General features: G+C 42.1%; 10 protein-coding genes across 15 annotated transcripts; 7 read left to right on the top strand and 3 right to left on the bottom strand.

Moving 5' to 3' along the window:
• Positions 1–2,505: 2,505 nt before the first annotated feature.
• Positions 2,506–7,510, top strand: cldc1 (C-type lectin domain containing 1; the record flags this gene model as incomplete). Its single annotated transcript, XM_079227149.1, has 6 exons — positions 2,506–2,596; positions 3,752–3,862; positions 5,344–5,475; positions 5,585–5,736; positions 6,858–6,976; positions 7,348–7,510. The coding sequence occupies 6 exons, from the start codon at positions 2,506–2,508 to the stop codon at positions 7,508–7,510; spliced, it is 768 nt and encodes a 255-aa protein (XP_079083275.1).
• A 2,215-nt stretch (positions 7,511–9,725) lies between these two features.
• cops7a (COP9 constitutive photomorphogenic homolog subunit 7A) lies at positions 9,726–22,459 on the top strand. The gene is made up of 8 exons (XM_079227147.1): positions 9,726–9,767; positions 15,059–15,181; positions 16,879–16,954; positions 17,715–17,803; positions 18,926–19,128; positions 19,220–19,325; positions 20,401–20,570; positions 21,895–22,459. The coding sequence occupies exons 2-8, from the start codon at positions 15,059–15,061 to the stop codon at positions 21,932–21,934; spliced, it is 807 nt and encodes a 268-aa protein (XP_079083273.1). The 5' UTR covers positions 9,726–9,767; the 3' UTR covers positions 21,935–22,459.
• A 2,875-nt stretch (positions 22,460–25,334) lies between these two features.
• pianp (PILR alpha associated neural protein) lies at positions 25,335–30,679 on the bottom strand (the record flags this gene model as incomplete). The annotated part of the gene is made up of 5 exons (XM_079227271.1): positions 25,335–25,356; positions 25,969–26,115; positions 29,614–29,692; positions 30,061–30,467; positions 30,669–30,679. 5 exons carry the CDS (start codon positions 30,677–30,679, stop codon positions 25,335–25,337), a joined length of 666 nt encoding a protein of 221 aa, XP_079083397.1.
• Positions 30,680–31,810: 1,131 nt separating this feature from the next.
• Positions 31,811–38,657, bottom strand: LOC306744488 (uncharacterized protein). Its single transcript, XM_079227140.1, has 13 exons — positions 38,461–38,657; positions 36,808–36,926; positions 36,121–36,359; positions 35,680–35,803; positions 35,296–35,417; positions 34,678–34,764; positions 34,369–34,458; positions 34,029–34,117; positions 33,139–33,361; positions 32,916–33,038; positions 32,601–32,766; positions 32,309–32,397; positions 31,811–32,156 (listed from the first exon to the last, which is right to left on the bottom strand). Exons 1-13 carry the CDS (start codon positions 38,548–38,550, stop codon positions 32,053–32,055), a joined length of 1,665 nt encoding a protein of 554 aa, XP_079083266.1. The 5' UTR covers positions 38,551–38,657; the 3' UTR covers positions 31,811–32,052.
• A 1,618-nt stretch (positions 38,658–40,275) lies between these two features.
• znf384b (zinc finger protein 384 b) lies at positions 40,276–48,442 on the top strand. The gene is made up of 12 exons (XM_079227142.1): positions 40,276–40,441; positions 41,128–41,282; positions 41,781–41,848; positions 42,021–42,243; positions 42,838–42,951; positions 43,915–44,051; positions 44,134–44,225; positions 44,928–45,152; positions 46,376–46,543; positions 46,671–46,749; positions 46,871–47,029; positions 47,175–48,442. Exons 3-12 carry the CDS (start codon positions 41,783–41,785, stop codon positions 47,541–47,543), a joined length of 1,632 nt encoding a protein of 543 aa, XP_079083268.1. The 5' UTR covers positions 40,276–40,441; positions 41,128–41,282; positions 41,781–41,782; the 3' UTR covers positions 47,544–48,442.
• Positions 48,443–49,238: 796 nt separating this feature from the next.
• On the top strand, positions 49,239–55,617 carry gnl1 (guanine nucleotide binding protein-like 1; the record flags this gene model as incomplete). Its single annotated transcript, XM_079228181.1, has 12 exons — positions 49,239–49,375; positions 50,241–50,388; positions 50,814–50,950; positions 51,072–51,223; positions 52,749–52,820; positions 53,370–53,562; positions 53,718–53,816; positions 53,947–54,129; positions 54,421–54,599; positions 54,746–54,932; positions 55,103–55,243; positions 55,346–55,617. The coding sequence occupies exons 1-12, from the start codon at positions 49,303–49,305 to the stop codon at positions 55,615–55,617; spliced, it is 1,836 nt and encodes a 611-aa protein (XP_079084307.1). The 5' UTR covers positions 49,239–49,302.
• Positions 55,618–78,958: 23,341 nt separating this feature from the next.
• Positions 78,959–102,481, top strand: ddr1 (discoidin domain receptor tyrosine kinase 1; the record flags this gene model as incomplete). Its single annotated transcript, XM_079227804.1, is given in 18 exon segments — positions 78,959–79,058; positions 81,233–81,335; positions 83,963–84,038; positions 84,584–84,736; positions 85,538–85,685; positions 86,819–86,930; positions 87,666–87,852; positions 90,430–90,676; positions 93,451–93,536; positions 93,538–93,702; positions 94,663–94,870; positions 95,703–95,822; positions 97,172–97,473; positions 97,563–97,690; positions 98,622–98,819; positions 98,950–99,217; positions 99,781–99,930; positions 100,338–102,481. Coding segments are annotated over 18 exon segments (2,892 nt in total). The 3' UTR covers positions 100,479–102,481.
• Positions 102,482–102,817: 336 nt separating this feature from the next.
• Positions 102,818–108,513, bottom strand: flot1b (flotillin 1b). The gene is made up of 13 exons (XM_079228152.1): positions 108,398–108,513; positions 107,643–107,693; positions 107,187–107,262; positions 106,838–106,928; positions 106,450–106,593; positions 106,195–106,314; positions 105,728–105,823; positions 105,450–105,602; positions 105,139–105,320; positions 104,916–104,961; positions 104,661–104,798; positions 104,277–104,441; positions 102,818–104,183 (listed from the first exon to the last, which is right to left on the bottom strand). The coding sequence occupies exons 2-13, from the start codon at positions 107,683–107,685 to the stop codon at positions 104,154–104,156; spliced, it is 1,284 nt and encodes a 427-aa protein (XP_079084278.1). The 5' UTR covers positions 107,686–107,693; positions 108,398–108,513; the 3' UTR covers positions 102,818–104,153.
• A 2,196-nt stretch (positions 108,514–110,709) lies between these two features.
• Positions 110,710–115,134, top strand: tubb5 (tubulin, beta 5; the record flags this gene model as incomplete). 6 transcript variants are annotated; one of them, XM_079227244.1, is made up of 5 exons in its annotated part: positions 110,710–110,766; positions 113,323–113,431; positions 113,636–113,746; positions 113,850–113,929; positions 114,905–115,134. In XM_079227244.1, the coding sequence occupies 5 exons, from the start codon at positions 110,710–110,712 to the stop codon at positions 115,022–115,024; spliced, it is 477 nt and encodes a 158-aa protein (XP_079083370.1). In that variant the 3' UTR covers positions 115,025–115,134. The 6 variants fall into 6 exon arrangements, with proteins under 6 accessions (XP_079083370.1, XP_079083369.1, XP_079083366.1 ...); XM_079227243.1 differs by having other exon boundaries at positions 113,850–113,951; positions 114,666–115,134; XM_079227240.1 differs by having other exon boundaries at positions 113,850–114,094; positions 114,212–115,134.
• A 2,266-nt stretch (positions 115,135–117,400) lies between these two features.
• mdc1 (mediator of DNA damage checkpoint 1) lies at positions 117,401–128,578 on the top strand (the record flags this gene model as incomplete). Its single annotated transcript, XM_079227270.1, has 11 exons — positions 117,401–117,536; positions 117,644–118,240; positions 118,327–118,405; positions 118,564–119,825; positions 120,793–120,858; positions 120,967–124,679; positions 125,191–125,328; positions 126,121–126,303; positions 126,436–126,561; positions 127,152–127,262; positions 127,389–128,578. 11 exons carry the CDS (start codon positions 117,401–117,403, stop codon positions 127,590–127,592), a joined length of 6,615 nt encoding a protein of 2,204 aa, XP_079083396.1. The 3' UTR covers positions 127,593–128,578.
• Positions 128,579–141,275: the final 12,697 nt, after the last annotated feature.

Genomic DNA, 141,275 nt, shown 5'->3' with positions numbered 1-141,275 from the left:
TAGATCCGCTGAGCGCTAAAATGCCCTAACTTTCTTCCTGGACCTTGGACGCCTATGGTTCAGGGTCTGTTGTGTTAACCCTTCAACCTGAGGCTAGGCAGGAACCACACAATATGTTTTGTCATTGAACCTTTATCAGGGTGCTTGAATTTTTTATATTTTTTTGTTTGTGTCTGAACAGTATTTATAGTGCCTACAGTATATTTTCTTATTATGAGAAGATATTTAATTTGAGTCGTTTCATACATACAGAGTTTTAAGTTTTGAGTAGTCCGCCCATTTCCAGTCTCCTTCATTGTCAATGTCAGACAGTCCGATCCAGTAGTGTGTGTACAGCCCACCCATCCTAATGACCTCCACGGCATCCTAAGAACGTATGGCATCCACATTTGTTGTGAATATTTTGTGACAACAACAACAATATTAAAATACAGAGAACAAAACATACACAAAACCTCTTACATGCTGTTCTTTGGTGGTCAAGATGGCAAGATGGGCGCCTATCTCTGTACACTTATTTGTACTATTAAAATAGTCATACTGATGAAGAGGCATTGATACCCTTCAGGGCACGCGGTGCATTTGATCGTTGTGGGAGAGTGCATGTATTACAAAGCCTGCTTAACTAAAGGGAATACATATGGGATTGTCCACATGCACCTGCAGGAGCCGGAAAGAGGAAAGTCCAGTACCTGGAGCTGAGCAGCTGGTTGCCCGGTTGGAGAATTGGATACACAGGAGTCTGTAGTGATTCATCAACAAGTTAAGTTTCATCTTCAGAAAGGACCCCTCTTCCTCGGGAGTGTCTGCAGCTTGAGAGAAGGCTCCAGAAAGCAACAGCCCGATGAGAGCATAGAGGACAGTGTGCCTGAAGACAACAAAAGCATATACAACATTAGTTTAAATGCAGATCCACACATGTGTGCACACTAGGGGCGTAAATATTAGGTAGTGCTGTTGCACTGAGGCCTGCAAGGTGGGGGGGCCCACAGAGCCGGCCCTCCGGAGGAACAGGCCCTTGTGAGTAATTCAGATTGCCAGGAATATGCCTTTTGAAAAAAGGAGGATACAGTAGCAAAGCTCCCCAAACTGGATTCCTTCGTCGCAACTACCTTAAGCCATTGGTGGACATTGTTTAAGGGTGCACTTACCGTTCTTTTTGATGAGGGTCATCATGTCTGTCGGCTCGTAGAATGTCGCAACACTTTGGCTTACTCTCTCTGCCCTCTGGGTGTTTTATAGAGCAAGGGATTGAAAGTACAGACTGGACAAATCAGACAATCAGACAAACTCAGATGGTGCAATATCTTGTGGCCAAACCCCATTGATGACCTGCCATATTGGAGTGGATTAAACAAACATTTCATGATGGAGCTCTGGCATGCATTTTTCCATTACGTGAGCAAAGACAAATACGTTTTTTAAGAATTGGCAAAGATGGAGTAATGAAAAGTACGACTCAGCATTAATCAGCGCTGTGTGTGTCTATTTGTTTCTGTGTTGAGAGTTATTTGTATTCTCTTCGTTAGTGGAGCAGCTGCAACAATATCACCTCTACACCACACACACACACGCACCAGATGCCCACTCTGTTGCTTCAACAGACTGTCAACATGTATATGTGTTTTTTCTTTGCTATATGTCCCTTTTTTTCTTTTTCTTGGCACCTAATTCCCCCAGCCATTGTCAGCTATTCTTTTTCATGCGGTTTTGTTTTTTAAACCAGACTAATTAAAGCAGAGAAGGATTATTTAGTGTTGATTATGTCCGTGTTTGTTTCAGGGACTACTGCGCTAAAATACTGTGCTTGTGAGGACACACTCATTTAAAACAAACACCACTGGGGATGTACGTGCTTGATCTATTAACACCACACACACACACACACACACACACACACACACACACACACACACACACACACACACACACACACACACACACACAGAAGCTATTGAATACAATTTTAGTATCTCAAAATGATGACTTGTGACAAGAGAAGATAAAAAATAAACTCAATGTTTTTTCAACCTTTAAAAAAAATCGTATTTCTGTTCTGACTCACGCCCACAAAATGTGCAATCACACAACTTTCCAGAATCAGTGCTTCTCTCAAAACTGAGCACGTGAGTGAGAGAACTACCGGGATTTCGCAATACAGGGAAAGTTGACAGTGAAACACCACAGCAACAAGCACACATACACCACACAGAGCCAACGGTGTGAAGAAAGCCTCTCCAACTCTGGATTCTCTGTTGTCTTCTCTTTTCCAGAAAGAGTGAATATTATTTAGTTGTAAGTACAGACAGTTTAACTGAGCACATTTGTTATAGCACTGCAGCGGTGCTGTGGGCAGGGGGACCTGCCTCGATAAATCAACCACCAGCGACAAATTTAATTTCAACGAGAAATATTGGTGCTTTGGAGAGGAGATATCAAAGTCTTTAGGGACCAGAGGAGGTGCAGTACAAAGAGAGACATAGTGTTAACAACAGCATCAAAGCCATGGAGGAGAGAGAAAACTACAGGAACCTGCAGGAGTTCACAGAGGAGCCGACCCCTGGAGGGAACAGGCTCATTATCCAACATGACAACGGTATTGTGTGTTTATGTGACAACAATATTGAGAGATGGCATGTGTGTAAAAGCCAGTGGTGAAATATCATGTAGACATAAGTACCAATACTCAGGTACTGTGAACATTCTGAATTACTTGTACTTTACTTATATTCTTTGTAGTGTAAAGTCTACTTCACTTGGCTACATTTCAAAGGAAAATGGTATACTTATTGTACTCAATAATAGTGGTGATAGAACTATTCAGATTATTTATTAAAGTAAAAAGTAGCAATAACTGTGTCTGTATGTAAAAATACCACATTTAAATTGAAAGTCTTCCATTCAATTTTTACTTACGGAAACGTACTGTCTATGTATTATCAGCTAAATGTTCTGAAAGTATAAAAGTAAAAGCTCTCACTAAGCAGGCAACATGGGCTTTATTGTTGTTACAATATCATATATTAAACTACTGAATGATTATTACTAATCCATGAGTATATAAGAAGCATAGGTGGTTGTCCTATCTCTGTTGTGCTATTTAATCTACTGTATAACATCTGGTACATTCACTCAACTCCACCACATTTGAGAGTGGAATATTGGAATTTCTACTTCACTACATTTATCTGACATTTTTAGCGACTAATTACTTTACAGATTATGATTACATACATGATGATGCATACGAACAAAACATTTTTCCATTAATATATGTAGTATGATGCATTGTTGTAAAACAAAACGATATACAATAGATCAAATCTGAACAATATAGTATATGACAGTAAGATGCTGCCTCAGTTGATGGTTGAAGTGCATTTTGCTAATTATATTTATGTACTTATACTGAAGTAAGATTTGAAATGCAGGACTTTGACTTGTAATTAGAGTATCTTTACAGAGTGGCATTGCTACTTTTACTTTTTTAGATCTGAATATTTTGCTACTGCTGAATCTGTCTACATGCTGCAGAAGCATTTTTGTGTTTGTGTGCATTTGTGAGTACCCACTTGACCTAACTTTAAGCAAATGTATGTGTTATCTTTTGGGAATAGTAAAACCAACAAAGCTAAATTCTGGATGAACGCTTATCCTCCACAATCTCTTTTTACTCAAAGGCTGAACTCTGGGCTTCACCACGGGATTAAAAATGGTAAATTGACAGTTTCCATGTTTTGTGTCTAATCAGGCTCCCAGGGACTGAAGCGGCGCATTGAGTGTTTGAGGAGTCGGCCTGCTCTCCTGATGATTATTGGCTTTTTGGCCTCCATCTGCGCCAACATCATACTCACTGTGCTCTGTAAGTATAAACAACCTGCCCTCCAGTCTGAGTATGTATATCTGCCTGTCTGTCTCTCTCTCTCTGTGAGGCTCTCTCTCAATGATTATTTTCTCATTGTATCAGCTCAGTGCGCTTTTGGACACCTATAATTGGCAATAACAAAGATAAAGCGCTCCTCTCAGTCCGGTGAGGGTCATATAATAGAAAAAGCACAAAGTCCATAATTGTGAAATATTTCTCCTGCAGGGCCAGCAGGCTCTGGCAGCTCAGCCTGATAATGTGCTTGTGAGGACACACTCATTTAAAACAAACACCACTGGGGATGTACGTGCTTGATCTATTACCACCAGACACACACACACACACACACACACACACACACACACACACACACACACACACACACACACACACACACACACACAGAAGCTATTGAATACAATTTTAGTATCTGAAAATGATGACTTGCGACAAGAGAAGATACAACATAAACATATAATACTTTCTATTACAATATAGTGTCAGAAAAATGATTTAATTCTACCTTATAAATATGGCATAGAAGCACATATTATGTTTCATGACAAATCAGCCAATATCCCTTGCAGTTAAATATTTCTATTGTGTTGTGAGCTAGATCATCTGATAAAATAAATGTTTGCACTTTACGTAGGTATACTCTTTATTTGCTCTGTTAAGTGCAGAGTAAACAGCATCTGACATCATTTTTTTAATACTGTTCCTGGGTCTATCATCATGTTTTTGTGTAACCTATGTGTTAACCACATTTAACCTTACTGCAGCACCTGAACCTGTATAATACATGTGACAGGTAATTTATGTGATTAGTTTTTTTTTTTTTTTATCAAGAATGACTTATTATTTAAAAAAACGCAAACTCTGATATGAACGAAAGCAAAATGTTCAGTAATTTATTAAAAGTAGAAAACCTATAAAAGGACAGTGTGTGTCTCTTTTACTCTGAACCTGATCAGTGACAATATTTTGTTTTCAAGTTTCATCCTGAGATGTTGTCTGTCCCATTGAAAGTATTGTTTTCATAAAAGCCACATAAATACATGTCTATTCTTTTTATTAATGACATATTCTATCAATTACTCTTCTTAGAAAACATCAGCTAAATATGTTTTTAGTAGGCAAAGGGGAAGTGGCAGCATAAACAGAGGAAACACAAATGTGGAAAGATATCTGGCAATGAAACCAAAGAAAGTTCATATTGTAAATGATTGTAGATGATTTCAGCCGCAAGGGAGCTCACATAAACTCAATTATCTCCAGAAACAGCAGCAGTAAAACCAGAGATTCACAGACTGTATAGAGGAGATTCATATTTTTAGAGGGAGAAGTCAGTGGTGGGTGAAAACACAACAGGATGACGAATGCATACGTTTTTGTCAGGCTTTTGTTGATGGCAATGTTGGTCCACCCCTTTGGTCCAGACTGGTCTATAAATGTTAACTATCTATCTTCCTTGTCAGTGATCGGCCGGCCGGTGCCAGGTGCCCCCCTGGACTCCTCATCTCTGGGTTTCAAACTGAACTCGGCACAGAGACGTTACATCCAGCTGTGTGAGGACTACGCCACTCTGGGACAGAGCTGTTCAAAGACAGGTGGCGGGATGTATATCAAACATGCAGACAATCTTAATTTCCTGCTGTCCTTGATTTGCTGTTAACACTCTCACTTTTTCATATCTTGCCCTCTTTATCTCATCAATAGTTAAGCCGTGCAGGGAGTGTCCGGAAGGCTGGCTTCATATCGGGGATAAGTGTTACCAATTCAGCGATGACAAGCTGGACTGGCGAAAGAGCAGAGATAGCTGTGCAGCTATGGGCAGCCATCTTACCATACTGCACACCATGGAACAGCATGTGAGTGTGTGTGTGTGTGTGTGTGTGTGTGTGTGTGTGTGTGTGTGTGTGTGTGTGTGTGTGTGTGTGTGTGTGTTGGGTATGTGTGTACTGAACACATCTCATTGTATCAGCAAACTTCATAGACAGAAATGAACAACTGCTGACCGGCACAGGTGTTTCTCGTTCCCCTTAATTGGGTCAGTTACTGTGTTGTTTACTGTGTGCTGTCCGTGGGAGCGTGCTTGTGCGCGTGTGCATGAATGTGTGTTTGTGTGTGTGTGTGTGTGTGTAAGGACAGGAAACCCAAAGATATCTTTTGCAAGGCAAGGTCACATGGTCTTTACTTTTGCAAAGGCATAGTTTAAGACAGGAAGTTAGATTTAAGTTACAAACTGAATATGCCTTTTTCCCAGCAGACATTTTGACAATAGCTTTGTTATATTCAAGTAGCTTAGTAAGCCATGATAGCGTGACAGTGAACAAGCATGCACCGTACCAGGACCCTGAAGATGAAGAGCCTTCATTTTATTATTTACACTTGTGCTTTTCCTACTCTGAAAAGCAAACAATTAAGTACATAATCAAAGCACAAAAGTCTCAGGTCTATAGCCCTGCTCACTAATGGTCCATCCACAATGGTGATTTCCACTTTATTCGTCTGATTAAACCATAGATTGTATAAAAGGATTAAACCTCTACTAAGGAATGTGTGGGTGCTCTATACTGACACCAGAGAGACTCCCCTTTTCGCTCTGCAACACCTTTTTTAGGGACGGGGCAAAGTACACCTTTATCAACCTTTGTATACATTGAGTTCATTGACCAAATGCAACAGGGCCTTGTTTACAGCGGACCTTTTGACCTTTTATCATAGTAAAAGAACCGTTGGAGATAAGGAAATTGATGATTAGCTGCTTCAGTGTCAGGGTCCTGGTATCGACTCACTGTGACAAAATTTTTTTGTGTTTTAGCACGATTGGAAAATTCCCTTGCCATCTAAATATAGGGCTGTCAAAGCGTTAAGACATGGTCTTAGAGTTAAGATAAAACAAAAAGGGGTATGGGTTAAGGATTTAGGGTTTGGCACTAACAAAGGCATTGTGTCAATGATGTGTTTTTTTGTGTTTCTTTACTTTCAGGACGCTCTGGAAGAAGAAGCTAAGAGGATCGGATTTGATTACCACTTCTGGATCGGCCTGTCTGACATAGAGAAGGAAGGAGACTGGAAATGGGTCGACAACACCACTTTGCAACACAAGTACCATCTGATTTAATATTTAATGCAGTACATTATTTATTTGTTTATGTTTTATTTTAAAATTGCTGAATTCATTTTACATTTTCAATGACACTGAATAAACTGTTCAGGGATAACCCAAACCATCCAAAGCAAAATAAGCTGCCTGTTTTACCTGGCCTATAGATAGAATATACGGAAATACGGAAATACTAGATGTACAATCTTGTATTACAACCTCAGACAAGAGAGTTACAAAATGTCATGAATGAATCACAGGCTTTGGTTGGTTGGGTGGGGTGAGCTTGTTTTTCACATTTGTGAAAAAATGTCCACAGTTGTTATTTATAGCTTACCCAATCCATGTGTCCTCCTCTCTCCGTCTGTCACAGATACTGGGATCAGTGGAGCTCAGAGCCAAATAACCATCAGTCAGGAGGGGAACATGGAGAGGACTGTGCCACCTTAGACAGCCATGCAAAGACATGGTTTGATGTTCCTTGTGAAAACATTTATAAAAGGATCTGCCAGATGGATGTCATTCAGCTCAACTGAATCCCAATACTACTGAAAATACTGCAGAAATGGGAGGTCTGGAACTATAGGGTTGTGAGAGAAAAAAAAGTAATGGTTACAAGATTACAGAAAACATAACTCTGACCAAAAGGTCATTCTTGTGACGTACAACATATGCGCACAGGATATTTCTTTGTTTTTTTACTGAAGGTATAGTTGCTGAAAATATGTTGAATTGAGATAAAACATGTTGGGGGGAATTTAAAGATACTATATAATTTAGTATTGCACACATTTTAGATTGAGTGCCAATATAATGTTTTTAAACACAACATTTGACAATGACAATCAGCTAGCCCAAAATGTTTGGAGTGTGCCAAAAAATAATTAATGAGCCTACTATTAAATTCAGCTTTGAATGTCAGGTCATCCAGGTCACACATTAGAAAACATTCTTTATGTTGCAAAGCTGGATGCCAGTAATAATGTAATTGTGTTCTAGAAATGTGGGTTTCTGCTGCAATCTTTGGAAGAGATCGAAGGAAATGCTCAACTCAAAACTGAGCTCCAAATTATTTCAGAAATATCATTTAATATTTCGTTTTACGATTGTTTCCCCGTTAAATGTACATAACAAGAGAGTGGGAGCATTTTAATTGTCTCTCAGCGGCTCTCAACATGGTGAGGCATTAAGCCGGCGGATCATAGTTAACGGCGCTAACAGCACTAACAGTACAAACCACGGCAAACATGCTGACCAAGCTAAGAGTGTTTAAGGGGGATCCGGCGTGTGGATGCTACGCTTCCGCTACAACGACGCTATCAGTAAACAGTGCTGAGCGGCAGCTGTGAGCTAGCCAGTGGGGAACGCTCACGTACACAAAAGAGTTTTCAGTTCCTCCAAGACATTCATATTTCTTAATAAGATAGACACTCTGTCCAATGTCAATGAAACACCCTGGATTCAATAGAGTGCAACGCAATAATATATTGACTGTGTATCAAAATGTATACAGCAAATATCAGTTCCATACATTATTGTATCAATAGCCCTTTTCTTTTAACCATATTTGGAGTTGTTTTTCACAATACAACACTGTCTTATCTGGCGTCTCTAATTTGGGTTTTTTGGTCAAACTGACTGAAAAGGAGCTTCTCACGGATAATGTATTATCATCAAAATCGCTGTAATCTCTCAGTGAAACTTAAAACATTGATTGATTTGCATTGTAACTAAACATATCCCATGTTACATAAAACTGGACACACATTAGATGAATAAATGCAGGTGATATAAGATAAGTAGTCTTCAGTAAAATACATCTTAATGGTTGGCACAGCTATGTCAAAAAGCAAAGAGAAGTTTGGATAACAACTATATCCTCTATATATCTTTAAGTTGTTTGTTAATGCTGTAAATGTTGCATTTGCTCCTCTAAGATGATTCATAATAGCTTTCATGTGTTAGACTTTTGGAATTAAATGTATGTCAATCAAATTGTCTATTGTTTAATAATCTGTGACATCCATTCCACACATCTCACAAACAGGATAACCAGCTGAAGTCTCATCAATTATGTAGCTGCATCCTCCTACTGTATTGAAACAAGGCTCACAACCACAGACTGTATGCTCACAACATGTTTACATTGCATTACATTTCATTTAGCTGACGCTTTTATCCAAAGTGACTTACAATAAGTGCAATTCAACCATGAGTACAAACTCAGAACAACAAGTGCCATTTAAGTGCTACTAACGTGCTACTACGGAGCTACTTTCCTTATTCAAGGTGTAGTTGAAAAAGATGTGTTTTTAGTTTGCGACGGAAGATGTAGAGACTTTCTACTTTAGCTTGTGACGACTTAAAAATGAAGTCTACTTGTTTTGACCCCTTGTCACATTTTAGGGCCTAAGTGTGGACGTGTGTTGGCGAGCTCATGGATTAAAAAGTATTTCACTTTATAGACAAGAGACAATACAGAAGACAAATGTCCTCTCCTAAATCGTTTTTTTAAACCCTCTGATTTATCTCGGTACTCCTGACCTCCAGTTTGTTTACCACCGCTGAGTAACGTATTGATCTCGACTGTTCCCAGTGTGAATCAGATCAACGCTAGGTGTCACTGTTCTCTCGGATCCGCTCATACAGACGCTGATTGACAGCAGCACTTGTCCCGCCTACTTCACTTTTACCGTCCAATCAACGGTTACGTTGCTTTGTTGTCGTACGTGTCCTAACAGCGGAACTGAACACTCGAGAGGGAGGCAATCTGCTAGAAACCAACACAACAAGGTACATTTGGACACATATTTAACACTTTTGCGGTAGCACTTATTTGCGTGTTTTACTTACTAGTTACTTCTGCAGTACAGTGGTGTGATTTAAACGACTAGAAAGTCTAAAAGTGAGCTGAGGCCTAACGTCAGCGGATACGCGAAGCCTTCGGATGGTTAGCCGTTAGCAACGAGCTAGCGTGACACATTGAGACCGAATATTGACTGACATACATTTGAATGAGAACTAATAACATACAAACTAACTCTTACCTGAACACGTAACGATGAACACGTTTAGTAAATTAAACGCTTCGTCTGTCATTTGCATGAATGTCTGTTGACGCGGTCGTTCTTTAGCTTGACCGATAACCGGCGTTAAACTACCGTTGAAAAAGGGAGTGAATTACCTTTAAAGACCACTTTAGGTTTCGGTTTAAATGTAACTTAACATGTGGTTTTAGATGCTCTCGTGAAAGTATATTACTGTCTGAGACTTCACAAATAGTAATGTCATCACAGTCACACTCTCTTGGATGCAGTATTTGTAAACACGTGTTCAAGTTAGCGAAAATGTGTGTATTTGTGGATGTTTTACGCTAATTTTGATAAAATGTACTTCACCACACGGTCATTGTATAGTAGAAATTGTTGACTCTTCCCTTTGTGAGCAACAGAAACTCGACAATATCAGTTTTTAATATATATTAAGTTATTAGTGGATTAATTCAACGGTCGATCAACAAACACTGACAAATATTCCCTAAATTATCTAAAGGGATTGCAGTTTCTCTTGGCTAAAATGAATTTTAAATATTATTAATTTAAGTTTTAGATTGTTGATTGGATTAAGCTAAACAACCAATCTGAAGGCATCACCATGACCTCTGGAGAATTGTGATATTTTTGATACTTTTCTAATTATGTATGTACTCAATCAAATAATGGAAGAGACAATTGACTGCTTAATCAATAACAAAATTGATCTCGGCCCATTCTTCATACTTAAATTACACAATAATATAATTTGATCTCACAGTATTTTGTATTATAAAGAGACATAATATATAACAGCCATCTTCTCCTTTCTGAAAAACAAATCTATAAATAAGTAGTTTTCTGATTGACACTGATATAACATTTTCCAGTGGGTATACCTTTGCTCCTGCGTCTATGCATTTTTTGCCTTTTTATACCTCAGCACTGTCAACAGCTGTGGCAAGAGGTGTACTGTTTTCAGGTTGTCCCTCTGTCTGGCCATCCCTTTGTCTGTCCCTCCATCAGTCCCATTCTCGTGAACACAATATCTTAGGAACACCTGGAGGAATTTTCTGTAACACTTTATTATAACTGCACACTATGAAGCATTAGTTAAGTATGAGTAAACACTTGATTCATCATTTATAAAGCATTGTTCCACACTTTATAAATTATGGATTCACCAGTTGTAAATTAAGTATTATATGCAGTTGTTATATAGTGTTACTGGAAATATTCTTTTTAAATTTGGCTCAAATTCTTTTTATTATTATTTGAATTTTGTTCAACGGTCAAGGTCACAGACATGTTTTGGGCCATGATACAAGAATAAGAGTAAAGAATAAAATGGTGAAGTGATGCCATTTTAGACAGATGTAAACTGCAGCTGCAACAGTGCTTTCACAAGACTGGGACATTGCAATAATCGCATCACCACTGCCAACATGCAGTTAACACCTTAACATACATTTTTACCTTTTGTGTTTCCCCTTCAGTAGCTTTAAGATTATTACTCATCCTTTCCCAGACTGTTCCACAGCTTGTTTCAACTCTTTAATGAAGCCTTGTTTACACTGAGTGATGTGATCCATCCACTGCTAGATGTGTTGGGAATAAATTTTTCCTCATTTCCCTACAGTTCAGGAGCCATATTCTCTCAGAACTCTTAAAATGTCTAGCAAGGAGTCTTAGTTTAAGAGTGATTTAAGGCAAGGCAAGTTTATTTGTATAGCACATTTCAACAACAAGGCGATTCAAACTGCTTCACATAAAACCATTAAAAGCATCAAAACGTAATGCAGAGAAAACAGGATTTAAAACAGTTAAGAAAACATTAAAACAGTCAAAAAGCAAAATAAAAATGGAATAAAAGTTGCAGTACAGTTTAAGAAATAAAATGCAGTAGTGAGATGCAGCAATTGGATCTGGATCAATTAACAAGTAACAGCAAACAGAAAAGTCTTCAATCTGGATTTTAAGGAGCTGAGGGTCTCAGCAGACCTGCAGCTTTTAGGGACCTTGTTCCAGATATGTGGAGCAGAAAAGCTGAATGCTGCTTCTCCATGTTTAGTTCTGACTCTTGGAACAGAAAGTAGACTCGTCCCAGACGACCTGAGGGGTTGGGATGGTTCATAAGGTAGCAGTAGTTCACAAATATACTTAGGCCCTAAACCATTCAGTGCTTTATAAACCAGCTGCAGGATTTTAAAGTCAATTCTTTGTTTGACATGAAGCCAGTGCAATAGCCTCAGAACTGGAGTGATGTGATCCACTTTCCTGGTCTTAGTGAGGACTCGAGCTGCAGCGTTCTGAATCAGCTGCAGCTTTCTGATTGACTTTTTACAGAGGCCTGTGAACACACCGTTACAGTAGTCAAGTCTACTGAAGATAAATGCATGGACAAGTTTCTCCAAATCCTGTTGAGACATAAATCCTATAACCCTTGATATATTCTTCAGGTGATAGTAGGCTGATTTTGTAATTGTCTTGATATGGCTGTTCAGGTTGAGGTCTGAATCCATAACTTCACCTAGATTTCTGGCTTGGTTTGAGGTTTTTAACATCAGTGATTTGAAGCTGAGCGCTCACTTTAAAGAAACTTCTCAGAGCAACTTTGACAAGGAAGGGACTGAATCTTTAATCGAGGAGGTGTGGTTGACCCTGTTTCTGGCTATGATGCATTATTTTAAAGAGAAAAGAAAAAGGATAATTGCACTTTTTGTGATAATGGATATAGAATGAACAGCAAAACAATGTGCATAATCATAGTTTTATTTATATTCAGACATGGTGTCATTATGAATACCATTTTATGTAGTGACATCTCACGCATTGTAAATCTATGAACCAGCTAACACTGAGGAAGATTTTGAGTTGCCAAAGCTTTCAGTGTATTGATTTCTGGCGTTATAGCGAAATGTGAGCGTATTGCTGATGAGATTGGCCACAAATATCATCACAATCTTTCTTTCAATCATTTTATTTTCAGTTTATACAGGTTACACACTACCTCAAACTAGGCAAGGAAAAAAAGAATAATACATAACATAGCATAACGACCAACTATACGAACAATCAGACTAGGACAGAAAACATACAAGAAAACAGACATAAATCCCAGCAATATGTAGTCATTCAGTGTTTGGTGTATATTTCTTCTCCTTCTTTGTCTTGCCACCATTTCTCCTCTGCTTAAGAAACTCTTCGCCTGTCAGAAGTCCGCCTTCCTCCTTACAGTTTTTCACCTCTTTAGCTTGGTGAATATATTTTATCTCATTAGCAAAACAGCACACATCTGTCGAAACACAGTTAAATCCATATTAAAATATTTCACAAAGTTGCACTTCATTAAAAGTGTTTTTTAGTTATTTTTAGATCCATTTAAGGTCCACTTTGGTTGAAGAGGATAGGGTTGCAATGAACTATTATTTGCACTGTTGATTATTTTTGGCAGCAAAAATAATAGCAAAACAATCGCTGAATATTTTGAATGGTGTTTGTGGTGCACGTTGTACCAAACAAAGAGAACAGACAGTGTTTTTTGTACAATTTATTTTTGTTGGCATGATTTACAATTATACATTGATGACAATAACGGGCCAAATGAATTGAGAAGAGTGAAGTCATTATCTAAGGTCTTTACTACAAGGCAAAACAATTCATCACAATGAGTTACTATGTGTCCCTTTTGCGCCTTGAGATCCTTGGAATTATCACCCTAATCGTTGTTTTCCTAGTTATTGTAGTAATGTTGGCTGCAACACATAACTTCTCATCTGTTCAGCTTGCTTGAGAATGTGCTCTTCACGGCTCACTTTTAGATGTGCATCAGATTTAGGATGATACAATATATTCACACCCGCTGCACTGACTGTGATGAATAAGACGAGTCTTAGCTCAGCAGTTGGTATCCAGACTCTCTGTTGCATTATTTTAAGGAATAGCCTCAGGTAATACAAACTGTCTGATGAAATTGCAATAATTGTATCATGCATATGTAAAACTAAAATTCTTCTGTGTCCCAAGATGCATTTGCTTGGATTAAGATATCTTAAAATATCCCATCAAAGTCAACAGGACAGCTTCTTAAATTGGGATATTTGTCAGTTAAGGCACTTTTGTATTGGAAGGAACGCACAAATAGATTCAGACATCTTGCCCATGCTATTTAAAAAAAATATTTGTGTCATTTATACTATAAAGCTTGTGGATTACAAAGGTAGCGTCAGGCCAAAGTACAGACTCGGGGAATGGTCCTGTTTTGTTTTTATTTTTTTGCTTGTTTTTCGGGATTCACTTTCTGGAGACTACAGATACATACACACTAATATATGTGTTAATACTGGAGTTTTAAAACAATTTACATCTGCACAGGTGTTTCAGCATTGGGATTTCCGTCCGAACTGGCACACCTGAAAACAACTATCGCATGATTATTTACGTACACCGGTTATGTCGGTGTGGGTGTTAACAGTAAGTGAATTGGTTGTGGATGGAGATCATTTACAATTTTAAACCCTGGTTTTAAACGGAGACGTATTGGTGTGAATGTAGCCTAAATATCTGCTCGAGACACAGGCAGATTCCTATCAGGTAATTATTCTGGTGTTGTCCAAAGTGCATCTGTATTGTGTATGCCGGGAATTGGGTTTGATGAATAAACATGGGCTGTTTGCATTCATTTCCCTTGTTGCCTGCGTTGGTGCTACCCAGTGCAGCTACTCCTCCACTGTCTGAGTAGCTCTTCAGGTAATTTGAGGGTTAAGTGTGCTTCTGTCAAGAGTACTTGGCTGCTGTGCATGACAAGGAGACCTACGTCCTGGGGAGTCATAGTGCTCCTTGATAGAGCTTTGCAATAGTCTTTATGGTAGATTGTGATATGCTGTCCCTCAGTGCCATTTTTCAGATGGCAGAGCCGAGGCGGTAACAGAAATGTAATTTCCTTGATTTTTATCTGGACATTGTTCACAACGCTGCGGCTCTGATGTGTCTCTCTGTAGTACTTTAGTCTAACCTGCTAACCTCTTTGTCTCCTGTGTCCCCTGGCACCAGATGGAGGTGGAGCAGCTCCTGTCTCTGTCAGGCCCAGCTCTGGCCCAGGCTATCAGCTCTCTGCTGGAGACCCCGGGCCTCTACGTCTTCTCTGACATCCTGGAGCTGCCTAATGTCAGAGAGGTAAACGCACGCTCGCACTTCATCTTCCTCACCCGTTGTGTCTTTAGGGAGCTTTTCAGACCTGGCATGAAAATAAGCCACAGGTGTTAATTTATCCAACACACATTAAGAATCTGATCAACCAAATCACATTCAGACAGGTCAGTGATGCATGTGACCACATTGTTAGTGCAGTATCCACACAAGGCTACCTATTGACCACATTGGACCACATTTATCATCTATGCATGTGGACATGTGTATACATTTGTGCGTCAATGATCAAAGTCATGACTACCCTCCCTCCTTCCGCCTAGAAAAATTTCTTGTTTGTGTAAACATTCCTGGCAATAAACGGTTTCTGATTCTGATTCAATCAACACACACACATATATATATATATATATATATATATATATATATATATATATATATATATATATATATATATATATATGAGAGAGAGAGTGTTCCTGAGCGTGATGCTGCTATCGGTTTCAAAAAGTACACTACCAACATATTGCGTATATTGTATGATACATTTGCATGAGAATACGCAGTTAACACCCTATTTTGGAAGTGAAATGCTGCTGTTAAAAGTAGAGTAAGATTGTACTGCACCATTGCTCCATTCTTTAAGAAAGGGCTTAAAAAGGATGGAGAAAACGCCAGACATGGGGGGATATTTACAAAGGATTTGTGTCCCTTTCTATGCACTGAACAGTTAAATTGCATTTTTTAGTTTTTTTCCAAAGGACTGTACCAAGGTTTTGTGCAGGTGAAAGGGAAGACAAAGCAGCATTGCTGTAAAATGCATACAACAACATAGCTTCAACACAAAGCTTGACCTCTAGGTTTTCCTCAGTGGTTTCCTGCTTCAATATGTGTTTAGCTATTTGTTTTGTCAAAGGACCTTTAAAGTAAAAAAAAAAAAAAAAAAACACATTAATTTGTATATTTCATTCTATTACTAATCTGTAGTTGAGCTAATAACATTGGCTATTTATAATATATCTTCACATACAGTCTTCCTCTTGGGGGATGATGCATTTCCAAAAGTTTATTTTTTTCAATTTCAATATTAGGTTCACACCTAAATGCAAAATAGCAGTTTGGTCAACTTTGTAGATACCCCACTAGTGTTAACTGTAAATGGTGCGTTTTTTTAAAGAATTAGTAGTAATAGAAAAAATACATTATAGTCGAGAGTCTTGCAAGAGAAGGGACAGGCATCAGCTGATGGCTTCCAGTCAGCCAAAAGGAAACTCTATAACAATTATTCTTCTGTTCACTGGAGACAGATCAGACCAAAACACCCACTGGGTGAGTAGCAGCATGGATGACCACAACCCAATGTAGCCACCCAGTTGTGCCTTGTGCACCAGTTTAAAACCCAGCATTTTGATGGGTCTCGCACCCTGCTTAGTTATTGAAAGTAAATGTTTTTTTAAACTGTCGATGCGGACAGACAATCACTTGTGACCCGGCATACTAGCAGCATGTAGTCACACAAATGGGCCATTTCAGTGACACTCCCACACCGCCGCACACCCCTGTGCTTATTATCTGCAACGCCTGATGTGGTGAATGCAGCCTCACTCTCAAAGAGTCTCAGCAAGACTCAAATTGCAGTTGCACAGTTGTTATGTAGAGTCTCATTACTTCTGTGTTCTGCCAGTTCATTTTTTCTTTCTCCTCATCTTCCTTCTCTACCACAGATGGAGAATGGCCCTCATGCACCGATGTACCAGCTCCTCAACCTCTTTGCCTATGGAACCTACTGCGACTACAAAGGTAATGCAGTGGCAGCACAGTGTAAATAAGTAATAGGGCGTCCCTGCAACTCTTTATTATTAGCTGTATTTTCTTTGTTTGCGAAGCAGGTACCTTTACACGCGCTTTAAACACCGTCACCTGAGACACTGCAGGCAGGTTATTACAGACAAAATTACTAGTGTGCTTTTATCTGTTTGGGAAACTTTTCCTTAAGTGTTCTGATTGGCTGATGATTGTCTGTGTTGCAGCAGTGCTGGCACAAATGGGCAGTAAACTAATCTTTTGTGACTTAATTTGCCGTCTGTGTAATGCGTCGGGAAGCTTCAACAAGAAGTGGAATGTTAATTATGTCTAATTTTATGCTGAACATCAACCAATAGCCTGGAACATTTTTTTAGCCTACTTTATTGTTCCGTTCCCTTTGGAGTCACGCCGACAGGAAGCACATTTACTTTCATAGAGCTGTGTAGTGAAGCCCTTAGAGGAGCTGTCAGAGCTGCTTTCTCGGAGGGTGTGAGTCCTGTCACCAGGGGAGCATAGCAGCAGTAGTCATGGTCGCTGGGGACCGACTTCCTCCCGACTATGTTCTCAGGCTGCTTAAAGAGCCTTACACTTACCTCCGTGTCCCTGTATGACATTACACTTCAAAGTAATAAGTAGTACCTCGATTATGTGTGACTGTTTGACCCTCAATAAGTGACACTTACACACTACTCTGGTACATTTTTCCTTATTGTGTCTCTTTTTTACTATTTCATGTCCTTGTGTGCTGCTGTAGAGAGAGCTGCATCTCTTCCAGAGTTGACCCCCGCTCAGAGAAATAAACTTCGCCATCTGTCCATCATCAGCCTGGCATCTAACCTCAAGGTACTGCTTCATTCTTTTACTCATCACATTGTTTTGTTTATACCGCTTATGTGGCGCGGTGTAAAAACTCCGGTGCTGCACAATTTAGGTAGTTCTAAACAATTCATTATGAATTGCCCGGAGAAGATGATGGGAGAGGGCAGAACAGGTACCAGCAGCCTGTGAGAAGTGTTGCTGTTGTTGAAAAAGTCAAGGCGTAAAATGTAAAAAGTGTCGGTGGCCCACATTTTGAGCTCTGAATATGTGGAATACCTATAAATATCTTCTTTTTTCAAGATAGCTCTCTCAAATATTTATTTTATATTACAAATATATATTGTTTTCTTGCATAATCCTACCAAATGATCGCGTTTGCTGTGTTCCTTTACTGTGCGACACGTGAAGGTTCAGGTCGGTTTCCTGACAAAAAAGTAATGTGTGTTTTGAACATTTACGTTTTAGTAGAAACCCCTAATACAAGTATGAACCTGAAAATTCACTTGATATGTCTCCTTTAAACTTGTGGCTGTTTTATATCAGCTAAATTAAAATTGCAGAAACCAAAAAGCTTTTCAGTCTCAAGTTTCTCAAGAAAGAGCACTTCTGCTCATGTCATTTTAGACTTTTTACCCCTCCCTCCTTGTGCATGATAAAGTATTTAATGTTCTTTTATTAAGGCATCTCTCACTCGCACCTGCCGACCATTCTGCCATCTCATCTCCTGCCCTTTTCCTTCTCTGCTCCTGATAAATAATTGATTCATTATTCTCACCAGCTCTGTGCCGTTTTTTTTTTTTCTAAACTTAATCTCACTGTCTACTACCATTGCTCTTTTCACTCTTGCCCCTGTTTTCTCTCCTGAATATGTCACTGCTTTTCCCCGCATGTAGGAATGAACTCTCTAATTGCCCAGTGAAGGATTGCTAAATTCAAAACTCTCCTTTCACCTTTCTCTGGCACCTTTCTGTGACATTTAGACAAATAGGCAATTTTACTCTAACATTTGTTATCATTTCCCATCAAACCGTTAAATTGGAATCAAATGATCTGTCTGTATAACTTAGTTAAAAAAAGAAGATGATATGTAAAGTCTCTTCATGTTCTCCCTCCCCCCCCCCCCCCCCCCCCCCCCTCCCCCCCCAGTGCCTGCCGTACTCACTGCTTCTGCAGCAGCTCGAGCTGAAGAATGTGAGGGAGCTGGAGGACCTGCTGATCGACGCCGTGTACTGTGATATCATCCAGGGCAAACTGGACCAGAGGAACCAGCAGGTGGAGGTAGACTGCAGCGTGGGTCGTGACCTCGGCCCCAACGAGCTGCCAAACATAGTCAACACGCTGCAGGAGTGGTCAGTATCCCCTCCATGTGCCTGTGCACACACTTATTTATGTCTCAGTTATCAGCTTTCTCACTCCCTCCATGTCTTTCTCCTCTCTCAGGTGCACAGGTTGTGAGGCAGTGCTGTGTGGTATTGAAGAGCAGGTCTCGAGGGCAAACCAATACAGAGAGAGCCAGTTAAAGGTCAAAGTCCAAGTGGAAACAGAGGTTAGTCCCTCATCTCTTCAGCCTACAGTCCTACAGTCTTTCCCCCCAGAAAATCCAGTAAATGTGACTTCCCTCTTCAGCATCTTTTTATGCTTCCAGCCTCTTGTGGTCTTTTAGTTTTCTTACTGGCTGCATATTTCCTCCTTTTTTTTTTAGCATTTTGTTTGAGGGTAAGTTCATAAACACATTAAAGTATAAACATGCTGCTGTATGAATTTATCCACAAACCTGACTATTGTTATACAACCAGTGTTACTGTAATATTACATTCCCTCAGTAATGAGTAGGGTACTGGATTACAATTTCCAAATCAGTAGTTATATCGCAGTTATTACTCTAAGTACTGCTCCGTTATTGCTTTACCAGAAAGCTAATTGAGTTTTGTGCAAAGTAAGATTATGTTGTGTGTCGCGCAGGCAGGTCAGAATGCATCTTTGCATCACGTCAAGTTGAACTTTGGTGAACTTTCAGGTAAATATCGCATCGGGCACATGTACGGTACATGGTACGGGACTGTGACCTGAGGGAGAGGAAGAGATGGGCCCGGTTAGGTTTAATATTTTTAAAAATCAGTTGAAATTGGAATACTGAAGGCCAAGCACAAGGTGGTAGGCGCACAGACTGCGTGGGCGTCGCCACTTTCTATTTTGGCTCATGTGTGTCTAGCAGTGATGTGTGAAAGGGCTCGGTGAAGGAGAATATCGATCAGCCGGTGGAGGGATTTTAATTATATTCTCCAGTCGCAAGTTACTTCACTGGTCTCTCATTTTCTCAAAGACATAATGATACGCATCGTAACCGGACGTCTCATTTGTAAACTAGCAGAATAGTGAGTTATAACCGACCAGTGGGGTAGCGAAAGTATTATCGTATTAATGTTAATGTAACTTAATTACTTTTGATAGCATTACTTTACATATTACTTGCTATTACTTTATACAAAGGAGTAATAAGTCAAAAGTAACTGATGACACTTCCTGAGTAACTTAACCAACACTAAATACAACAGTCTTGTGACCCTGTCCTTTAACTCACTCACTCTTTAATTTTGAATCCATCTTCTCTTTTGCCTCAGGTCTCAAACCTACAGAAAACATTAAAGGCCAGCGCTGCCTCTCCGTCGTCAGGCCCCGCCCCTGCTGGAGCTGCCTCCAATCAGGATGCAGATCAGCCTGCAGAGCCACGAGACCCCGCCTCCTCTCAGGAACCACGACAACCAGGCAAAAAAAGTTCAAAGGTGAAAGGGTGAGTACCGTGGTGAAACCTTTTGAATTGGCAGCGTGGAAGTGCGTGGCAGCACACAGCAACACAAAATGCATGCATGACTGATGTTCTCTGGAAGTTATGGCCTTTTGAACAAAAGGAGCCAGAAAGAGTTTGCATAGAGATTGCATCCATAAAGCATGGCGAAACATCCCAGAAATTGAACACATCAAATATGTTTGGCCATGTAGAATAATTTACTGAAATTGTTTTATTCAGAATTGTTGGTGCGCTGGTAAATCATGTTTTTTTTTTTTCAGCAAGAAATGATATTTATCCCTGCAAGTCACACAATTGAACAAAAAAGCTGCAGGTGGAGTTTTTTTTTTCCCATTACGTTTCTTTTATTGCTGCTTTTGTTTTGTAAAACACTTGGTACTGTGGTTTTTGAAAAGTGCTTTATAAATACAAATTTACCTAGTTATAAACGGAGCCGTACAAAGACTACTTCAGACACTAAATTTAAGCCATTAGTCCAGTGTTCTTGTAGAGAGAGGAAGTTAATTTAACACAGAATCGCTATGTTTTTCATTTTTTTAAATAAACATTAAAAAGCCAGCTGCCGTTGTAAGTGGTTTGTCTGTGTGTGTGAACGTGTGTCTGCATGAAGTAGCTTTATTATCACATCAGTGTTTTGCAGCAGTATTCTAACCCAGCTTTCAGGGACTCGCTTCCTGTTCTGCTTCCATTCTGCCCAATTACCGATGGCTAATTTCACATCTGTCCTGGATTGTAAAATGTCACTGGATATACAAATGCCCCACGTGCTCTCCTCCTGAAAGAACCGTTCCCCCCTCCGGTGATCAAAAGAGATGTTTTGCTCGTCTGTTGTTTATGTTGTTGCCGTCGAACAGAAAGCAGTGATTATTTTCTGGCTGCGTGTCATACTCTGATGAAGCACAGAGCTCTATAATTTTCATCACTCAGCACTGCACTTCATTCAAATGAATATCCACTTGAAATCCAAATTAATGATAGCTTAACCTCAATCCTCGAATTAAAAATGAGTTTTGACACCATTTCTTTATAAAGCTATTTAAAGGACGGGACTGATATTATTAGAAATAGGTTCTTTGCGAAATTTCTTTTTAATTTGTGGAAATAGAAAATCCACTGAGATCAATTCCGATGCAAAAATACAAAATACTGACATTAGTTATCACAAAGATATTGTTGTACCGAGGTTGTATCAGTAACATGCTGGTTTGGTCATGCAAGTAGAAAGTAAACATGTAAATCATTACAGTATTTCGATAAATCCCCAAGTGCCAATGCAGTGTTTCATACTGTTTTTTTCCCCCTTCAGGCTGCGTGGCAGTGGGAAGATCTGGTCCAAGTCCAACTAAAAACAAGAGAATGAGATGTGGAGACAAGGCACTGATGGACACTATTACTGATTAACGGACATGATGGACAAACGGATGTTCATGGACACCCTCGTCACACACAATTCACAGTAAAACCAGGAAGCTTCATGGGAACTTTTCTTCTCACCAAATCTCACCTTGATGGAAACACACCGGCTGATGGGAAATGACAGGTGTGACATGCACTCTTGTAGTTGTGACTGCCAGTGTACACAAACACACACACACACACACACACACACACACAAACACGTCACTTGTAATACAGAACATGGAGACAGAACCGTCTGCAGCAGGAGTCAGTTGCCTTTGATCAGAAGCAGGATCAATGTATTCGATGTGTATGTGTGTATCATTGTTGGTTTAAAAACTTTTGTTCTTTTGGTTTAGATTGATTCTATGTTGCTTTGTATTTTTTCTCTCTGAGTTGAGACATGTATAAAATCAGAATATAAATTGTCGAGAAATAAAACGAAGCCCTGTACTTACTTACCCTGACTCTCATTAATGTCACTGTCAACTTCTTTTATTAAATGCACTTCAAAGTGCATCTCTGGAGGGTGCACAGCTAAATGTTAACTCGCAGAAGGGGGCTACCCGTTAGGAGGTCAAGCCTTTAATTAGGGCATGTCCCTAAAGAGACTAATGTATTATAGAGCTGAGGCTTCCCCTGTGCGCAACCAGCATGGCTACACACACACACCAAGCGCATTCATATTTCATACGTATGTTTTGCCCAGAGCTTCTATTTCAATGTCAAAATTGCTTGTTGGAATTGCCAGCCACCCATGTACCTCCATCAATGCCTTCATCGTGCCTGCCCCACCCGTCTCTCACTCTTTTGATTCTGTTTTCTCGAATTCTCCCCTTTTCATCCTGCGTGACATTAATGGGGGCAATTATCTGACCAGCAGCAGCAGTGAGAGGGAAGTTTACAACAGGGAAATTATGGTCCTGTTTCATTTAACCCTGCATATTTCTCTACAAAATCCGTCCCACCTCTATAAATAGGGGTGTTAATTCCAGGCAGTGTGATTGAGTTTCATTGGTTCACAGTTGTTTTTTTCACCAGATTGAAGCTGTGATTTCTAACAGCTGTTCACCTCTCAAGTGTTTGTTAGTGACAGAGGGTGAGCTGGTCCACGTGTAATGTTGAGAGAAAGCGGCAGGTGAGTCATGTGTTTTTTATAAAGAATGTGAGCGATGACTCTGCATACGTGAGTTCACAACTAACTTCTGCATTAGTGTTTGTTGTTTATCTGCCGCGGTTTACAGATTTCTGCAGCATCTGCTGGTATGTGTCTCATCACTAGACGGTCATTAACATTTCTGAGTAAAACCAAGGCAATCAATGAGTTTGATTGATCAGATAAAATGCACAGAGGAGATGGAAACGGTAGCTGTGCAGCATACTGGTGGGGATAATCTCAATGGACACGAGTGGTGCCTGTCTTGATTTTATTGACATTTGTTTGAAAAACTGTACACAGAGGGAATTCTTGCTTAGCATGCTGTTAATCTTTCTGAAGCGAGAGGAATCCATATGAGGTGAGGAGATAAGGAAACGTTTCAGACGCAAGCAGTCGCCTTATTCTTTGCCCCCTTTTCAGCTGCTCCTCACTGGTAAAACCATGATTGGCACATACAGTACGTTTTTATGCCAAGCCCATGGTTCAAAATCAATGCAAGCCGGTGGACTAAATGTTCACTTCAAGGAGAAAAAGATTAGGATACAGCGGTAGCTATTAAAAAGCACATTGTAAGCTTTGTCCTTCCCCATAAAGCACTGCAGATCGCACAGCTCCCAGGGGACTTCATTCAACATGCATAGAAATAAACAGATAGATGCAGAGCTAAAACACCAGTGTTGAGTCTTTATTGAACTTCCATGGTACAGAAAGACCACATTTCTACAGGAATGCTACTAAAAATCACAAGACCAGATATCTGGAGGATAGCACGAGCCACGCATGATGCCACCAGCACTATGTCTGTAGTGGAAATATGTCTAAGTGGGGCGTTCATGTCTCAAAGCTGCTTAGAAAAGTTGGCAAACAAACTGACATTTGGCTTTGAAAGGTTCGATAAGACATCACTCACTGATAGATAAAATAGACATTTATGAATGACAGATTTGAAGCTACTCTCACAGGTTTTTCTTACTGTGTACATGCAGATTCATTGGGGAGACAGAGATGATGCTCCTTGATCTACTGCTTTCCTTTGGTGCACCTAAGACAGTTGATATACAGTGACTTGAAAAGTGATATGAAGGGATATTATGGTGGTTTTGTCTTCCAGATTAAGATACTTGGCTGTCGGGTGAAAAAAAAATCCTTTTCGTGGTAACATCAGTCCTTTGATCACGCAAACAGTTCACAGATGCTCATTTCCATGACAACATAAATCTGTCTTTGTTGTGCACCATCCAAAACCTTTTGGGAGTCATTGATTTTCAACACTAATGCCTCTATCCATTCCCGCTCTGAATATTTTGTCTCCGCCACTGGAAGTACTATATGCTTAACACACCTCTAACACAGTCCAACAGGAACAGAGGGTGCTCACAAAGGCTCGACAAAGAGGTGAACATCAGCCAGATAATTAAGAAAACAAATCATGAGGAAAAACTAAAACAAAACAGACTCCTCTACACACTGCAGAGGAAAAAAGCCATACTATTTGCATTCCAGGCGCCCAAAGCGGGGAATAAACAGCAGTTTTTGGAGCGTGACATGTTAAACACATTGCCTGTTGGCTACAGCCGTGCCAAACAGCTTTGTGAAATACCCCGTTCAGTGTTTGGAGATGCTGAGAATCGCTTTTTAACCATTTGTGAACCAGATACAAGCCTGCCGAACTGAATTTTAGTGTCGTTTCATGAAACAACAGTCCACTGGATTAGAATGAATACTGAACAGCTTCACGTGTGCAGCCGTATCACTGGAAACAGTTGTGGAGGCACAGGTAATAAATTTCAGATGTCATGGGATGTTGCAGGTCTGGTAAACTGTATGTTTGTGAATTAGTCATGGCGGGTCGAAGCCAGAGCAATTGGTTGGCTTGACAAAGCTCAGGGCCATACAGGGGGTGGAAAACAGGGAGCAGCTTACAGGGACGCATGAGCCACATGAAAGACATTTATACCAAGCACCGAGGAAGGAAGGAAGGAAAGGAGGAGGGAGCAGAAGGGAGATGTGTTTGGGTTTTTTGACCTCAGGGAAGCCCAGGTGTAGTGTGATGGCTGGATACCTGGGACCCCTTGATTCAATTCACAGTTTCAGAGAAAATAAACGGTGCTGCGGGCACACCCTCTGGTCATGTTGATGTTCCTCTTCAGGCCCGGAGGAAATGTTTACCATATGGAAAAACAGTCACCTCAGAGGTTCACAACTGGGATCCTGACACGGCAAGAGACACAGAGAAGAAAAGAGTGAGAGAAAACAAAAGAGACAAAAATGAGGTTGCTTTGGGAACTCTGAGGGTGGGAGCAGAGGAGAGGAGCAGGGAGGCCTGAAGCTGGAAAATTGGTGTACACCCAAACGGAAAGCTGCATCGCAGGGGACTGAGAGGGCGGCGAGGAGAAGAGACGGAAGAGAAGGAGGAAGAGGAGGACGGTGGAGGAAAAGCTGATGGGGGGAGGAAGTGAGCGGGAGCACTGGAGTACAGCACTATAATTATCCTGATTGAGATTAACTTTGAATACCCTCAAATAAAAGCATAATTTCATGGACGGGGACTGGGGCCCAGTATGACTCATCCGTAGAGGGAGTTTAACACACTGATACATCTTACAGCAGTACCAACACTCCAGGCCTGAATACTCCTCAGAGAGTACCACTACTGCCATTTATACTCATGTACATACTTATAACACAAAGGAAGTAATAACGCTGCTTCACACACACATACACAAAGAAGCAAACTTTGATGAAGAGAAACTCAAACATGCACATCAGACTCTTAGACACACACATTTAAGACTGCGCAGAGCTGGTGAGGCGACTCATTACCTCTCCCTGTCGGTGAAGGAGGAGGAGGTGCTGTGCAACGTCTGCCGGCTGTCCTCCGAAGCGAGGGAACGAGGGAGGGCGAGGGAGAGTGGGGGAGCCACGCCACGAGAAAGAGGGGGTGGATGCTGGTAACAGCTGTGATCGTAACTGGGAGAGAAAGATGACACAGATGGGGAAGATGGGGAGAGGGGGATAGAGGAAGGAAAGAAATTGGAGGAGACTCGTGGAATAGGGATAGAGGGAGAAAGGGGAGTTGGTGAAAAATTTGACGGAAAAAGATGAGAAAAGAAAGTGTTGGGAATTAAAAAAAGAGACCAAGAGGTACAGGAATAGAAGCCAAGATGAAATGACTCAAAGAAAGTTGGAGGTTTAGAGAGACAGATAACAGTAAAAGAAGGTTAGAGAGGGAGAGACAGGGAGCAGGAAATGATAGAGAAGGGTGGAATTAAGGGAGACAGACAGAAACACAGATAAAAACAGCAGAATAAGGAGAAAAGACAGAGGGGGGAGAGACAGAGAAACAGAGTCAGAGACCATCAAGAACAGTCGAGCCATTTAGCATCAGCGAACACATTACTCTGCCACTGTGTGAGAGAATTAGTGCACTCATCGGACTCATTAAAACGCTGTCAGCTGAGGGAGGCGGGGGGGGGGGGGCGAGAAATGTGGGAAGGAGACCGGCATTGTGGGACAGGGGGGAGGGAGGGAGTCAGGAGGGGTGAGGAAGGATGCAACAAGGTTAAGGAATGGACAGAAGGGTGACGCATCATTATTTCAGTGAGGAAGGTGAAGACAGAGAGCCACAAGTTCACGCTCTTAAGTATACTTAGATGCACAAAAAAGCTGTTATTGTAGCCATAAAAGCCATCCTGCACCCTCATCTTCCCTCAGTAACACCTGTTCTGGCTAACTCCTCTCTCTTCACACACACACACACACACACACACACACACACACACACACACACACACACACACATATATATATATATATATATACACACACACACACACAAACATCGTCATGCTTGATAACATTAGCCACATTCACGATTTTAGGGCTGGGGAAATCACTGAGCACATATGCCGCTCTTCTATAATCATAATGAACTGGACGGTGGCCAATTTCCACTATAGGCTATCATTTCCATCCATCTGTACCCCTCTCCCGTTCATGTCGCGGCACTCTCTCCATCTAACACATGGCGTTATTTACACATTTATGACACTGCAGCATGAGCCAGTCTATAGAGAGGGGCTGCTGCCATGTCTCCAGCCTTGAATCTCTGCAATTTTCACTCTTGTAGGGCCACTTTGGATCCACCAGCAATGTGAGGTTTTCCCCCACGGCGGGGGCCGCTGGACTAAGTTATCGAAACAACGGCGAAGGCAAGTCTCGGGAACAGAGAGAAAAGGGGGTTTATCGTGTATCAGCTCACAGCAAGCTGGAGGATTATCTGTGGATCAGCAGTAGGACTGGCGGTGCTGGAAGAGATAGGAGACTGGTGGCGGAGATAAGAGGAGTACCAGCTGTGCAAAGACCGGCAGCGTTAGAGCAAGGCAACGGTGATAACTGGAAGTAAGCGAAGAACATGAAGAAAGAAGGGAAACATAGGTATTCAGAGACAGAAAAAAAAACCCTAAGGGGTGATGGGAAAGAGGCCCAAGTGTGGGAGGGAGTGAGGGTTAAAAAGAGAGCGAGTGAAGATAATGTAGGAGTGTGGGAGCAAATAGATTTTAAAGGGACAATTCATTTATTTCCCCCCTTACTTATTTATCAGTTGACATTGTTAATCAAATAGTTCCTAAACAGCTCACAAGAAGGTCTGTGGATTATCTTGAGTGACTGCGTCACGATTCCCGGAGAGAGACATTGCTGTTGGGTTTTTCAAATGTATTATATTGTCGCTATACTGACATATACTCCCATTATAGAGAGAAGGCAGACATCTCTACCGCTGATAAAATGGGATTTTTTTTTTTTGTTGGGGTTGAATTTTCCCTTTAAAAGAGAGTACAAAAACATAATGTGAAGGAGAACAAATTTTACGGATTCAGGCAATAAAATGAAAAATGATGATGCCATAGATACGTGGGTAAGATGAGCAGACACCAGAATGACAGTAAGGAGGAGAGTACAAGTATTAATGTGTGAGAAAAGATTGACAAAAAAAGAGTGTGAGATGTCGGACGAAATGGAGAGAGAAGTCCCAGTGGTCAAATGAACTGGTGTTATTGGTTTGATCAGCAAAGCGTGGAAGTGCTCCACTGCATCACATAGATGACTCCCCCTTTACAGTTAATGGCCATGTGTGCAGCTAGCACTTCCTAGAAGGCCTGACAACGTAACGTACACAGACCCCTCCCCACCTTGTGTTACAATGCTCCCAGAGGCTTAATGGCGGGTGACGCCATGTTATTGCTCAAGCCTGTAAGGCAACAGATCTGTTTTTGTTTCCAGTTCCATCCTAATGGTTATAGTAAATGTTTAATCATTGCAACTCTATTGGAACAAAATGGCACATCTGTGCCGACTGTGACTTTCGGAAACACAAGTGTTGTTAATAAAGTCATTAGTGAGCTATTATTCGGCTCTCAGTTAAGGAAATAATACGGACACATTATGTAATCGTGGTTTAGGGGTCAGACATGACGGACAAGCCAACATGCACATGCAAACACATCTGCAACTATCAACGTCTTATCTTCACTAAATCCCTACACATCTGGCACAATTCATCAATGTTGATCTTGACCCATCAGTGGGCAGAAAGGGGTAAGTCTCCAATTTTCCAGAACAAAATAAACAAACAAATTCTCTTTAAGCTCCAGTTTTCAAAACACATGATACTTCAATCTCTCAACAGTTATGCACAGCCTTGACTAATCTCCAAATCAGCTGTTTGCAACACATTTCACCATTCAAAACAAAGCTATGTCTACCTGTGAATCCTATTCAGTGTTTGGATATGTCTACGGATTATAACGTGATTAGAAGTGAACGAAAGATTAGTCCCCTCAAGATCGTTTTTATACTAAAGAAGTACAATTATCACGCCATTAACAAGATAAAAAGCAACACATTTGACTAAATTGTAAACAAAAAAATCCCAATTTTGTGTTGCAGAAATATGCTTCCTGGGCTGTCCTATTTTGTAAATCATCTCATGACCCTTTAGGGGGGAACCTCTGTTCTTAATTAATCTACAATCGATCTCAACACACCTCTGCATTACTATGCTATTCCTAAATAAAAAACGACTTTCTCAGAGCAAATGTTATCCAGGGGGTCTACAAATGCTTTCAGACACAGCACTGAATTTAACCTCAAACTCTCAGTCTTAAAGTATCCAATTATAATATTAAGGGAGGCATCTTGTGTTGAAGCTCAAACTGAACTTCATCTCGCTGTGTGGGTTCTTAAAATGATACATTTTATAATCTACAACTTTTACTATAAAAAAACAACTTTGAATCAGGAGAACCAGTGTTGCTCTCCTGCTGTGGAAGAGGTGTCTCATACAGGGAAAGATTGCGAAACATTCACTCTTATCTAGCAATACCCACTCCGTATTTATATGGCCACACACACACACACACACACACACACACACACACACACACACAATATTTTGGAGATTCCTACCAGAGTTTGGCTGCAATGACGACTGCCGTAAGGATGAGCAGCGAGGAGATGGTCAGGGTGACGTAGAACTGAGGGTCCACTGTAACACACACACTCATAATCTCAGACCATGACCATGTATAATTGTATCCAGAACAAAAGAAGAAATCAATAAAGCCAGCTGAAACATCATATTGAATGTGCGAGACGCTGTCCTCCAACAAAATCACAAATCCGATGACGTCTTGTATCTTGCATTTTGACAGTGGCCAATTCCTCCCTGTGAGTGATGAGAACTTTATTAGGCATTCCCCGCCACAGACACAGCCGGCAGCACACAGCAGCCTTCACACTGGTGACAGCTAATTCCCTGGAGGACTTGCGGGCATGTGTGTGTGTGTTCACGTGGGCTTTGGCTCATGGCTATCTTTATTTAGAAATCCTTCAAGTGCATCTCCTGATGCCCACCTTCCTCAGGCTCCGTCTCCTCCGCCTTCGTCCCTCTGTCCTCCACTCCCTCCAGGTCCTTGGACTCCAGCGGTGCCTCCTCTCGGGGCTGCATGCTCGCTGGCCAGTTGGACTTGGTGGTGCTGGCCTCCGGCTGATTCCCATGCTGGTGCAGGGGGTCAGTTTCCTGGCTGGAAAGGAAGTGATAGGTCTCATCCTCCAGAGGCTGCGTGGGACCCCAGACCACTGCCCACAGAGGCGTGGGTGTGACCTGGGCTGTGACGGACAGCTGGGCCGACAGGACGTCCGCCTGCTCCTCGCCCTCACTATTGTCACGGTTACAGGTGGAGGGCTGTGTCACCAGAGCAACCAGGAGGATGGAGACGAGGAAGCGGAGGGCAGTCAGTCGTGCGGCAAGAGAGATGGAGCTGGAAGAAAAGTGGAGGAGAAAGAATGAGAGGTGGTGGACTGACAGAGAAGTTATCGTAGGAAATGTATTGTCCACAGGCGTCCCGCACAACCTCATCAGCTCAGAAATTGATTCTTATGCCAGTCATCACTCAGAATGACATTTTATGCATCAGCACCCCCCATACATCCCTCCTTCACCTCAGTTAATATCATCTTACCATCTCTCCATCGCTTCGCTCTGTTCACTGAGACTCCGCTCCTCCGATCATCTCTCTCTGTAAGATAGGACAGAGGGGAAAGAGAGGGAGAGAGAGAGAGGGAGAGAAAGAGGGAGAGAAAGAGGAGGGTCCAGCTTTTCTTCTTCTTTTATGTCACCGGATAAAAAACATGTAGACACCAACCGGAGTATTGGCAGAATGCCAATAGAATGCCAACAAAAAAAACAAAAAAAGAAGCATACAGACTCTCCTGGGCTTTTAAATTTTACGTTCAATTATGCGCCACATGTTTGAACAGAATCCACATCTGCATTTAAAAACACCCAGAAGTACACACTCATTGTCCGTTCTGCTCTCTCACAGACATTTACAGTGCACACACCTGAGCACAGCACATTAATAATCATTAAAAGCGTCATGCATGGAGCCAATACTCTATGTGGCACTTTGCGTGGAGAAAGGCAACTTCCTCTCTAGAACTGCTGCCTAAATGCCACAGAAATGCCACTTAAGAGACACGCGAGCGCACGGGAGACGGACACAAACACACACGCACTCCGACACATATCAGTTATCATGCCTACCTCTGGCAGTGAAGGGAGGGAATGAGAGAGGGAGACCGAGAGAAAAGGGGAGATACAGAGAGCAAGTGAGAAAAAAGCATCGGTTGCCTTAGCGACTGAGACATGTAGAGTCTGCTAGAGTAAGAGAGGGGAGAGAGAGAGAGAGAGATGTAGGGAGGGCAAAAGACTGTAAGAAAGAGATTTAAATGCTAATTATGTGTTTTAGAAAAAAACTGGTTCAATTAAATGGACGCAGAAGAAAATAAATTAATTTAACGAGGCAAACAAATGATACTGAGGACGACACTGGTAAGCTCATTTTAGAGGCAGGAGGTTAAAGAAAACTCTTCAATTAGGTTTACAAAAACAGGCAAGGACGCCCCAGAGAGCAAGAGACAGAAATACAGACAGCGAAGAGGAGGAGGAAGAAACGGGGGGGGGGAATAAAAGGTAGAATAGAATTTGATTTACATTCATTTACACAGGTTGCGCCGGCAGAGCAGGGCGACGGACTGGTGTTTGAAGAAGAGGCAGGGTCAAATTTAAATAAAAAAGAGAGACAAGTGAGGCACATTTGGAGGTGAGAGTCACAAGGTGACAGCTTTATTGTGTGGAAATAATATTTACATAGAAAACAATCTGCCTATCACTCACACTAACACACTCGCAGTCTGCAGCCATACACTCCCCCCTCCAACAACGACACTCAGTCTGTCACACTTCACTCCCCTGCACCCTCCTTCGCTGTCACCATGCTCCCTCCCTCTCATTTCCTCTTCATGGCTGCAGGCCGTGGTGTCCTCAGCAGGAGAAACCAGCACTCACTGGAGAACGCAGCGAAACCACGAGCCGGACTCTGCATCCTTCGCACCGTCAGACCGGCTGTTTTTCGCTTCATCGTTGTCTTCATGATCATCCTCGTAATCTAAATTTGACAAGGAGGTCATGAGGATTCGCCACAACATGCATCATTTAAAGTGAACACGATAGTGAAATCTGCAATTTCGTGGTTACTCATTAAGCGTGCCAGCCAGTAAATGAAGACACAAGGACGTGTGAAATTGTGTGTGTCTGTACCGTCAGTCTCCTCGTCATCCTCTGTGTCCCCCTCTGACTCCAGCAAACACGACTCCAACCTACTGTCTCTCTTCGCTGTGACATCACCCCTATAACAGTCACACCCGCAATAATTAAACACCTAATACCAATAGAGGTGTGTGTCAAAATTTGTTATATTCATTAGCACCTCATAAATCCCAGTATAGCTTTAGAATTAGCAGAGCAGTTGACCTTGAAAGAAATATGCAAATAGAAAACATAATTGGGCAGTTTAGATTCAAATCTTGGTGTTGACGTGAACTGTGCCCACCTCTGCTTCCCAGAACTGGGGAGCTGCTCCCATACGATGAGGTCGCGACCTCCTGTGACCCACCGGTGGTCTCCGCTCCCTGTGGTCCACGCCGCAAAGCAGAGGATTCTGGGAGCATCGGGCCAGGTCAGAGAGGCTAGGTACCGACACTGAGGCAGAGAGAACACTAGAGGGAGGAGCGGGAGGTGAAGGAAATGGGGGTCAACAGAGGAAAACAAAGTGCTTTCGATTTTGTCTTAAGTCCTTCATGTGCTCTCACTCTCTCTTAGTGGAGCGAGTTACTTGTGGTTGCACACGGTTTACTCTGCGACTTACAGTTAAGCGAGCTCTCTCCATTCGCCAGATCATAGCAGGAGCCAATTAGAAGGCCTCCTGTCTGGTGAACACAATCTGTTATCCCGGTGATGCTGTTGTGATTGGTCAGTTTGGAACTGGTTCCTGTGATAATTGGACAGATGTTAGGTGGAAGGATTATGCAAATGTCCTTCCTTTTTCAGTCATCCTGACACACACACAGTCTGCCCATTCCAGAGCTCACCAGTCCTCCAGTGAAGGATCTTGAGCCAGGCTCGACCATAAGCCAGGAACGCTCTGTCTCCCCGTGGGCTGAGTGTCAGACGCCCGCCCGACCCCCCTCCGCAGCCCGTCACCTCTTCGCCCCAGTGGTGCAGCAGCCTCAGGGGGTCTCGATCCGAACACCGGTTCTCCCACACTGATACCCCTCCCTCGGCCGCGCCGCTGAATACCAGTGGACCCTGAGTCTGTGGCACAGGAGACATGGTTGTCATGGTGATCCGTGTCTTTACCCAGTGTGTGTGTGTGTGTGTGTGTGTGTGTGTGTCCGTTCGTGTGAGAGAGAGATACACAGAAAAAGGGAGAGTGAATGTATGTTTGTGTAAATGGAAAAGTGTGCGAACAGTTTAAAAAACGTACATTTCCAAGTCGCTGTTGGTTATAACTGGATTGTGCGCTTTGCATGATAAACAACAAAGAGGATGACAATGATGTGCAACGCTTTAATGCTTTAGGCATATTTTGATGATTACAAATTTAAGAAAACAAATGTTTATATGCAGCTCTGGATTTCAATATTCATAAAAAAGGCTTTTTGCTCAAAATATGTACAGTATGCTTTCTAAAATTGGCTGAGCTCCACGGCTTACATCTCAACAAATATCTTTGATTTCCATTTGAAAGCAATAAACAAGGAACGCTTCTGTGAGGATAAGAGTGTAGAAATATAACCCTTTGATTTTCTGAGGAGGGGCTTTTTAACAAATTAGAAAATACAAGGGTTTTAAAACTTGTGACAGCTTCTACAGGGAAATAAGAATTGGTATAATTTTTGTGTCAGCCTTTAAAAATAGGCTGAACATAAAAACAGCGTGAGCAGCCTCAGTGTGGACAGCACGTCGGTGACCCACCCACCTGGATGGAAGTGACTGCTTCCTGGTGAGCGTTGATTGACTGGCAGTTTTCGAAAGTGTGCCAGCTCCAGGCTTGAACTTTCCCCCCGTCTGAGAGGTGACAGAGTGTGAGGTGACATGTGCTGACAGGCGGCTGGCAGTCATTATTGTTGGTCACGGTCGACCCACCTGAGCCTGACTGCCTAATCTGTGTGCCCCCATCTCTCTGATTCAGCCCAATAGTCCTGCCGGCAGATGATGCCGACAGGTACAGAAGTAGATTCAAGATACAAACACAAGTCTAACTGCACTTATTCAGTACACTGTGTCACTAGCTCTTTGATTTCCGCACAGAAACACACCTGATCCGGTGATAATGTAGCCGTCTTCCTCTGCCACAAAGCAGAGTGCAGTCACAGCGTTGAACGTGTAGAGAGACTTAACACACTGCCCTGGAGGTAACAGGAAAATACTAATTTCATTGACAGTACACAGACCACCAGTCACACAGGCATTCATTGGTTATGAGGCACACTCAGACACAGACACGTTTCCCAGACAGAGCCCAGAGGCTCAGTCTACCTTAATATATACAGTATATATAGGTGTGTGTGTGTGTGTGTGTGTGTGTGTGTGTGTGTGCGTGCATATGTTTGTGTGGTTAAGCGTACCAATGCTCAGGGCCCAGATCTTCACACAGCAGTCTGCCGAGCCACTCAAAATAAACCTCTCCTTGTCGGACAAAGACAGGGACCGGGCTGACCGAGGGCAAACACAGACAGAAGAGCGGGAGGAGGAGGAGGAGGAAGAGGAAGGAATGGGGATCAGAAAGAGAGAGAAGATGACAAAAAGATTAAGCTGAGAGGAAGCTGTAAATAAATGATGATGTTCAAAAAGAGGACAGATTGCAAGAAAGAGGCAAAGAGAGAATAGGCATGATTTAAAAAAAAAAAAAAAAACTATAACCAATAATTAGTCTTTGAACACAGCGTGACTATTAGCTCGACTGAGCTGCATCATCTCTGCGCTGCACTTCTCAACTTGGTATAATAAGTAAAGGGAAGCAGGTGGGGAGGGAGTGTAGGAGCAGAGCCGAAGAGGCCATTGGAGTTTAAGTGATGGAAGGCTGCCTGCTTCAGACAGACAGTGAACTCTCCAAAGTGTCGACTGAGGTTATCTCTCACTTGGGTTGATCTGATGAACTGCTCCTATAATTACCAGACTGAGGACACAGGCGTTACTCAGCTGTAGTCGCCGCACATGGACATGTGTGTGTGTGTGTGTCTCACCGAGCCTCTTGCAGTACTCAGGGGGAGGCGCAGACAGACAGGTGACTCCACCAGAGTGACCCCCCAGGTTCTTCTGCTCCGTTGCCGTGGGAACGTGCCACACCTTCACTGTTGTATCTCGGCTTAGAGGAGGGAATTGGACGGAGGAAGGAAGAGAGGTTGCAGGAAGGTAGAATGGGAGATAGAGCAAGTGAGAGAAGGGGAAAACAAGCAAAGTTAAAGCCGTTAGACAAAAATTGCAAGAGATTTGCGCCGAGGCAGGGGAAGAAAAACCAATATGTCAGACAGCGGGGAGAGAGAGCGGGAGCATATCAAGTGATAAATTAGGCGAAATATTCACTTTACACATCCATTATGCAAATCGAGCCTTCTTTCCTACTTTACCTTCCAGAAACCACCAGGTTGTCAACAGCAACCACACAGGTGACTATGTCATTGTGACCCTCCAACAGCCTCAAGCGAAACTTTGCCTTCTCCCAGGACGATTTGAGGGATGCAAATTCAGCTTCTGCAAAGGAAATGATTTGTCCAATTATCACTGTTGACTCATCAGCGCCCCAGTTTGTTAATCTACACAGTTCTTCAATATGGATTAGTCTGCCACCGCGAAGCATCGGGCTAATTTAGCGCCGAGGATGCAAAACGTGGGTCCTGCCTCCAGGGAAGCAAATGCAGTCTCTTGGTTTTAATTCTGGCAGTCACATGAGCTTATTAAGACTCCTCAAGGCTCACATGTCTAATCTGATTTCAGATGTAAATGACAAGTCAGGGCACTGCATTGTGCATTTAACTGTCTGCGATAATAATTTTCTTAATTAATCCAACCTTCCTGTCGCAGTTGCTGCTCCGTGTCAAAGTCAGAGCAGCCTCCTGACACGTCTCGGTCGTGATCCGACACCTTGGCCGGCTCCTTCCTGTCCTGCTGCCTGCTTATCTTCGCTTCTCTTCCTGTTTCCCTCTGCCTGGCAGCTGGCGTTGCTTTAGCTTTGGACTGTTCTTCTCCCTTCAGGAACTTGGAGGCTGAAGGCGTTTGTGATGGAAGGGCCTCGGGGGCATCCTCCTCCCTGTGCCAGAGCAGAGAAGTGAGGGTTGAATGATTAATCAAGATGCATAGGCACATGGTTTACTTTGCGACAGGGATACCTGTAGAGCATCTCCAAGTCCCACATAAACAAAACCAGTTCTTGTTAATGAGCCCCTAGTCCTCGAAAGAATATGAGTGTTTCATTGAATTTGATGTTAATACCCACACATGCTGATTTCAGTGATCAGCACAAAGCCCTGAGGGGCTTTAATTGGGAGAATGACATCCCTGAATGATGTTTACATTACACATTATGCACCGTAGAAAATTCCAATTTTATTAAAGCGTAGCAGTATTTGACCTCCAGTGTGTTTGGATAGAAATGCAAAAAAAGATCAAAGGCTTCAAAGTGAATGTTGTTGCTTTTGAAGAATTATGTTTCTCTCCATCTGCCCCCTCTTGCTGCTACCTCTCCCTCACTTCCTTACACTTGTCTTTTCATCTTCTCCTTTTTCCTGTCTCCCACAATCCCAAGAGTTTGCTGCGGGCCAGAAAGCTGCAGCTGAAGCTCAGCCAATCTGGAACGCAGCTCCGCCTTCCTGGAGATCTAAAAGGGAAGAAGGCACGAGATTGGTTGTAAACCAATCCACTAATCCACAAGTTGTTTATATGCACAACCGACATCCTCCGCCCGTCTTGATTTATTAGACTGCAACTGGCAACTGTACTCCTGTCTGATTGTGAGTTATGAAATATGCATGAACGAGTGAATCGGGTATGTCAATTTGATCTACTTGACAGTCTTCTGCGTTAAAGGAGCACTTCACCAGTTTTAGTTCATCTGGGCTTACAGAGGGCTTGTTTTTTTGGGGGGAGGAGGGGTGTTTTTACAACTGGGGGCCACAGAGTTTGAACTTATTTTATAAAAATCCTCATTTGATAGTAGGAGTTCTAGATTTAAATAACCCTGATGGTATATTATATATTAATACATATGTTTTATAAATGCAAAACAATGTCAGCATCATTTGAATGTTGTCAGTGTTCTGATTTGAGTTTATATAATATACTATTTTGTACACTATTGGGTAGTTTTGTCTGTACCAACATATTTTATAAATTCATCCTGTGTCTGAAAAATAACAAGTAACCATATTTGTCGGATAAATGTAGTGATCGTAAAAAGTACAAATATGTATCTCTAAAATGTAGCATACAATTTAAATAATCAAATGAAGTAGAAATACTACAAAACTGAATTTAAGGACAGTACTGGTCAATATATGTACTTTACACTGGTCTCTTACTTATATGAGGAGATCATCATTTATATTTTAAATTAAGTGTAATCCTACTTTTTTTAGGGGATCTGTTTGAGTGTTTTTTTTGCATTTCTACTAACATTTTCTAATAAATTGTGGCCAATTGTGGGTACGGAATGATTTTCAGCTGTGATCATTTATTTTCCTGTTTCCAATTAGGAGATGTAACAGCAGTGCAGTAAAGAAGAAAAGAAAAAACAGTTGTAGGACATGACAATAATTTATAAAATGACTGAGTCCCATGAAGTTCCTGATATTTATGTTCTCTGATACACTCTGCTCAACGGGAGAGCTTTCCTAGGGCGAAACCTGTCAAATTATTCATTCCACCTCTTTCATGAAATCATGTTAATCACATATTTTTCTTCTTTATGGTGTTATTCCTAGTTTAAGATACCTTACTTTATAATGTTGTAGCCTCACAAATCCCCATTAAAACATCATCTTGATTTAACCGTGTGAGCTTGGCTACAATGTGCCACTTCTGATATACTTTAATAGTGTGTGAATAAACAGCTCCTCTCTACTGAATATTCTCCAACCTGTGTCAGCTGTTGAAGATGGATAATGTTTTTATTTCACATTTTGACTGAATGTGTGTCTGAGCTGTAGTAAAATCCTACAGTCATAACCTGTTGTTGCACATGAGGGAAATCTTTTGAGGATTTACAGAAGTCACACACACACACACACACACACACACACACACACACACACACACACACACACACACACACACACACACACACACACACACACACACACAGACACAGACACAGTTAACAGTGGGACCAACAGGCATATGAGGAGTTTCTGTACCTTGAATCTCTCTTCTGGGGAAAGACTGATTTGTATTTCCAGATTTCCAATCTGTCTCAACTTCTTCTGCAGCTTCCTCACCTCCCCCATCTGAAGCTCGGGGAGAAGCGCTGCCAGTTAACTGCACTTTAAACTGCCTGGCTGACTCGCAGGTTGTCAGAAAGTGTCAAAGACGCAACATTGGCCTTTAATGAGAAGTCTGGGTCGGTTTAAATAAATAAAGATGCATCAGACGGCTCGGCAGTGTGTTAGGGGTACGTGTCGCCGGATGTTGACGATACAGTTGGCCTGTTTCACTGTCCTTACAGCGACACTATGTGGACAGATGATTTGTTGCATTAACAAACGGGGAACCATTAAATATAATAATAAAGTACATGTAACGTGCTCGGGAGTTCCCTTAAGCAGACGCGGGTGTGTCCGGTGTTACATGTTACAAAAGTCTCACCAACTAAAAGTCTCTCCGTGTCAACTGGAGGACGAAGTAACACTGTGCTGCCTTCAAGCGCTAATCTATCAGCTCATACTTTCGAGACTCCACGTCCTAAATAAGATTAAGAATGGAAAAAAGAAAACATACAAAGGAATAACGGTTGTTTTATTTTGGAGCTTAAGTAGGTGTAATATGTCATCAGAAAAGCATTCAAACTTTAATGTTTTATCAGATAAAACAAACACGTTTGACCACAGAGTATCACAAAATGTTGCCATACACATACAAATGTGGCCATACACATACTAATTCAATTAGTTTCATGGACAAGGGCAAATTTGATTCAACATATATACTTAATAGGCTATTTCTTTTTCTTTTTTTACAAAATAGTGCAGTAGAATGTAGTTGAATGTATTACATTATCTAATACTATTTTATTGGTCAGATTTGGAGATGAACAATTTGGAGATTTAACAATATTCCAGGTACTCCAATTTAGAGGAATATCAACAAATTGTCACATTTGAGAAGCTGGATTTATGCATGCAATTATTTAATCAAGTTCTATTCATTAATGTTTTGTTATTCAATTGATTGACTAATCGTTGCAGCTTGAGTCACATGTATCAAGGCTATAGTATCACCCACAATGGTTGAAGATGTCTTATGCTGGCTCCGTTTTAGTGCTCCCTGGTCCCTCAGACTAAAAGGCTGTATGGGACCAGGGCTCCAGACCTTCAGGGCCAAAAGGCCTAAAATGTAAAAAAAAACTAAAAATAACTATGACTACGAGCCACTGTAGGCCCCTAGGTAATCCAGAAATGGTGAGAGGAGAAAAACGATTTACAGAATTAAGGTAGATAGTTATGCACTTGATTGAATTAGTCATTGCAGAGTGCACATCATCAACTCCAAGGAAATCAATGAGTATAATTTACTTAATTGTGGGCAGGGCGTATTAGCCATGCAGTTTGTTAATAGGATTTTTTAAGTTAGGAATGAATCTATAAAATTATAAATGATATTTGGCGGAAAGATTTAGGCTATAAAAAGTTTCTTATGCCCCTGTCACTTTTGACACCATTACTTCCGACAGCACGTGAATGCAGCGTAGCATGATGGCTGCTTCCCCTCAGAACTCAAATATAAGAAAGTCGACCCGAACAACCATGAACAGATGTGTTTAAAATCCGTGTATAAATCCCTGTAAGGATGCCGCAACAACAGACCGAGTACATGTTACATTTTAGATACTTTATTTAAATAAATTGCCACTCAGTTAACGATACAGGAAGTGACATCAACACAGTTACTCCTTTTGTCTGACGACTTTATCCGGAGGAAGTGAAGCTGTAGACGAGGCAGCTGCTTAACCGGAGGGAAAAAAAACCTACGGAAAAAAAAAAAAAAAAAAAAAACCGAAGAGGCGATAAAAAAAAAAAAACTTCGCCAGGTTGCAGGAATTTGGACCGATTTAGGGAAACCGAGTCCAAATAGTTCCGAGCTACAGGAGTTCCGGAGAGGAAGACGGAGTCGTCGTTGCCGGTAAACGCCAGTATTCTCCATGCAGTCGCTCGTATTTTTTGGTAGATTTTGCATGACTCTGCTGCCGCCTCTCCACCCGTCCACAGCCGGAAGTCTGTGAGGATGGTCTATTGGTTTTTTTCCCTTCGCTTCAGTTTTTTTTTATCCTTTGGTTTTTTTTTTTTTTTTTTTTTTCCTGCTGCTTTGCTTGTTATTTCCCCCCCAAGCACCTGCAGGAGGGCACTCCAGACCCAGTGTGTTGTCTGCAAGCTAACTGTATGTTAATCAGCACGTCGGGCCTGATTAACTACAAGATGCAAGCAGCCGAAATGGAGTCCTTCTGTTGCGCTACGGCTAATAGTAAACAATGTCTGATTTGGTGGCATTTGGTAAAAGTTAGCTTTAGATTTGACGTAGTTCCTCACGCGGGATGTGGGTCTATTGAGCCAACTTCGAGCTAAGAAGTTGAATTTGCTGTAAATAGCCCCGAGGTTAGTTCATGTATTTTGGTGCCCAAAACAATCCACAGCTCCCAGTTGAAGCCCAGTAGAGAAAGTTGAACATTACATCAGACAATCGACGTAATTAACATTCCAGGAGCATAATCTGTTACAATGTAATGTAAACGTGTGCGTTTGAGACTTGTACTGATCCAAAGAGTATCTCGATCTCCTTTTGTTTATCTGTTTTTTTGTTGTTTTTATTAGAGCTCTGCCATTAGGACCCTACAGGACTCGCGAGGCTGCATGACCAACCTGGCATAGTGAACCACTGCAATAAGAGCCCTGCATCTACAGGGGCCCTTCAAACACCCCCCCTTCCCCTCCCCCCCAGCTTCACTGTGTGGCAATTAGTTTGTGTGGTAAGATATGTGACTTGTCATAGCAGGAAAACAGTGATTGTGAGCCAGCATGCACAATATTTCAAACATGAAGCTGAAACCGAATTCAGCCTTCATTTATTTTATTGTAATTGTCAGTCTATGCAGTTGTGATTGACCTGCTACTGACCTTATTACCTGATAATGAGGCGTAAACTAAGGGAGGCTTTTTCACTGAATTTACACATTCAAGTATTTGTAAAGGCCTTAAGAAGTATAGATATTATATGGATATTTGCATACAAGATATATATATATTTATATATATATATTCCTAAATTAAATTGTGTATAACATAATTCCCACACAGCAAAGATTTAAGGGCTTAATAGGGGCGAAGGAGCTCATTCCCTAGTACATTCCACTTTTATTTCCGACACATTGATCAGATTGTCACAGTTCTTACTGCAAAGTAACCAGTGGTAGTACTTACTAGGGTCGTTACAGTATTTAATTGTTGTTACATTTGTGTCATTGCAGAAATGATGGAAGACTCTCATTTTAATTCATCGTATTTCTGGTCTCCCATCCCCACTGTACCAGGACAGGTAAGTCTGGACAAGAAATCAAGAATATTTTGTTTCATCAGGATTGACATGATGATGAAGAAGAAGAAGAAGAAGAAGAAGAAGCTTATTTTGAGGAGTGTTTTGTGACAAGAAGATAATTGAGGAAATCCGGTCTGGTTAATCAAATGACAAATCTTCCCTCTACTTGCAGATTGAGAATGCCATGTTCCTGAATAAAATGAAAGAGCAACAGGAAAAGAATGCTTCCTTCGCTTCTTCCCCTGCATCCCACTACCAAACGGCTCTCCTCACCATCCCCACCCCTGGGACAAAGACAGATGGAGGAGGGCAGGTCGGCAGTGTGGCACACCTCCACCCTGCTCACAGCGCCCAGAACATGCTGTCTGTCCCCTCCACGGGCATCATGACGGCAGGTGAGTCCATCTCTGCATGAAGAAGCTCTGAATCTTTCTCCATTGGCGATAAATCATGTTCATTCCACGATACAATACATCATATCTAATGATCAAAGTACAGTCTAGAATGAGAAGAACACCAAAGGTTGAGGCTGGATTAAGTTAAGTTAGAAACCATAAAATAATAGCTTTCTATTTAATAATTCAGTTAATGAGCGCAACAACACATTCCAGTTACCTCCTAGCAGCACTGTGGGCTAAGAGCACACATTGCCAGTAGGACGACTTTGAGTAAACGAACACCTGCGTCTCTCCATTTACGCTACAACCTGAGGCTTTTCTCTCACATAATGCATCAGTAGCACTGTGCTGTCTCACTCTTGTAGCACCATCTAAACACTTCCAGGTTCAACATATGGTCCACACAACTGGTTGGTAATACTTCTGAATACAAGGGAATTAAACAGAAATCAAGGAATGTCTTGGGAATAAACTGTAATCATTGGAGGACCACTGCCCACACGGATCAACTTTGTATGCTTGAATTTTGTACTGCCTGTCACCTTTTGTGATGAGTGACTATTTCTTTTTTTCTGTTTCCTTTCTGTGAAGCTGGTCTGGTCATCACAACTCCTCAGGGAACACTAGTCTCTCCCAACTGTTCTCAATCATTTGTCTCTGGTCATCAAGCAACAACCATGATTGTTTCAGCGCTCCATTCTGCAGGTAAAGCATACATCATGTGATCTATAGCTCGTTTATGGACCCAAAATGTAATGTCTAAATAACATTTTCTGTGACGAAGACTTTCATTACAATGTATATTTGGAATTTAAAGTAAGATAAAATGATCAAATGTTTCTTCGGTACATTTGCAGCCACATATAAGAATGTAAGCTAACCATACTGTATTATAGCAACACTAAAGACCAGTATTTTTATGTACGCATGCATATATTTGCAACTATTTGGACTTACCTTTTGAGGCTAAAAGAATCGGTAGTAATAAAAACTAATTGTATTTGAAGTCAAACTCTTCCAATATTTAATGTTTTAGTGCATTTGGAACATGATCAGACCTTTTGGCTTTTGTAAGTGTCATCACTGACTATGATATGATAGTGAAAATAAAATAAAATTTGATTCAGTTTGCTCTTAATGATATCTCAGAGTTATGAACCCAACTGAGCATTTCTCTTCAAAGCAAAAACTGATCTCCGGAGTTACAAAGCAATAAAACAAGAAATGAGCAGCTAATGATTTAATTTATTATCTGTGCCAGAAGATTATGGTTCTACGCCTAAGTGAATCAGTAAAAAAATATCTTCCACATGCGAGAGATGCTGTCACAGATTGCTTATAAAATATTATTGGAATTTATTTATTTAAAATTGAGATGAAAAATGCCTTTTTAATGCTGTTAGATCACATCCCGGTCATATTGTGAATCTATTTATCAATATATGCAAAACAATTGCACAACAAACTTAGTTTCACTGATGTATGCAATCATTCAACTTGTACCTGAAATAATAAGCACCATTAAAAACAGGAGACTTTTTTGCAGCATTCTAAGATTTTTGGTTAGCCTCACTATAACCACAGATATACATGTAGATAACAGTTAATATACAGGAGGGCTCGAGAGTATTGTCTTCTATTAACCAGCTTCTGGTGATCCTGTTGTAGACCGAAAAGATGTGGTCGTGATGCCAGCGCCCTCTAAACGTGGAAGAAAGAAGAAGACGGCGCTGTCCAGGGTCGGTGCTTTGGGTGGACTAGGAAATGAAACGCTAATACTGGCTCATCTGACAGCCGGTGGTCAGGTAATAAAATACAGATATAGAAAGGGCAATCTAATAATAATAATTAGAAGATCAACTAACGTTGAATATTGTTTTTTGACAGTTGGCCTCCTTGCAGCATCATACTGGAGACCCATATGATCTGTCAAATGAAGAGGAAGACCACGGCCCGAAAGATAGCACGAAGACATACAGGTACGGCGTACAAAAGCAAACGCCTGCTGCGCCTCCCCATTTCTCCCCGCTCTAGCTGTGGAATGCAAACACACCTGTTCCTCTGTGTCCTGTCAAAAATCAAAATAGAGATCAGCTTTCATAGATAAACTAGGCGCTGCTGCTGCGCACACACACCCCTTCTGAACACACTTCACTGCATGTTGTAGCGGAACATGCCTGCTTTCTAGTCGATGGTTGATTCCTTTTCTTAATGTATTTGAGATACAAATGCATCAGTGCTTCATAGGCGCTCTCTCCACCTCTGCACACATTGGACTACCTGCCCTCTACTCTCCTCTTTGTCTTTATATAGCATGCTCTTTGGGTTGTAAACTCTCAAGCACTCTTGTGTCCTGCTCTTTCACTTTTTATAGTATCTGCGTACCTTTCCCTGTCAGTTTTCACTGATTTCTCCGGTGGCATCTTTCCTTGTGTTTACCCCTTCCCCCCCTTCTGTCTTCATTCATTTATCTTATATAATTAATTTTCCTTTTTATTGTGAGTTTCATTTTCTATCAAATCTTATTTATTTCTGTGGGTCAATGCTTCATTCCTCTGTCTCCACCTTCATCTCCTTATTTTCCTTCGTCTTCTCTTGTGTCTGTTTCTGTATATGTGTCCCTCTTCTTCCTTCTTGTTCTTCCATCCCGCCCTCCCATTTCTGTGTCTCTCCGCCTGTAGGTGCCGGATGTGTGCGGCGACCTTCCTCAGTAAGTCTGACATGCAGATCCACTCCAAGTCGCACACAGAGGCCAAACCTCACAAGTGTCCTCACTGCGCCAAGTCATTCGCCAACTCCAGCTACCTGGCCCAGCACATCCGCATCCACAGCGGGGCCAAGCCTTACACCTGCTCCTACTGCCAGAAATCTTTCAGGCAGCTCAGTCATTTACAGCAGCACACACGGTACTGCAGACCCCTCCTCCCCGCTACCGACCACGTACCATACTCCCCTGTCCTCTTAACTTGTCCTGCCAAATTCCCATTTTGAAGCCCAGACTCCTGTCCTCTTCCTCCTGAGGAAGAGATTGGAGTGGTGTGCAAACGCATATTACACTGCCATGTAGATGTTGGGTCGCATGCTACCAGTTCCATCCAGAAGTGACCTTTTAAAAAAAAAAAGACTTCAAATTACGCTTTTTTTTTAAAATTTTTTAAGTTTGGGCTTTGTCCATAAGAAGATTTTCCATAATTTATATAATATCAGAAGGGCCATTTGAAATGCATGGAGCTCTTTTATATTAATTGACACAATGATAATATTTATTTTATTTGTGTGTGTTTGTGTGCGTGCACCGTACTTGTTTGGATTGCATTTTCATTGCTTTTCCCCACAACTCTTTCTTTTGTCCGCATGTTCTGTCATTTCCCCTGCCAGCGCTTCTTCAACAGAAATGCACACATTTAGAAAAACATATTGAAATGAAGCTTTAAAGGCAGACTACTGCCATTGTGGTTCCCCGTCTAACCCATTGTGCTATTGTTTGGTATACTTCCCATTATATATTTTTTCTTGCATTCTCCTCCATTGAATTGGGACGTGCGACAGAAACAACGTGCTGCCATGCTCTGCTTTCCTTCTCTCTGCTGAATTTGTAGTCATCTGTTGCTGTTCGTTCTTTTTGGCTGCCATCAAATCAATTTACATGTCATTTCTGGAGGAATGCCAATCTAAATGGATGCATTTGTAAAACATTTAAATCATAATTATTATACATAATATTTTGTTACTCTTTGTTTATACATCCAAATCATCCAGGGCACAAGGATATATGTAGTAGTCAAAAATAATTTCCTATTTTGCTTTTTATTGTGTGTTATGTTGTGATGTTTATATTAACTCATGACATTTAAAATAACATAAATTGCAATTGACACTAAAGTGTAAGTTAAGTGTAGCATTATACAGAATCTTTGTTGGCTTTTGTTAACGGTCTTCAAATATTGTAATACTCCAATCTCCTTCTTACTTGTCTGGCATGGTGACAGTTGACAGGTTTTGATGTATTGAGAGAATCACCTTTATGTATGGGTCAAGCACAGCATCGTATGTTGGTTTTTTTTTCTCTCAATCTACCTTTACAATCCTGTTCCCCTTTCTCTTTCACCCTCCTGTCTGCCGTCATCAGGAACCACACAGAGTCAAAGCCTCATAAGTGTCCCCATTGTACCAAGTCATTTGCCAACTCCAGCTACCTGGCCCAACATGTCCGTATCCACACCGGAGTGAAACCCTACACCTGCTCCTACTGCCAAAAGCACTTCAGACAACTCAGTCATCTTCAGCAGCACAATAGGTAAGTGAGTCACTGGTCTTGGGTTTCTCATCTGCCTCCATGTTTTTCTGCGGTCAGGTTAGATCACCATGACAGTGATAGGAGTCTATGAATGTACATAAATGTGTTTTTTGCGTTTGCCATTCAGGATTCACACCGGAGATCGGCCCTACAAGTGTATCCATCCAGGCTGTGAGAAATCCTTCACGCAACTCTCAAATTTACAGGTGTGAAATCATTTTATTTTACTTATCATACAGTGAATGTCTTTCTTATTACTGAGTCTTTCACTATGTAAAACATTTTTAACAATTTTTGTTTTATTGTCAATAAACATTTCTTTCCCAGTCCCACCGGCGCCAACACAACAAGGACAAGCCCTACAAATGCACCAACTGCAATAAAGGATACGTAGATGCAGCAAGCCTGGAGGTGCACATGTCCACACATACAGTCAAGCACGCGAGGATCTACTCATGTGGTCTCTGCAACCGCACTTATACATCAGTAAGACAAATGTCCATTTCTGAAGAGCATTTCTGTATGAAACACTATGAATCGACTCACTTGCAACAGACACGTGGCAGCTATTTTCTGTAATGTCAGTCACATATCCACTGTTTCCCTTCTACCTATCCTCCCCTCATCTCAGGAGACGTATCTGGTGAAACACATGGAGAAACACAACCCAGACCAGCTGTCTGCATCAGCAGCACAGGCAGCACAACAGAACCAAAGCCAAGTCCCGGGTCAGAGCCGGCTAGACGGCGCAGATGGAGGATCGAGCCGACCTGGGGGTGCCGGGAGCGGAGGAGCGGGCGGAGGCCAGCAGGGACAGAGCCAAGGCAACTACGCCCAGACAGAAACCATCTCCTGTCCATTTGACCTGCACCAGTATAAGACAGTGTCTGCTAGTGACATCCAGTACAAACCTGTCAGCGTAGCTGACATCACTTCCCACAAGGACCTCTGTCTCACTGTGTCAGCATCCACCATTCAAGTGGAGCACCTTAACTCTTAGAGGTGACGAAACAAGGAAGTTTGGGGAGTGGGGGAAGGTAAAATGAATTCAAGAAGTTGAGGATGGAGAGTCAAAGATTAAAAGCAATACTAAGGTTATACAATAACTTAGGAACACATGACTGTGCCTGAACTGTGGTTTGAGGCAGACGGGACAAACAATATGGTGGCACAGTATACCGAAGACTATATTTCGTCTCTTTTTTTTCTTTCTTCCTTGTTTGATTTGTTTTCCTTTTATTAAGCTGTCCTGTCTGAGTAGAAAGTGCATGTATGGGCTGCAATAAAGTATGTTTCAGTCCATCACAGTGATGGTTTTATGATAGGAAGAGAGTCAAAGTGCTTCTCTTAATTGTTTTATCTCCTCCTGCTTTTCCCAACAAATGCAGCGTTGGCCATAGCAGTTTAGGGTCTCTATTGATGAAATTGATAGTTGACTGTGAAGGTAAATTTTTATACTTTCATGCAGAGACTTTCAGTTTTTACATAAGTGTTATCAGCTCTACTATGTTGTAAAATATATGCCCACGATTAATTATTTTTAACCTTAAAAGGGATAGAGAGGTAATTTCCTTTTAAGAAAAGAAAAATGTCAATCAAGTATATAAAGATGTACTGTATATACTACCAGTTTATAATGTATGATTGTGTGTTTAAAGGATGTGGTAATCCATATAACCTATTTAGACCCAGTCACAGGCCTTCACATGACCTTTGGGGAAGTGATGAGCCAGTTCACGGTTCATGTAATCCTATTGTACTGCTTTGTGTGTATGTCCTAAAAGAAATGTTATCCAAATGTGCTCTTGCTATTATACTTATATGATGACAATGTTTATAATACTTCTTTATAGATATACTGACACATCTGAAATTTGTCTTTTTTTGGCTTATAATACAATAAACCCTCTGATATGTTTCTCATTGGTGTTTTTTCTGTTTCAGTTTAATGCCAAATTATTATTTCATGTTTCTAATATATTTGAATTGTTTTCTGAATTGGGTCAATCGTTTGGTCTATAAAACATCAGAAAATAAATATGACTATAAAAAATTTTCCAGATCCCATTGACCTTTTAGATTGCAGACCAAACCTAAACATTCAATATCCACATCTGAGAGGCTACAAAGTATGTATTTTAAACATTTTGGCTTTGAGAAATTATCAAATGTGACTAATTGACAAATTGTTGCAGCTCAGTATTCATTTCATACAAATGCCTTTTTTGTTGTCAAACAATGTATGAACAGGATATTTGAGATATATAACATCTGGAAAACAGAGAGGCAAACACCATGCTGCTTGTATTATGCATACTAGTCTCAATCAATGATACTCTTGTGCACCCAGGTATATTTATTGTTTTAAGCATGTCTGCTCTACTGGAATGTGCAAATGTGTGAGGTGTTTACAAAAGTGGACTGGTCCATTAAAGAGGAGGGGGGTTTAATGTCAGTTTAGGCGACATATTCTTTGTACATGTATATAATTGCAGTAAATCGGTTTATTTGAGATAACGTCCATTGTCAAAAAGAACATCTAAATAAAGTCAAAACTATCAAAACTGGGGTAGTGTGCGAACACCGAAATGTGGTCTCGTCCGCCATTCTCTGCGGTCTGCAGTGGATTTGGCGTCACTGAAAAGTGTAGGAGTCGAGAAACTTCATCCATGTAAACAACGTCAAGAAGGGAAGCTGTGTGACACGCTGCGGGTTGCGATACGCAGCAGTACGTAGCCGTATTCACCCGCTGAACAACTATGCCACGGAAAAAGCCATTTAGTAACAAACAGAAGAAGAAACAGCTGCAAGTCAAACGGGACAGAAAGAGAGGTAGCTAAGCACGTTTTACCGTCAGCGTTGCCATGCTAGCTTTAGCGGAGAGCTAACGGTTCTTGCTACACAGCTAAATGTGGTTCAGCAGGAAAGCGCCTGTTATTATAACATCAGGCCACTCGTTCAGCCTGAACAATGCAACCCTATTATGTGTTGTGTTATGTTGGCTGTTAGCTGTAACAACATGCGATGTGACATAACGTGCCTTTTGGACTGTCACGTTCAACAGAATAACAGCACACGCTTGCGCTTTTGTGAAAGAAGCGTCACAACTTGCGTCATCATTTGTTTTTTGTAGCCCCTAACTGTACAAGTTATAATGCCACATTTAGAAGAGGCCATTGGGTCGTGTGCTGAGAGAGAGAGACATTACTAAACGGCACTTCACAGTCATCACACATTGGCTCAAAGATCTTCAAGCACAGGACATCGTTTTACCACCCCAGTGTTCTATCATACCAGCTCTTGATAATGTCAATAGGTCTTTCTTAGTTTTTTTGATATTTAAAGAAACAGTTTGAAGCTTTAATTCCATATTACTAAGTATGAAATCCTTCCTTAATGTGCATAAGTAGGTCAAGCAACCTCAAATATCTTAATCAGTGCAGTAGAGTCAGTGATCAGGTCAGAACGTTCTATTTGTTTGTTATTTTCTATGATGAAATAAAGTTTTGCAAATCATCACAATGTAAGTTGTCAGCATTTGACCTTGTGAGGATGTCACATTCCCTGCTGGATTGGGACTATTTCGAAGCATATAGTGATCCGTAATAGAAAATTTTAAGTGGGAAATGTAGGTCTGGGTATAGGATGTATGCCTGTTATTAGCTATTATCCCATAACATTTGCCCCCGACTTCCAGGTGACACGGGTTCAGGCCCGAGTAGCCGCAATGCCAGTGTGGAGAGAGGAGGAGAGAGGCAGTCGGACACCTCAGACAGTGAGACCACTGATGTCAGGAGAATAAATCAGCAGCCCTCCGCTAGAGAAGGTAGATATGACCCCAACAGGTGAGTTTTTGTTATCATTGCTTTCATTAAATAATGGTATTGTGAAAGATGTAAGATTCTGCTGAGATAAATGCACATTGGGCATTAGGTGTCTGTCAGTGGTACCTAAAATGCATTTCCTGCAGCAGCAGTGGGATGCTTGAATCGATAATAAAGAGGCGCAATATGATAATTAATTGGAGCAATATGTCATAGCATGTGGGTGATAAGAAATAAATTCACTGTAATTCTGTGTCTTTATTTGTTTTGAATTGTCTTTCTATCGTGCTGTAATTTGACGGAGACATGTGTTTCTTCAGTGTGTATTGTAAAGATGCATCTAGAAAGGTTTTATCTTATATTCTGAGAATAATTTAAATCATTAATCTGTAGATATAGCAACGCAATGCTAGGCAAGCCTTATTGAAACCCCCTCCTCTCTCCAGGTATCGACTGCATTTTGAGAAAGAGAGTAAAGAGGACGTGGAAAAGGGGAAGAAGTTGGCCAGGGAGAAGGTGCTGCGGCCAGTCTCGGAAAAAGAACATGAGATCAACATCAATGACATCTTCCCCTCAGATAAAGGTCTGCCTGTTTTTTAATGCTTTCCACATGACTGTCTCAAAATAAGCCGAACAGATGAGCAGAGTAGGTTAATGGAGTGGGTCACTGCTTGACACGCTTAAACTTAATTATTCACTGCTAGGTCTTGGTTTCCCACAACGACCGTCCTGGAGTTATGAGATGACACGAGAGAACCTGAATAGGAAAGAGGAGAAGTCATACAGAGAATACCTGGACGACCTACACACCAGAAACCCAACTGGCACTCTCAGCCACTTTGAGCACAATCTGGAGGTAAGTTACTTAATTGATGCACTCTTTCTTGAGACCCCCTTTTTTTTTTTAAACCAACAATGGAAGGGCTGGACCAGAAATTCCTTTTTCTGTTCTTAATTTATTTTCAGTTTGTTTTGAAAATCAGATGTATGATGAATGCTGCAGCTTAACTTTTAGTTTGACAAGTTTCAACTTTGTTTTGGAAAGCAACACTTAACTCAGACAAAGGTGAAAATGAAGATCATTGGTGAACTTGCAAAAATATTTGCACATTGCCTTAACACTGTTTTTAATGCCCCAGTTCCATTTGCCAGTCTGTGTCTTAGCAACTTATTTAGCAAGTCAAAATTCACTCTTTTTATTGTGTTAAATCACTCAATAATGAAGGTCAGGCCTCACAAATTATCTGATGAGCCAAGATTAGTTCATATATATTTATGTTTTCTAGTGTACTCAGTTGCTTTTGAACCCTCCTTGCCTTCAGTAGTAATTGTTTTCTTCAGCGGAGAGTGGTAGGTTTAGCATGCTGCCACAGAACCACTTTTATTATCAGGGGTTTTAAAAGCTCAGGCTGCCAGTACCTTTTCTGTGTAAAATGAATATTTATGAATCCTGTTAAACCCTTTGACAACAGAAAGCAGCATGAAGTAATCCTGCTTGTTTAGGATTTGCCTGTAAACTGATGATTATCCAGCAGACTTGTTTTTTACTCGTCATGAATACACAACTGTTGCGGCGGTTATCCAGCATATCATTGCAGTATGTACCATGAAGTGAATTGTGGTAAAGTTGGATCATGTGGGGATCTTTACACATTTTACTACATGCCTGTGTATTGTCTGGGATTTTTCACTGGGAACAAGGTACCATCGTACCTGACATGCGGTGATATTGCTCAGTTTTGCCCAGGTTGTGAAAATGGTAACACTATTTTTCAAAATCAAAGACCCTGCATATCTTTTTATTTCAAAGCATGGGCACATGACCGCAGCTAGTGGTATAATAAGTGACTCTCGGTGATCTAGAGATGATGGCCTTTTTAAGTGGAGGATCAAAATGATGCCTGTTTGAGAGGATCTCATTTCTACAGCATTAAAACAGAGCATTGAATTAAATAGTATCTCAAAGGAGTGAAGGATTTAAGGGAAACACGTGGAAAATGATAATCATAACTATGTTTTCATTAGCGTAAAAATCACCTGAAACTGAGAAGTGTTTTCGTTATCTTAGATTCAACACTTCATATCAACATAGGAAGCCATGTTTTACCTCAACATTTCTACAGTAGCCCCATCAAAACACTGGCTCTAGCGAGAGCCTTTTGTCACATGAAGTCAACCGTAGGTACTCTTGGAAAGAGAGGTTTCAACCGCACTGCTAGATGCCTCTAAATCCTACACACCTTTTAAACACATCATTTAAAAAAAAATCCTAATTTACAATTTTTTTCTAATAATTTGTCATGCTGAATAAGAACAGGAAAGATGAATTTATATTAAACCTAATCTTACTTCCCACTATTTTTTATTATTTATTCTTTTAGACATGGAGGCAACTATGGAGAGTGTTGGAGATGTCAGATATCATTCTGATCATCGTGGACATCAGGCACCCGGTAGGTTACCTTGTCAGCAGAAACCTGCAGGATGGATCAGACCACTAGATGGCAATACTGTCAATGTTCATCTGAATATCTGATATGATTTGTATTATTTATCAGTTGATTTAGCCGACACATATTTTCAATTGTATCACGTCTTTCTTTGCTAATTTGGTCTTCTAAAATAATTGTTCACATTATAGCAGATTTTAATACTGACAGGACAAATACATACATTGGAAAGTGTCAAGACAAAATACAAGTAATATTGACAAGATGGAGAGATGTAAAGACTTATCACTGAACATAGTAAATTTGGAAACAAATAAAATAAAGACAAGGAGAACATTATGCCATCTGATACTTCTACTTCAAGCCAGATATAGTTTATGTGAAGTGGATTCACTTTCTCTATTAAGAGTTTCCAGTATTAATATAAAGTTAAAAACAGCACAACCCGTCTTTTTCCTATTAATAAAGGTATGATTTTGTGGGGGGGGGGGTTTGTCGAATATGCCATAATTACTATTTTAATAAGGGTTTGTGTTCATTTAACCCACCCAGGTGCTGCAGTTTCCTCCAACCCTATACCACTACATCACAGGAGATCTCCAGAAGCACGTGATCCTGGTGTTAAACAAAGCCGACCTGTGTCCTCCTCCGCTGGTGATCGCCTGGAAACACTACCTGACCTCCCAGTTCCCCCACCTGCATATAGTCAGCTTCACCTCCCACCCTGGACAACCCTACAGCACAGGTGAGGAGAGGGAGAAAGTGGCGCAGAAAAGACAGACATTGAAATTGAAATAAACCTGCCACTCGGTGAATTTATTTGAGTGCAATACCACCAGAATAACCCGACTGGCTCTCGTTGCGATTAGAATAACCGTGTGTCTGTCTGCTGGCTTGTAGTGCTCCAGAAGAAGAGGATGAGGAAGAAGGCTGACTGGAGTCACGCTGGAGGTCCTATAGATATCCTGAAGGCCTGTCGGGAGATCACAGCAGGGAGAGGTGGGTGTCTGTCTTTATAATCAGATGCCTCAGTTATTATGGCTTTATTATATTAGTTGTCCACTGAATTTGACTCTTTGCATGTTCACACTTGGGTTGATCCTGTAAGTGTTACCTCTTGTTTTTGAAGTTGATCTATCCAGCTGGGAGCAGAAAATTAAGAGAGATGCTGTTGCTGGGCAACTGGATGGGGAGCAGCCGGATGAAGGAGCAGAGTCGGTGCTGATGGAGCATCAAAGTGACAGGGCGATGGACATGGGCATCCCATCCCAGGAGATGTACAAAGATGGAGTTCTCACACTGGGCTGCATAGGTATGCATCTGATTGAACCCTGTAGCCAGATTCAGAGAAGGTTTCTTTAAAACTATTCCAAAACAAAGTTTTTAATGAAAAGCAGTTTCTAATAAATGTCTCAATTGGGACATGTTGTCAAGATCTTACCAGATTTTTACTTTACGAAGATAATTGCGTCATAACATTAAGCACCTTTTTCTCCAAGCCGCTGGACAACTTCAGGTTTGCATCAGCAAACCACATCTGCACACAGCGACATCGTTTGTAGATTAAAGACTGAACCTTCACCCATACTTTTTTTCCCTGCAGGCTTTCCAAATGTTGGGAAATCATCTGTTCTAAACAGCCTAGTGGCGAGGAAGGTCGTGAGCGTGTCCCGAACCCCAGGCCACACCAAATACTTCCAGACCTACTACCTCACCCCGACGGTCAAACTCTGTGACTGCCCTGGACTGATTTTTCCCTCTCTTGTGAATAAACAGTTGCAGGTACAAACTCACGTTTGTGTACTTGAGAGCAGATGTAACTTTGAGTTTACTTGCCTGTTTAGGCTCAATAGAAACGTAATTGTGTTTTAAAGAGTGCAATCTTTTCTTATTGAACTTTTCTTTCTCCCTTTGTTTTATTTTCTTAGATTCTGGCAGGGATCTATCCCATAGCTCAACTGCAGGAGCCCTACAGCTCAGTTGGTTATTTGTGCGCAAGGACACCTTTCCTCTCTGTGCTGAAACTCAAACATCCCAGTTTAATGGAGATCAAACCCCATCAGAGAAACGAGGAGTCTGAAGGGCTCAACTGGACTGCATGGGATGTGTGTGAGGGTATGTCTATTCTCGGTGACAGCCACTGTCTAATGTGTAGCTTTAAGAATCATACAGTATGTGCACAGTTACTCAGCTACTTCACGACTGCCTCAGTACACTAAAACACTGAGTAGTACATTAACTAATACCAGTCATGCCTCTCTTCCATCTGTCTTTGTGTTCTTTAGCGTGGGCGGAGAGGAGAGGCTATAAGACGGCAAAAGCAGCTCGCAACGATGTTTACCGTGCAGCTAACAGTCTCCTGCGCTTGGCCATTGATGGCAGATTGTGCCTCTGCCTAAGACCACCTGGTTACAGCTGCTTAAAGGGTAAAAGAGTCTTTTCCATGACTCTTTTTTTTTTTTTGCTTCAAGTGTATTTGAAAGGTTAAAACAGCAGGTGGGTGGAATTTATTTATTTATGGTTTACAGAGCACTGGGAAAATCACCCAGATTTGGCAGAGATCATTGCTCTGCAAGGGAGGACGACAACAGAGGAGGAAGAAACAGAAGACCGGGACGACGATGATGATGACGGAGAGTCTAGCACCGAGCCAGAGGAAGAGCGAGACCGGGACGCAGACGATGATGAGGATGGAGATGATGAAGACGAGGGCTTTGTACATCCAAGGCCAAAGGAAGATAAGCCGTCTGGTTTCACTGTCAACATGTACGATGTCCTTCGTGAAAATGAGTGTGAGTGATAGCGGAGGGAACGACAAACAGGAAGGCATAACTTGTTCCTCTTCCCTGACTTCTCTCTCTCCGTTCATCCCCCTTCTCCTCCCCCCCTCCCCTAAATCTGCATTTCTTCTCTTTTTTTTTCTTGCATCTCCACTCATGTCATTCATTACCTTCTCTGGACATTAACATGATCTATTCTAATAAATTCACCATGTTTCCCTCTCCCTATAATATTCAGAGCATATTCATGTATCCATGCTGTGCCTCTGCTCTGCTTGTTCATCCATGAAGCTTTTTCTTGAGTGTTGCTTCTAGGAATGGGTTTGGTTTGGTTCCTTTTCTTTTTTTGCATGTAGCTCTCAGAAGCAAACAAACCAAGTGACTTCCCTCAGACTGGAATAATCAACCAACTGGTTTTCAATCTCTTCATTTACAAGTGACTTTACAGCTGAGATGCCAAAGTTCAAGAAAGGATGATGGAACAAATCGAATGCAGTCGATATGATGTCATTCACTGGATTAGCTATTTGGCTCTCGGAGCAGCTGGAGATTTAGGACCATGACTCTGGGGGATGGGATATGAGAGATTTTAGACTATAAAAGTGGAATGACTGAAACCAACATTTTACACACACAGCTTTGCAGTTATCAGTATTATGGCTCTCTTAGAAGTTTATTTATCTGAACTTGGTTTTGATTTAGATTATACCGTGTTCGAGAGTGAGATTTTATTTGGTGTGGTTCTACACAGTCAGCTGGAGGATTGTTGAATCCTGTATTGCTAGACGAGGCTGTTTCAGGAATTTAACTTGTAGTGTTTTAACTACTACAGATATTATCCTTAGATGCGGATGGAGAGCTACACTATTTAGTACAGGGTTTTGGGTACACTCATTCAGCAAGATCATTTGTTGATGGCAGTATAGTGGATTTAATCAACCGAGACTGCTTAACAATCAATGACAGGAATAGTTGGACTTTTTGGGAAATCTACTTTCTTCCCCAGAGTTGGATGACAAGATTGACAGCACTCTTGTATCAGTCCGGTAAATATGAAGCTATTGACAAAATCTTAGCTTAGCACAAGGACTGGAAACGGGAGGAAACAGATCGATGTCCAAAGGCAGAAAACCCACCTCCCAGGGCCTCTAAAGATCCTTAATTACCACTTTATGATCTTATTTGTTTAAGCTGCACAAAAAAAGCTTACAAATTCCACATGGGTTTAAGACTTAAAGTCCCATGCCAACAAATAGTCAAGTACATAACCCCTGGAAAACTTCAGTGTGTGATTTTTTTTTTTTTATATATTAATTTGAAAAACTAGATATAACGTGTTAATTAGCAAGTTTCCAATGTGCTTATATAGTTACCATGCAGATATAAGTCGAATCGATCTTCTCACCTGACTCTGCATGAAAGTAAATAAGCGAACCAAAACGTTGAACCTTCCTTTCACCACACAGAAAGAGAGACTAGTATCTTTGCTCCCATCTGCCCATCATTACAAATCGCATTACATACTCCATCTGCGTCGTTATTCACTATAACTTTGACACAGGGCTCAACTTCAAGGTCAGATCTTTTAATGCCGTTGAGACACATGCTGCAGACAATTCTCTGTTCGTCAAAGCCATGTTTTCATCAAGTTTTCTCTTGAAACTTGATACATTTGACATTTTTGCCGTTTGACCGGTCTTTCCCTCTCACGTTATGCGTGACGGCCCTGCTGCAATCCTGAGTGCTGTATTATTGTGTGCTGTGGTTGTACCTCATTCATGTATTCACTGAGGGAACTCTGCAGCACAGTGCTGTGTTACTGTGTAATACAACACTCGGCAGTCATTTCTACCATTGGTACAGTACAAAGCAGACACCCAACACTACCATGCTATTAGGAGCACAACAGACTTTTAGGTGTGTGGATGGGAGATGTTTTTTGTTGGAAATATTAAAACTGACGCCGTCTGAAATGTGAAGGCTTGAGGTGTTTTCAGGCTATTTGCTGCATTCCTCATTCCATTCCTAGTACACCTAATGATGACTTGACTGCTTTCTGCATTAAAAGAAAATAATTAATCTAAACTGTGTTGTATTTTATTTCAAGATCTCTTTAAGGCGTTTGCTTGTAACCTGTTTGAAATAATGCATGCTGATTATTTCATATATTGTCAGGGAGAGTTCTTTCAACGCCATATTGTTTTACGAAAAAAAGACTCACACACACTATGCCAACTCATTCTCATTTCAAATGCGAATAATTAAACTGAGAACAAATGTTGTGACAACATTTTAGAGATCTGTGATCAAAGTGGACAGCTTGGGCGTGTTTGGATAAGCTTTGTCAGACTAATTACACTGCCTGAAGTTTTACATTTATTCTCATGGAAAGGTCGGTGTGTTATAATAAAAGTCATGCAATTAGTTAGGGGACTTAATTTGAACAAAGACAGATAATTACAACGATAAAACGTGCTGATACTGCTCCGCCATACTATGGTCTAATTAAAGTCCTTCCAAACTATACTTAATTGGTCAATTTCCAGATGGGTGATATCTTAAGCAGATAGCTTGCAATCAAATGAAATTAACCGGACCTAATCAAATAATCTTGAATAATCTAATCAATTAACAAGCGTGGGCTCTCGTGCTATAATGTAACTGTATAATTACATGTTCAACTGATGTTATTCTAAATGTTTGTGCATTTGGAGGCACTGCCTGCCTTTGGCCCAATGCATTCTGGAATAGACTCCAACATGATGCAAATATGCTTCTTCAATGAGGATCATGTGTTGTGTTATAAGCAGTCCTTGAAACACACTGCATGTGATTTATTTTCCCTCATACGAGGATGTGCAGGGGGGAGAATCTCTTTAAAAGATGCTGCAGTGGGATATATTGTGTTTGCTTTGATGATAATTGTTTGTCAAAGAACTCCAATTTTTAGTTTGTCTGTTATGACTACATTTAATAAAACAGGATATGTATCAGAGAAAGAGCACTGTCCACTGTGCCACTGCTTTTCTTAACTGTAAAGCAATTATCACCTCTTCCAGCTTCTAATGAAACTATTTCCTTATTCATGTTAAAAATGCCCTTGATATTTGTGTCTCCTTTGAGTAGTGTCTGTCGTTGTCATTATGGGTTGACTACTGACAGTGTTTGTCCAATTATTCACACTCTTGACGCCTATCCAATCCTCTTGTCAGAGTAAATCTGGCTGCAGCTATTATCTCATTATGTTTATCGCGACCCACTGGGCACTATTCATGAGTGAGCTGAGGCGGTTTGATGATAATAACCACTGAGGACTGCCACAATCATTATTTACGGGATGGAAGTGGGTGGAGATCTCGCATAATTTGGATTCAGTGCCAACTTGTATGTTACTCACTGACTAGATCAACTCAGAGGAGGGAAGAGACAGAGAGGAATCTTCTGGAATTGTTTCCGATTGGCAGCCGGAGCTATGAGCTGCTTAATTTCCCCAGCTAGAGCTCTAACTATGTTGTGGCCCTCAAACCTGTATGGCAGTAATTACAGCCAGACAAAGAATTCAGATTTACTGGAGCATGACACCATCAATTTAAAAACTGTTAATTAAATTCTGCTGTGTTGAATGTCTTAGCTGCCATCCATCGGTTGCGCCAAAAATGCCCATGTGGTTTGAATATGATCTTTTTTTCTTCTTGGAAAGCTTTCTCATGATGCTATCAGGTTGTTGTGGGGACTCTTGTCCTCCAACCCTTCACCTGCTCTTTTCTTTGCCCCATTCTTGCTCCCTATGTGACCCCCCTAGCCAGCATGTGGGTGAGACTGGGGGGGCGAATGAATTAGTTTCATATGAGAGCATGAGCATGAGCATAAGCAGAGCTGGAAAATGTATTAGTCTGGTTTTATTCGGTCCCCTGGGCGCTGCACACACACACACATGCAGGCGAGAGAGAGAGAGAGAGTTGGTGGGAATTTGCAAAAAGTAATTATCATGAGGGAGAACAACAATAGCCACAAGTATATGAGCGTTTCCTTTAAAGACAAAAAAATAAGATAAAATGTCCCAGCTGGCCTTATACGGACAACCAAAGTGCAGTATGTCTCACTTCAGTAAATTATAGTTCTAAATGTCAGCTGGCAGCTACACCTGTGTGGTCACTAGAGGGCTATCAAAACCAACTTTGTTATGAGTCTGGTGCAGTTAATAGTCAGGTGCAGCAAGATGATTGGACACAGGCTTCTCATTTGTGGGGTTAATGGTGTGAATTTGCAGTATGTTTTACAACCACGATCGGTTTCATCACCATTAGAGAAGATGGGTCACAAACTATCATGAGGGTCATGCAGTGGACGAGAAAGCGTGTTATCGGCTAATTTAACAATCAGCTAAAAGCGCTCATCTGGCAGTAAAACTGTATTATATTACATTATTAGATTGTTAACAGTAATGGAACATAAGCACTATTTTACTGTTGCAGCTGGTTGATGTGGAGGTAGTTCAAACTACTTAATATACAGTCAGGTAGTTTAGTCCAGTGGTTCCAAAACGGAGGGTTGAAACCTCCTAAAAAGGCCACAAGATAGAACTGAGGGGTCATGAGGTGATTGATGGGAGAGAAAAGACAAAAAAAACTGTTTTATTATATTGGATCATTTGATTTGAGAAGTTTAGAGGTAATGATTTATTATAGAACAATACATCTAATAAGATTAACATGTGTTTTTTTATTTGACAATAAAACAAGCTAGGAACTCCAGCTGATAAATGTAGTGGAGTAAAAACTACAATGTTTCCTTCTGAACTGTCGTGGGGCAGAAGTATTTAGTGTGAAAAAAAAATGAAAAAAAATTAAGAACAGTGCGTTAAGTAAAGTTACTCAGTTAGTTTCCACCACTGATGAGAGTTGAGTTCTGTTGCATTCACAGATCACAGATCAGCTTTCAAACCTCAGGGTTGTTGTTGACTCTACAAGTGTTCCTGGAGTTTGGACCTTGAGAAGTATGTGAAGTTGTGCTAGAAATCCTTATTCTGCTCATACACACACACACACACACACACACACACACACACACACACACACACACGCACACGCACACGCACACACGCAAACACAGATTTACAACTTGGGCAGTCGTCCCTCCAGCAGCGCTGTGGGGGGCGACGAGGCCTCGGCTCTGAAGATTGGATGTCCGATGGACTTCTTTTCATGTTGGTTTCCACTGCAAACATCTACAGTGGTGGAAAGTAACTAAGTACATTTACTTACATACACACGTTGGTACAGTTTTTAAGGTACATTTTATGTCCTTACATTTGACAGAATTTTTTTTTATTATTTATGTTGTGTTTTTATAAAGCTTTGTTCTTATTGCTGGTAACTTTTAATATTAAGATTTCACAAAAGCTTATTAAAATATAATGCATCGTTGAAGATTAAACCAGAGGTTCCCAACTCTTACAAAAGGGACCCAAAAGCAGTTCCACAAAAGAGAGAAGAATAAAGATTTCCCCTATATACTAAATATTTACTTTAAATAACGGTTCAAGATTCAAAGAGGTAAAATTCTCCATCATTTCACAAAATAAAATAAAATATTAATCTGGAGAAGAACTTTCTTTCTAATCAATCATCTCATGGCCTCTTATTTCTTTTTTTTATCTTATGACCCTTTAGAGGGGCTCGACCCCCAGGTTTCAAACCACCTCAGCATATAGTTAGTTGCTATAGCGACACCTCTAACTACAACAGTAAGAAAGTCTTACACACTATTGCATCAGTTATCCAAATACACTGTGCGATATCAATATTCTGTGCAATATAACATTTTCATATTCCTATTTCATACGTGCAATAATAAATGTGAAGTCAACCATTCATACTGTTGATAATTATATTTACTAATTAGTTTTTTTTTTTTAAATCTTATCTCATCTTATCTTATAATAATTATGTCATAGATCATGAGAAATCACTAACGGGACATTTTTCTGCAGAAACAGAACTTGTACTTTGATAGTTTAAGTACATTTGCTTCACTACATATTTTTACTTGTAATAGAGTATATTTACAATGTTTTATTGGTACTTTTACTGAAGGGAACATTATTTGAATGGTTCTTCAACCACTGAAAAACTGTTTGAAAAGGCCATCGATTCTGACAAATTTGAGAGTTTGAATGAGGTTTTTGTTGGCAAAGTGCTGTTTACATCTGTCAGTACAAACTGTGTTAAAGGTGCCATCAGTTCAAATATTTCTCTGTCAGGCCAGATGTATTCAAAGTAGAGATCTATACTGGGTGGTATAAACAGAGGAACTTGCCCAGGTAAACACCACACCTATATTTTGTGATAATGGCTCTTTAAACGGACCACAAAAGAAATGAAAAAAGACAGCTGGTCAACGCTTGGCAAAGGATCCCAGCAGCATGTCATCATGAGGTAAACTCAGAAACAACATTTGCCACAGCAGGTATTCAACACACTGTGTACAGAGCAGCGTTCCCATATTCCTCCTGCAGAGGGTCACAATATGGCAGCTGGGTTTGTTTGCTCAGTGGACTTGTATCTGAGGGTGGAAAAGGGCCCGCTCTCTGTTTGACATAGAGCTCTCTAAAACAAAAAGCACTGCCCATCTAAACTCAGAGGGATTCAGTATGTGATAGTTAAGTTAGACTGTAAATAGAGGAGGCTTTGTGTATTTTAATTGTTCCAATGATGTGTTTTTCTGCATGGTAGAGCATAATGAGACCTCTTTGGTCACTGGCTTGAGTGTTTGTCTGTGACCCTGTTTGTGAGTTGGAACCCATGTGTCAATAGGTATTTTTAGCACCATCTCTCACTGGATTGCAATGGCACTCATTCGCACCCCTTTGAGCCCCCCCCCCCCCACCCACACACACACACACACACCCCCACACACACACACACACACACCCACACACCCACACCCACTGCCCTCACCATCCATCGACTGCGTCCTCAGCAGCTTCCAATCCGCCACAACATTCACTCTCACTGTGGAAGGACCCAGCAACAGTCTGCCTGAAAGTCTCTCACTTTTTTTTAAGTGTGAGATTTTGAGATCCAACAATGGGAACGGGAAGCAGGATCAGACTTGGGTTACCACGGCAATAAAGCCCTCAAGCAAGGCGTTCAAAATTGCACCAGTATATGAGATGAGTTTTGTTTCCCATGGGCCTCGTCCAATTTGAATATTAATTAATATAATTAAAGGTAGCTATAATTATATGTCTTTACACACATACAAACACACACACATACACACACACACACACACACTCACACACACACACACACACACACACACATACACACACACACCCGCTGGGAACATGACATGGCTGCTCAGCCAAGTTAAACTACTGTTTGAGCTGTGGAAAGGCTAAACATGTAATTGGTAAAGACAGCAGGGTGGAGGGCCAGATAAAGAAGATCAGAGCACATCCGATGGTGGTTATAGTGAGTTATTCCCAAAGCGCTATTGTTAGCAACACAGAAAGATTGGAGAAGAAAGGAAGGCCATTCATTCAACGGCTGGCTCAGACAGGTGAGGAGAGGAGAGGAGGGAAGGGGTGAGGAAAAGGGAAGACAAATCCGAGAGGGGTACTGTTTGAACAGAGGGCGACAGTTGTAGTTGAGCCTCCCAAATGCCATAGCACAGGCTGTAGTCCACCACACTGTCAGATGTGTGTGTTCGTGTGTACAGAGGGGATTTCTTTGGGGGGAGGAACCTGACACCCAAAAAGAGTTGGCATCCCCCCTCTCCCCCCTCCGCAGCCAGCCATAAGGAAGAGGAGACACAAGTGCACTGCTACAGCTGAGAGGGTCTCCAGGGACTACTCCTACTTCCCCTCAGCCTCCCGCCTACCTCACCCTCTCTCTCCCCACATTCCCCTGACAACACTGAGCTCATCACACTTCCTACTGCATGATCATGACAGTCCAGGCGGGGTCGGATTTATCCACGAGGCTCTTGATTATCTGCATGGTGTCAGGCAGTACAACTAATTAATTAAGAGTAAAAGTGTTTTCAGTGTATAAGCAACTTTTGGTTTTAAAAGAGAAAGAAATGCTTGAAAATAGTGTAATTTCCTCTAACGACATCATTAAAAACACAAAATACAACGCTTTCTTTGTAGAGAACTTTTTGACTGAATGAGTTTTACATTCTGAATCATCATTTTAGACATTTAAGACCATGAAATACCAGGTTGCCGATGTGAGTCTGTGCTTTGGTTTAGACAGAATACAACAACTTTTGTATGAATTGCCAAACAATTGTGTCTCAAACAATCTATCCTTATAACTTTGGGGATCCCCAGACTTTTAGCTCAAAGCATTGCTGTGCGTAAGATAAGAACTTCCTCAGAGAGCTGCTTGCTCGGCTATAGAGACTCGTGCTGTCTTGTTGAGAAAATGTATTAACAATCTTAAATCTAAAAATAGAAAAACAACATAAAAACAAACAGAGAGGACAAAATAGGAGCTCTGTGGAAAAGTGAGAGGAGCTGACATGAGCGTTTTCCACACCGATCACATAAAACGAGAACTCATGGACTCCCTGACTCCCTGACCCCCACCTAGGAACCTCCCCCTGAGGCAGACGCTGACCCTGTGACCCCTGACACCTCCACCGATTCCAGATCCTCTCCAGAGACCAATCAGATAAAACCCTCCCTCGGCCTGTGGCACGGATACTGACAGAGCGCAGACCAGTCACAGTAAACAGACATAAGGAGGAACACAGGGGTGCATGTGGAGTTGTACTTTTACACAGACACACATATGCATACTCTCGCACACGCATGTGTGTTAAGTCAAACCTGGACCTGAAGTCACACTGGTATGCAGTATTTTGTGGTAAAAGGTGCTTGTAGGCTCTTTGGAGGTTTTGTTGACCATTGCAAATCAAAGACATTTATTGGTTTGGGATTTTCCAGTGAAAAAGACTCTCTTGAGGTTTCAGAGGTAGAGTGCTTCGTATTTGGTTTTATGCCAGTTCCCAACATACTGCAAGCTTCGCATTCTGCAACTGATCAGTGTTGTCTGAAACTTGCAGCCCTGCACAGCTGTCCGACCATGACAGGGGGTGGACAGGGTGTGTGTGTGTGTGTGTGTGTGTGTGTGTGTGTGTGTGTGTGTGTGTGTGTGTGTGTGTGTATTTGAGTTGAACATTACTATTTCTAATTCAGATGTTGCTGTTTTTGCCCAGAGTGATGTAAGAAAGGTGATACATTCATCAGAGTGTGTTTTCCAAATGACAGCCAATAGATCATCTGCCATCCCTTCTGAATAAAAAGTTTGGATGAAAATGGTAATTTCTGCTGAAAGCAATAACCTTTTTCTTGAACGTAAAGATTTTCTTTTAACTTTGAACACACTTTTCTGTCTGTTGAAACCATCCTTTCTTCTACTTGACAGACTATTGATGTTCTGGGCAACTTTTTTATTTTACCTTCTCGTTATCTTTCCTTACCCATAGCACTAAGTGCTTTCTTGTCCTTGCTGACTCATGCTACATAACTTGAACTTCTCTCTTTCTCTGTTTGTCTCTCTCTCTCGTGGTGAATTCCTCACAGGATCAGACCTGCTTTTTATGCGCCACTGGTTTTCACTCAAAGTGAGAAGGAGTAGAGAGGGAGGAGGGAGAAAAGGGGGTTTAGTGAACAACCCACTACTCTATGGAGGAACCGAGCATATATTTGGTGAAAAGGGAAGAAAAGAAGTATGAAAAAAGATCAGTGCAAAGTTAAAGTGAGATACACAAAGAATAGGAGCTAGGTGGTGCAGGGTAGAGAGGAAATTATCGACAAAAAAGGTCATAATTTCTGCTGGGGAATTTGCAGTTGCCCGGACAACGAACAAAGCACAGCAGTTGGACGATGTGCACAACAAAAAAAGGCTGAATAGAGAAGGGAACGGCGAGGGAGGGAGAGAGAGAGAGAGAGAGAGAGAGAGAGAGAGAGAGAGAGAGAGAGAGAGAGAGAGAGAGAGAGAGAGAAAGAGAGAACAAGAGCTGAGAATGACTGCAATCATCAGCATGATAATGTCTTGGATAATTACTCAAATATCAATGATTTCTTCACCATTCCTTTAATTTTATATTAAGCACACCCTTCTTTTTTTTTGTTTAGCATTATTATATTACACGGTTTTGAAAGAAAGAGAGAGTGAGAGAGTGAGAGCGAGAGAGAGAGAGAGAGAGAGAGTTTGGTTTGGTTTAGCTCCGAATTGAAAAGTGGTGAGAGAATGTTAATGAGAAAATAAGGCCAGGCCAGATACAAATCCAGCTAAATTCTTTATAAACTCAAAGACTCTTGGGAGGCAGGGGGGAGTCACTTCCCCATTTAATCAAATTTATTAAGAATTGATTGACAAAGATATGTTGTATTTGTGTGCATGCAAATGAAGCTCATGCAGATTTTGTATTATTTTGTTCTTTATCTGATTTTGTTTTATTCGATTTTTCTAATTTCATCATAATAATGAATATACAATAATAAACACATTGAAAACAAGCATTAACTTATCGACGAAAACAGTCTCTAATGTTGAATGCATCAGGAGTGGAAGATATGGTCGGGTCATTAATTTAAGTAAAAGCATAGCAAAACTATATCCTAAAAGTCCTGCATTCAAAAATGTTCTGAAGTTAAATTATAGAAGTATTAACAAAACATGTTCTTAAAGTATCAAAAGTACTCATCATGCAGATATATGAATGTGAAAACTAACCAGTAACAATAGCTGATAAATAAATGTATTGTAGTGAAACGTTACTTTAACGCATGGCATGAAACCATCACATTATTTATTCAGTGAAAACACAGTACATTTCTTTACACACACAAAAGTAAACATCAGGCAGCAGAGAACGTATCTCTGTTCCTCTAGCCTCTTTATCCAAGGTGGAGCTCAGATTGTGGTAAATTACCTTTATGGGCCCTCGCTGCTGATTGAGCGCCAGCTAAAGTTTCCCTCCTTTCAGTCGGACAAGTACCAACACATACTGTAACTCCTACACAGTTTATTTTCTGCCTTTGTGTGTCTGACTGGTTCAACTTTTGATGTAATTCAGCATAAACATACACACATGTGGCTCTTTTAAAACATGAATTCCCATTTCACTCCTGCTTTGCCTCGGGGTCCCATATCAACGACTCTCCTGGTTCCAGCTCCATTGCTGTGTTTTACTGCAAACCCTTCAATCTGAGTCATTATAGCCCAGGGGCAGTAATGGTATACAGTTACACCAGCAATACTCTGTAATAAAGTTTCCTTTAGAGGTAAATACCAAGGCAGAGGGTTGTGGGACCACATGTAATGGCCCAGGCCAGATGCTGAGAGGCAGAACAGATAATTCAAGTTTACATTATCAAGTAATCCGTTTTCAAACAGCAGAGCAACATTGTCTGACACGCGAATGGTTAACAAGGTGAAAGCACTGTGGGTGCTGCTGTATCACATGCCATATTCCCCAAATGTCAGTGTTGCTGCAACAAAGAAACTCCCTTCACCCCCAAAGGCTCCTCGTTGAATTTCACTCTCCAGTGTTGTTAAGGTCACAGCTCCCGCCCACGGGGACCTCTGATTGGATAGCGTGCCTGCTGGAATATTCAACCAGGCACCTTGCTCAGAGGCGTGATTGGACACAGCCGGTGCAGTTATGTAAATGAGCACCTGGTGGCGCCTGCTGGCCCGAGCTGCTGAGGCTGAAACTGGCTGGGCTCAGATACAGAGAGGGGCCGAAGCGTAGAGACCCTGGACGGTAACTCGCTTTAAAAACCACAACAACAACACATTATCCCTCATTGTCGAAGAGTTTTAAAACAATATCTCCTAAGACTGCCCAGTGGAGGTCAGGCTGCGGGTTTAACATCAGCCGGTGCGCGCAGCAGTTTTTGGATAATTTCTTGTTTTCCGAGTTTGGCCAGAGGTCGTTCACTGAGCGCAACAACTGCCCCGGAGCACGGCTTGGATTATTCAGTGGGTTTGCGTGTTGTTCAGAGCGAAACACAGCGTTACTTCGTCAAACACAGACTTCTTCTAAAAGTTTGGACTGCTGTCAACGCATACCTCTCCGTGTCTTTTTTAGGTAAGTACCGACAAACTCCTTCAGACCCTTAGCGCGTTTCTTCTCCGCGCACTTTACTCCACAAGAAGCGGCTATAATAATATTGCAGAGGATATTTCCAGCTGTCTGTTTGTGTGTCTGTCTGTGTGTCTGTCTGTGGCGTGGCGTCTACAAGTCTCGGTGTGAGGCGTGCACGCAGCTCTGGACGCTGGCCACGAAGCGCATATATGCGGTGTAAAGTTGCGCACATTTGTGTGGCAGATACATGGTGGCATTTGCATTCTGCGTATAGCTGAAATAATCTGCCAGTGTGTACCATGGTCTACAATTTCTTTGGACTGTGCAACATGCTCAATGTGGGTCCTTGGCAGCAGACAAAACCTTATTAAGAGTCCTGATTTGTGCTCAGACGACTGTTTTCACACATTTATCTTTCAAAATAGACTTATTTATTCCATCCTGATTCCTGCCCGTCACCCAGTCTGATGGCCACATGCCTCCCAAACTGAGATGATGGTTTGGTTAAGGTGTCACCAGTCATGTCTTTCATGACTGTTGAACTCGTTCTTCACAATCCTCACAAGTCAAACAAAAGTAGTTATTCTTGGCATGCAAAGCTATAAAACTGCAGCAGCAGTCTTGATGAATGGGGTCAATGAAGTGTTTAATGTTAAGACCTCAACGCATCCAGGTGGTGGTCATCACACCCACCATTAACCCCGTGACCTCGCAGCACTATAGGTGACCTCCAATAAGGCCACCCGCTCTGGTTTCCGTCTCCTCTGGCCTTAAATGTGATGCTTCCTCCTTTGGGGGGTTAATCAGTCATCAGAAGCAAACTTGAAATAATCGCAGGGCGGCCTGACGCTGGAGAGGAGAAACTGCGTTGATACAGGGAAAACATTTTCAAACGCTGTGGAGGAGCTGCCAAAGGTTTTGGACTTTGAACTGAATACACATTTTGTGTTTTTTTTTTTTTTTTTATGAGCCAGAAGAAAGGGGCGGTGAGAGTGAATTAAACATGTGGCTTAATAAATGATTCTCATCTTCTCGGTGAGCGAGATGCTGCCGAAATCAAGAAAAATACTTCATGCTCGGAAACTGCATATTTTCAACTTTCTGCCTCACTTTGAGTATGGCAGAAGGAGAGAGGTGAGAAATGTGTGTTACTGTTGCCAGCTTGTTCCTGTGTGTTTGTGCACGCCTTAGTGCTTGCGGAGGGGGCCTGATGGAGGAGTTAACAATGGGCTTTAGTGGGTGTGCAGTGCAGCGGGCAGTCACCTTTCCCACCACATGAAAACTGTAGATGTGGGTCGTTTGTTGGCCGGGGGACTGAGCATGCAGTCCAGAAGAGGTGTAGCATTGTTAGTGTGTTGGGAGGAGGACGTTGGAGTGCCTGTGCTATTTGCCAATAGATAGAGGCAATAAAAGGCAATTTTCTCTCTCCCCATCCCTCCCTCTCTGCCTCTATAGCAAAGGCAGAGGCATAAAGTGAGGAGGAGCCGTCAGTGTGGATACACTGCCCCTCACAGCAAACTGCCGGATCCCTGTCTAATGGGCATCTGGCCGCTAAGTCTCCCACAGCATCCCACGAGAGCCGTTGGCCTGGCATAGCTGCTTTTTATCAGCTGTGCAGTCCAGCAGAGGAGACGCAGAATATATCAAATAGCTGGATAGGCCAGTTATGTGAGTATAATGGCGCAGGCACCCACTTGGGGAACAGTTCTTTCTATTGATGTGTATGTGTCTTGGCAGGCTTAGGAGAAAATGACATTAATTGCGTCATATGATTTGTGGAGAGGTATATGTACAGCACAAAGTAATTTGTCTGACAGTGTCCGGGAAATGGCTGTTTGTTCTTTGTTTTGTTCGGTCCTTAGACTCGACAACAAAAGTCTTGGAAAGATGTTTTTTTTATGTACAAGCAATAATTAACAAGTTTTCTTTGCAGTTTTGCATTATTGCTGGTGGTTTATTCCCCAAAAAACACACCAGATGCCGGCCTTTGTACGCACAAAGACTGACTGAAGAACAAGTTGGTCTCCACAATGAGAAGCGAACACTGGTTTGTGGAGTCTGGTCGATCATTGACCTCAGTCTGTTGTCCTCCGATCTGCGTCATTGTCTGGGCGGCAGCCATGCTTTGTGACTTTGTCTTTGTGTTTCTGGTTATTGACCGTTCTGAAAAGACTTTTTAGCAGGTGGATAGGAATCCCAAACCCAAAGACGGATCCCGTGCAATAACTGAAGTGCATGTGTTTCACAGTTGCCTGATCTTTATGGCGATGTGTCTAGTTAACCACAAGGAGCACAATGATGATAATGGGGCTTTCCATCCAGAAGAACGGCCTTTTATGTGACTTCTCTCACAACGATCATGTGTTAGGCAGCAACTCGGCTAAATTCTGTGCCTGCTCGTAATTGGCTCCCGACAGACCGATCGAGGCCATTGGAAGAAGTAATTTAAGGCAAGACACACTACACAGTTACATCTCTAAAGTTCTCAGCAAATGGGAAATGAAACCAATTAATGGCAGGACTCAACTGTCCACCCTGCTTTCCTAAACTAATTTCCCCTCAAGTCTAGACAGTTGGACTTTTCAATTGCATTTGTTGTATGTGTGGTCACATGCAGAGCGAGCTTGAAGAGACTGTTGGAGAAACGGACTCATGCAGTAATGGGTGGTGACACTTCAAAGCGAGACCTGGTGTTCTTGGCCTTTCGTCGTCTCAAATCTCTATTTGATTTGCGCTCAGTGAATCTTTGTCGCTGAAGTCTTACCTTCTTTCAGATTAAGCCTCAATCCCTCCCTGACATCCAGCATACCTTTGATCTCCTAATTGATCACTCTGACAATCTCTCTCTCTCTATATGGAGCATATATTCATCACACTCATCATATATATATATATTCTCCTCCTCATTCCCTTTGAAGCAGCACTAGATGTTTAATTTATCTTCCTCTGCTCATCCATCTCCCCCCCCAGCCTCCCTTCTCCTCTCTTCACTGCGGGGCTCCTCATTTATCTGTTTGTGCTTCCTGTCGGGGGTGCCCTGCTTAGATAACAATGTTTCTTCTTGGATGTAAGCAAACTGGTTTGGCTACTGAGGTCTTCAAAGAATTTGTCACACTATCTTATCAAAGTATCTCAGGACCTTGGCTTGATGTCTCATGTTAAATCAGGAGCCTGCAGAAATGCCTTTGCAAATATGCCCAAAATGTGGCCTAAACGGAGGTGCTAATATGTGTGTATGATATAATTCATTATGATGAAAAGTACAAGAATATAGAAGTTGGCAAGTAGCACTTTTTCTTATGATGTAATTTCTCAACTGCATTACATGTTTATGACTCCTAAATAATTAAAACCTCTCTCAAAAAAGTTCCACTGCATTAGCATCGCACTCAGTTGAACCATTAGATATCATCTTTTCTTTCCATTTATTGTTCTTGACGTGGGTGTGTTAACTGTTTTCCTGATGGCAGCTGATGTAGTCTCGAGCATTGATGAGAAGCAAGCTACCGAAGTCTGATGAGTCTCCCTCTAAAGCCTGAAACGCCTTCATAAAACTTTTTTTCACATATGCAGCAGATCTACCCGTGCCTGTAAACACACTTTTTGATTTTGGAAAATTGATGAAATCCCTCTTTGAATCATATGAGGTTGAGTTAAGTTAATGATCTAATAAGTGAAGGGTGCTAGTGCTCAACCCTGTGAGCTGAAACCAACCGTGAATCACGTGGAGTTCTTTCTCACGTCTCTCCAACAACTGGCAGTTGAAGTTATCGCTTCTGGAAAAACCAGACAAGCCTTCTGAATGATGGAAACTCTGTCAAACTTAAAAGCTGGTGTGCGTGCTCTGTTCTCTCCTTTCTTATAATTTTTATTTTTATTCGTCTCTATTGAAATCCTCTAACCCGTGAGCGCACCATGCCTCCCGTGGCTCAGTATATAACTAATAATTACTAATGGCTTCTGGCAATAGGTGCGTTTGATACCTTGTTGGAACATAGACGGAAATTGTGTTTAACATTAAAGGTGAACTTCTCTTTATATATGTCTTCTCTTTGTATGATGAATTTTAATTTGTAATGAAATCCACGCAGTGTGGGGCGGGCCTGTCTGTCTTTCCCTCCCAGGGGTTTGGAAAGGCATATTAGCAAACTGTTGTGTGATGTGCAATTTAGCTCTTTTTAGGAGGCTTTCTGCTGGGAGGGAGGAGGAGGAAGAGGACTGAAAGTGTGATAGAGGTATCTGCCTGTGCCCAAGGCATTCAACTGTGTGTGTGTGTGTGTGTGTGTGTGTGTGTGTGGATAGAGTTTCAGCAAAAGCCCAGACACCATATTAATCAGGTCACAACTTTTTGTATCCACATTTTCTTTTATGTGGTGTATTTTTCTGTTTCACCACTGCAGTAGCTAGACATTGAACAGCTCAACGACTTCTTAAAATCTTTTCTCTCTGCTCCGCGGTGATTCATTACAGCGGAGAAGAAGACGTGTGTGTGTGTGTGTGAGAGGGCTGGTTCGGCTTGACTGTTTTTCCCACTTTGACTCTATAATGCTGAGTCTCACTGAACTCATTCCTGTTTGACCTGGTCTCGCAAGTTTCTCTTTCTGCTCTGTTCTGTTCCACTCCAGGCCATCCTTGCTTCTTTCCCTCCTCCTTTCAATAGCTGCTCGCTGGATTGATCATTCTCACCCTCCTGCGGGCGAAGAGTAGCCTTTGTCCCATGCTCGCTCTGTCATTCTGAGTCTTTTCGTTCAGTTACTGAAAGGAATTCTTCTCCACCTCTGCATTCTTCTGTCTTCCTGTACCTCGTTCGCAGGTCGTTTACTCTCTGCCCATTGTGAGAGTAGCACTGTGCTGTCACATGCCTCCCCTTTCTCCTTTCACCCCATCCTCCCCTCTGCTTCTCACTTGTTCTCTGACAGGTGGCAGTGAGACTTTGTAAATTGACTTGAGGGAATTGGGCTACGGTTTGTCGTCTCACTGCAGCCCTAAGATGGTGTCAAACCAGAACCAAACACATACTCTCTGCTGTCATATTAACATGCTAATGCTGCCACGTATCTGCTAGATTCTCATTGTAATTTTTGCACACACACTTCAACTCGGGTCAAAACTCAGGACTAATCACTTCTGTAGTGGCGAAGGCTCGTTTTCATGCAGCAGCGTGAAACTCTAACTTCTAAATTTTTTCCCATAGTAGGTGAGAAAGGTCTTTAACTCACTTTCGCTAGAAAGTGAAATGCCACTCCTTTCATTCCAAATGCATTTTACGGAGACAAAATGAGCTCAGAACGGTTAAACTACATGCACCGACATGTATATGAAGCTTCAAGCCCTGGGAACCAAAACCGTATTCCAGTTGCTGTCAGTCAAAAACCAGTTTCCCAAAAGAATTTGTAATACACTATCCTCTCCTGTTTTTCCTTTGTGTGCACAGAGAGAGTTCTCCACGCTTTGATTCAGATGATGCAGCTAATGAACCGCCCACTTGGTGTAGAGCTCACTGATACAATGAAGGAATCTAGATGCAATATTCTGTTTGTACTGCCGGATTGTAGCTATAGACACATTTTGGACCTGGGTGCAGCTTTTTTGATTTGTAGACAAACCTGCAAAGGTCCTCTTTTTCTCAAGCTCTTAATTGGCACATAGGTTGGACAAATTGGCTGCCAAAAATGAACATTACGGGAACAAATATGCAGCATTTCTCTGAGAGATCTGGAACATTGTGTGCAGAATGCTGAAGAGGTTCTGGGTAAACTGTATACTGCAGAAACAATTTAGTCACCTAGTTTGTGAAGGCAAGACCTAAATGCTTTGTGCATTTATTGTTTTGAATAATTTTAAACATTAAGTCTGTTTTAAAGCTAGTACTCAGGAAAGACCAGGAACAATTTTTTTTTTCACCTCTTTCATAACGATGCCTTGACGTGTTTATTCAAGATCTTTGTCCACTATTTGTTATAAGGTAAACCACTTCATACTTGTTAGGACTTCTATATTAGCAATAAGCTACATCAGCTGATCTATTGTTCTAGCTCTGAACAGTATCTACAACAAACATGTACAATATGATCCATCCAGCCTCCATCAGGCTCCTACATAATCAAGGTTTTGAACTGTCTTTGGTGTGGCCTCTGTGATGTTGAATAAATGTGAATATTCTGTGAATTATATACATTTTACATGTATAATAAACCTGTCTTTATGTGTGCAGGCCACTTACACATATCAAGTTCCTACCATAGTGTTTCTTTACCGGCCCAACGCCCCAAAAAAGTGTTTCTGGCTACATGTTGGACGTATTGCTTTGTCTCCACACTTACACCCAGGGTTGTGGGCCGCTGTTGATGAAGGCATTCTTCGCTTGCCAGACCAGCCGAGGGTAATCAGTCATCGTTTGTCTCTGTCCACCATGCAGATATGCTGAGCACTGCTGCAACTGAGCGGCCAAGTGGACCTGCTTCCAAGTTTAAAGCAGGCAGCGAAAAGGGAGAAGATGAAAGTTTCACTCTCAAGTTACGATCTTTTTCAGCTTTGTGTAGCAGGATGCCAATTTGTACCTGTTTTTGCACCTCGGCTCACGTGCTGGAGTAATCCGGTGTTAGCTTGTGAATTAGATTTGTTATGACCTGTGTTGTTGCAGAGCACTACTGCTTTGTCTGTGTGTTCTGAACTGGGTATTTGTGGGGTGAAAGCTGAGCTGTCTTAATGAGTCACATGATGTTCAGCACAACTTGACTATTAACAGGTTTTGCTTTACAATCCATTTTCCGTGCTTCCTTTGCTGTTTCATCGTGATTCACCGCCTCTATCAGTCAACCTTTAGTCACATGCCACACTTTCTCCTTCTCCTGTTGCTGCTGTTGAATTAGTTTTTCTGACTCGGTCACCGTCGCTGCCTTCTCCTTCATCTCCCATTGTTCGGTTTAAGTGACTCATCCATTCTTCCCTCCTGCTTCCTCAACCTCTGGTACAACTCGGGAAGATCACATTCTACTGTCGTGACTGGCACTTCCTTGTATAGATGAATATTGTGATACACAGCTGTACAATTTGATGACTAACGTTTGATCAGCACTATGACTAATAGCAACTTTCCCGCAGCTTCCTGACATATCACGGATCATTTGTTGATGTCAGTGTAGGTAATTATTAGAAGTGCACTGCCTTCATTTTCAGTTTTAAGAGCTAATCTCTCCAGACTCCTTAGTTTCCGTCCTCACTGAGTAAGGGGGAGTAGTTGTGTGGTTTCCCTGTTTTAAAGTGAAGAAAAATATTGCACAAAGTTTAATTTTCTATATTTTACAAAAGAAAGCTTAAGAAAATTCATTCAAGATGAAAAAAGTAACCCCATGGACAGAGTGGTGCAGCCAAAAACGTATGCCTGCCTTTTCCACTGGGCAATCGATGTCATTTCAACATTGCATGATTTAGCTCTAGTAATAACAAGGAAACAGTGGCCCCTCAGGGATCAGCGCACAGCAACAAGACTGTTTACAGGAAATCCATCAAATGACCTTGTTTCAAACTGTTGTGGAGTTTAAGGATTAATCCATGCTTCCTACTCTCCAGGATGATAGTCGTGCGTACGATCTCACCAGCGTCCTCACACGCCGATGGAAATCCAAAACAAAGAGCTCAGTAGGTTTAGTCGCCCAGTGGCCTTTAGTCATGTGTAACTGAGGTAGCGTGTCACTCTTATCTGGCTGTGATTGGAGACTCCACACAGGTCTGTGAATGGACAAATAAATGCCCTATATCACTGCTGACCATTTTCCAAAAGATGCAATACAGTTTAGATACATTTCTGTACCATTTATGCAGCAACTGGTTTCACCTTGCACATAAAACATAGTTATGATAGGTAATTCATCACATTAAGCACGAGGTATCAGCATTTGTTGTTAGCATTAAGTGATCCTTCACACATGCAGTTGAGAGAAGAGTGTGTTTTGCACAGTGTCCATGCTGGTGTCTCCGTCAGACTGGGCAGTACATGGGCACAGCGTTGCCTGGAGGTAAAGGCTATGCTAAGCCTATGCTAACATGTAACACACAGCAACAAGGCTACCATGCTGATATTTAGCAGGTCACTTTTACAATGGACGTGAATGTATGCACCAAATTTCACTCCACTCCATCTTTATAAATTTTGTTGTTTAGATATTTCAGTCAAGACAAGGGGTGGACACTCCAACAACTCTCAAGTTGCAAAGAATCATGTCATTCAAATGATTTGTTGTTCCAAAACCAATCATTGTTAAAAGCATATTGTAAGTTTGCTCGTTTCTGACTTTTGAAATATTGCTATTCAGCAGCTCTCCTGAGTCTCAGATGTTGATTATAATAAATCAATAATAAAAAAAGAAAAGTGGACTAAATAATGAATGTGATTGATTATCTCTCTTAGGTTTCAAATCTCTGCAATATTATTCTATACTGTACTGAGACAGTCTTAAACTAATGGCTGTATGGAATATAAAAGCCAATAGTTATGACATTCTCTGCAGTGATGTAAATCATATATAGTTTGGCTTTTTAATTGGCTATGCGAACCAATATGAATAGATTCCTTTAGGTCACTTTGGACCGGCTTCATTATACAACTGGAAAGAATAACGCATGTAAGCATTTGGTTCCAACACGAGGGGCTTTCTCGAAAAGACACTAACCAATGCCAAAGCAGTCCTGCCAGTTTTTCACTGAAGAAATCTAATTATAGAGACTCTGGCGAACTGTTTTTAATGATGCAATGACTGCTAACTTAAAGAGTTTTTCCTGTGTTTCTCTGCTCTTACTCTCTTGTCAGTTGTGTTTTGTCGTGCGGGACAGAAACAGCAGCTGCTCATAAGTATTCATTAGTCCTGCGTATGGATTAGCTGAGACAAAATGTTAAAGTGTAGTTTGGGCTCCACACTCGGCTGCCTCCTCCAGAACACAGCAGGTCCTCCTGCCTCTCTCTGAGCATTAACCACAGCTGTTCGACACCACTTGACTTCTCCAACAACAATGTTCTCTGATGGCTGTGGCCACTTTTGTTCCTGCTCGCCAAAGCATTTGTCTGACTGATTTTCTTCGTCTCTCTGCGCCGTTCTGGATAAAAGGTTATTTCCCGTTTCATTGACAAAATAGTGACGAGACGCTGTCGAGGATAATGTTTGTTGATATCACAGTGGTTGTTATGGTGAATACCTCACATTCATGGCCCCAGTCATCCGATTTTCGGCTCTGATTTTGCACACGCAGCTTAGTCCTGTAAGCTCCACATTTCAGCATTTTGTCATCTGGCATACTCTCACACATACTTACTCATTTGGACAACTTGAGTGTTTTTTTAATTTCAGCCTCTCTTTCCTTTCCCCACTCGAACATATGAACTATGTATGGGTTGTGCCATGTTTCCCGTTCAGGACAGCTGCACTGGCTGGATATCCCTGAGATCTCCTCTGTGCCCACATACGCGACCCACGGACCCATGCGCACACGCACACGCGCACACAAACCCCATGCAAGGCCATAAGTCACCCTCTCCACACCACCTCCCTCCTTCTACACACACACACACACACACACACACACACACACACACACACACACACACACACACACACACACACACACACACACACACACACACACACACGTACCCATGTCATCGCTGATCTTGTTCCACTGACTCCGCCCTGTTGACTGAGCTAACTCTACCATTCACTCTGTTTCCATACATTCCCCCTCCCCGACTCCCTCAACGACTCCCCCTCCAATCTTCTGTCACTACAGCTGTGTGTCAGCTGTCGGCCTGTCCCAGTCTAGTCGGATAGATGAAGCCGAAACACAGAGGGTCTACAGGGAAGACAGCCTGGCCTCTCTGTCTCTCCCAGCTGTCACTCCCACTTCAGCCTTCCACTTATCATGAGGTTTCTTTCCTTCCCTCTTGCTTCACCACTGGTAGTCTTCCTTGAACACGTCTCAAAAGTAAAATATGCACGAGGCATAGAGCAGGGAAATGTGCTGATTTCTTTCACATATTCTGCATCACATATCAATGTCCTATGTTATTTTTAAAAGATGCGTTTGTTTCTGTAGGTACATCTAGCTTAAACTAATTCAGTCCAATATAACAGTCTTGTAATAAAATCCGACCTTCATGATGATCCTTTTGGAGGCTGTAGTTGGTTTATTCATTGAATTGTGTTGCGTTATACTGAGAAATGTTGCTATTAATTTGTCCATCCAATTTATATTAATGAGGATGACCTACATTTTCGAAACGCCTCTCTGTATATCACAACACAATTCAACAGCACCACAAACTACAGCCTTTGTAATGATCATTAGTTGAATCCCCCTCCCACCACACCCTCCCTCGCATTATAACCTTCATGAAGGTAGGATTGCATCACAGGACTGTTGTACTAGACTCCATACGTCTTAATGTACCTTAGTGTAGGTGTTTTAAGCTTCCAAGGATCTTCAAATTCACTCAACATCACATCCAAAATGTCTGTGACATGGTTATGAGCAAGTCATTTACTTTGCTCTAACCTTTCAGGGACTATGTTCACATCTCCATTAACTCAAATACTTTGTCATCGGTCCCTCTGTCTCACTCATTGGCTTTAATTTCTCTAATCTTCGCAGCTTCATCTGTTTATTTATTCCAAACAAGCCTCTCTGTCTGGGTGCTCCAAATTATACTTTGTGCCATACAGAAGGGATAAGAAATTCTCTCTGCGTAAATGGAGTCGGCTAATTACACCATCTTCAAATACTGTTTGTACCTTTTCTAAAGGCAGCAAAGTAGTATTGTTTCACCACATTCTGCTGCCAGAGAGAAGAACACATTAGTGTGTGAAAGTTTAATAACTTTGTTATATGGTGCTGTGCTTGCTCCACTGGGGTTTGATCCACTGAGCTCAGCATGCAAAGTGTAGAGAAACAAATGACTGTGAGATATGCAATGTGCTTTAGACTAAGAGGATTTGATTGAGGGAGTTGAGTTAACGATGGAGAAAGTGAGCCAGGACCTCAACAGCCTCAGGCTATAGAGTAAGTTTGTGTGTTTGCATAATGAATATACAGGCATGAAAATAAAAGCATTTGTGGTTTGATGGTGGTTGGTGCATTTTCGACAAACACAGTGAAGAATCCTAAAGTGAATGTAAATTTAAATATCTATCTTTCTGCGACAGGTATGCCTGTGGACATCGGTGCGTCTCCGGACAGGTAACCAGGTGTGTAGCTGCTGTCATGGCCTTGCCAACCCTGCGTCTGTTTCCTGTCACCATGGTCACAGTCCTGGTGGCGCTGGTGTCGTCTTCTGAGGACCATGAGTGGGACTTTAACCCAGGTAAGATGTCATATGGGTAAACCCAAATTCTGTTCTTTTACTGTTCTTCCCAAAAAGAATGCCACATTTAAAACAGCTTGGCAGTTGGCACATTACAAGTTTTTATTACCGCAAACTCTCACAAAGCCCTTCCCCTCTTTTTACCCCTCGCGTCCTCGCGTCCACGGGGCACAGCCACCGTCCGTCCTGCTGCTCCGACATTCTCAGATCAGTAAGGCTCATTCTCTGTCCGCTATCAACAGGCTATCCTGTGTCCGCTCCCTGTCTGCCAGCCAGTTGTGTCGTGTGTAATGGGAGAATGAGAAAGCTCGCCTCCCCCTCCCTCTCTGCTTGCCAAGACCGCTAATGCACAGGCAGCTCATGAAAGTGTCAGTCAAATCGTCGGGGAAGGGAGTGCATGAGGGGATAGTGAATGAGAGCCAACCAGGTGTAACCAGAAGACTGTTTGCAGCGCGGTCGACCTTCTGCTTGCAGCAGCTAGACTGTAAATGTGACTCGGCTGCTAATATTGATCATTATTTTAATGTTGTAGTTTTTTTCAACTACTCATCGCTTAGTTGACAACATTTGAGAAACTGGAACCATCAATCAAATGTTTGGATTTATAACTCTTATGATGAATAGATTATCCTAATCGGAGCTAAAACAATCACTCGATTAATCAATTATTCAATCAACAAAAACGTATCTGAATATTTTTTTTAATCAGTTCAACCCATTTTTAGGCATGTTGGCAGTATAGCTCTTGTGATGGCAATATTCTCTGTTGAGCAACCAATACATTTATTGACTAATTATGTCTGCACTGGATTAGATTAAAAAGAAACGGTTGGAGATGGATGAACAGACTGTGTGTGTGTGTGTGTGTGTGTGTGTGTGTGTGTGTGTGTGTGTGTGTGTGTGCGCGTGTGCGCGTGTGCGTGTGTGCGTGCGTGCGTGCGTGCGTGCGTGCGTGCGTGCGTGCGCACACACACACACACACACATATTGTCCTTTGAAACAACTGAATCAATCTCGACAGTGTGAACAGGAAGGTTAGGTGTGTGGGCCAAAAGTTTTATAAAAAAATGACAAGAGAAAGTAAAAGCAGAGGACACACGGAGCGAGAGACGATGAGAAGATTACAGATGGCGGGGTGTTGACTGGCGATGTGTGGTGATGATGATGTAATAAAATGGGCACCTGTCTGCTGTGTGTGTGTGTGTGTGTGTGTGTGTGTGTGTGTGTGTGTGTGTGTCTCTCTGCTGCAGGGTTTTTAGGGGTTTGTCATTCAGCCCAACATTCCTGTTCGCTGACTCAATGACAGAAACTGAGTTAGATGCCCACCCACACCCGCCTCTTTCTGTCACCCTCAGCCTCCCTCCATATCACTGTCAGTCAGTACCCCTTTCCACTTTATCACTCCCCAAACCCTCCTCAGCCACTCATCCTCCACCATCTCCTCCTCATGACTGACTTCAGAGCGGATAGCTGCGTTGTTGGGTAATCCTTGCCTGGGACCGTGCTATCTGGATCATTTGATAATGCTGCTGCTGGACCCGAGTCAGAGCCGATATCTGAGACCTGTCTGTGTTCGTTCATTTGCCCTTGGTTTCTTTCTCTCTTTTGTTCTGTTCCGGCATGTTCCCTGAGCAGTGGTAACCGTAACAGGAGCTGTGCAGGATCGCTGGAGCCCTGAGGAGGTGGCTTTGTGTGGGGAAAAAATAAATAAAACCGGAAAGGTGTAGTCTCAGAGGTCACGTTATCTCACAGACACTGGATACACTATGACTTCAGATGAATTTTTAATGACTATCTTTGCTGTTGTTACTTTTGACAGGACAAAAGGGATTCACAGGAATAAGTGATGCAAAACGCTGCCATTATGTTTCAAATGAACTCATTAGTACAGAATCTCCCCGAGAGATTCTGTAATAAAATAACAGAGGACAGGAACATTTATTGTGGAGTTTGGTATTTTATTTTTCTTCCTCAACGCTGTCTGTGTGGTTTATGAAGCATTAAGTCCGGAAGTTTTCCCAGGGATGACATAACAACTTTATGCTGCGTGACCAATAATGGCTGCTGACGTTCAAATGGAAATATTAAGTTTCCCTTGGACATGTTCTCCATACGAATGAGAATGTTGCTCATGTGTCTCTCTCCCACTTTCTCCTTCTCTCTTTCACTTGCAGCTCAGTGTCGTTACGCCCTCGGGATGGAGGATGGCACTATCCCAGACTCTGACATCACTGCCTCCAGCGCCTGGTCAGACTCTACTGAGGCCAAACATGGAAGGTAGGAAGTGTGTGTGTGTGTGTGTGTGTGTGTGTGTGTGTGTGTGTGTGTGTGAGGTAGAAAGTTACTAAGTACATTATTCCCACCCAGTAATCAAGTGTAATTTTCTCTTGCTGTACTTTGCGTGGTTACAGTCTGAAAACTGTAATTCTGCTTTAAAAGTAACGTATCATCAGGCTGATCACACCCAACGTCCCTGCTGCCCTGTTGCACCTGTAACCACACCCTAAAGTGATGTCACGCCGTACTGTGCACACGTCTACATCACTGCAGCGAAGGGAAAAGTTAACCTCTGACGGTCCAAAAGCACTTGGAGCTGGTGATAACATGCTAGATTTTGTTTTAATAAGATGTTTCATTTAAAGGACAATACCATTTTGGGATAATGCAGTGCAGACTTTTCAAATCAGTTTGCAATTAAACTGCATGACCATGAAAGTACCATTAATGCAGACTGGATGTTTACTGTGATGGTTTACACAATTCAAGTAAGTTTCAAGAGTGTGCTAATTGGTGTTCGTACTATACAGAGATGAAAGGAATTGTGTGCAACAGAAGTACATTAAGATTTCTAAAGCTTAGCATTATGGTTCGTAAAACGATTAGCAAAACCACAGATGAAGCCCTTTTTTAAGTTTGGCTTGCAACCTTTCAGCCAGTTCACAAAGCTTATTCGCTACATAATTGTTGGAAGGTACTTGATGGGGTTTATTTCATTGCCTCGTCCCAGATCTTTGAATCACTGCCCACATTTGTTCAGCACTTTATATTTAATAGAATCTGTTATATGTATTTTGTCTGATTTATTGACATTAAAACATTATGGGTTATAATGTCACATTGACCACGTTTAGTCAGAGTGGCCGTCAAATGAGCTACTGCACTGTTCGTTGGGGCAACTGATCTACTTCTACTGGAGTAAACGTTAAGTGGACTAACAGGATCAATTACACATTCCAATACAGGAACACATACACATATCACTGTGGACTAATGGGTTTGTCTGCATGCTTTATCTTTAGTCTGTTTGCACCACGGTTAAGTAATTTGTCTAATGGATCATGATAAAAGATGATGGTGTGTCTTTGTAAAACCTACTGGGTTATTACATTCCCACCATGTCTGCCTGGCAGTGAAGTCAGATATATAAATGAGCTAAGTCAGAACTGCTATACTTAAGTCGGGCATTTGAGAGAGTGTGTGACCACGACAATTGCACGTCCCCACAACATAATTCAATACATTTTAGGGTGAAGACTTCTTTCAACTTTAGGGTAAGGTTTAAGATTGGGTTTTTAGTTATTGTTCGGGTAAGTCTCTAGGAAATGTATGTAAGTCAATGTAATATCCCCAATAGTCATGAAAACATGAATGAGTGTATTTTAATTTGTCTCCATTGGTCTGTAAGGGCTGGGTCTCTTGGCTGAGTGTCTAACCATATGGAAATGATTATAAGGCTGAGCTTTTTTTAAGAGACATTGGGGGGAGACGGGAAGAGAAAACAAATGAAAGGTGGATCACTGCGATGGTGTGCTGAAAGCTGCAGAGAAATTAATCTGAAAATGGGGTTTGAGGGAAGGTGCAGGGTTAAGGGAGGGTTGCAGAGCTGGTAGGTATTAAATGGCTGTTATTACTCTGAGGCAGTGAAATATCAGCATAGTGTGAGGGAGTGGAGAAAAGTTGGAGGGAAAAGCAGAATTGAGAACAAGGTGAAAAGGATGAATTGTTGGCTGGTATTTAGGTAGAAAGCAAAAGAGGAATGGGAAGACAATGAGGTACTTGGCAGAACAGCGTGCTGTATTCTTAACCCTGCTGACTGGTGAACGGTGGACTGACCTCTGCCCTGCCAAATTCTTCCTCTCCCCCTCCTCATCCTCAGGACACACTATGTGCAGCACTAATGTGTTGATATCATCTTGCGGTTTGCGGCTGCATGATCTCACCCACGAGGGGACTTGTTGAAATACTGTCAGTGTGACAGTGGCGCTAGTGGATATAGTTATTTGTTTTGGCGGTCTGAGCAGCAGCTTTCATTTTGAGAGAAGCACCGTATTGGTCGGAGCGTTGTTGTGGCCTGGCGACGGTTCCAAAGCTCCTCATGCGAGTTTGTCCAACATCACGGACGCGCCAAGCTTGTGGTCTTTATGTGGCCAGTATGTGGTGGCAGTATGGACTTTTCTTCTCAAGCTAGATTGAGGAAGGTCACACAGAGTGAAAATCTTTTAGCGGTGCACGTGTGTGGTCGTGGCCGGCCCGAGGAGATCGGTCCTGATGTTCTACATCTTGTTGTGGGGTTTGAAGAGAGTCATTTTCACTCTGCCCCTTTCATCTCTCATGCTGTCTGTATTTTCGTGCAGTCTCTCTCTTTCTCTCGCTCTCTCTCCACTGATTGGTGTGCGCCTTAAGCCATAGCCAGGATTTTCTCTTTCAGACGCCATTGCCCCATTTATATGTGAAAGTTTGGCTGCTGTGCAATCAATAAGTGTGGTGGTAGAGGAGGGTTTTTATTGAATTCTCAGCGGTATCCCTGAGTGTTGGTGGCACAGTTATTATTTCAACATTTCTTAGGCAGTTTTTTTTTCTTCTCATTTTGTTATCCAACATTAATAAGCCTTTGTTTGTCGCAGGTTGAGCACTGGAGAGGGGGATGGAGCGTGGTGTCCTGCAGGAGCCGTATTCCCCAGTGGATCAGAATACCTTCAGGTCAGATACTCAGTTTACTCTGCTCTGATTCACACAGTTACATTTTGGAAGTAGAGCAGTATTGTTTTCCAAAAGAATAAGATTTCATTATTGTCTGTTATTTTGTGATTATGAAGCTGATATAAATTGTTGTTGGGAAAATTATAATAGTCTTTAAAGATTCACTCAGGGCCATGCTTTGGAGTGACTCATCAGCTATGATGAGTTGAGAAAAACACTATATTTAGTTATTGCTGAGAGTTAGATTGATATCACTGTCTGTCTCTCTGCCCGCTGAACATGAAGCTCAAGCCAGAAGGCGCTTCGCTTAGCTTAAAGACGGGAGAGGATGGTGCATCTTATCAAAAGAACAGAAGGAGATCTTTAAGTCCTATTGGGCAACCAGCTTCTACTGCACAACCCTATTTCCCAAAAATGATAACCTACTCTTTTAAAACTACCTTCACATATCAAAATGTGACGTATTAAACTTTCTTTTTTTAATGAATCTGTTTGTCTGTATTTTAGTGAGTGACGAGTGTTTTGATATTCTCCGTCTCCTGCAGGTGGATCTGCACAAACTCCACTTCCTGGCTCTGGTTGGTACCCAGGGTCGTCACGCCGACGGGCACGGCCAGGAGTTTGCCCGCAAATATCGGCTCAGCTATTCCCGAGACGCAGTGAAATGGATCACCTGGAAGGATCGCTGGGGCAAGGAAGTAAGCAAGCATGGTCTTTTAGTTTTGTTTATTACAGCAAGGCCCACTGCCCCTTTCACAAGTACTCTGATGAAGGACGGCAGCCATTTGAATGCCGTTATTTAAGCTTTGGGGGATCAAGGAACTTACAGTTGAGACCGATGCTCCATTATTGATAGAAAACAACTCAATGTCCCGTGGCTGTTTTTAATATGATGTCTTGTTAAACAGAGGGCTGGATTATTCATCTGCTTTTGATTTATTTATCATTTATTGGCAATGCACCAGCTAAACTCTGTCCACTAGCTTTTCTGTTTGGACTAAATCTGCCTTCACTGCCTGAGCTTTCAACACTGCAATGAGGGCTTACCTCGTGCAGATAAAGGCATCGTACTGTGTTTGGTAAATGTCCAATATTTTCTTTGGTGACTAAGTTCTGCACTGTGTTTTGCACAACTTCTAGATAGCATGGGAATTTAGACCTCCAACAGCCAATGTTTCAGGGATGGAATCACACCGTTTGTTTTTCCCTTCCAGTTATTATTTTAGGACATTGCCAAGCAACAAATATTCAGACATTTCCAGCCAATGTAAATCTTTTAGTGTGAACTGCGCCAATAAAAACTACCAGAGGCTCACGCTCGAAGATCAGTCCTTCTTTACACTTTTGTGTTTTTAAGAAAAAGTCAGTGCATACGAGTTCCCCTTATCTTAAAAGAATTTGAAGACACGCTGAATGAAAAGTCAGAGCCATGAGGCGAGATTCATCCAACCCCTCAGCAATGGACTGTGTGATTTGATATGTGTACCTCTTGCCCCTAGGTGGTGTCAGGGAATGAGAACACCTATGATGTGGTGCTGAAAGACCTAGGCCCTCCCATAGTGGCCCGCATGGTGCGTTTCTACCCCCTGGCTGACCGAGTTATGAGTGTTTGTCTTCGGGTGGAGCTCTATGGTTGTCTTTGGAACGGTAAGTGTTTGTGTGGAAGTGAGAGACATGAAGAGATCACCGAAACACAACATCTTTCTTCTTTTGTTGTTACTTATTGTTATTCATATGATCTGTGTATTCTAGGATATGCCCCCCCAAGACCTTGATTTATCAGATCACATTTCATATGGGGAAGGTGACTGAGGTCACTATCATTTTAAATGTATTCAAATGGTACAAAGGGGATTTGTAACGATTAATAGTGTGTTTTCGCCATACGTCCAATGCATTGATTTGAGGCATTGCATCACATTAACAGCCCTGCTGAGTTTTTTCCAGTTAAAACAAGCCACACAGTAATAAATTGTATTGGTCTCCATGCGCAACACTGACAAGCTCAGTATTTATGGCTGTCTCACCTCCTCTCCTGCCCCATCTAACTCCCTCAGACGGCATCAGGCTGCCTGTAAATCATAACTGTCACAGAGGCCAAAAAAGCCCCAGGTCCTGATCTGTGTCTTCAGGGAGACCATCTTTCTAAAATGAGCTCTAATGTGCATTCAGTGCAGCTCCGTTCACCCACAATCCAGAGATTATACAGGATTCAGAATGTCTTCAGAAAGTTTTACACACATTCCGTCTCTCATCTCATCTCATATCAGATTTGATGGCGGCACAGTGTCTTGGCTGTGTTTATTGTTCTACATTCAGTGTCCTGCACTCCCTCACCCAAGAAACACACATCTAAGTGCATAATCACATCCACAGACACTCATGTATGTGTAAACAGAGAATACTGCACGCATACTGTAAATGCTATGTGAAGCGTTGTTTATTGTGGGTAGCAGAGCAGCGGGCTGTTGCTGACGTCACCTCTGTTCTCGTGGAGCGGGCTGATTAGCTGTATATTGGGGCAGAGAGGCTTGAATTTCTCCGGTAAATGTTGTGTGGGCTGTTCAGACCCGTTCTTCGTTTGTTTTACTACTTAAAAACAGCTATAGCCGTTTCCCCGCGGCAGGGATTACTGTTTAATGTTGACTCAAGAAAACGTGTAGCTGCTCATGACGAATATATTAAGTTTCACATGCAGCTTGTGCAGGTCTTTCTCCTGAATAGAAAAAAAAAAAGTTCAACAAGTATTGAATATTTGTATGTGTATCTGTGTTACTCAGATGGGTTGATAGCTTACACAGCTCCACTGGGTCACGTCATGCATATGTCTGGCATATCTGGCATGCCTGTCTATCTAAATGACACCACCTACGACGGGAGCACCGAGCAAGGGTAAGATATTCAGAATGTCTTTGGCTTTTTTTTCTTCTTTTTATTACCATTTCTATGTTTGAGTAAGTATCTCATCTCCATACATTTCCTTAAACTGCTCCTTTTTGGATTTTGTTTTCATGGAAATGCATGATGAAACCGACGTGGCCATGGGTGTAAAATTGCAACACTGCTTTTGCAAATATTATCACAATAAACATTCACACGTTTTACGGTTGGCAACGTGGAGTGACTCAGTGGAATACCAAAATCTTCTCTGCAGCGCTCATCACATCTGTTCGCACTGAAGTGGGGTCTCAGGCAAATCTTTTCTTGAAAGAAATTCTGGCCTAATCGAAAGGGAATGTCGTTTTTTTTATTTTTTTAGTTGCTCTGGGATTTGAGGCGCGTTTCCTGACCGTAATGTTTTGGCAGGGAGCAAAGAAGGGCTGAACTAGGAATTGATGGGGGTCCTCTCACTTGCATGGGCTGTGTGGGTAATGGGACTGAAATGTTTTGCTAGCGGGTGAGTTAACACGTTTGATGTAATCCAGACGTGCTTTAAGCAGATGTGTGTGTGTGTGTGAATGTGAGTGAGTGAGTGAATATATGTGTGCGAGCTTGTTTGCATGTGCATCTATGTTTATATGCTTATTTATGCATCTATGCATGCCGGTACATGAATACATTTGTAAATGGAAAGTGACAGATATTTCTGCACAGAGCTGCATGTTAACCCATCCAGTGTTTGTGCAGGATGCAGTTTGGAGGCCTGGGTCAGCTGTGTGACGGTGTCCTGGGAGGAGACGACTTCATACAAACGAAAGAGCTGAGGGTGTGGCCAGGGTACGACTACCTGGGCTGGAGCCGGGAAGCCCTTGGGCAAGGCAGCGTGGATATTGAGTTCCACTTTGAGAAGCCACGTGTCTTCCACAACATGCAGGTAGGCAGTGAAAGTTTGCGTGACGGTGCATGTGCTGTTGTCTGTGAATGAATGTGAGAGGGTTATGCAGGACATTACTATCCCCCTGGAATCTCAGGCAGCATGGAGCTGCCTGTAAATCAGAGACGTCATTGAGGCTAAAAGCCCAGATTTCCGGTCTGTCCTCAGGGGTCTTTATAAAACAAGCTCTGATGGGGATTAAGAGGCACTGCAGCTCAGTTCGTCCACAAGTCACTGAAGCCAGAACATATGCAAAATCTATAGACTGTCGAGTTTAATGCACATTCAGTCTTTTATCTCACCGCTTGTCAGATCTGATGACGATGTCTCTCTAGTGTTGCGAGTAAATTAATGTCAGTGTTATGTGGGATTTTGTTCTTAGTCTTTGCAACAATGACTCAAGAACGCCTCGTGGTTGAAATTTACACGGCCGAGGACCTGAGGTGTACGTCATTCCCCTCTCTGCTTTTTATTGTCTGCATATGAACGGCCAACTGTCCAGTAGACGGCAGAAGTGCCAAAAACTAATTTCAAAGATAAAGATTAGTTCACAATGCAATCTTTCTTGATATACCACTTGTTCCCCCTTTATAGGAGATGGTTTGATTTTAAAGCACCTTGATGCATAAATCTGCATATATCAAAGTAAAACTGATCATATTTAACTCCTTGATGTTTTAAAATGAGATCCTGTGTGTTTCGTGAAGACCAGTATTCTGACCCGCTTGTTAATTAATACCCATATTTGGTTAATTAATTACCTCATTAGCACAAGAAAAGCATGTCGTACTGATTATAGCAGGACATTAGGCTGATTGTTTCTTTGAGCATCTGATGAAACTCTCTAAGAAGCATAGTTATGTGTCTGCCATCTGCAGCCATTTAATTAGTTTTAATGTGCCATTGTTTATCATGGCTTGGCTGTCTGGGTGCAACCAAGTTGCGTCACAGTTTGTTTGTCTATGTGGCTTTTGGGGTTAGTTTGTGGACCAACAGGGGGGAAGGATTATATAAAGCAACCCAGTTTGAGTTATAACTGTCTCGTTTGACAGGGGTTGGAATGTTGGTTTGGGTGAGAGTCGCCCGATATATGTGCATATTGAACAGCATGAATCCCTAGTCAGTTATAAAGTTATCTTTTAGAGGTTTGGTTTTGACTGTGATCCCAAGTTTTGGAATGTTCTCTCTCAGCTCTTTTTTTCTTCACATTGTCGTTATTTTTCTAGTGTTTCTCAGTTACCTTTTTACTCTTTCCCAGCGGCATTCCTAGTGTTTTTCCAAGGCTTATCCTGTTTTTCCAGCCTTTTCCCCTGTGGTTTTCCCTCACTAACCTCAGCTGACATGCACCGTTATGCTGGGCTAGCAGAGCGGATATGTCAGACATACAGGTCAAATAAATAAAGAGTGGGAACCTGAACCTAACTCTGGCTTGTATTGTCTCTGTCGTTCCTTAACCTGCACCTAATCACTCTCCCAAAGGGAAATCTGCTCTTTTGACCTTTTGTTAGTCGTAACCTGCACTTCCTACAGGACCTTTAACAGGACCCCAAATCTATGTAAAGATTCAGTTCTGTCCTCTGGGAATTTATGCAAAACCGTTCTTTGTAAGCTCATGAGGGAGGAAAAATTAAACAAAAAGATCAAAGGGAACTCATGAATGTAGGTTGGCTTTATGATGAAACAAGCAAAACGTAATGAATGCAGTGTTATGCTCTCAAATTAAGTTTTACGCAGGTCATTGGAGCTGTTTTCACAAAAGGAGTAGTGAATTACTTCGGTTCTGTTGACTTATTAGTCCCCCACCACTAGCATCAACATACAATACATACCCCAACCCCTATTTATGTCCCTTTTCAGATAGAATCAGTTACACGCCAACTCAGCATCTGGTGCAGCTGTTCTTCATGCCTCGTTTGTGTGTGCGTGAGTGTGTACATTTACATGTGGGTTAGGTTAGAGAGGCCGGCCTCGCAGTAAGTGTGAGGTTAATAGTTAACCTGTCAGTGCAGCCTTCGCACCACCCTTTCTCTCTTAGCGGAACAGAACCTCCCTCCATCGGCTTACCGGTACTTTTCTATCGCTCAGATCTATAGTTTTGACCTCTCGTTCGCTTATTTAATCACCCTCCTCATCCTCTATGTCCCTCTCTCTCTTCTCCTTAAGCTCCTATTCCTCCTTAAGGCCACAATGTCTCCTTGTAGATTAGATCTCGGATTCTCCTCTCTTTGGCCTTGCCTGCTTGTAAAAAGCAGGAAAGATGTATCATCTGCTCCCCTCCATCGGTCTTCTGTCACACACTTTCTTTTCCTGCATCCTTTCTTTACCCCTCCTGTGTTCTAATTTTGTTAATTTGTAGTCTTGCTCAGCTCTTAAGTTTTGCCAAAGCAATTACGTTTAAACAGGATGAGAATGTGTCATTCATTTTGTGTGTTAACTGAATCTTTATGTGCCCCTTCGCGAATAATAAATGAACAACGCAAGAGGGAAATAATCAGGTGTTTGGATATTTAAAGGACAACATCATGTATCTCTTCATCTGTCCTCTTTCTATTGCCCTCTTTTGTCTCCCTCCTCTAGGTGCACAGTAACAACCGCCACACTCAGGGCGTGCGAGTCTTTGGCAAGGTAGAGTGTCTTTTCAAGCCTGGCATCCTCCAGCCCTGGTCCCCTGAGCTCACTCTGCCCGTGCCCCTTGAGGATCTAAAAGACCCCTCCTCACGGCCCATCTTCCTTCCACTGGGCGGCCGGCCGGCTCAGATCCTCCGCTGCAAATTCTACTTTGCTGACCGCTGGCTCCTCATCAGTGAGATATCCTTCCTTTCTGGTAGGAAACAGAAGCAACCACTTTATGCCACACATATTTTATCAACTATGTCCAGCACGGTCCTGGAGGTCCAGTAGAGATTTGGCTGTGCCCACACAATGGCTAAATATAGACAGCCGCAACAGGAGAGGAGATAACTGAAACAGATTGTTAGAGGGGGTGTAAATCCAATCAGCATTCTTCAAATGTTCAAAGTAAAAGTCAGGAGAGACTCAGAATCACAACTGTTTGCTTTTTATTGATTGAATGTGTAAAGGCAGGGATTCAACAGAAGAAATAATGCTGATGTTCTTGACAAAAAAACATTTAAAGGGTAAAGCGTTGTATCTGTTATTCTTTTTACCCTCCTAAATTAAAAAAATTAGATTCAGAACCTGTTTTTCCCTTTCATTCTGCTCTCTTCCTTACTGTCCTGTTTATGGACTGGAAAAGACCCACGCAGAAAACACAAAGGGGTTTTTGATGTCTTCTGCAAAGACAGGATTTGTGCGTCTCTGATTGGCAGTCAGATAGAGGACTCCTCTGCTGCTCTCCGACTGAGATTGCTGTTAGTTTTAGCGTACTAAGAATCAGCAAAGTGCTCCTTAATCACACTGTACTCGGGTAGCTAAAATTAATTGACCCAGCAGTGATCTGGCATGTCAGCTACTGTCACTAAATCTCTCAGCCTAATCTTCTTATATGGGACAGCTGATGTTGCTATTAAAACCAAAACAGCCATGGTTGGTTGGCCAGTTAATTTAGGGATGCCACTGTAACAGTTTGCCAACACAAAATCATTCAGATTAGCCATATCCCATAAAACATGATTAATTTTCATTAAATTGTCTCCCCCGCTCTTTCTCCTTTTCTCTTTACCCAGAATCATATGAGGAGGATGCAACAGAGAAGGATTCATTTCTTACTAATCTTCCCAAGATTCCTACCACCAGTTCCTCTCCTTCTCCTGTCAACCTCACTTCCTCCTCTCCCACGTCAAACCACAGCTCCTCCAATACCACTGCCGGCCCATCTGGTGAGTCCTGCTGTTCCTCCTCTTCGTCTTCATCCCCCTGCTCTCCACCTCCACATCTCCTTGTATTTACTATCTTCCTTTCCACCAACCATTCCTTCTTTCGTCACCCACCGTGCTCCTTCTTTTACATTTCTGCTTTCTCTAGCCTCTCTAATTCCCCTGATCTCTCTCTCATCACCTCTAGTCTCTCTGCCCATCTCTTTCTCTGCAGTTGTGATGAGTGTGAGCATGTCGGCAGTGTGTCTAAACCATGTGTCTAAAGCAGAGCCAAAGGCAGGCAGTGCCAAAGGAGGCCCATGTCTGACGAGCCGCCCTCTTTATCACAAGCTCTGCAATCCTTTGGCTTTGAGCCAAACATTTGCTCAACGCCGGATGCTTATCTTATAGATTTCATTGTACTGTAAAGGGCAGGAGAAATCTGGCTTAATATTAAAGGTCAAATGTTTCAATTTTAAATTCTTGATATATATATATTTTTTTTAATCATCTCAGTCTGGCTTTTAAAAAGTTGGTGTGAACATTGAGTGATTTTGATTTACATGGATGACAAGCCAAAAGAGACTCCTGACTTCCTCTCCTCATCACCCTCTTCTGAGTCTTCACCTCCTCCTCTCACACATTCCTCCTTTGTCCATCCCTCGCTCCTCCAGAACCCCCCACCTCCTCCTTCATGATGGACACCACTGGTAACTGGACGCTGTCAGGTGAGAGAGCAAAAAAAATAACAAATGAAATAGACCGAGCAGATGAACCGAGGGACGAGAGCTAACTGCTCTGGCCCTCCTCAAGCGTCTTAAAACTGTCCCACTGCTCAGTAGAGTGGAGGAAGTATAATGGAGGAGTGGTTGCAGGGGCAGGCTTTGGCACTGGGCTCTGTCCCCTGAGTTTGAAGATATACAGCTGTCGGAAAAAACACTAACACAGCTAAAGTACATCATATTTATGTACAATAACAACATGGCTTCCTGCGGTCTCACAAACTGCATGTTTTTTTTGTCGGGTAGCTGGCTCTGTTCTACACAGCTTAACAATAGCAGGCTTTTTAAAAAAACTGGAAATGGGTTTTCTGTGTCGTGTATGCTGCTTTGTCCTTGTTACTGGCTTCGGTTGAACGGCTTTGTTTGGGTTTATTTATTACCTGCATGGTGTCAAACTGACTGGGAGAATTGTTTTGACAACGTGGTGGCTTGTAAATGAGTGTGTGCTTGCAAGTGTGTATTTATGTATACACATGAAAGCATAATGTCATGTGTGCCAGTTTTTTGGTTTTGAGTGTCCATATAGCATTTTGTCGGAGCGCCAGCGTCTTTTATACAAATAATTTCCCCAATGACAAGAAGGCAATATGCGGCCACATATTGTTGCCTAGAGAAATGCTACACCAAGCGTTTGTTTTCAGAGTGCACCCTTTTTTCTTTTCTTTTTGGCAACCGCTTATAGTTTAAAATCTCTAAACTTTTCAAAAAGGCACTATGGATGAAGACCCGCCCCCACTGCGCCTGCCAGCACTTTTCGTGACATGGACACTCAACCTTAACTGAGCAATCATTACAAACTGTCACTTATTCTGTTAAAGTTGTTTGAAGAGTTCAGTTCCATCCTTCATTCAAATAGCTTGCCACGTTTGACCTGGGGGGGTGAGAGACACCCCTGAGAGAGTGCGTGACTGCACCGAAAGAGCTAATGCTCACAGACTGAACTGTGCATTAACTCATGCCAGCATGTTAACACACAGTGAAATGGACAGTGATCTATACAGAGCTACAAATAACACCAGGTTGCAGACAATCAAGCTCATACACATACAAAAACGTAACATTTGCACCTATGTTTTCCTCCTCAAGATGCCGAATTTGGTGCCAACACTCCAAGGGCGGGGCTTCCTGTAGCCAAGGATGACCGTAGTAATACAGCAATTCTGATTGGCTGCCTGGTGGGCATCATCCTTCTGCTGCTGGCTGTGATAGCTGTCATTCTGTGGAGGCAGTACTGGAAAAAGATACTGGGCAAGGTGAGTCAACATGCAATGTTTGATCATTATTCAAGCAGCCACTTTTTTTGCCGTTGGTAATTTGGCTGTAACTAGTAGTTGGCGGCACAGTTTTGCACAGTCTCCTCACAGCAAGAGGGTGACTGGACTCATGTGGACACAAGTTCCTTGCCCGTAGGTGCGAATGTGAGCATGAATGGGTGTCTGTATGTGTCAGCCTTGTGATTGCCTGGCAAACCCCGCCTCTCGCCCAATGTCAGCTGGGATGAGCTCCAGTGAAGGATAAGCGGTTACAGATAATGTATGGATGTAACTAGTGAAGTCTTGTATTTAGTAGACATCATTTTGGACCATCTATCTCTTTCTGTTACCACCCAAGTGCAATAGAAGTCAAATTAATGTTGTTTGTGTTGCTCAAAGATCTAAATCTGCTTGCTTTTATAGAAACAATGGTTATTCTGAATCATCCACAGATCTTTCTGTTAACGACTTTCTACAGAATAAATAAGCCTAAATGAGAAAATGTATTCTTGTGTGATTAGGCTGAACTGTTTCCTTAACCAGATTTAAATGATTGATAACAACTGCCAGTCTTTTGGCAGAGCACCACTGGATTTCCATCTGGATGTGAATTGTTTAAGATTAGAGGCAGTTTCCACAGTTTGATCACCATCTGCTTTAGGAATTCAAATGATACATTTACACTCGGTGCCAGTTTATAAGATACAAGTCGGTCGAACTGATCCAAGTCTAAAACAATAGCCTTTTATAATGTTCAGTCAGAAAAAGAGGTGTTGAGAGGTAGTGTTGTGTTATACTGCGAGGTGTACATGCTTATGTAGCATACCCTCATAAATATATATACGGCTTGGACATGATAGTAGATGCAGTGGACTCAACACTCTCTGAACATGGACAGGGTTTATTGTAGGACCACATCTTGTATTTCCTGCATTACCTATGAATCCTCTGCCCTCCCAGGCTCAGGGGAGTCTATCCAGTGATGAGCTCCGGGTTCACCTGTCAGTCCCCTCGGACAACGTGGTCATCAACAACACACACAGCTACTCCAGCCGCTACCAGCGCATCCACACTTTCCCCGACGACCGCGACCATGAGAGGGAGGGAGAAGGAGAGTATCAGGAGCCCAGCGCTCTGCTACGGCCAAGGGATCCCAGAGACAGCACAGGTTAGTTATGGAGTTACAGAGTTATGGAGTCCATTTCTAGATATGACAGGGTCAGTTGTTTCTGTCTGTTTAGTCCAGAGAATACACATTTTGTTTAGCAGCGTGATGTAGAAAAACATGCCAACATGCAGTAAAACCGTCCACATGCTAAATACATGTGTACAGAATAGAAATTTACACAAATATGTATGTGGTTTGTGAAGTCTGCATGCTTTTCATTTGTTGAGCCTATCGATTATCGATGAGCAAACTCATGCACAAAGGGGAAGCAACAGGAGAGAAAATGTCGCCTGCATATCAAGAAACATTGGCCTCACAATGTATTTTACCACACCAAACAAAAGTAAACCAAACCAAACACCCCGAGAGGAAGAGTGCCTCCATAAAGATGCACAGCGCAGAGGGGAGCACAAAAGGGCTATTGTTCTGAGAAAAGGGAGGAAAAAGAAAAGAGGAGTAAAGAGAGAAAAGGCATTCCTTCGCTTGCATTGCACCACTGGAGGTCTGCATGCCGTCTTTTATGAGGCGCCTGTGTGAGTTTAAAATAACAGGAGAAACAGAAACATTATTGAATCCACTGTTTCTTGTTATGTTTGTGAGAGTTGTGTTAACTTTGCCTGTTCTTGCTTTGCTCTTCTGTTCTGTGCTCGTGTCAGTGCAACCCATCCTCCTCCTCTTGTATTATAATGGACATGCTAACACTGTCATGCTAATGGTTGTTATCGTGTTTCGTTGGATGTGTGTGTTTTGTGTCATGTGCCACTTTGTGTGATTCAAATCATGCCTCCTGTGTGCACCGCGCCTCGTCCCGTACGTGTTTGTGTGTGTGTGTGTGTTCTGTTAAACAACCCAGCCTATCACCTACTCCTGTCAGATCACAGAAAAGGCTTGAGACCCCGAGTTGTCCCCAGCACCTCTCAGACTCAGGAAAAGAGCCTCAATGTGCCCCAGGGTAAGAGACCTCAGACTGGGCCGACGCAGGCAGGAGGCGGCCCTTCCCCTCTACCTACCTACCTACCTACCTACCTACCTACCTACCTACCTACCTACCTACCTTTCGGGGCGGTGGCTTTAGAAGTGCTCTCGCAGCCGCTGCACAAAGCGATGCTTCTGGGATATGATGTTGATGACGAAGTCTCTTTTGCATGCGTCTGACCTTCATCATCCCGCCTGTTACTTACATAATTAGTCACTCTTTTACTCACCACTCCAAATAACTTTGTTTGAAGGGATAGTTTGGTATTTGGGGAACTGTAGTAATTTTCCAACTTCCCCTGAGAAGTACAAACCCACAGACTGCTTTGTTGAGCCGGCATGGCTCTGTTGAAGTCTGACTGTTGGTTCATCAGTTTGTTCTCGACTGACTCGACAACTGTTGAATGAGTCAACATGAATGTTGGACAGGTACCCAGTGGATGAATCCTCTTGAATCTGATGACCTCTAGCTCCATCATTGGGTTTTAATTTGTTGAATACCTGAAAACTAATGGAGGGTTTGTACTATGTTTAGTACTAATCAGCAAATGTTAACGTGCTTACGTGGTAAACTTAAGTGGTTAACATGGTAAACATTATGACTGTTTAACAAAAACATACGGACATTGTTGGGATGTGAGGATCTTGGCATGCCGACATCAGCATTTACCTCAGAGCCCCGCTCTGTGAATCTGGAATAAAAAAAGGCACTACTTAAAAAGAAAATGGCCATTGCTGTACATTTTAAGGGTTGTGTACTAAGTGGGATACGTGTTGGCCTGGTGTCAACAATCTTTGTATAATATTTTTATGAACACTGCATCGATCTTACAATGCAGCATTCCCATTTGTGGCTGTCTGCGTTATCATTTTAACAAGGTTGTAACAACTTGGTATTCAGCCACACTCCTCACAAGTCTTTGACTTATGAGCCTGTCAGAGCCTCATTGAAGCTGATTTTGTTAAGTTGTTACAGCTTTTGTAAAATTAAATCTTGAAATGTGCAAGTACAGCAGTAGATTATTTTTTTAGTTTAAAGAAAGTAGAACAGGTCAATACAATGTCCCGGAAAGATTCATCCATCACAGTTATGTGCTTTTTTTGTGATTTGGATACCTGCTGTGATCAGACGATCAGGAATTAAGGTTTTTATTTTTGTCATGAAATTCCCTCAAATCCAAGCTATCTCTTTTTCTTTGTGATAGCATGCGATTCTCTCACTAACTAACAAATAGTCTTGAAGCAAAACAAATCTGTTTTTAATCACAGAGCTCTTCTAATCTCTCCATTTAATCCACCCTGTCTGTCTCTTCCCCCTGCATTCAGCCTGTGGTTTGGACATGGACATGGAGAAGGGTTTCCCCCCCACTCAAGAGGAGCCTCCTCCCTACCCCGGCTCTCCTCCGTACCCCTCCCTGTCTCCCCCCGTTTCTCCCCCACTGCCTCCCAGCGTTCCTCATTACGCTGAGGCAGACATAGTGAGCCTGCAGGGCGTCAGCGGTAACAACACCTACGCCGTGCCCGCCTTGGCCTCCTCGAGCCCCGGAGCAGACGGCGCCCCGCTGCCGGAGCTGCCGCGCCAATATCTCATCTTCAAGGAGAAGCTGGGAGAGGGACAGTTTGGAGAAGTGAGGAATGACCTGACATGTGTGTGTGTGAGTGTGTGGAGGGAGGGGTGGTTGTGCTTTTAACAATGTCTCTATTTATTTGGTTAAAGGTTCACCTGTGTGAAATCGAGAACCCTCAGGACCTTCCCAACTTGGAGTTCCCCTTCAATGTGAGAAAAGGTCGCCCTCTTCTGGTCGCAGTGAAGATCCTGCGCCCGGACGCCTCCAAGAATGCTAGGTCTGTAACATTATACACAGCTGAGCCTGGCTTCATTGTGGTTCACACTTCTTTCCACTTTTAAGGCTCATCTTGAAATTAACTGAACTGCAGTGTTACATGACCCCATTGAGTTTTTAAATGTCCTTGTCACACTTCATACCCTGAGGAAAACTAGTTAAGTTGAAATGCGTCAACAGCCATGATTTAGTAAAGGATTTTTAACTTACAATCAGAGGGCCTTGGGTGTTTTTCAGACAGCCAACTAATACAAAGGACTTCCTCCAAATGGAAGCTGGACAGTCCTTGAGAACTTAGGTAGTTTCAGGGAATATAAAATATATACCTTTTTAATTAATAATGTACCATTTTTGTTTTAGTAAATCTTTCTGCTAAATTATTACTTTCAAGGTGATAAAGAGAAGAATGTGGATTTCAAAACTTTCAGAGAACGCAGCCTTCACATACCATATCATCTTATCAATGCCTCATAGATAATATGTTGGTTATCAACTGCATGACATGACTGAGATGTTCAGCAGAAGCAGGGTTGAAATTCTTTTCATCTGTCAAATACGATTCTAATATTTCTCACGTTTTAGACTTGATTTGGTCCTCCACCCTCTGAAAAAATAAAATACCTGGGCATCAGTGGTTTTCTAGATGTCTGACGCTCGTCACCAGCTGCTGCTTACTTTGGCTCTCTGCCCTTTTTGCACTGGGCAGATAACTCTCCTATCTCATGTGAGCTTATGTGGTTAGTGAGAGCGAGAGCAACACAAACATATTGACCCGCAAAACAAATCGATGCGGAGGACAGCCGCAGAGAGCTGCAGACGGGGGTGTTGATTCAAATGATATATATTTTACATAAGGTCTAAAATCAGCATGTTTCCCTCTTTATCTGTCCTGTGCGATATCCCTTCATCTTGGTCCCTCCTCGGCCTGGTAGGAACGACTTCCTGAAAGAGGTGAAGATCCTGTCTCGCCTGAAGGACCCGAACATCATCCGCCTGCTGGGAGTGTGTGTGAGCAGTGATCCGCTCTGTATGGTCACTGAGTACATGGAATGTGGAGACTTGAACCAGTATCTGTCCCATCGAGTGCTTCTGGACAAAACAGGACTTTCACATAACACCGCGACCATCAGGTAAACCAGAACTGTGCACACAAATCGCACATATCCTCCGATTTAGATAAACACACAATCAAAGTTTTGATTTATTCATTCATTATTCCCTCTATCTGTCATCTGTCATCTATCCCCCCCCCCCCCCCAGTTATCCGGCCCTCATCTCCATGGCCAGCCAGATTGCATCAGGAATGAAGTTCCTCGCCTCCCTCAACTTTGTGCACCGGGATCTGGCCACCCGTAACTGTCTGGTCGGGGGAGAGAAGGGTGAGAGCGGAGAGGATCAGGGAGGCGAGCGTCACATCAAGATAGCTGACTTTGGCATGAGCAGGAACCTGTATGCAGGAGACTACTACAGGATCCAGGGCAGAGCTGTGCTGCCCATACGCTGGATGGCCTGGGAGTGTATACTCATGGTGAGAGGACAGGAATGTGTGTGATGGTTGCAATGCAGTATGTCACACTGTTACCCAGGATCAACTATATGATATATTACAACAATAGATTTTATTTTATTTTTTAATCCTGGAGTTTGTTTAAATTTGAGTAAGAAACTGGTCAAATTTGAATAAGAAAAAACAATTCTCCTGTGAGCATTTTTATAATATTATTTGCATCATGTAAAATACAAACTACTTTAGAGGGAATCTGAATGTTTTACGGGGAGTTGCTCTGGTTTGTATGTGCAACAAACAGGAGCATGTTTACTGTAAACCTTGGTAGTCGGTGTCTTTGTGGAGCAGGAAATGCAACCTGTAGATCCACAGAGACATGAATCAAGGGTACATTTGTTAAACCCCTTCGGTTTTGTTTAAAAAAATACAACAAACATCAACGGTAAGAAAAATAAATGAGAATGTGTAAAGTTTAATAATGATCATCCCATACCAATAATTTGTCATCCTATGGTAATGATGCAGATAATCATTTTGATAGTGGAGGAGATTATGATGTTATCTGTGTGGTTGTATGTTCCCAGGGCAAGTTCACCACAGCCAGCGACGTGTGGGCGTTCGGGGTCACTCTGTGGGAGATGCTGAGCGTTTGTCAAGAGCAGCCGTACTCCAACCTCACAGATGAACAAGTCATCGACAACGCTGGCGAGTTCTTCAGAGACCAGGGCAGACAGGTACAGCAGACGGTCTGGAGTACGAGTGCTCAGCTGTTTTATTCAGATAATAACACGGCTGACTTCAAACTCCATTTCTGTGGCGGTTCATGATGATGTTCTGATATTCAGTTTTTCTGCAGGAGGACCAACAAGAAGTGAAATTAGTGATAATAAATATGGTACAATAAAGATTAATTTAGGTATTTGTCAGTTGAAAACTGGTGGACTTTATCACCTGTTTTCTTATTATTTGTAACCTGTTCAAAATAAATCTAAACGGGTATTTTAAAATAATGTCTCAATCAAACATTCCCCACCTTCTCTCTCTCTCTCTCTCTCTCTCTCTCTCTCTCTCTCTCTCTCTCTCTCTCTCTCTCTCTCTCTCTCTCTCTTTCTCTTTCTCGCTCTCTCTCTCTCTCTTGCAGGTGTATCTGAGCAGGCCGGCTGTGTGTCCTCAGGGTCTCTACGAGCTCATGTTAAGCTGCTGGAACAGAGACTGCAAGCTCCGCCCGTCCTTCATCGACATCCACTCCTTTCTTACCGAGGACGCCATGAACATGGTGTAGATAAAGAAACAGAAGGAAGAGAAATGCAACGCTAAAGAGGGGAAACGCCTCGTACGTTTCTGCATCCTTGCTCCAGTGGGGAAGGTGTGGTGGAGGTGCTGCGCAGCAGATGAGAGGGGAGCCTGGGTTGCTCGCTTTTATATTTGTACTTTTTTGGGTGGATGGGGCTGAGACACCGCTGGTTCGGTTTATTTCCACATCAGACCCCCAACCTCAAAGGCAAAACTAACCCCAGCTTTAGACGGGTAGGAGTCCGAGCTACATTTCACGGGTGATGGGTGCAGTCTGCATAGGAGCTTTCTCTCCTCTCAGATACTTTATTATTAGGGGGCTTTGTGTTACTGGTGACTAAGTGCTGTAGAGTTAAGGACACAGGAAGCTGCTGAGGCTAAGTGACTGAAAAGGCTCCAAACTACGATCATAGCTAGCTAGGACATGAACACTTAATGTTTCATGACCTTTACGTATCCATCATAAATGCTACATGCAGGGTAACGGGTGAAGGTGCACATGAGACACAAACTTGTCTGAACAGCACACCTATTGTTTAGACATGAAAGTGCATGTGCAGGGATTGTCTTAGTATTTATAGTATGTATAACCTAATGCACACATTTTAGTCGAAATCAGTACGACTATTTCACGCTGAGGCACAAAAAATGATAATTTGACCAAAAGTCTATGAAAAGATTTTCAGACTGATTGATAACTTTCGCCAATCCTCTATCTCAACCCAAAAAACGTACACGGTGACCCTCATCCACAGCTGTAACTCCAAGTTATTGTGGACTAATGTGAAATGATGTGGACCAGACAACAGCAGCATTTCTGCGATGCAATTACATCAGGTATCACCCCCCCAACCCAAGTTGTAGTTAAAAAAAGTCCAAGCGATTTTTGAAGCCCATCTTGAAGCCACAGAGAGAAGAACTGTACCTCTGGTGCCAAATGGACTTCTAAAACCTGAGGAAACGGGCACAGAAGAGGAGGGTCTGCTGCTGCCGATGTGATGTGACTCACAAACTGGAACGTTTTTTCCATGCAGAGAGACAATACTGCCATCTGGTGCAGAGGCCGGGACATCTTCAGATGTTTTGGCATTTTGTTTTTGTATCTGGCAGCGACCCAGACACAACGGATTGATGACAAATTCCACAACCAGCTGCACTTTAAATCCTACATGCATATCCCTCCTCTCTGCGAGGGGCCTGAAATGATTCCTGGCAATGTGGATTCTAATGCATTTCACCTGCAGTGAGTTCAGTTTTTTACCAATGAAGATCAAAATTCAGGATCGTCTGTCTTCCTTGTTAAATCCTCTCCCTACAAGGCATTGCCAAACCATGAGATGTAAAATATTATTTAAAAAAAATGGAATGGCACCATGAATTCATCTCATTTTAAATGTATGACAACCTTTTTGTTCGGTGTGTTGAGATGAGTTTACTCATCGGATAATCAATCGTCGCTCATCCACATGCGTTACCGTACTCCACAAACACACTGTTACGGTGTTACTCAAACAGAATTCTGGGAGTTCTGACTTTAGTGTGAATGTCAACATCAACCTCTGCATTTTCCCATGTTAATACATTAAGCTGACTGCGGTAGAATCAATGATATCTACCTTACTGATTGTAAAGCACTGTAAATCAGTCCTGAGGTGATTAAGAGTATCAAGTAATACATGTTTACTGATTGACAATGGTTGTGCCATTTGAGTCATTTTTGATACACTGTAGTTCAACTAAACCCATATTTTTATATATACTTTATGTACTTAGACACTCCTTGATGTCTGATTTCGTCCTTTGTGTCTTTTGAGGTTGAGCATAATAGTATGTACATATTTTAAGAGCAGAATTGTAATTTCCTTTACTAATATATGGAAAACTCTTTGTAACATTTGGGGTCTTCTGTATCTCTGTAGAACGCTTGCTACCTTGATGCCATGGTAATTCATCGTTGTCTATTTTTGTAGATGTTTTAATAAAGTTAACCTTTTCAAAAAACTCAAGATGGCTGTGACTATTGATTTGCCATTATCGATTAATTGTTTGGTTAATAAAACATTAGAAAGTAGAACATTTGCCATTCATATTTTCTGAGAGCCCAACGGTGATGTCTTCAAATTGCTTGTTTTGACCAATAGTCTAACACACAAATATATTTAATTCACAATGATATGAAACAGAAAAGAGGAACTTCATTTTCCTTGATTGATAAGTATTAATACAGTTCATATTCTGTCGCTCTTGATCTCTAGTCTGCGCCATGTGGACTTAAATGAAACTTGAAAGAAGTAATTAAATAAATAAACAGATATCGACAGGTTATAGATTAAACCATCACTTTATTGTTGGAACATTTCACTATAGATAGATATTGTACACTACTTCAAAGCTATATAATTTTGTCAACTTAAAGTACAGACATGCAACAACACGATTTAGGGATAGTAAAAGATTAGTCGCAAGTAGACTGATTTGGCTTTCATCTATGGCCGTCGCTAGTGTCGTCCAATGGCTTGGGATCAGTTGGATATGAGGAACAGTTCTCTGACAGAAAAAGTGTAATAGGCTTAATAAGTAAGGAAGTAAACTCGACTTGACAGTTGTGGTTTGACCAGGCACTTGGCGATAACAAAATGCATATGGCTTGGCAGCTGCAAAGCAGTTAGTCTAAAAAAAAGATCTCCTGATCAGTGATGCTGAACTTTACTCAACACCTAATAGGCAAGAGCTAAAATCTATAATACTCAATCACATCATAGAAAACACTATAAAAGAACAAAAAAAACAATACTATCTCACATATGTCAGTTTAAACTCCAGACAGCAAGCACATCAAAGCAGCAGACGGGCATGCATGGTCCTCCTTTACTCTCGTCATATAAAAGGCCCAAGACTCCTAAAGACGCTGCAGCAAAGTCGAGAGACTATTTGTTTTCCACCACAACAGACTTTCATTTCTTTCAACGAGGAACCCCTGCAGCTCGTTCTCATCAACCACTTCCTTCCCCTTCGTTCTGAAACATCAAATAAAATCTTTCGACTGATATGATTTTGGGCCCAGTAACTTAGTCAGTTACTACAAAAGAGACGTGGAGTTAAACAATAAATACTCAAGAAGCTAGGTTAATGACGGTAACAGTTCGCCCACACAAAAAACTATGAGGTGATGCTGTGATACATTTGATTGATTGAAAGCCACAAACAAAACTACAGCTTACATTTTCTACATTAAAAGTTAAAACAAAAGAATTACAGTTGGTAAATAAGTCCCTATTCAGAGAAAATTAGGCTGGTTGGTGTAGATAAAAAAAAAAAGTATAGAACATCAAAGACAGGAAGTCCGACCTAAAAAAGGTTGTGTCCTGGTAAAAACAAATAGCTTCATTAATAATTGTATCCCTTGCAGCTACTTTTGCTGTCAACTACAGCAGAAATCACAACGGCTCAGAGCAGGGACATGAAAAGAAACCGCATCACGGAGAATGAATAACCTGTTTAGATGGAGGAGGAACCGGAAGGAGAGACACACAAGTGAAGCATGCATGCATACACAGAGACGATCAGACAAGACTACGGCGCTGCAGTGATTATAGGCACAAGGAGGAGACGTGAAGCTCCTCAACTGAATATTGGTGACACCTCCTGATTACTTCTACTCTTCTTAGTGCGCAAGGCCGGCCGATCCTACAACCTGCAGAGTGGACGAGAGAAACATGAGACGATTACCACCTGCAGCCGTATGTCCAGTCTCACATCGGACTTTCACACATATATTCCAGTTTACCTGGGAGATGCTGACTCCGGTGAGTTTCTCCACAGCGGCAGGCAGCCTGACCATGATATCTAGCACCTCTCCAGTAAGTTTGGCTGCTCCCACCTCAGAGTCACCACTGGACACCATAGTGATCTTTTTAGCCTGAGACAATGGCCTGCTGATCTCCTCTGCCATCTGCAGGACAGGAATTAATGCAGAGAAGGGGGAATTAGAAAAAACATGACAACATTTTAAGCAATTATAATCAATCCAACATAATGGCAACTTTTGTTAAAGCAAAGCTGTACAAATGGCCATTCATGGTAAGCAGGGTTCGATGATTACACAGAATTTCGTCACACAGCTCATTCGCCTATCTTCATCTGTTCATTCTTTCATGAGGGTCAGACTGACCAGTGGCAGTTTCTCCAGCAGCATGTCTACCATGGCGCCATCTTTGTACTGCTGGAAGGCTTCTGCTTTCTTGGACATCTGCTCCGCCTCAGCGCGGCCCTTAGCCTCCACGGCAAAAGCCTCTGCCTCGCCCTTCATCTGTAGAGACACACCCATAAATGCGGAGTAAATATTACAATATAAGTGTACAGGGCGACAGACAAAGTGGAAATGATATGGAATATTTAAAAATAGGAAACATGCGTCAGGACTCACTTTGATGCTCTCGGCCTCCGCCTCAGCCTCCATGATGAGCTGCAGGCTGCCAGTGAGGAGAGGAGACTTGTTTAATTGTCTTGAGTGATTTCTTATTGAATTGTGTCTTTCTTAGTGCTGCTCATATGTTGGATGCACATCACTTGATTTGTATATGTTTTTATAAATCTCATCAGAGCAACACAGCAGTATTATGTCCGTATACAAGTACTGTAGGACTCACCGGTGCGCCTCAGCAAGTCTCTCCATTCTGTATTTCTCTGCTTCTGCCGGCTTCTTAACTTTGGCCTGCAGCTCCTTCTCCTTGCGGATGATCTCCTGCTCCTGCAGTGTAATCTGCTGGGTACGCTCCACCACCTGAATCTGCATCTTCTCCTCCTCAATGCGCTGCTTGGTCTTGGCCACCTGATGAAGGAAGATGATGAATAACATATGTTGACGAGGTGTGCACAGGCTAAACAGACAAAATGTCACCAGCACAACAAAAACATATCAAACTTAAAAGCAATTCCTAGATCAGAACATGAACTGTACCTGAAGCTGATAGGCCATTTCTGACTCAGCCTTCTTAGTGTTGACCTCAACATCATAGTCGGCCTTTTTCAGCTCGTAGTCTCTCTGGGCTTTTGCCATCTCAATCTCATTCTTGTACTGAGCTGATACCTTCTCCTGCATTGCGTTGGCCTCCTGTATAGAGCATGAAGCAGGACAGAAACCGATGAATTTTAGTATTCTTTTCTAACTAACGATTATTCTCATTTTCAGATTGTCCATATGAGCATGTAGGGGACGAAGAAAGAAGCAGATTTTACCCTCATGACAGAATCCCGTTTGTACTGAGCCTCTCCAATCCTGGCATCCTTCTGCACCTGGGCTGTTCTGGCTTTACCCAGAGAGTGAAGGTAGTCCTGTGAGCGACAGAGATGAGGGAAACAGTGACAGTTAACCACAAGACAACACATCTCGAGCAGTAAAAAGGATGGCAGTCCATTCAGCAAACAGAAACAAGAGCTGGTGTGGTTACCACTGAAGACCTTATTCATCACTAATGTAAAGAGCAGTTGGAAGTCTCAGAGACAGTGAGTCAATATCATCTCTTAAATCCATTACTGTAATACAGGAAATCATATGACACTAAAAGCTTTCATGTAAAAATCTTTCAGGCTCAAAGCGACACTTAAGATTTCTGCTACTTCAGTAATTAGTGTGTGGTGTTTATAATATAAACATGTATCCCATTAGCATTGGCAGAAAATGAACCCAAACAGACATGAAGTACCTGATCATCATGCACATCTTTGAGCGTGTAGCTGACGACACCAATTCCCATGTTGACCAGGTCAGAGGAGGCCACTTTAAAGACCTGCTCAGAGAACTTCTTACGGTCCTGATAGATCTCCTGTACACAAGAAAAGATACATCCATAGTTGTAGATGGGCATTCACGTATTGGATAAGTGACGAGTCATAAACATAACAATCTTTTATGGATGGAAAATGTCAAGCAAACCAATTAACAATGTCAGTACACTAACCTCCACAGTCAAATGGGCAATGATTGCTCTCTGGTGTCCCTCCAGTGTTTCTAGTGCAATCGTAGAAATCTCAGCCTCAGACTTGCCCATAAACATTTGGCAGGCAGTGGCCAACATCTCTTTGTTCTGGCCCTGGATCTTCACCTGGATAGAGATAGGAAAAGAAAATGCAGGTCAAAAACGCAAAGGAAATCTGGTATTAACTACATTTGAATTTAAAAAAATAAAAAATAAAAATCACAAAAAAGTAGCGATGCCAGTCAGATCTTCAGGATCAGGAGCATATTTCTGTAGACAGGTGTTTTTTTTGCAGAAACATTTTATAATTTATAATTTATATTTTACAATTTAATAAAAGCCGTTTGGTATTATCATTTTCAAAGCATACCTGTGCAATGCCTGTGACAGAGATAGGGACCCCATGACGGGTATAGACTTTGTCACTCTTCACATTTAGAGTCAGGGTGTTGAGGGCAATTCTGAGAAGAAAAGGCATAAAATAAAAGGATGAGTAAGATACAAAAAGCACAGCATATGTTAAAGCACAATAAAAGAGAGACAGAGGAAATTAAGTCAATTATCAGCCACAAAAACCACAAAGCAGTCCGGTAATAGGTACATCAGTCAGAAAAGATATCGGCAGATACATCTCTTCTGCCAACATTTATTTCCCTTGTTAACTGACCGTTACATAAAACCAAGCAGCAATGAGAAATAGAGACTGAAAAAAGGATCACCTCTGGATCTTCTGAATACATGGGAGGACAAACACTCTTCCTCCAGCAATCATTAGAGGAGGAGAACGGCCAAAGCCTGGAAAGAAAGAAGGGAGGGGAGAATACGTGACATAAACAGTCCACTAGCATTCAGTAACAAGCTAGTTACTCATAGAGTAACTGGATCTAGGTCATAACCCAGTATTACAACAACTATATTGCTATTTATTCACTACAGCTTGAGAGTACACTTTACAGCGAGATAGAAAATTCCTAGTTCACTGCAAACTTACAAGTGTTGCTCAATATCATCTTATACTAATAAGTGATGATCAAATCACATGGCCCACAGTAAACACAATTTATTGTGTCACAGGATTGTTATGACACATAGTGCAGTGGCCTTCTGAACTCCATCCTGTGTTATTGGGAGAAATAATCACGAGATGTAGGCAAAAGGTAGATAACAGATCTTACCAGACACCACCATGGCTTCATTTGGTCCACACGTGTAAAACATCTTGATTTCTAATTTGAGGGACACAAAATTAAAGCAAGACCGTGTCAAAATATGGACATACAGTGAGCTAAAAAGACTGCACCATGTTTTCTTGGATATCACTGGGGTGCATATGGTTTGTAAAATTATGTATTAGTATTTCTGTATTGCAGAGAACATGCACCAATGGTCATAAACACTATTCTGGTGTTATGACACCATTTAAATTGATGGCACCTACGATACAACATTGACTGATATTAACATCCATACACTTATTAATATTTTAGTATCGTAATCTCAAGAGTTTGTTTTTTAATTGACGGATTGTTGAGGTGTAAAATGAGAGAGTAGTTTGGTAGCAACACTCGACTCCCCTCGATGAAGCGGAAGCAGCCCCTCCTTCAAACAAACCTCGTTAAAAGGGACTTTAACGAGGAGCGACGTGTTTACGAGTAGCAGCGTTAGCTCGAACAGCGAAAACGCCTCGCAGCTCGAAAAATAAATGTCGGACATAAAGCATAAGGAGTGTATAACCGAATAACGGCGTGCAGAGGAGGCCGGTTAACGTGCCCTCGCGTTAGCTCGCTGATAAAAAGGCAGCGGACTCGGGTCTGGGTCAATTACGTCACCAACCAGTGAAAAACAGCGTTTAGCGTAACTAGTTACCTCGCGTCTATTCACGACAACTGAATGACGGGACGAATCGAGAGGATCGCTCCGTTTAACTTACCGATATCCGGTCAATACAGAAAGAGAATTCCTTTTTTTAAAGAAGAAATTGAGGTCAGTTTAACGGTGCAACGATCAGTCACTAAGCCGTTTTCCGTCAACTGGAATGAGAAAAATGTCTGTTGGAAGAGGGGGAAGTGTGCAGTGACCACGCCCATCTTCACGACGCTGCAGTCCTCCGTCAGTCGCTATCTAGTGGTTCATCATAATAACTGCACTCACTCACTCACTCACTCACTCGCTCACTCACTCACTCACTCTATCTATCTATCTATCTGCATGTCTGAAATGACATTTTAAACAATCGCCATAAATGTTCACTGAGAAAAAAACAAAACATGTTTTTAGTCAGCCCATAACAATGTATCTCCACAATACTCCTCTGCGTGATTGATGAATGCACTGGAATAATGTCTGAAGTAGGCGCACATCAACGTGTGTTTGATGTTTCATGTATTTAGATATGATATTATTAATGTGCACAATTGCAATGGAGTCTTGCATTACAATTAGACTCAGTGGTAGGACTATGACTGCTTCTATTAGTAAAATAAATTCAGATATAGATTATATCATAAATAAAAATCATCCAGCAGCAGATATTAGTTCATAACTCTGTAATCCACAAACTCTAATCTGATTACATCATAGACATGGAGGATTCTGGATTTATGCCTGATGGAAGCTGCAGGGACCTGGCTCACTCATCCTTTCCACTCTGGCCAGACCTCAACTATCTAGGCAAGACTCTTTGCAACTGATGTGAGGTTACCGAGAGCAAAGTTTTTTCCTCCTCCTTTTTGAGTGAAGTTACTTCTCCTCTCTGGCAGGCGTTACAGGACATTACATCAGGTTGCCCACACCTCAAGACTGAAAAACAGTGTCTTATAAAGCTGTCAAATTGTTGAACATGACCTCCTGACAACTATGGGGGAAGGAGTTGTCAGGTCTTGTTCAACAAGATACAAAACACACACACACACACACACACACACACACACACACACACACACACACATATATATATATGTATATATATATATATATATATATATATATATATATATATATAGCTTTTATGCTTTTATTTCATATCTTATCTTAACAATTTAAAACAAATGTTCTTTTTATTGCATATTTGGTTTAATTTAATCAAATGGTCTGATGAACAGAGAATTGTAGCTAATTGGTATCAGTAATAATCCAACTCTTATGGTGTTGCCCCGGGAGGTCTGGGAGAGTAAAGAGAAACTTTTATGCTGCTTAATAAATATACACTTACATACATGTATGTCCAACAAACTTCATTATAAGGCTGTGTCAGCTCACTTGTTGAATGTCACACAAACAGGAAAATCACAAAACCTCAAAGTGGATACGGAACAGCATGTCTTAAATTGTTTTCTCAATTGATTTTTCCAAAGCTAAAAATTACCTTGAGCTTTTAGATAATAATAAAGGAGAAATCCTTGACGTGCCCAGAAAAATATATCTATATATAAATTAATCTTATTTCCAACTGCAGGTTTGATTTGATTTGATTTAACTTCATTGCTTTCTGAAATGTGTCCTGCATCACAAGATGTATAGCCTACTCTGCAATGCAAACAGTTTCATGGTTTGCTTTCACATTCAGTACTTAGACTGCCCATATCCCAAAAGAAGAAAATATATCAGTGTAACGTGAATACTGGCCTACTGAGACCTTAAATTCTGATTTGACAGTATGGAAGACAAACATGTTCCTAACTTAATCAGCAAGATAATGTAATATGATAATAAACAATAACAACTCCAGAACAGCTACTAAATGGGCCATAAAGTGAGACAAAGGACCCTGAGGAGAGGGGCTTGAGCTGGCTGACCCCATCTTGTCCCTGGTTTAAAACTGCAATATCTGCCATCTGTCTTCTCTGCAGCGTTACAGTAAGAAGAGTGAATTTCAACTGCTGATTGGTTGTTCAGCTTTGAAAATCTAAAGTCTGAAATCTGTAATAAAAAAAACTGCAATACATGACAGTCACTGGCTGTTACTGGACAGCAGCTGGTAAAATGCTGTTCAATCTCTATATCTTCTTTCCACACCCTGATCTGCAGCAGCGCCCCTCCCCATCCCGGCTCCGGCTCAGCCTTCTTAGCCAATCCGCGTTCGCAGCAGCTTTGTCTGGGTCTAGCCACGCCCACTATTCCCGCTCTGGAAACGCTCCAACAATATAAATGCATTGTCTTGCACTCCTACATTAGTCTTGGGTCCGCTCCTCGGCGCCTCGAAGTGACTTGTCTGCACGTCGTAGTAAAACTTTTGCATCCACTATGAGGGAAATCGTTCATATTCAGGCCGGCCAGTGCGGGAACCAGATTGGTGCCAAGGTAAGAAAATATCATTTTTGATAAAGTACTGATTTGATAGTCCTTTCATAACGTTTACTCTCACTGTAAAATAATAATACAAATAAATAAATAAACCGGCTCATTATGCAAGACACACCCATTTAGTTTTTAAAAGTCTTCATGATGCTGATTGTTTGGCTGTCAGACGACAAAGGACTCCTTTTGTCTCACTGTGCATGAATAAAAAAACATTCCGTTCATACTTATATTGCTTTGTGTAATCAAACACATCAAAAATCATAAAATATCACTCATACATGTTGATATATTTTTTTAATCACTTTTCTGTCTGTATCTTGAACACTGCGGTAGCCGGCAGGTGGGGCTGGAGCAGCTCACTCACTCACATTGAAATAACGGTATAACGGGGCTCTTGTGTCTCCACTGGTTTTGTTCACACGACACCGGGCGTGTCTGCATCTCAACAGTTGAGGATTCAGCTGAGGATTCAGCCTCAAGATATTGTCTGGGGAAAAGAAAGACGAAAAAAAGAGTCTATTCTTCACTTGTCAGAGTCTGAGTATTCTGCACTCCACACTGGATTCTTTGTCTTGCACACACACATTTGGCTGGTATTTCAGACAATGAGTGGGAGTTGAGGTGGCAGGCTTGGTTCTTTCCCCCCAATGGTTGATGGATCAATAGCCCATATTGATTTGATTTGATTCCTGCGGGCTGTAGATGCAGACAAGGGTGTGGCATAGATAATTGATGAAGAAAGAATTGTTCCTTTAAAATAGACTGATTAAGTGCATTTTCTGAGAGACATCATCTGTGCTTTTAGCAATGAAATACTCTCATATACTTGCTTTTGTCAATTTAGTATTTAATTTGAATGCATTTGACACTATAGTGTACTTACACCCATACAGCCCTGCAGTCTGCCTCACATCACCCTTACAGTAAAAATCGCAGTATGCTAGTACAAGTCTTCACTGCCCCTTATTATCCTTGTCTTATTACCTCCTTTTGTTTTACAACTGATCATTTATTACAAATGGGACATTTCAAATACACACACACACACACACACACACACACACACACACACACACACACACACACACACACACACACACACACACACACACAGATAAACTCTTTCCCTATTAAAAAAGAGTTTAGAGACCATGCAATGGCCGATGTATACAGGATACATCATTATCATTGTGATGCTCTGCTGACAGAGATTTGATGTCCAGTAAAGCAGGGCCTGTCTCTGGAATCCGTTTATTTCCTCTCTTAACCATATTAGGGAGAGGGTGGGGGAGGAATGGAGGAAACAGCTGATGCACAGTGGGTGAAGTCATTGGGTTCTTAACTGATATGCGATTGCTGAATCCCTTGGAAGAATGGCTCCCAGAAATAAACACAACATATAACCATCATAACTATACTTTTATTGAATTTGTATAGCAGTTGCTCCACATAATGTAAACTGCAGTACATAGTGTGTATATAGGCTTATGCAATTGAAGTTATTGCAGTGAATCTCCCCTTCTAAAGCATAGAGGATGATTTGTGTCTTGGTGTTGTCCAATATGGTGTTAAAATAACTACTGGCAGTGAGGATCCACATTTGTTTAGTCCCTCAGGACTCATTGACTCAGATGTCCAGTGAATATGATTGACAGAATTGCTGAAGAGCTATGTGGTGAATGAGGTCAGGGTGTGGTTTTGCCTTCCTGCATATTGTCCCCATTATTTCCCTTTGAATATTTTCAGTCTTTACTGATAGTCGTCTACTGTGTCACTGTCATATCTGCCAGTTTCTTAGTCTTTTGGTCGTTCTTTTTCAACTCTCAGTTCTCTTTATCCTGCTGTGATCTCCCTCATATTAAGGTCACTTGGTCATTTTTGTTTTACGTGGTCTTATGTCAAGATACTCAGACTACAGCTGACTCCCAATCTCTTAAGTACTAAACAGCAATACAGCCCGCTTATCCAGATTACTCTAAATCCTCCTACTGCTGCTGTTTGCAGAAAATGACGGAAAAAAGCCTCAGTTGGAAGATATCACAAAAATATGTGCAAGCAAATGTCTGGCTGTGTATGCAGCAGTCCCGCCTACTGATGAGATGTGATGCATGAATGCACAGTGTGAATGTGGTCTTTAAAGAGTGAACAATACATGAATACAGATCTGAAGACAAGCAGTGTCTCCACTATAGTGTGACTGCCTGAAAATTGAGTTTATTTTCAGTGTTTCCCCTGGAGTGATCTGTAGCCCCTTTGTACTCCCTCCTCTGCATTTTACATCTGAAAGAACTGCGTTTTGCTTAGTCATCACTTGATAACTTTTCAGAAAAAAAGCAGGCAATAAGAACAGCTGCATTGTCTTCAATGGGTTAATATATATGGCTTGGTGAAAGGAGGAAATATCAAAATCTGTTATTTTCATAAGGATCCAAAAATGCAAAACCCACTGCTGTTTTCCTCGTTTAAAGTCTCCGGCCCCATAAACCGCATTGCAAATGGATATATGTGTACTTTGGAAGTAACTGTCAAGTGATACCTTCCATTTTTTGTCCACAGTTCTGGGAAGTCATCAGCGATGAGCATGGCATCGATACCACAGGGACTTACCACGGAGACAGTGACCTGCAGCTGGACAGGATCAGTGTCTACTATAATGAGGCCACTGGTAAGTTAATAACTAACATTATACTATGGAAACACATGCTCAGCTTTGCCATTTCATTCTGAATTATGACTTAAGACATGTTGTTACATACTCATGTCTGCTGTCATGCATGGGTCTTCTCACATAAAATATCCTTTGTATCATTTAAAAAAAGGTTTTCTTGCGTTATTGAATTGGTATGTTTTCGTTCTCTTTCTCGTGAAGGAGGAAAATATGTGCCTCGAGCCATACTGGTGGACTTGGAGCCTGGCACCATGGACTCTGTGAGGTCTGGGCCCTTTGGGCAGATCTTCAGACCTGACAATTTTGTATTTGGTGGGTGAAATAAAGCCATATCCTCATGCAACTGACTGACTTGGGCCTTTTTATGAGCAGGGGGCAAGAATGGCTCACCTGTATGTTGCTCCTTCTCCTCCAGGTCAGAGCGGTGCTGGAAACAACTGGGCCAAGGGTCACTACACAGAGGGAGCTGAGTTGGTGGACTCAGTCCTAGATGTGGTCCGCAAAGAGTCAGAAAGCTGTGACTGCCTGCAGGGTTTCCAGCTCACCCACTCTCTTGGTGGAGGAACTGGGTCCGGAATGGGAACCCTGCTCATCAGCAAGATCCGCGAGGAGTACCCCGACCGTATCATGAACACCTTCAGTGTGGTGCCCTCCCCCAAGGTAACGTAGCCATAGGAATACAAATGTTGGGTTTTATTTTGAGTTTATCTTGCCTTACATTTTTCTCCTCTAAGATATTGAGACTGAAGAACGATTCTGTGTGTTTTCTGTCCTCAGGTTTCGGACACAGTGGTTGAGCCCTACAATGCCACCCTCTCAGTGCACCAGCTTGTAGAGAACACAGATGAAACCTACTGTATTGACAATGAAGCCCTGTACGACATCTGCTTCCGTACTCTGAAACTGACCACACCCACCTACGGAGACCTTAACCACCTGGTGTCTGCCACCATGAGTGGGGTCACCACCTGCCTGCGCTTTCCCGGTCAGCTCAATGCCGATCTTCGCAAACTGGCTGTCAACATGGTGCCTTTCCCCCGTTTGCACTTCTTCATGCCTGGCTTCGCCCCGCTGACCAGCCGAGGCAGCCAGCAGTACAGAGCCCTCACAGTTCCCGAGCTCACCCAGCAGGTGTTCGATGCCAAGAACATGATGGCTGCATGCGACCCACGTCACGGCCGTTATCTGACCGTTGCCGCCGTGTTCCGTGGGCGCATGTCCATGAAGGAAGTTGACGAGCAGATGCTGAACGTCCAGAACAAGAACAGTAGTTACTTCGTCGAATGGATCCCCAACAACGTGAAGACCGCCGTCTGTGACATTCCACCCCGTGGCCTCAAGATGGCCGTCACTTTTATTGGCAACAGCACAGCCATCCAGGAGCTTTTCAAGCGTATCTCAGAGCAGTTCACAGCCATGTTCCGCCGTAAGGCCTTCTTGCATTGGTACACAGGTGAAGGTATGGATGAGATGGAGTTCACTGAAGCAGAGAGCAACATGAATGATCTGGTGTCTGAGTATCAACAGTACCAGGACGCCACTGCTGAGGAAGAGGGGGAATTTGAGGAGGAGGCTGATGATGACGCTTGAAGAAAAAATGGGAAAGTCAAGATATCAAGACCACTTAGGAACCCAGGAACAAACATAGTGTCTGAAGGACTGCTAGAATTTTACTTTAGCGTAGATATCCATTGTGATTTACTGCAAATAAAGTCAAATGAAAATGTGTTTGCCTTTCATTGATGGATTACATTTTTCTTATTTGTCTGATAAAACATCAACTACAACTCAGCCATCATATCTCAATCACATTTCAAAACAGTGTAAATACAAAGGATTGAATATTGAGGCCCTTTTCCAGAGATGGATGAATGTTAATTATGTCAAGGTCAGCAGTTTCTGCAGTAGTGGATTCTGATGTGCATTCATGTGCTGTTTCCTTGCAGCTATAAACAAAAATGCTGTGCCATTCAATTTTGTTATGCATGGGTAAGACGGTTTAATGTTTAATGTTACATGAGCATATCATTATAAAACAGTTAGATGATAGTCAGACCATTTTTTCTCTGTGCCAAGATGCATTCCCGCAACTATGACTCAAATCTAAGAACAACTTTTCGCTGCACCGCGGCAGCATTTAGATGATCCTAATATAAAACTTAAAAAGTTCATCCATTAGTAAGTCATATTTCAGTTTTTTGGCTGGAATGTGGTTGATATCTTGCTGAGGCTTTGTCTGCACAGGATTTGGCTCGTAGGTCGTAAGCTACAAGCCAAATCCTTTTGGCTCGTAGGTCCTAAGCTTTTCCAGAAAGGTGCGCCAATCATGTGTGGCATCAAGCTAGGGATATGAAAATGTATATTTTCATAACTTGGGGAGCTCTCTCGAGTCACGTTTGAGTCCTCTCGAGTCATATTTATGGTTTATGTTAATACGTATGGTTGAGTTGTGTTACAAACATGTAAAATGGACTTATATGCTCTTGTAAGGCTTTGCAGTTTTTTTTTTAGCTATGTCGCATCAGTGGCTTTGGTATTGATTCATGGGAGTACGAGGACTTTGAGAGTGAGAAAGACCTCCTGATGAAGAATTCTGCCTCATTTCTGGGGGCGCTAGGGTTTATCGAGTTTTAAGTCCCATTAATAAAAAATAATATATATATATATATATTATTTTATATATATATATATATATATATATATATATATATATATATATATATATATATATATATATATATCAATGTTTCGTTAATAAAGCAGCACCTAGCTCAAGGCCCTTCTCAAGAGTGCTGTGCTTTAGCACTGCATATATCTAAAACATATTTGTAGCCGTACAAAGTATATAAATAAAGAAGATGAAACTACTTCTGAACTGTATTAAAAATAGAATATCTTTGGAACACCTCATGAAATGTAACTGACAGCAAACTCATAAGGACTTGAAAAAAACAAAAACAAGTAGGCCTAAGCTACTGGATAATAGAAATGTTTCTAACTATCTATCAGAACAGTTCCCCAAAGCTGTGTAAGTTTTGCAGACAGTTATACCTGTTCATTTCGACCAGGGTGTGTGATGGACCCTTTAAGATACGCTTGTGCGGGGAAATGGTGGTCCAATCAGAGTCTTTTTAAGTTAAACTGGAGTTTATTGACCAATGGAAACAGATTCATGTTTGAATGACTGGTATATTGGCCAATACATCGCGGTTGGAACGCCTCTTGTAGGCGTGGTCAATTATTTACAGGAAGTGTATGTTTATTTTCTTTTATTATATCGCCGCCGAAGAAAACGTGTGAAGGTAGGCATGAGGTTAGAGTACAACATTTGTATTAATATGTAAAGACAAACTTGTAATGCAAACATATTGCAAATTCGAGCTCATTGGAAAAATGTTGCCATGGAGTTGGGTGTTGAGCGGTCAAGCCCCTCGGATAATCTCTTAACGTTAAACTTCCTGCAAGTTTCAAGGTAAAGTTAGATTGAATTGTCCTGATAGTTAATTGCTTTTTCAATGTTTTTTATTAATAATAAAGACGCCGCGTACACAATGGGTTGTTGGGTTTCCTATAACATGATGTTGCGATGTTGACGTCTGAGTTACGCTAACTAGGTTAGCGAGTAACGTCTTTTTGTACTTTAGTTCTCATGCTGACCGGAAGCGGGGTTTCTGTGAAGTGATGGTGCATTGGCAGACACGTTCAATATAAATTATATCAGCTTTACTTTATGCTTCAAAGTGGAAGTTAGCCAGAATACAACAGGAACGTATCGCTAAAGGCATCACCAATCAGCTATTCAGACTGACGTTAGCCGCATGCAGTCGCCTGATCATATGCACTGTTGATGTTTTCAGGGCCAGTTGAAGTACCGTTGGTGGAAACGGACGTAGGAGCCATTTACCCGTCTTTACACACCCGTCTAGTACAGGCCCAGCAGTCGTCCTGCCTTACCCTGTGTGAGGAATGGAGGCCACTCAAATGATCAGTGACTCAATCTTGGAGTCAGATGAGGAAGAAAATACAGAGAAGAATGAAAACAAGAAGGGACGACCATTGGCGAAACTGTGCATCTTAAAAAATGAACACATCCCTGAGACAGGTGAGTGGCTTACTACTGCTGTTATTACACCAATACATTGTGGATTTAACTGGCATAAACAGGTCTTGTCTCTGCATTTCTTCTAATGGACGTTCTCTGTCACCCAGAGTTGCCCCTCTTTTTGGGAGATAATGTTGTGGGCCGTGACCCCAATACCTGCACCCTGCCCTTGCCAGCACCCTCAATATCCAAGCAGCATGCCACCATCAGCCTCTCTGTCTACAGGGGAAAAGGTCCTCGCAATGAAGTGGACATAGAGGCTTTGATTTGGGACCTAGGGAGCATGAATGGGACCCACAAGGGCCACTTCAAGCTGACTCCTAACGTACGCTATGCCCTCAGTGAACGTGACAGTTTGGTGGTGGCAGACATCCCATGTCAATATGTCAGCTGCACTATAGACACAGTCTCCTCTAAAGGGTATACGATGACTCCTGCGAGTAGAAATTCAGGGGTAAATGCCAGGTGGCCAGATGCCTCGGGAGAAAAGGGAGGTGACACAAACACAGGGAGCAAGACATGTGTCAATGGGGCTTCAAAGTCTAGGGTGTCATTACCTGGTCAGAAGGACACAAGGAAGACTCCTGTCAGAACCAGTTGCCTGTCCTTTGAGCAAACTCCAACCCAGCCACAGGGGACCCTGGTCCCAGAATCTGACTCGGACTCCGACGAGGAAAGAGGAGAAAGAAGGCGCAAGGCTCCAGGTATGTTAAATCATGCAAGTGCTTATAGAAATGAAGCCCTGTTTTTTGTATCTTAAGTTTTACATCTTTATTATTTTTTTTTGCAGGGTCCGATTCTGACTCTCATATATCAGGTCCCACCTGTTCAACATTCCTGAGTCCCACAAACAAAATTGTCCCTGAAAGGTATATTAGTAATATCTTACTTTGGGCTTTTATTTGTACATATTAACATGTAACACAGACATTACAAATCTCTGTAAGTATGTGCATCGAAACAGTGAATTTTTTAAAATTTATTTCTGAATTATAATGCTGATCACATTTTCTTCCACTGTTTACAGTGAGGATGAAAGTCCCATCACACCGTCTTCCTCCACTAAAAATCGGCCTTCCAGACATGTCAGCTTCAGTAAGGAGGAGCCAGACGGAGAGATGGGGCAACAGCAGCTAAAGAACAAAAAGACACTTGCAATTGTGGCCGACAGTGACGAGGACGAAGAAATGGCAGCGCTGGAGGAGAGAACGCCTGAGGAAACTGAACAACATGTGCCAGTGAAACAGGAAAGCAATGTCAGTCTTACTGGTGAAGAGGACATGCCCGTATTTTCACCAGCAGTCTTAACAGATGCAATCCCTGTATTTGACATGGACAGTGACACTGATATGGAGGGAGAAGAGGAGATGGTGACACCTGCAGGCCCAGTGACCTTGCATACATACCAACACGCTGTTCAGCCACCAAACACAGCCCAGTTACACATGGACAGTGATTCAGATGTCGATGAGAATGCCTTGCACGAAGTTCCCAAATCTGTGCCTTCCTCTGCTGACCACGCTAAACCTCCTCATGTTATTTCCGTTATTCAGGCAGAAGGCATCACTATGGACAGCGATACTGATGTGGATGATGACGACGTGTCAGACGCTGCTATTAAAGCAAAACCAACATCACTTCAAAGCACACACGCGGCTGACTCTTCCCCTTCTACGCAGCGCAACGATTTACACCTAGACAGTGACACAGATATTGATGAGGAAGAAGAAAAGCAATGTGGAACAAATAATTCATGCTCTGAAATAGATGAAACTCCTACTAGATTAGATATCAAGCCAACTGGGCCTGAATCTGCCCCTGCCGCGCCTCACAGTCTGAATCTAGACAGTGACACAGATGATGAATCTTTTCCTGCCGCTGCCATCAGTGAACTCTCGGTGGTGTCTGCTGTCACCGAGTCCATCACCGCTAGGGATGCAGGACCTGTTTTGGGTCTTCTGTCTGACAGTGACACAGACGAGGAAGAATATTCTTCTCTGCTCATACCTGTCGTTATCTCAACCTTGTCTGTCGATCTTGGTACCACGTCAGAAGCTCTTCAGTCAGATTCTGATGCAGACACAGATGTTGATGAATGCAGTGTGCCACCAGCTGGGGACGGAGTCAATCCAGCCTCTCTCAGAGGGGACAGTGACACAGATGTGGAAGATAAGGAGGTGGATTTTGGAGAGGCAGGTGAGAACCAGATTCCCAGCCTGCGCAGAGAAATTACACCTGGGTTCCTGGTTCCTCTTCAGCAGAACTGCTCTACTCCGGTACAGGCGTCAGGTAATCAGTCCATCTTCAAATATGAACTTAATGGAATGCATCTAGGCTGCAGATAGATGGTGTTCAGTGTTGTCTGATTTGCCAATAATTTTTTCAATTCATTGTTTGTTTTTTAATAAGATGATGGAAAATAGTTGAAAAATCCCCATTTTATTTACCCACAGCCAATGGTAACATATTCTGTCTGCTTGTTCTGTTCAATAAACAGTCTAAACTCCAAAATATATTCAGTTTCCAAAGAGTTAAAGAAGTTCAACTGGGAAATCTTTTACTTGAAAAATGACTGAAACATTTAAGCAATTATCAAAATGGTTGCCTCTTAATTTTCTCTTGATCAACTAATTGTTGCAGCTCTAAAATATATTACATATTCATTTATTTGTATTTTTGTTTCAGGATATTTCTGTTTGGTGGAGGTATTTAGACAAAACCTTTCGCTATTGTATGGCTTTTTTAATACACTTAATTTATTAATTCAACACAATACCACAAAACCGTATTAACAGTACAAACAATGAAAAAGAAAAGAAAATACAATTACAGTTGCACAATTAAAGACTCACTATCATAAGTAAAGAGTTGACCAGATTCATACATTGAATTGACAGAACAAGCATTTTGCAGTGGCTCTTTCTTTAATAACTTCCCAGGTGTGAAAACTAAAAACTGATAATAAACAAAAATAATAACAATATCGTACAAGAAAACAAAGATAATTGGCGCTCAAAATAGAAAGAGGCCAGAACAACTGGTTAAATAATCGAAATAATCAATGACAGGAACTCAGATTTATTTATATTTTTATGTGATCCATTTAAAGAGGACCTCCTTTTGTCACTTTGAAGACCCATCATGCCCTCATTGATCCACTGTATATATTTGGCATTTTAATATGAAATATAAGCCTGTTTAAAATGCCTTTTTAATATAATTGAATTTGTTATTTTCCCTTTTGGGATGGTTCCAGAAGAAGGAGGACTGGAAGATATGGAGACTCAGGCTTTCCTGATTCCCTCATCAGGTCCATTTAGACGTGAGTAAATTACTTTTGACACATAACTTTGTGTCGGTTTATAAGCGGATGGGTATATCAGATGTAAAGCATCACACTTCTTTATTTTGTCTTTTTTTTTGTCTATAGGTGCAAGACCTATAGAATTGTCTCCCTGCACCGACCTCCTGGAGGATGACTTGTGTGTTGTGGCTGAGACCCAGTCCTTCATTCTTCAGACCAGAGACTGTCAGGGCAACCCTCCAGAGGACCACAACAAGAGCCCCATCCAGTCCTCTGTTGATGAAAAAGGCGAACAGTGCATTCGAGAAATGTCTTTCCAGCTGGGATTGTCTGACAGCAGCCACCTGGAGGGTCAGGCCCAAGCTCTAGCCATGGAGAGCACCCAAGCTTTTGTCTCTGTGGTGGAGGGTGCAAATCTGGAAGATACCCAAGCAGATGCAGACGGAACTTCCTTGGAGATTCAAAATCTGCAGGCCTATAGAGAGGATGAGGAACCTGCCAGATGTCCAGTAATGTCTGAAAAAGAAGGCCGAGTAGATTTAGCCCTGGAAGCAACACAGGCATATATTTCAGAGCCGAACAGTGAAAGCGATGAAGATGAGAGAAAAAACACTGCTACTGCTGAGACTCAGCCTTTCCACCTTCCTACCTTATCTACTCTTGCCATGGCTGAAACCCAACCAATGTTTGCCTTTAAAGAGGATGAGGAAAGTTTGGATGAAGGAAATGATATTTCCTCTGTGCTACAAGTTAAGTCCAGCCCACAGCATGTAACGGAAGGGAGAGAAGAACACGTGGAGGCTGCTCAACCTCAGAAGAGGCACCTCCGTGATGCTCTTTCTGTGGCTGAAACTCAGCCCATGCATGTAAGTGAGAATGAGGAAAGTGATGATGAGGACTTGATTCCACGAAGAAGAAGAGCAAAGCCACAGCAGCTTGAAGAGGAGCTGACACAAATGCTCACAAACTCTGACTATTCCCTTGTTGAAACCCAGCCAATGCACATTGGTGTTGCTGAAACCCAGCCCATGGCTACAAGTGGAAATGAGGAAAGCGATGTTGAGGATTCAATTCCAGGTCCACGAAAAAGAAAAGAAAAGCAGCTGTGGCTCGAAGACGAGCAGACACAAACACTCACAAACTCTGAGCTCTCTACTGTTGAAACTCAGCCAATGGATACAGGTGAAGATGGAGAAAGTGATGAAGAGGACATGATTCCAGGTCCACGAAAAAGGAGAGCTAAGCCATTGCAACTTGAAGACGAGACGCAGCCCCTCACTAGTTCTGGAGTTTCTGTTGTTGAAACTCAGTCGTTGGGTATAAGTGATGAAGAGGTCTCAACTCCAGGTCCTAGAAAAAGAAAAGCAAAGGCACGACAACATGAAGAAGAGGAGACACAGCCCCTCACTATTTTGGAAGTCTCTGCTGTTGAAACTGAGCCCATGGTCGTGGGTGAAAGAAGAAAAAGAAAAGAAAAGCCAATTCAAGAAGAGGACACACAACCGCTCACAAATCCTGAGGCCTCCACTGTAGAAACTAAAACTGTCCGACAGTCTCAGAGGGGGAAAGGGAGTCAAACTGAAACCAGTGGTACGCCTGTTGGAGGTAGAAGGACACGGGCGAGATTAAGAGAAGAGGAGGAGCAGGCAGAGTGTTCTGAATCTTCCAAGAGACCGACAAGAGGGAAAATTAAGGAGTTGCCAACTACTAGAGGAAGAAGAGGGAAATCAAGGCCTGTTGAGGAAGAGGAGGAGGTAGAACAGGCTAAACGCGCTAGAGGGAAAAAATATACGAGGCATCAGAAAGATAGCGAGGAAGAAGAGGAAATGCTTGAAACAGAAAGAAACAATGCTGAAAATGACAACCTAATAAAGGAACAAGAAAAAGGTAGGGAAGAACAAGACAAATTAGAAGGGGAAAGAAAAGATAAAGAAGAGCAAGAAAGTGTGCAGGCTGAACATGCAGAAAGGTTCAGACTTGAGCAAGAGAGAGCAGAAAAAGAGAGAATAGAGAGGGAAAGAAAGGAAGAAGATGAAAAGAAAAGAGCTGATAGGGAACAACAGGAAGAACAATTGGAGAGGGAAAGAAAGGAGAAGGAAGAAAAAGACAGATTAGAGCGTGAAAAGGCAGAAAGAGAAGAGAAGGAGAGAATAGAAAAGGACAGAGAGAAGGAAGAAAAAGAGATACTAGAGTGTGAAAAGGCAGAAAGGGAAGAGAAGGAAAGAATAGAAAAGGAAAGAAGGAAAGAAGAAAAACTGAGACTAGAGCGTGAAAAGGCAAAAAGGGAAGAGAATGAAAGAATAGAAAAGGAAAGAAGGAAAGAAGAGAAACTGAGATTAGAGCATGAAAAGGCAGAAAGGGAGGAGAAGGCGAGAATAGAAAAGGAAAAAAGGAAGGAAGAAAAACTGAGATTAGAGCGTGAAAAGGCAGAAAGAAAAGAGAAGGAGAGAATAGAAAAGAAAAGAAAGAAGGAAGAAAAACTGAGATTAGAGCGTGAAAAGGCAGAAATAGAAAAGTTGGAGAGAGAAGAGAAAGAGAGAACCGAAAAGGAAAGAAGGGAGAAGGAGGAAAAAGAGAGAGTGGAGACAGCAAAGAGGGAACGAGAAGAAAAACTTGAGAGAGAGAGGAAGGAACAAGTAGAAAAACAAGAAAAAGAGGCCAAAGAAAAACAAACAAAAGAGCAACAAGAAAAAAAGAAAAAAGTAAACGACTCCAAAACACCCGCAAAAGGTCGAAGAGCTGCCCCGTGTACAACGGAGCCGCATGAAGACTCCACCAGATTAGCCATTGATGACGTCCCAGCAAGGAGAACCCGATCTCGCTCCAACTCTTCCAACTCCGTCAGCTCGGAGAGGTCTGCTTCCAGTGTGACCCCCCAGGGGAGCCGGGGGAGAGGCCGAGGCCGAGCAGCGAAGAGGACCAGTGGCCCGCCGCAGGCAGTCGGCGCCAGGAGCAGCAATAGAAGTAGAACTGTAGCTGCAGAGCTACCACAACAGGACAGCTATGATATTCCTCCTCAGGGAGCCCTTTCGAGGTCCAACTCCACCAGCTCTGAGATTTCCAGCTGCAGCTTGAGCGGAGGAAGAGGAGGCAGGCAGCGAGGAAGAGGGAGGAAAACAGAATCAGACTCCTACCCTCCCATCAGTAGTCAGAGTGGCCAGACGGTGGCTACCAAACCTGCAGCCAGAGGCAGGAAAGGCAGGAGAGCAGAGGAATCTTCTAATGAGGTTCCCAATGACATTGAGAAAGATAAATCAGATTCTCAGCAGGCTAGTACCACTAGAGGGCGGCAGCGAGCTAATGCAAATGCCTCTAAACCTTCTGCTGGAGATAAGAAAGGCCCTTCAAGTCCGGAGTGTGTCAGTGAAGATTCACCTCTGCTTAAAAGGAATGTCAGGGGCAGAGTCCCAAAAGTGGTAAAGTGTGAGACCGTGGAGACACCAGTAGCTCCTGCAGTCAGTGACGAAGAGGAGGCTAAAGGGAAAAGAAACGGAAGAAAAAGAGAGTTGGAGGCGAATTCGGATGTGGATGCCAGCTGTAGCTCCAAAATATCCAAAGCGAAGGAGAAAGCCCAAACAACAGAGGCAGCAAAAGAGGAAACAAAAGATGAGAGTCGAGTCCAAGTTAAGAGAAAAGGTCGGGCATCCAGCGCTCAAGCTAAGAAGAATGCAAGAGATTCCCCTGCTGAATCGGAGGTGATGGAAGAGAGTGAGAAAATGAAGGTGACAGTTGAGAGAAGAGGCAGAGGTCGGCCATCAGTGGTGCAGAAACTGAAGAAGGAGAAGCAGGAAGAAAGTGGAGCATCCTTTGACCAGGATCCACATTTGGAAGAATCAGAGGTGACTAAATGACTTACATTTTAAACATGCATTGGACATTTTAAGGTGTCAGAAGTTGTTGTTTGAGTGAGACAAAACTACAGTAGGGCTGTAGAATAAATCAGATCAAATTGAACACTAAGTAGTATATAATTAGTGTCCAGGAACGTCTGTCCTTGAGTAGGAAGGCTTTTACCTTGGCTAAAGGCCCTGGTGTATTTTTTCTCCGAGTCAGCCTTTCCAGCCATCATAATGTACTGCAATCAACATCCGGGGCGGCCTGCGTCTCTCCAACTCTCTGAGCAACAAGAGTAGCCTGACCCGCTCTGCATCGCCATTAATACACTAATGAATTAAGTGGTTTAGTGGTTTCACAGTTACTAGCTACTCTGACATTTTATGAACATTGCCTTCTTTGCTGCACATATTTCTATATGACATATTGCTCATCCTTCTCCTTGTATTTGTTATGCTTGTCCTTGTCCGTTGCTTGTCCTTGTCTCCCCTCCCCCACCTCCCTTCAATTTCACAGCCCCAGACTCCGACCAGCAGTGTATCCCGGAAGCGACAGGCTCTTGTGGACTCCTCACCTGTGGCAAAGACCCGCCGCGCCTCCTCTGCTTCCCCGGCAGCCGACGGTCAATTACGAGCTGCCAGACAGGCCTACAAGGTTTTATATGTCTTTGTACACATGTGGTCATATTTGTCAGATTGTCAAAATTATGCAGAAAAGGCACATTTTACAGTCATGACAATCACATTGTGCTATGCTGATATTGTTTTAAAAGATCTTCATTCAGAGTATGTTGATCGTTGTATTCAGGGGTGAGTGTATTGTTTGAACACAACAAAAACAGACTGGACAGGGTTGTTCAACTGGGTGGCAAGACAACGGCATACATGTAGCTCACAGCAGATCCACAGCACCCTCTCAGGCCGGAATTTGCACTTCCCTGCAGCTGCTTAAAAAGCTGTTAATTTCCCAAATGATGCTTTTTTTATGATACATATATATAACATGATGATGTCATATATGTTTTGGGACATTTTCTTGATATTCTTTAATGCGTTTTAAGCAAAGCAGTTTCTCCTCGGGGCAATAAAGGCGTCACACATTCACTTTTTGCTTTAGGATTTATAGCGATTCAGTCAAACTTAACAGAATTTAAGTTTGCTTTGGTTTGTTTGTGCAAATACATTTTTACTTGTGAGCTTAAGTTCCCTCTAAGCACACTGTTCTGTTATTCATTAGGAGTGATAATTAAATTTGAACCAACCAAATGATACAAAATGCATCACGCTGTGCTTTGTTAACTTTACAGGAATCAGACTGAGATTTGTTTCAATGTCCCCGTTTCTTCCACTTTTAACCTCACAGGATGACGGATAACCAGAAAACTGTTCAGTAAGTTTCACACGACTCACCTCTGAACAACACGGTGCGTCTGTCTCTCTCCCTCAGGTGTTGTTCACTGGTGTGGTGGATGAAGAAGGGGAGAGAGCGTTGGCTGGTTTGGGAGGCAGCATGGCTAAAGGAGTGGCAGACATGAACTTCCTCGTGACTGATAAGGTGCGCAGGACCGTCAAGTTCCTGTGTGCGGTGGCGAAAGGAGTCCCCATTGTCAACACACACTGGCTGGATGAGGTTCGTTGCTATATTAGCAGTTGAAACTAGTCTGGGGCCAGTTTTCTCTCTCTCTCTTTGAGAAATGAATGTGGAAGTATAGTCACATAGACACCATCCTCGTTGTCTTTCTCCCCTCCCCCTGTGTTTCAGAGTGGTAAGGCTGGGAGCTTCCTGTCTCCTAATGCGTTTGTTGTGAAGGATCCAGAGCAGGAAAAGAAGTTCAATTTCTGCTTGCAGGAGTCTCTGAGGATTTCCAGCAGTCAGCCTCTCTTACAGGTACGCTTAACACAGCCATACCATCTATTTCTGTGCTTGTATTGTTTCTCTGACTGAGAGGTTGACAGTGTCATTGCGGTGGTTCCCTTGGCAGACGGCACACGGTTGGTGGATAATAAGACACTGTGAGGTAAAGTGACTTGTGGTGTCATCCAGACACGCTCGAGTCAGAATCATCTTCAGTGCAACAAACCTTCACATTTTGTCACATTTTAAACCTTCTCAGCCTCTTTCTTGAACATGCTCCGATCTTTTCATGAGCACATGAGGCTTGTTTACCATAACACTTTGGCTTGTGGGCAGTAATTTGACATTAATTGTTAAAGTACCAATTATGTTTTATGGGCACTTTACGGATGGATGCGGGCAGTAATGCTTCCATTTCTGTTTCACTTTCTACCTGACACTGTTCAGATCACTATCAGAGATACTTTGATACCACACACCATGCTGACACTAGCTCAAATTGGAGCAGGTATAGACATGAAATACCAAATTTCATTCCTGAGCCTTACTGTATTTGTGAAGGCGTTCTTGCAGAGACGCATGTCGTGTACTCCATCTCTTGTCTGCTTTTCTCTTTCTCTCAGGGCTATGAGATCCATGTTACAAAGTCAGTGAAACCAGAGCCAGTTCACATGAAAGACATAATCTCCTGCAGTGGAGCTACCTTCCTTTCTAAGATGCCCTCGTCTCACAAGGTACCAGTCAAACGTTCTCCCCCAGGCCTCACATACAGTAAATGAACATAATTGTTATGATAGTCTGTCTATTTATCTTATCCTCTGACATATCTGTGACCATTCACTACGCCCCTCTCCTCTCAGCCTCAGACTGTCGTGATTTCCTGTGAGGAGGACTGGCTGCTCTGTGGCCCGGCTCTCTCTGCATCGCTCCCAGTGGTCACAGCTGAGTTCATTCTCACAGGGATCCTTCGGCAGAAACTTGACCTTCAGACCCACAAACTGTCTGCCCCTGCAAATACGCTACAGCTTTTAGGAGGAAGGGGAAGGAGCAAGAAGAAGACGTAGCACCGCCAGGGTACACTGTATTATAAAAAAAAATCATTGTTTGCGTCTAGGAAGTTTTTCCATGACACATAGATTCCCTTTTAAATCAGAGTGTGGCAGATACACTAGTGAGCCAGCTGTTCCTCTGTATGAAAGACTTGAAGAATGTATTGCAACATATTGTGGATGTAGCGACGGTGTAATTTAAGAAGGTCAGCTGTTGCACCGCATACCGGTTTGTAAGACATCAATGGAAGAAACACAACTTAGGAAACTGCAGTTGTCCCTTTTGCCTTGCACATGCGAAGAAATGTAGGTTTTAAAGTTGTAAAAGCTAAAAGCGATGTTGCTGCTATGCAGAATGGGAGATAATTACCCATCAACCGTCCTTGTCACTTTTCAACTTTCATCCTCCCCTCTCTTTGTACGATAACAAGCAGAGCAGGAATTAACACTGCTACAGTGAATTGCTGCTACTCTCTGTGTGTGCTGAGTGCTTTGGCTCAATCAGCCAGTTTGGCAGGTAACCAGCCATCAAGTGGGAGTTGTATAATCATGTTTGGGTGGTGGAATAGTAGAATCGATGAGGGGTGGGGGGGTTGTTTTTAAATACATCAGCTACGGTGGCCAGTGGATGAAAAAATAAGATTGTTTCCCCGGCCTGATAAGAGCATAGTGTCTTTTTTATATCGCAGTAATCATGAACCTACAGTGTGTCTTTTTCCTCTTACTCCATTAACGCTTCATCCAATCCGATTGCGTCCAGGGATGAGACGCGGCTTCCACATCAATATCTCATGGCTATACATTTATCTGCAATGTGTTAATGTCTCCATGTTATGTCAGTAAAAATGACCAGTACACAGAACTCACATTTGGTTTCTTTCCTGATCTTACCTGAAATATTGCTGTACCATTTGGTGTTTTAAAATTGGACTCACTACCTTGCAACTTGATTTTTAGAACTATCAAATAGCTAATTTCTCAATAGCAAGTTTATATTTATATCAAACTAGGAAATCTGTTTATTACCAATTAAAACATTAAATCTTGTCGATATTATGTGTATTTATTTTTGCAACTTTGTACTTAACCTGCATATTTTGGTATTTTATTATGCAGCCTTGTTACTAATATCTGTGTTGTTTAGGCTTTGATGTGTCGCTCAGACCTAAGTGGACCTTGTATTGCCAAACTCTCATTTCCTTGGTCAAGAATGAACCTTCAAGCTCAAAATTGACTTTGCGGCTTTCAGGACTTTAGTTTCACAGTCTGCACCCTGAAAGGTGGCTCATCAACCAAGAAGAGGATCTCTCTTTATCTATAGTTTAAAACATATGCCAGATATCCTCTTCTGAAGCCTATAGCTAGAGGATGACTGATGATCAGGTTTGTTTCTTAAAGCCTTTTTGTTGTTTCTCAAGAATTATTGATGAGTGGGTTGTACTGAACAGATGAGCATCTGCCAACATATCTGAATTGTATTTTAGGACTGAACTGTTTTCCCCAAGCCAATAGACTAATCAAAATGCTCTTGTTTTGTGGAAAATTTAGGAAATAAATGTGATGTGATGGGAAGCAATGCATCAAAGCATCAATGTGGTTTAAATGCCAATCTAATCCGAACACATTATCAGCCTCTTTGGCCATACTGTCTGAGTTTAATTTGTTTATTGACGCATAACTTTCTGCTGAGTCGGCATCATCCTCTGGAGCTTGCCTGTGGAACACCTCGTGGAATAAACCCCCTCCTCGCTGTCAGATGGCCATAGGTGTCTTTCAGGAGGCGAAGGGTGGCCGGTGTTTCCCGACAGTAGTCGAGTGGCTCCGAGAGAGAGAGCAGAGCCCGGAATATTCTGAACACCTTCCAAATGTTGAGCCCGAGTCGTGAAGTGCAGCTCTTCAGGGGGGCGAGGTTGGAAGGGAGGGAGACGACGAGGGAGAAAACGGGCCACGTACACACAGATTTCCTCTTCTAAAATCACCCCGACGTCTCCGCTCACCGCACCGCTGCTCCGACCGGCCAGTTAACGGTAGGTGAGCTGCAAAGCGGCGCTTTTCCTCCCGAACATGCATGTGCGGATGCGTCCGAAATCTGACGAGTGCGTTACGGGTTAAATTCTGCAGGTTTTTTGGTTGATGCGCTTATCGGCTATCCCGGCCCTGAGGTGCCTGGTCAGACCTAAATCTGTGAGGTTTATCACCAACTGCACATTATATTGCCAATGAGAAAAGTGCTATATATGCAGATATATATATATATATATATATATATATATATATATATATATATATATATATATATATATATATATATATATATATATATATATATATATATATATAGAGAGAGATATGTTTTCATCCAGGCACCGTGTACACTGGTTGAAGCGGTCCCGGGATGGAGCCGGCTTCGCCATAATTGGATATTTTAGGGTTATTCCATTTCATTTTTCAGCCTTCAAGTGAGAGTCAATATAATGCTTTTTTTTGTTGTATGATGCAGGATGATGTCAGATGTGTCTTATTAGGCTACCGTCTATGTAAACAGTTTACATTGAAAAAAAGCAGGTAGGTTAAGTCTGTACCGGTCATTAGTCCACCTTAAACATGGGGTGTGGGGGGGGGAAATAACTTTTATTATCACGACCACCATTATTTCTATCATAGGAAAAAAAAATTGCTTAATTATTGTAATGTATATACTTATTTTTTCCTAAGGCTGCCTTCTCTTCATTTAAGGAAGTCATGTCAGTAGTTGATGTGTCCTGTACAGTTAACACTTAAAAGCTTAATAGCATCCATTATCTGAGAGGATGCGCCAGCCTGAAGGCTGTGCTGCCTCCGCCTGCAGTGTGCTGCTCAGAATGTGACCAGAGCTGCACAGAGGCCAAAGCACTGAGAGCAATGGCTCAATGATAATCTCATCTTTTACCATGACCACAGCCTATATCCTCTGTGTGTTCGTGTGTCTTTGTCAATACTGTACACAGCTCCACCACCCCTCTCCTCCCTCATGTCCACCGAGTTTAATGAATCTGACAGGTGCAAGCAATATAGTGGGAACCTGTCTTTTCCTTTAGTTCACCGCAGTCAGCTTTGGAGGAAAATAGGTTGTCAGCCGCTACAGGCTCTCACCTAGATACACTTTAGAAATGACATGTTTTGATTTTGTCTAGACGAGATATTCTGCTGGTTTGAGCCGCTTTTACCTGCATCATTTCTTTCTGCTGTGCTGATCTAAAATGTGATATGTGTCGTTGTGATGCAGAGGGTACAAGTTTGGACATTTAGGATAATCAGAGTGGACAAATTTGAATTGTGAATGCATCTCATGTCAGCAAAGGGAAACTAAATATTTGTACTTTTTAAAACTTCCTGCCAATTTCCACATTTGTCTTTTGGTGCAGCAACCCCCTCTCCCCTCTTTTGATGCCTCATAATTTATAAATGTCTAGTGCTGATAGAAGAGGGTGCATCTGTGTGCCTGTGAGCCATTTCTCCTCACCACTTGTGCAAAGAGTAAAGTGAAAAGGAAAGAGAAATGATGAAGGGTAAAGGGTGAAGACACAGAGGTGGCTTTGTAGGGTCCCCACATCTGCAGTCATTGAAGGCATTTCCGCCTCTTTAAACTATGCGTACAAAGACCCGTCTGTCCTTCCAGTAAGTAGGGAGGTTGGAGTTAGAAGGAACACAGGCACAGGCTTTGATTTCAGAGTGGGATGCACTTGCTGGATTATATAATATAAGGAGGAGGAAAGGATGTAAGAGACATGATAAAATAGAGAGAGAGAGAGATCCAGAGAGAAAAAGAGGAAATGAGAGAGATGTCCAGAGATCTTCAGCGTAGGGTTTGGGTTTGCGAGGATCCATAATGAGAAGACACAATGTGATGGAAAGAAAGAAAGCGAGAGATGATATGGAGCTGTCCAACAGAGGCATAGAAAGTTATGGGAGGCAGCAGAAGAGGATAGGGAGGCTTGGACAAGGTCGTAATGGTGGCAGAAAGTAACACTTTGAGATGTGAGAATGGTGACTGAAGTGAGAAAATTGAAGAAAAGAGGGAAGAAAGTCAAGTAAGGTAAAATGAAGACTGAGTGAAGGGAGGGAAAGCCATGGAAAGATAGCAGATGGCATACGCGTCTGTGTCTATGGTAAACAGCCCAGAGGGCAGTGTGTGAATAAACCAGTTGTAATATAGCTTATTGCACGTGTTTTCATGTGCTTGCATGTTTGTGCTCAGTGAGGCGGCCCTCGTAGCCTTTGCTCTGGCTTCAAATATACACAATATCACACAGAAATGAAGGAGATGCTTTTAGGCTTTTTGCTTCACAGATCTTGTGTAGAAACACCAGATTGGCTATGGTGTCGACTGCTGTGACAAACAGATGGACACGGTTCACTTCTCCCCTTCTGAGCCAACCTACAGTTTAGATTCCTGCATTAATTAAATGCGGATGGCTACAGGGGTCAACAGTCAGTTTTATAGTTGGAAGTAATGTTCAGTCCATGATTCAGTGGCCTCACATGAGTGTTCAAACACAGAGAAAATAGCAAAACTGTTCCTGAAACAATAAGGGTGGGGACTGAAGTAATACAATTGCAGTGTAATTTGAGTTTTACAGATGACTGTTGCAAAAGACACTAATGCTTGTTTGCCAAGAGATACTGTTCTGTGCGACGCAGCTTTGTTCCATATTCTGTTTCAAATACAATAAAATCATTGGGCTTTTGGGCCTTGTGCGGGGTGTGGTGCTGATGTTGCAGACATAGTGCAAAGGGCTGTGTGAGGCCTTATCAGCAACTTTGTTTGTCAGATGAGAATGCAGTGGAATGTTGCAATATTTCCATTAAACAATAAGAGGAAATGTCAAAGTTAGACAGGTGTCAGTCAAACAGAAAGTGCAAACTTTCTGTTTGACAAAAAAGAGGCTACTTACACAGTGTGAAGATGGCTAAATGCTTCGTCATATCCAGCAGGAATGGGATGTCTCATGATGTTACAATGAGACACTTTAATCTGTACTGCATGTTTATTAGCTGCTGCAAAGTGTGACTGAGCACTGCAGGTGTTCCCTCCTAGTCCCCTCCTGGGAGTAGTAAATGAAAACCGCAGCAAAATCTTTTTTGCACAAACTCTCTGGATGTGTTGCCTCAGTTCGCATCATTATAACCCCCTCAGTGTTGCACTTAATCACGCTTCAAAACCGTCTTAATGTGGTGTAGGAAATGTGTTCTCGCCGCAGCGCTTCTCGTTCTGGACATTTCCTGTTACTCAGCCGAGTCGTCACTCAAACCCTCATGATTTTAATTATCTCAAGATTCATGAATTATTCTGGGTTTAAAGTCAGACACATAATCAATAGACAAGCCTTGCCAGTGATCCACTGCCAGGTGGCCCTGGTAAACATGCACATACACTTAAAGGGAAGGGCCTCTTTAAGATGAAAATGCCTGTTATGGCCTTTTATCAACACTAACTTTTTACTCATAAAACAGCTCATGTTCAGGTTTTAAATTGAATTCAGGTGTCACGTTATATTGACACTGTCATTTGATTTGAACAGAACAGAAGTTGTACCACAGGCTGTTTTTTTATCGTCTGACAATAATAACCTCCAGGCAATGCTCTAAATTGAATTTACAGGGACTGCAAGATTCCCTTAAGGGAGTTTTATTTTTTATTTTTAGTGCGATTCGATAGCCTAATGCCTTTCTTAATCCAATCCACGACGACAGAAAGACAGCTGCAATGTATGAATAATGAAGCATATTCATTTCATTATTATGAGGCCGTATACTTTCAGATAGTGATGACAGTTTTGTGGCATATAGATAACCTTGGCTGCATGATATTTAGCTGCTCCACTGTGAGCACTGCAGGTGTTTCCTCCTGTTGTAAATGACAACCACAGGAGAGTTTCTTTTGCTTCAACCCCTTGATGTGCTCCCTGTGATATGTGAGCGCAGAAGAGAGCCGTTCACATCCTCAATATCCAACTCAGTGCCGCAATTAATCAGGATTCGGCAGAAACCTGCTTATGTTGTTCCCCCTTTCTAATCTGGATGTCTCCTGAAAACATTTTTAAGCATCTGCCGTTTTTTGAGTCTCTGTAGAAAAGAGATGTATACTGTGAAGAATATTTTATACCTTAGAATACTGCCAGTGACACCACTGAACGAGGAAGCACATCAGAATAATGTGTTAATGTATTCTTTATTGGCAGTTTTTCTCTTGACAGTAAACCAAAGATAATACTTTTTTGTTTACCTCTATTGGGATGGTGTGTGAGAGTGTTTGTGCTTATATGTCAGCAGGAAAGCTGTGTAACCGATGAACAGATTCCCAATATAGTTGGTGCACTGATCATCCTAGATCCAAAAAACAATTGATACAATTTGAGTGTTATCTGCATGCATGATTTGAGCCAGAAGGTTGTGATTGTATTTTCAGCCAATATTTACTTCAAGAGTCACAATATTCTAAATCTATTATAAAGACAAACCCTTCCAATTAAAAGCAACTGCCTGCTTCCGAAGAATGCAAAGCAAAAATTAAATAAACCAAGAAGCACACTTTCAATTTTCTACATGAGTGTGAAGTTCACTGTGGATGCTTCATCATCGGTTGATCGAGGAACAATGTCAGACACCAATTTCACTGTGAATAAGCAACTTTCTCTTAACACAAACACACACATCTTCCTGTTCTCTTTCTAGGCACAAAACAATCAGTCAGGATGGCGACAGCCAGTGTGATCGCGTTCAGCGTTCTGCTCACCACAGGTATGTCAAGAAACACGTGTGATGCTGTTCCCTCTAGTAGTAATCTGGAAATATGGAAATTGTGTCTTTTTCCACTAATTTCTGATCATAATACACATGAATTCTTCAGGAAGCACTGTTTTATTAAACAGTTTAATTTCAGTCTGAATGGGCTGAATAATATACACTAGTGAAGTAATCCGGAAGAGAAAAAGTGTAGAAAACAAAAGTATTGTTTTATTTGAATAGAGAGAAAAAGGAAAGAAATGTCATACTATGTATTTTTACTTGTATTTTCTCTCATCCTCTTTTACAGCTCTTTCTGCGCCTCTGAACGGTAAGTTGTTGTGTACCAGTGCATACATTTCTAAGTGTGTCACTCATCAATTATAAATGATGAACTTTCCTTGCCCTCTGATGTGTTTGTCAACTCCTCCGTTCCTTGTCCTTCATATCATGCAGCTAATGATGACTCCAAGACCTTGTTCTATGGGGAGGCTTTCCACATCATGCTGCCCTCACTCGCGTTGGACGTCATGTTTTGGAACAGGTCTGCTCCGCGGTCGGGCGATGTGTTCCTGATGCGGGGCGGCATCGTGGTCCACAGTCGGGCCAAACTCAACCGCCACCTCAGCCACCTCATCATAGACGATGTGGGTGAGGCAGACGAGGGCGTGTACACCGTGAAGAATCTAGAGAAGCCAGAGGACATCAGACGCATTACGCTTGTTGTCCGAGGTACGGGATAGAATGAGTGTATGTTACATGAGGAATGGTAATGAAGCATAGCCTCTACTGACATGTTTCACTCTCACAGGCTTTATTCAAGAAGACCTTGAGGTCAGAGCATAGAACCTTGATGTCAGAGAACCCTGAGGTTATAGCATAGAACCCTGAGTTCAGAGCATAGAACCTTGAGGTCAGAGTATAGAACCCTGAGGTCAGAGAATAGGACCCTGAGATCAGATCATCCATATTTCTTCACTTGCTAGCTGCTGACGGGCTGGTCCTGGTGCTCGTCTTCATTTTGGAACTAGCTGATGCTCAATCTCATCCTCTTCGTCAATAATTTTCATAAATGTGATCCTCACCTTCTGAAACCTCTTCCTCTACAACATCAAAAGCTTCTCTCTCTTCCAAAATCATTTGCAAGGCCCTCTGAGCAGAGCATCTTTTGGCCACCGTAATAAGTTGTGATAAGGAACCACACGGGCAAAGCTATATGAATTGTGTCCCGCCCCCAATTTGCAGCTGGGATGGAGTATGAGCAAATAAAGATTGGTTCCCGCGAGACAGAAGCTAAAATGTGTGGGAATGTTCAAGCAGACGGGTGTCGGTGCTACTCAACCCCAGGATGAAGAATAAGCCTCTTTCATGATCTAGAGTCAGAGTTGTAGAAGTGTAGGTGCTGTCTTTTATCCTGCTTTAATTATGCAGTCAGCAGCCAAATAAACCTCTCAGTTACACATCCTGTTTGTTCTCAGAGTGTTACAAGTTGCAGCAGCGTTGTTTCTGATGAGATTGGACAAACACACAGACATGAGAGGAGGAGGCAGTGGGCTCAATCCCAGCGCGGATAAAGGCGACTGTAGCGTGGCAATATGTGAGAGATGTGCCATATGGAGGGAGTAATGTGTTGTGAGTTGATGAACAAGCGTGTGCGTGCGCGCGTGCGTGCGTGTGCGTGTGTGTGTGTGTCCGTCCTAAGAGTGTCAGAGCATGCCGGAGCTGCCAGGCAGTAATTATGCAGCTCTTTAACCACCAACCCACTCCTCTCTCCTTCCCTCCCTGCTGTTTTCCTGTCTTTATCTTGTCTTTGCTGCCTTTCCCTCTATTTGGTTTGTACACCCTTTCATTTCAGCTGCCCTGCTATTTTTGGATTGGTGCTCTTTTCTCGACCCCCTTGGTGTCAAGCCATTCCCTCTTCCTCTTATTCACTCCTATATGTCCTTTCCTTCACTTGAAGAAAAAAGAAGCTCTCTTTTTCTTCACCCCTTTCAACATAAATGCAATTTCCTTTCCTCTTTAAACAACCTTGTTGCTTCCACTTACTCAAGAACAAAACTGTTCACCACCCTGTTTTTACCTTCTAGATTGTTCCAACGAGCAGATCATTAAATATGGAGACAACTACCATGTTCCTCTGTTACCGCTGACTCCTCCCATCACCCTGGAGTACAGGCCCAGTGCTGTGGAGGCCAACCAAACATCTAGGTAGAGTCAGCCAAATGACACTGACACATCATAGTTGGAAAATGCCGTCACAGATTCTGTTGGGTTAAAATACCCAACAGAATCTGTGACGGCATTTTCCAACTATGATGTGCATGCACTGCGACAGCAAGTCTCAGACGTACGGACAAAGATTAAGGAGCGTTCATCCTCTATTACTTTCTCCTGCTACAGACCTGCTCTGGTACTGCTGACCAGTACAGGGATGTCCAGGGACGGCTACCAGGGTCGAATCAGTGTCAATGAGCGCCACGTCACCCTTAGGGCTGTCACGGGTGCAGACGAAGGTAGCTACACTATCAGGGATGCTGAAGGCAATATCCAAAGAAAGGAGTGTCTCAACGTCAAAGGTGAGAGCCCAAATGAAGACAGATATCTTTTCTTCTTCCATGCTTGACCTGTTTTTAATGGTCGGCACCTTCCATCAGGATGCTGCTGTTGTTTCCTTTCATGTTGTTACGCTCCCTTTTTTGTCGACATAATGGCTTTTTAAAGACGCAAGCGTTAATGGGCTCAAGCAGGCTAATGCATTTTAGATGATTCATGGGCCTGTAAACAGTGCTGTGATGAATTTATTGTATGTCCTCCCTTCTCTGTCTGTTTCTTTTGCAGAGCACCAAAACTTTGTGACCTTGCCATACGGAAAAAGACTGAAGATCAACCTGATACTCAACAGCTCCTTGGTCCATCTCTACTACACCCCGGATAATGACCCCACACCCCGTCTGCTGCTGGACAAGGGGGAATTTACGAGTGTAACTGATGTCTCTTTAGCCCCACCACTGTTGTGTTTAGGAATAATGCACTGTATATATATATATATATATATATATATATATATATATATATAAAATAAAATATATAATTCCATATGTGAACATATAATATAGCCAGTTCATAATAGGTTTCCTATTCAGCAACAATATTTAAACCAAGGTACCTGCAGTGTTTTATAGCTGTGGGTCACCTCGTGTGACACAACGACCACCAAGACTCAACGTGCTGGTGCTGAAGGCCAGACCTATTGGATGTCTGACAAATCCAGTTTGACTTTTGCTAGTGTGTGCCTTTAATTTAACTTTAAAGTTTAGCGTTTGTAGTTGGTATCTACGTCATTTTCTATATTGCATCATTCATTAATGTTGTATGTATCTTTGCGGTTCATTTTTTAAAGTTAAGTGTATGATGTCTGTCTTTTCTAGGCCCAAACAGATCTGGGTCTTGAGGACCGTCTCTCTACGGAGGGTTCATGGGTTTATCTGGATCAGATCAAGGGTGCAGATGCGGGCCAGTTCAAAATTACTGACATACTGGGGTTTACTGTGTCCAGCACCTACCTGGAAATGCAACGTAAGGATGGGACAGGTTGATAAATGGAATAAACAATAGGTTTATATTGTTATGGCAGTTGCTAAAGGATAGTATTAAAACCATAATAATTGTTTTGTGGCTAAAAAAGAAAAAATAATTCCTTTATTTTGTCTCCTGTATTAATGCATTGGAATTTTAGAACGTCAATAAAAGGTCAGTTGAATTAGTTACCTTCCCACTCCCATCTTTCTCTGCCTCCATGCAGCCTACAAGCTGGAGTCGCTGTATGTGGCCATCATTGCCCTGTTGGGTCTGCTGGTCTTCCTCCTGCTGGCTTGTCTGCTGTCCTGTCTGATCAAAGTGAAGAAGAGGACCAAGAGGGCTGCTGACTTGAAGAACATTGCCGAGAATTCTGGCAAAGAGGATGAAGGAGAGGCTTTCAGACAGGTTGGAGGGACAAATATGCAAATGACAATGTGAAGATGATGATGTCTGTCCAGATATTATGAATGAGAATCTTGTGTCTATGTGCAATCTTCACAGGTGGTTAAGAACATCACCAAACTCAGTGAGGAGTCCAAGCATTCCCAGGCAGACAATACAGAGAAATCTCAGAGCACTGAAGTGGATATTAAAGTAAGGATTTGTAATATTTATTTCTTAAAACTCTAAAGAGTCTTTCAGAGGTTTTAATAATGTCTCCATTGTATACTGTTTTCTGCGTTCAGACAGCTGCAGCTTATTCAGAACGCTGCTGCTAAATCAAGAAAGGGGATCGCATCAGTCCAGGTCTCAGATCTTTGCAGTGGCCTCCTGTGTAACAAATAATTGATTTTGTAATATTACTCTTGGTTTATAAAGCACTGAATGGTTTAGGTTCAAACCTACATGTTTGATCTGCTGCTATGTGATGATCCCTCCAGACCTCTCAGGTCTTCTGGGTCAAAACTATAATAGGGGCGCAGTTTTTGTGCCTCACATATCTTGAACAATCTCCCAGAAGACCTGAGATCTGTTCCAAATCTCAGTTCTTTTAAAACAAAGCCTAAAACCTTTCTGTTTGCCTCTGCCTCTTATTCAATTTGATTTGGAACTATTTATTCTTGCACTGCACTTTAGCTGAGCTGTGACGTTTATTCTCCTGTTTAATTCAATTTTAGCTTATTATTAGCTTTAGTTTTGCTTACTCTTTTTACATCTTATATATATAGATATGTGCTCCCTTTGCCTTGTGTGTCTGTTTTTTCTTGTCTAAACATATTTTTATTTCTCCGGGAAAGCACTTCTTGTTGGCACTATAACAATATTCATGCCATAACTTGTTGTTTGTTAAACTCAGGGTCTGGAGGTTTCCTCTAAAGAGGTTGGGGTTGGTAACCTCGACACCAGTGACTCTGGCGTTGGCTTTAACACCGCCCTCCCACTAGACACTGACACTGATGCCCCTGATCAAAACCTCGACTCTCTGGTCGTAAGTATCTCTGTTGACTCTGAAACCAAACCAAGTCCACCGTCTGCCGCTGCCGAGTCCAAGCCAAGCGCTCCTCCAGCTACGGAAATTAATTCCAGTCCAGTAGCTAAAACTAAAGCCTGCCCTGCACCCGAGACCAAGAAAACCCCTGATCAGCTAGTGGAAGCACAGTTGGACGTGCCCAAACCAGCAGATGTTAAGCTCAGCCCAGCCTCGAGTCCTGAGCCCAAGGCTCGTCTGAGTCCAGCTGATCCAAAGCCTGCACCCAGCCCAAGCCCAGAGCCTAAACCATCTACTCCTAAAGCCATCACTCCCACACCGGAAAGCAAGAGTTCTCTAACGCCCAAAGCTGAGCCCCCCAAACCAACCACACCGGAGCCTATTACCAACGGTACACCTGAGCCAAGCCCGGATTCCAAATTAAGCCCAGATCATGCTGATATTAACGGAGCTCCAAAAGCAGCTCCCCCTAAAACCCCTGAAGTGGAGCAGAAATCTAGTGGCGCTGCGCTGGAGGCGAGCAAAGACGACACCGTGGCTGAGGATTCAACCACCACCACTTGAGAACTGTCTCTGCAATAACCCGAGGAAAGGCCCAGAGATCTTCTCCGTCTACCACTTCAGTAGACAATCGAACCCCCATCCCCACCAAATAATGAAGAAACCACTGAAACTGGGGCAAAGACTTTGATTTAACATGTCTAATGCCTGAACACAATATTACTTTGATAACAGTATTGCACTCACCAACTAACACATAACCTTTGAGACTATCTGATTCTAAAAACTTCACATAACAAATGCGGCTTGTTGATTGTTAAAGTTGTAGTTGTGTACAACTTGCCGTTTTATGGTAACTTTATAGAAAAATGGTCTGCAAATGAATTTATTTAATTCCTTATTTGACCTTAACTACCAATTGTATTCCATATAAAATGATTGTTCCTCTATCAGCATGTAGATAGAACAGACAAAATGCATGCAATTTTCAGCCTATGTCATCTCAAAACACTTTTGATTGGACATCATCAAAATGGAAATGAACGCCCTCTTGATCACACACTGTATGTACATAGCTGATGTAAGGATTTCATACGCTTGTGCTTCAGTAACATCTGCAACACATTATCACATGTAGAAAACAATATTTGTTTAGTGTGACTTTACCCACACAAGAACACATACTAATAATGCTAACCATACTATTTATAGTCTCTGAGATTGAGATTCAAACTCCCAGTGGATATCTCAGATGATTAAATATGTTTTGCAGACTGATCCCTCAAGTCTGGATCAACCACTTTACTGCCTTTGATCTGGATTTCCCCGTGGCTCTATAAAAAACATTATTTCTTTAGTTTAATAGCAAGCTCATGTCAGCAGCAACTCCAGCACATAATGGGACCACCATGTTCCTGCTGTACATCTGTTTACGTGAAAATGCTTGCGTTTTCTTCTTTTAATTATCCCTTGTTCCTCTCTGAAACTTTTGGTTTAGTTGACAGCTTCTGTGTCTTTGGCCTTCTGAAGTTTGGCAAAAGCTTAAACATCAATGCCTTGCATCTTAAATGGCTCCAAAATACTGCGATGAGGTCTTTATCAATGCCACGCCATCATCAATATGGATGTTCAGTCAACACAAATCAGTCTTAGTTGAAAAGTCTTGAATGGAACAGAGGTGTGCAGATACATTTTAGTGTTACAAAATGCACGTCGCTACCTCACGTTTTAACGGACCACTGAGAAGCCAATGGTGCACTGAAATCTACACAAATAATTTTATGAGAAGCAGAAAATGGCAGCAATTAAATGATCAGTGAAATGTAGGAACATTGTGAGAGGTAGATGCATCTACAACTAACTGGCCTTTCTGGTTGCTATGCTGTCTTAATAAATTAATATCAAGCGAAACGTCAGCATTTTAA

The sequence above is a fragment of the Taurulus bubalis genome, assembly GCF_910589615.1.
Source record: "Taurulus bubalis genome assembly, chromosome: 12".
NCBI lineage: Eukaryota > Metazoa > Chordata > Actinopteri > Perciformes > Cottidae > Taurulus > Taurulus bubalis.
Note: the sequence above shows the minus strand (reverse complement) of the source record. Positions and strands in the feature narration are given on the sequence as shown.

Coding starts and splice junctions, on each gene's coding strand:
- LOC306744488 (XM_079227140.1), bottom strand. CDS start 38,550: ATGGGGGAGGTGAGGAAGCTGCAGAAGAAGTTGAGACAGATTGGAAAT. Junction 33,362..34,028: donor AAGCAGTCACTTCCATCCAG/GTGGGTGGGTCA, acceptor CCTGTGCCACAG/ACTCAGGGTCCACTGGTATT. Junction 32,157..32,308: donor GGATGACGAGGAGACTGACG/GTACAGACACAC, acceptor TGTCAAATTTAG/ATTACGAGGATGATCATGAA.
- flot1b (XM_079228152.1), bottom strand. CDS start 107,685: ATGTTTTACACGTGTGGACCAAATGAAGCCATGGTGGTGTCTG. Junction 106,315..106,449: donor TTGCCCATTTGACTGTGGAG/GTTAGTGTACTG, acceptor TCTTGTGTACAG/GAGATCTATCAGGACCGTAA. Junction 105,824..106,194: donor AAGATGTGCATGATGATCAG/GTACTTCATGTC, acceptor TGTCGCTCACAG/GACTACCTTCACTCTCTGGG.
- znf384b (XM_079227142.1), top strand. CDS start 41,783: ATGATGGAAGACTCTCATTTTAATTCATCGTATTTCTGGTCTCCCATC. Junction 45,153..46,375: donor CATTTACAGCAGCACACACG/GTACTGCAGACC, acceptor TGCCGTCATCAG/GAACCACACAGAGTCAAAGC. Junction 47,030..47,174: donor GCAACCGCACTTATACATCA/GTAAGACAAATG, acceptor CCCTCATCTCAG/GAGACGTATCTGGTGAAACA.
- cops7a (XM_079227147.1), top strand. CDS start 15,059: ATGGAGGTGGAGCAGCTCCTGTCTCTGTCAGGCCCAGCTCTGGCCCAG. Junction 15,182..16,878: donor AGCTGCCTAATGTCAGAGAG/GTAAACGCACGC, acceptor TCTCTACCACAG/ATGGAGAATGGCCCTCATGC. Junction 16,955..17,714: donor AACCTACTGCGACTACAAAG/GTAATGCAGTGG, acceptor GTGCTGCTGTAG/AGAGAGCTGCATCTCTTCCA.